This window comes from Athene noctua, chromosome 32 (assembly GCF_965140245.1).
Source record: "Athene noctua chromosome 32, bAthNoc1.hap1.1, whole genome shotgun sequence".
Taxonomy (NCBI): Eukaryota; Metazoa; Chordata; class Aves; order Strigiformes; family Strigidae; genus Athene; species Athene noctua.
The window spans coordinates 1,135,612-1,272,810 of record NC_134068.1 but is presented as its reverse complement, the minus strand read 5'-3'; the positions used below and the strand labels follow the sequence as shown (position 1 = coordinate 1,272,810).

At 55.9% G+C, this 137,199-nt stretch overlaps 1 long non-coding RNA gene and 3 pseudogenes across 1 annotated transcript; all 4 read left to right on the top strand.

Moving 5' to 3' along the window:
- The first annotated feature begins 10,104 nt into the window (after positions 1 to 10,104).
- Positions 10,105 to 10,549, top strand: LOC141972396 (uncharacterized). Its single transcript, XR_012635377.1, has 3 exons — positions 10,105 to 10,153; positions 10,236 to 10,298; positions 10,372 to 10,549. It is a non-coding gene; the product is annotated as an uncharacterized LOC141972396 (long non-coding RNA).
- Positions 10,550 to 18,688: 8,139 nt separating this feature from the next.
- LOC141972325 (acrosin-like) lies at positions 18,689 to 44,805 on the top strand (annotated as a pseudogene).
- A 2,988-nt stretch (positions 44,806 to 47,793) lies between these two features.
- On the top strand, positions 47,794 to 78,529 carry LOC141972324 (acrosin-like; annotated as a pseudogene).
- Positions 78,530 to 106,150: 27,621 nt separating this feature from the next.
- Positions 106,151 to 111,820, top strand: LOC141972323 (acrosin-like; annotated as a pseudogene).
- Positions 111,821 to 137,199: the final 25,379 nt, after the last annotated feature.

The window sequence follows — 137,199 nt, the reverse complement described above, 5'->3', positions numbered from 1 at the left end:
GATCACTTTTGTAGCATCTTTATACTTGTAAAGCAGTTGCACCAGATTTTATGGTTCAAGAATATGTCTTGGCCACTCTTCAGGTAGTGTAACTCGTGACAGTCTGAGGGAAGAGAGCCGTGCCCTCTCGAGGGTAAGTGGTCTGCAGAGACTATGAGCACACTGGCTACTGTTTCCAGTAGAATTATTCTTTTAGTGATAATTGTGAAGTTTCGTGCTGTTTAGTCTTAGTAACAGGTCTGGTATCTGTGCTCATGTATCGTGCTATTTTCTGTCTGTCAAACCACGTGATAGGGGTTGAACTGCAGATCACAAACTTTGGTCGCAGTACCTAGGATGCAAACCAGCTAATCCGGGTAACACAGTAATACAGGCCCGGCCTCACTATCAGCTGTGTGAAGACAAAACCAGGCAACCAGTGTAAAAAGCAGAACGCAGCTTGGAGGTGGGGAACTTCTGGAAACAGAGCCTTCTCGGAAGTGTTTAATGTGTTGGCTGACATGGCAAATTACCACGTGCTGGTTTGGGGCAGAGACACCGACTAAAATCGGGGGCTTTTTCCCACCTTGTGGTGCCCAGGGCCTGAAGCCTTAAAGAGTAGAGGGAGAGGGGACCAGGGTACGGCAGGGCAGGGCAGCAGATGTCCTCAAGCATCCCTGCCCCTTTGGGGAGGTTTTCTGTGCTGCTCAAACAGGTACTTGGCTCCTGGCAGTTCCCCAGTGTTGTAGAAACTGCTCCAATTCCACCTGACAATGACCTGACTTCCTGAAGTCGTCTCAAAACTCCTTTTTGTACGTTGATGTGGCTGCACCACCTGTGGGGAGCGGAAGGGTCTGCAGCCCCCTGAAGTGCCCTTTGGGGCTGGGTGGGATGCCAGGGGAAGAGCAGTCGGGAGCAGGGATTTGGAGGTGGTTTCCCCTGCTCTGAATGCTTCTCTTTCAGCCCCTGCACGAGGAAGGAAGCCACTGGATCTCAGACTCTGGAGGAACATGTTCCTCTTCTCTGCCCCAGAAGGGTGTTTGTGCCCACCCTTTTCCCAGCTCTTCAGTGCCAGGGGTGCTCAATCAAATGCTTTCTCCAACTGCGTGTTCTCCATTTAGCTCCTTTCCTGCCCAACTCGGCTTTAACCGCTGCCAGCCACATGGCGCTGCGCGTGGGATTTTAACCTTTGGCAGCCACTAGAATGTTTGCTCTGTGTGCTGGTCCTGGCTGCTTGCAAGGGGACTCTCGGGGTGAAGCGCTAAGGCTTGGACAATAGGGTCAGCCGGAGTTTACCTGTAGATGAATCCTGTGTATTTTATAACTGACACCCACTGTGCTAACAGGTATTATACCAAGTTACAACCAACCCCCTATTCTGATGTAAAAGGTGGAAGTGTTGAAGCCTGAGCAACAGGCCCTGAACCGAAACTGCTACCTCCGTGTGTTATCATTAGTGAAATATGTCTGGAAGATGTCGCTGTCCTGAACGGATCTTGATCTTTCTCTGGGTGGGGATGAAATAACCGGGTTGTGGAGACCGTGGTCTGGCCCTGTGGCCTGATGTGAGACCTTGCTCATAATCCGATGGGATGAGCAGGGAAACTCCCTGAGCTTCTGCCCTGAGCCCTGGCCAGGCTCTGGGGGAATCTCCTGTCAGACTGACACCAGATATTTCCGCTTAAACAAAGGCGCCAGCTCTTCTGCCTGGCTGATTTTTGGGTCTCTAAGGCCGGACCCGCTCCCAGCGACTCTGGAGGCCTCAGCTCCGGGCGGAGGCACCGCGTAGGATTTCCCCTGCCCGGGCCAGGCTCTGCCAACCCTCGTGTAACCGGGGCTGCCCAGCGCTGGGGGCTGGGGGGGTAAAGTCTGTGATGGGGATGGATCTGTCTGAATCGCTGTTCTCTCTCTCTCAGGTAGTCATGATTTCATGGATTTTCCTATTTGCACTTTCCTATTTGTTTGAGTGCACTTTTCTGTCTTTTCTTACTGTATGTTTTCTGTATTACTCTATTATTTGGCTATCCCTAGTAAAATATGCCTGCTCTTTTGACTCTGGTGTCAGAGTTTAATTGATATCCCTAATCAATTAAACTCCCTGTCCAAAACACAGAGAGATCAGGTGGCAGTTCCCAGAGCCGAGGTCGGTGGTAGGGCGGTGTCGCTGAGGAGCGATTTCTGTTGGTTTGGCTTTGGGCTGAGCTGTAGCCGGCGGGGCGCTAGTTCCTGGCAAGGGGATGGACGTGGGAGCTCTCAGGGCCAGAGCTGAGGTAGATTTAATCAGATATTGGGTTCTTCAGTCCTAGTGTACACTCCAGAAGAGTGGTTGAATGTGAACAGAATTGTTCACTGATTTTTTTAAAAAAATATTTCTGCGATCACCAGGATTTGAAAAACTAAATCGGAAAATCTGAGTTTAGGAAAAATATCGAACAATCCGTGCCTTTAACAGTTACTGTACGGGTTTCCTAGGGACTGAAGCTATACTATTTTGTCATTAAACAACCGTGCAGTCCCGTGTAGCGTTATCAAAGGCTTTCCTGCCCCTTCCGTACCTCCGAACAGCCTTGAGGCTGCTCTGGCTCACACCGGCAGTCACCCCCATGAGTTCTGGGTCACGAGGCGGGGCTGTGCTGTCCGCACCGTGGCTGTGCCGAAACCCCTCCCTTTCCGGGGGGTTATAAGATTCGGCAGCGCGGGCCCTGCCGCCCTGTGCCCCGCGGAGCTCTCGCCCAGCGCCTGCTCCCGCATCCCCGAGAGGACCCTCAGCGTGCGGCTGCGCCGCGGCGGCCCCGGCAGTGCGCATGCGCGGCGGCCCCGGGCCTGGAGGCCCGGCGGCTCATAGAGCGCGAGTTCGGAGGACTGAGGGGCGCTTCTGGAGGACTGGCGGCCCATAGAGCGTGAATTCGGGGGAGTGACGGGCACTTCCGGCGGTTAGTAACGGTGCCGGCCGCGGTGGTTACCGCGGGGTGGGAATTGTGGGTCGGGCTGGCGGCGCCCCGGGGCTGCGGGCGGCGACCCCTCCCTGTCCGGGGGCGGCGCTGCAGGAGCGGCCGGGGCGAGCCGAGGCAGGAGCGGAGAGAAGGTGAGCGGGGCCGCGCGGTCGGTCGCCTGGCGGCTGCCGGGGAAAGGTGCGGCGGGACCGGGGCGGGAGCCGCTCCGGGCCGGGTCGGGGCCGGGCGGCGGCGGCGCTGCCCGGAGCCGCGCTGTGGCGCGCGGGGCGGCGCTCGGCCGGGCTTCCGGGTGCGCGGGCGGCGGGGGGGAAGGACGGTGTCCCCGCGGGGTCCGGCCGGCGGGACGGCTGCCGCGGGCGGCGCGGCGGGACCGTGGCCACGTGCAGGGGGCTGCCGGCCGGCCGTGCCGGCTCCCCGGGGCGCGCCGGGCGCCGCCGTTTCCGCGCACTCGGTTCCCGCAGCTGCGGCGCTCCCGGGCGCGCGCGGCACGGCGCGGCCCGAGGGGCCGGTTCGTGGCCGTTTCGTGCCGTTTCCCGCGGGCTGCCCGCGGCTCCCCGAGGAGCGGTGTGCCCGTGCCCCGGGAGCGAGCGTGCGCGGCGGGAGGCGGGTGGCGGGGCGCGGGCCGGGGCCGGTCTGCGGCAACAACGGTCGCTGCTGCCGCCTCCGTCCCTCCTCCAGGGGCCGCGCGGGTCCGTTCCTGCCCCGGGGCTGCCGCTGCCTGCGCCCAGCCCGGGCTGCGCGGGGTGTCTGTGCCCGGCCTGGCGCCCCTCGCGGCGCGGGGGCCAAAAGGGACAGGCAGAGCCCTTCCTGGTGCGGGCAGCGGGCGGGAGCTGCCGCGGCTGGAGCTGGAGGGGACAGGGGAAGGGAAGGAAGGAGAAAATCAAGGGCGTGCGGGCAGCAGCAAACGCTGCCTCTCGCAACACAGCGGGAGCTGTAGTCCTGGTGTCGGGGGTTTCTGCTCAGCCACGCCGGTTCCCTGGGCCACGCTGGGATGCGTGGTGTGCCAGCACTTGGCGTGCCGGCGGCCGTGCGGGGTGTGCCAGCGCGTGCCAGGAGCTGTAGGTTTTGCAGACTCAGCTGCCAGGCGGCTGCACTGCTCCTGGGCGCCCGTAGCACGGCACAGCCCTTGCTACCGCTGTGGCCCCTGCGTCTCAGCACCAGGGTAGTTTTGTTGCCGCTTTCATGTGGTTTCCTGCAGGCTTCCAGCTGCCCCCCAGCAGGCCTTGTGCCCGTCCCTCGAGAGCCCGCGCGCAGTGGCCACCGCCCGGCAGCCGGAGAGCAGCACTGCCGCTCGTGTGGGGGGTGGCGCTCACCCGCACTCACCGCTGCTGTCTGGCAAAGGCAGCGTGGTGCTGCAGGTGGGTGACGCAGAGGTGCCCTCGTGCCCCACGCTGCCACCCGCCAGTAACATCAGTGTGATGCTCCAGTGCCTGTGGGGTGGTGCAGCTATGCTCGGTGCCTCCTCCTGGTAAGGAAACGCAGCTGCCACCCCACGTCACGCTGTCGGCGGGCGCTCGGTGGGCAAAGGGCAGGACCACGGTGCCAGCCCTGCATAGGCGCGCAGCACTGCCAGAGCCATCTTTTCTGGTGCCGCAGCATGATGGCTCGCAGGTGTGGGGTCACCTCCTGCCTGCTGGCCACAGGGCAGTGGTGGGACAGGAACCTTCACACTGCCTGCTCTGTCGTGCCTCCCCTCTGCTGGAGGTGATCTGGGCCAGGGGAGCCCCAGAGAGTTACCTGGTACAAAGGAAGAGGGGAAGAGGATGGGTGTCCCCAGCAGGGGTTGGTGCTTGGTGCCTCCCCAGCTTGCCAGAGCTCCCCTTGAGCTGGTTCTGGCCTCAGTCGCACTGTGCCCTGGCCCCAGCTCTCGCACCTCCCCTGAAGCCTGTCCTGTAGCCCCAGGTCACCCCAACACCCCATGGGATGGTGGCAAGCTGGCCCTTGGTGCATCTGCAGGAGCCCCTGTGGAGGGAGGGCTCTGGCCAGGGGCAATCTATGGTAATACTGGTAGTCGCTTCATTTTTCCTTCTCCCAGAGGCCGCACGGAGGCTGTGCTTGCCTGTTCCTTCCCTGGGGATGCTGCTGACTGGACCCACCTCAGAACTGTGTGGGGTGTCTCTGCCTGGCCTTGTGCTCCTCACGCATAGAGGTGAAAAGGGACGGGGCCCTGGGATGTTTCCTGGGTATGGACAGGAGCTGCCACAGCTGAAGCTGGAGAGGCCTGAGAAAGGGGATGAAGAAGAAAATGAAGGCCATCTGGGCAGCACCCACCTCCCACTGCAGGGAGAGAGCGCCTGCCTCTCTGGGTGAGGAAGGATCCGTCTTCAGAGGCCGCAGCGGGCCAGAGCACCAACGTGCCCCAGGGGCTGTGCGCGTCACCCCAGGCGCGGTCTGGCCGCGCAGTGCGCGAGCGAGCGCAGCTGCGTGAACAGGGAGCTGCATCTTGTAAGAGCTGAGAGACCCCCGCGTATTCTTTGAGGGGTGGGGCTGGAGCTACAGAAGAGGAAGGGGGGAGAGAAGGAGAAAGAAGCGTCTGAAGTGGCAAGCTTTCCTGGCAGCGCTGAGAGCGACGGCTGCCGTGAGTCGCGGACCCTCAGGGCCGTGTTGCCCCTCTTGTGCGTTTTGGGCTCTCCCCTGGCCCTGTCTCTATCCCACATTGCTGTGATTTTTTTGCTTCCCTTTACCTCTGCTCTCCTTCTCTCCTGCTCCTACTCCCTCTTGTTGTGTCTTCTTTTAGCTCTCCCTTTTTCTTTTCTTCTAGATGCCTTTGTTTCTCTCTCCTTCCTTTTTTTCACCCTCCATCTCTCTCCTGTAGCCTAGCGCTGTTTTTTTCCTTTTCCAGTTCTTGGTCCTGATCAGCATTGTTCTCTTGCCCACAACTTCTCTGGCCTGTTCCCTGGCATTTTGTTCCTCTCTGTGCCTGTCCATGCCACTCCATGTCCCTGAGTTGCTCTCTCTCCCTCCTCCCCTAGCATTCTGTATCCATTTACCTTGGTCATTGATGCCCACCCCCCTTATTCTATATCTTGCTGTCACTCTTTTCCTCCCTGTTTATCTCATCCTTTCTCTGACCCTTTGTGCTGCTCCCTGTCTCAGTTATTTATTGCTTCATCTCTCTGCCCCGTTCTCTGTCTCTGTTTTGTCATACCCCACATCTCTGTCATTCTCTGCTCTTTGCTCTCCAATCCAGCATCCTGCTTTGTCCCTCTCTTCTGCAGTCGTCTCCTGCTCTCTGGCTCCCTGTCCCTCACCTGTCTTCCAGATCTCTCTGTCCCTTCTCTCTCTTCTTGATTCTCTAGTTTCCTATCTTGCACTGTCCTTTGTTTTTCTATCTCTCTGACTCTCTTCAGTCACTCTATCTATTTTCTCCAACTCTGTCTCACTCCCTTTCCACTTTGTCTTAGTTCCTCCACTCTCTCCCTAACCATTTAAATGTGTATCTCCATATCATGGCCTGTCCCATTGGCTCTCACTATATCCCCCTGTCAAGCTCCCTGTCCCATTATTCCCCTCTGTCCTTCTCTCTGCCCCTTTTTCCTCATCCTGAAATATACCACAGTTTCCTTGTTCTCCCTCTCTTTGCCTTGATCTGTCTCTCTCTTACTTTATCACCCCTTCTGGCTTCTTCTCTATCTATTTCTCTCCTCCCACCTTCCTTATTCCCCTCATATGATTTCTCTCTCTTTCTGCCCCTCACTCATAGTTTTCTCTCTGTTTCCCTCTCTCTTGCTCTCTGACCCTGTTTTTCTTCCACCATGCCCCAGCAGGACTCCTCAACCCTTTTATAGTAATTTCTCCATCTCACTGTGCTTTGTTCTTTAGTCCTATCTAGAACATGGGTCTGCAAGAAGTTAGGTAGCATGCGTGGTCTTGCTAGAAAAGCAGCATAACCCCATAGCATTTTATTTTTTTCATAAAGGAATATCTGGGTTAGCTGATGTGGTTTTTGAGGAAGATGGCTTCAGACCCCCAGATAAGTTGAGGGACTGGTGTTTGGGAGAGGGCTCTGGGGCAAGCCCAAGGTTGGGAATTGTGGGGAGGGGTTTTCAGGTCAGCGTAGGGGAGAGGGCTGTCCAGGAGCTATGCCCTTTGGGCAGGGAAAGGGAGCAGGTTACCTTTCTGCACCAGACTGCCATGTGCCAGGCAGGGCAGTTCCAGCCTATGGCTGTGTTGTGTAGCTTGTGGTTTCCGTTTTGTGTCCTAGAGCTTCCTTGGGTCACAACATCCTCGTTGCTCTTTGTGCCGGAGTAGCACAGTGTGTGCTTCAGGCACCGTCCCTTGGGTCTCGAATGCCTGTAGTCATCAGCACAGTGCCACTCGGGTCCTTTTTTATTGCGTTATAAGCCTAAAGCGTGGATAGGTCTTGGAAGTTTCAGGTCAGTCTGCCTTCGCGGCGTTGTTCCAGGCTGTGTTAACATCTCCGGTCTCGAGTGGTCCATTTCTGCAAAGACCTTTTCTGGGAGTTCTTCCCTGCATCTTTACATCTTAGGCCTTGAAGTAAGGTGTCTTACATATGACTCACCCCAGTGGCTCCCATCTGGTTTTGTCTCTGGCCACACAATTTGGCTCTTCTCAGCCTGCCACAGATTCTTTTCTGCCTCCTGGGTCTTCTCATGTGGCACTGTCTCTGGCCGAGGGGTCATTCTTGGAGAGCTTGTTTTAATGTCTCTGTCACAGCATTTGTCTTGTATGTGTGCAGGGTTGGTCTGTGCCTGTTTATGTCTGGGTGGGACCTGCTCTGCCTGGGGGCACAGCAGCGATAGTCAACAAAAGTATAGTGATAAGAATCTATAGATAATAGGGTGATAAGCCAAGACTTTGTAGGCAAAGGCCGTGCAGTCACTTTCAGAGCATGAAGCTGTATATGCAGTAGGTGTAAGTTTTCTCCGTAGTGTTACGCAGAGATGCTGGGGATGGCCAGATTGTGTTTCATGGGAGGCTGCAGTGACAATCTAGATAGTGTACCTAAAGGAGACCTCTAGAATTGTTAAGCCACCTCTTGGCATCCAGGTGGCTTGTTTGATACTTTTTTTTTCAGATGCAGAGAGGTGTCCTGCATGCCAAAGGGTGGTGGAGGAGGCGAGCAGAGCACCATAAGAAGGTTGGTTGATGTGCGATGTCGGAGGGAAGACGTGACCGGTGTCTATATGAGTAGCCTATAAGCATGTTTTATTTTGAAGGTGTGAAGAAAGGTATTGGCACCAGAGGTGAGTTGAGCCAGGTGAGGTATGACCAGTGTGCTCAAGTAGCGGTTATTTTTCAGGTGCTGTATTGTTGGTGCAGTTAGAAGCATCCCTTGTTGTTTGTGTCTTACAGGCGGTACCCAAGCCTCCACAGGAGAACCCGTGAGCCACAGAGGTGGGGTGGGTGAGCACACGAGGTAAAGGAGCAGGAGAGGGTTATTGCTGTGGGCAGGCTGTAGTTTTGTGCAGTATCCCACCGAGCATTACTCTGGTTTTTGCAGGTTAAACTCCTAGCCTCAGAAGGGTGAAGCTACACACTCGACAAGCGGTGTGAGAAGGCGAGGTGGCGTCAGCCCGGTCCATGTGTAAGTGCCCAGTATCCCACGGCATCCAAGGGAAGCGTTTCTCTTTGCTTTTGGAGGTGCTGTGCAGGCAGCCTTTGGAGTCAGATGAGCATTTGAGGTGAGCCAGGGTGGTAGCAAGGAGGAGCAGGAGCGGGTGACTTGCCAGAAGCACAACGGTGATTTGTATGTTTTGGTATCTTGGGTACCACCAGCGATGGTGGCCACAGCGTCTGGCCCTGGAAGGACGAGGTGAGCGCCGCTTCTGAGGGCGGTGTCGTGGGAGAGGTTGGCATTGGCCGACGCAACTCTGACTGGTCGCACTCTTTGTGGGTGTTGTGCAGGTGACGCAGAGGAATCTGGTGACTTGGGAACATCCCAGTTAGCCCAGGTGGTTGTTGCAGAAGGTGGCTCTGGCCTCTGGCCCTCTGAAAGCCAAGCTGAGGGTTCAGGGCTGGGAAGGGTCTGGGCAGAAGGAACGGGGCTGGGAATTGCAGGAAGGCCTCTTCATGTTAGCGTAGGGGAGAGGACTGTCCAGGAGCAGTGCCCTTTTTGTTCGTTAAGGGAGCAAGTTACTTTAGCACAAGAGTACCATCCGCTGGGTGGGGCAGTTTGAGCCTGTGTCTGTGTCTTCTGCATTCTGCATCTTATGCCATGCCATCCTCAGGTCTTGATCTCTCTGTAGCTTTGTGATCAGCAGGCACCTCAGTAGCCCTCCCAAGAGTCTAGAGTACATCGCCTCATCGGCATAGCGCATGTTGAGCCCTTCTTGTCTTGCAGTTGTAACCTGAAGTGTGGAACAGTCTGGTGTGTGTTGCATCGGGGATGTTCTTAAGCAGTTGTCTCTTACAGGGGCGAGCTAGATAGCACCTGCAGTTGTGTTTTTGAGAGTTGTTTTGGCACGCGGTGGTCCTCTGGGGTTTCATCCCCATGTCTTAAGTCTTAAAGCCTGGCTTCTCACACATCCATCATTCTGGGTTTGATGGTAACTTTGTCTAGCGGGCTGCAGCGGTCACCTCTCATTTTGGGGCCGCTCCAATGCATCTGTGCCATCGTGTGGCTATGGGGCTTCTCTGCCGGCAGCATCTTCCCTACGGCCATCGCTCTTCTTGTGTTTCGCAGTCATGTCACTTGTGGTGTCTATGTCAGGGTTGGACCTGTCCTGCCCAGAGGTTTACCCATAGTACAGACAAGGGGAGTGTAGATTTGTAGTTGTGTAGTAATATGTTGATCTGCCCAGATGCTTTTGGCAAAGACCATACAGTCCGTTTCTGGACGAGTAGCTGTAGAGAGCTGCCACAATTATTTTCCTTGTGTTTGGCAGGTGCCGGAGGGTGGACTCTGGTCTGCCGGGAGCGGCAGTTTGCACCCTAGTTGAGGGGGTTGAATGAGCCTTAGCTTGTATGTGGGGTCAATATTTAGGGTTTTGGGTGTTTTAGCAGTAGTTGGAAGGGAGATGGAAATGGAAGACAAACCTTTGGTCTCATAAAACTCTTGGTTAACAATGGGGTGACTTGCCTCACATGGTTTGGGTTGTTTAAATGCAAAGCGAGAAGCTGCTTCCTGAAGAGTGATGGAAGATGTCAGAGGATCTGTGTGACCTGTGGCTCTGAGGGCCTCAAGCTCTTCTGGTTTTATTTTCTAGGTGTCAGTTGCTACGTAATGTGGGGTACCTGCACCCTTGGACTTTGGCAAGGTGAGCGATGACCAGTGTGCTGACGCAGCATTTCTTTGGGGTGTCATAATATTGTTGTAGCTAAAATCACACCCTGTCTTAGTTCTGCAGGCGGTGACCAGGCGTCAGCACAGCGGACGGAAGAGTCTGTCTCTGAGTGGCTGAGGTAAATGAGCAGGGGAGAGGAAACGCCGTGAGCAAGCTGAGGATCGGGGAGGCGTCTCACCCCACGCTTTTAGCTCTGTTCCTTTCGCAGGTGCCGCACCCCTTCCCAGAGGGTTCACGCAGCAGAGTCACGAACAGTTTGAGAAAAGGTGAGAGTCATTAAGTGGTCTGCTGGGACCTGAATGGCTGAAGATCACGTGGCAATTCAAATGACCATTTCTCTTTGCTTTTGCAGGCATTGTGAGGTCTCTGCTCAGACAGAGGATTTGAGGTGAGTCGGTGGAAGAGAGGAGCGGCAGGCTGGGAGCTGCCAAGCATGTGTCAGCTTATGAGTAGTAGGGGTGCTGCAGTTCCCCAGTTTTTTGGCTTTCACAGGAGATGGGAGGAGGTGGGTGCAAAATATGGTTATTGGGAGCGGCGTGGCTCTTCTGAGGAGGGCGTCATCATGGTGGAGGTCGATATGGGTCAGCGTGTCCATGACTGGCGGTGTTCTGTGCTGCAGGCGATGAAGAGGAACCTGGTGAGTGCAGGGGAACACTGGTTAGGTGATGTGCTCCAGATAAGGATGAACTCTGGACTGTGCTCTCTGAAAGGTAAGTCACAGGGCCAAAGCAGTGGGTGGGGTGGTGCCAGAAGAGGGGGTATGACTTCAGGGTTGGTGGGAGGGCTCTTCAGGTTTTGTTCATTCTGGGGGCAGATAGCGGGCCTGGGGCCCACGCGTGGCAGTGCGTCTCTGGGCGTCATGTTTGGTTTTGTCTGATCTGAGCGTTACCCTGTACGGCATCAAAGTGGCAAGTGCATTGCGTGGGTCTAGATCTGTATTGTGTCACCTTGCGTTTGTGGGAGTGGGAGCTGAGCGGATCACAAAGGAACGAGGGAAGCCTGTAAGTCAGAATAGCTTTTGTATTGTTCTTGCAGGCACCTTGTGGCAAGAAATTAGAAATGGCGAGTGATATTCCTTGTGATATACATGTCCTGGCAAAGCAGAGCCCTCCTGGGACGAGTGGGTGGAGTTGTGCAGTATGCCTGGTGCGTGTTCACGTGTTCCTGAGTGATGTGATGTGTTGTTTGTCTCGGTCTTCACTGACGAGGACCATCAGGTACACTTACATCCTGCTCTGTGTGCGGTAGCCATCCATTGTGTCTCGCAGCCTAGAGTCGGACACAGCCCTCGTTCTGTCTCGCTAAGCAGCGCGACACACAAGCTCAACGTTACCGACCCAGTTTGGGGCTGTAGATGGGTTTGGTTGGTCTTTCACGCAGCTCGCGCTCAGACTAAGCCAGCAGGTCTGGTCTCTGACTCTCTCTGGTGAGGCCTTTCAAGGGGTTCTTCCCTGTGCCATTGTAATGTTGAGTCTTTCCCAGCATCTTGTCCCCACTGCCTACTGGGGCATTATCCCTCATGTATCGCCCAGAGTTCAGGCATTCTGACACGGCAGGCCGCAGCCGGGCGACTGCGTCACGTCACCTCGCCCTGTCGAGTGTCCCGTCAGGCTGTGTCTTTAGGTCCGGCATTAACTCTCCCGTGTGTGGTACTCCTGCGGGCTTGGGTCCCGTTTGTGGCGCATGTAGGGGTGTGTGTGTCTGAGGTGGTGTCACTCGGTGTGTTTGTAGCCGTTGTGGAATGGCCCCAGAAGGGGATGATGTTGTGCCGGTGAGCGTGGCCCGTTTGGGTGGAGGTTGCGTAGGCTGGCTTTGAGGATAGCCAGTTGTTTTCAGCCAGCAGCCTCTAGAGTTCCCTCTTTTGCCTTTTGCAGGTGCCATCGGGCCACTGGCGTTCCAGAAGGGAAATCTTTGACGATCTTTGTTGGAGTGTACAAAATGAAGAAGGGCCGGGAGCGGTGCACAGAGGGAAACATATTACTCTCCTTCCAATGATGAGGACCTCTGGCGCGGGTCAGGGGAGCGGTGGCGATGGCTCGAGGCACACGCTGATGCAGTTCCAGGGGCGCTTCTGGAGTTGGGGTGATCTGCCCCTCTGGCAGGTGACGGTTGGGTAGATGTTGAATGAGTGTTAGTTCTGGAAGGCGTCTGTCCTTGTATGTGAGGATGGTTTTCGTTTCAAGGTATATTGAATGGAGAGAGAGAGAGAGAACGTGTCTTTTAATAATAGCAAAGAAACTGTTGAGCAGGGAGATTTCTCTCTCTCCCTGACCCTGTTTATTGTCAGTTAGTTGTGGCCAGTCTGTCTGGTGATGTTCACAGCCAGTGTTCGTGTGGAGGTTAGGATCAGGCCGTGGTGTTGGCAGGCACGGTGATTTTTGAGGCCCTGGGGAACCACATTCTGAGGAGCGATGCAGCGATGGGCATAGGAAGCACTGGGAGGGCCGGGTGGCTTTGTGGGTTTGCTGAGAGCAGGGGGTGGTTTGTGGGGTACCTCAATCAGTGGTGTGTTGAGAATAACAATCATGCACAGGCAGACACAATGTGTTGTGTTTTTGTTGCAGGTCGAGTAGAGTGTTTTTGAGTAGTTAGGAAAAAGATAAAGTAATATAGAATAAAAAAAACAGCTGGGGGATTTTTTTTTTCCTTATGACAGTCCTAATCTGAGGTCCTGACTCCTTCAACCTGATCCTTGACCTCCCTAATCCAGAGCCCTGTGCTGCTGGTGGAGCTCGCTGCTGCCTGGTTTCCAGCAGCGGTTGTACAGCCAGATGTGTTGTCTTCTTCAGGAGGGTGCCTGGTGAGTAGATCCCCTTCCACCTTCCCAGGGATGAGCTGCCCTCAGATTCAAGTGGAGCTGACATTGCAGAAGAGACCCAGTGCTTTTTAATTAAAAGAAAAAGTAATTATCTTCTCACTGGGATTCACTGAAGAAAAGTCAATCAATTTTCAGGCAGTGTATAAAGGCTCATGGTCAAATGTGACGTAAGCAGGGGGAGAACACGCAGTTCCCATTCCTGTACTTGCTTCTCTCCTCATTAGTGCAGGATTTGTTTCATTTACTAATTTCATTGCTTACTATCTCAAGCTTTTGACAGCATTCCCTTTTTGGTGGTTGGGGGTGCTCTCTGCACACGGGGCTCTGGGGTGCTCCTCCAGCTCCGTTGGCTCCTGCTGACACAGGGCCCATGTGTAAAAAGTTTTAACCCCAGTTTATTTCTTCTGTGCTCCCAGCAGCGGCAGCACCAGAGCTCCCCTCTGAAACTGGGAGCTGGAGCAGTGCGGGCGGGTGAGCTGGGACACCGCACTGACCCCGGCATCCGACATGGACCATGTTTCATCTCCATCACTCAGTCTGTCCCATCAAGATATCACCGGGTTTCACTGACCTCAGTCTCAGCCCTGTGGGGGTGTGTGGAGATGGAGAGCTCCTGCATCCAGCCAGAGCATGATCCCAAAATCCAGGAAAGCCCCAAACTAGCCAGTGTTTCATCTGGGGTGCTCATACTCTCTTGCTCCCCAGGAGAAGCAAAAGGAAAGATCCCTTCTGCTACCATTATTAAAAGAAAAGAGCCCCCACACCTTATTGTTTCTGTTTTAAGCCCAGGGCGGTGCCTGATGTCCTGCGGGAGCAGGGTGCGAATCCAGCAGCGGCCGGGTCCAGGCTGGGGGTTTCTGTCTTCCCAAACAGTGGCTGTGGGAGCCAGAGCCTGGAGGAGGAGCAGGGTGAGACATTTTGCCTTGATGTTTTCCCCCACCTGCTGCTTTGGTTGTTGACACAGAGCTGCCTTAACCCCGCGCAGCAGCCAGCTGGGATTTCCCACAGGAGAAGTGCTTTGCTGGAAATGCTTTGCTCACTTCTTGGGCAGCTGAGAGCAGAGGGAGCTTGAAACACAAGTGCAGAGCAGAAGCAGTTTGTGGTCATGACTGGTTTGATAGCATGAACTGCTGCTAAGGATCCTGCAAATTCTCCTCCAGTTGCCTATTCAGGTGGTTCTGGGGCGGGTTTGCCTGCAGCAGTGGGATTTTGGCTGAGCACCGGTGGGGCTTGGGCACATTTCTCCTCCACAGCGGGGTGGGAGGTGCAGAAAAATGGAGTGTGAAGAGTTCTGTGTCCATCTCTCTTGTGCCGTGAGTGCCCAGGACTCCTCCCAGCTCAACAACAGGCACTCCCGGCCACGCTCTCCTCATCAGCTTCTCTTTTCTTCTGCATTTTTTTGCCAGTGAGCTTTTTTACTGGCAGGATGAGAAATCAGGGGCACTTTGATTTTTCTCTGTGGACATTCCTGACATAGTCGAGTGGGCAGCACAAAAGGTGAGCATGATCAGGGAGAGTTGTGTCAGAGAGGATTGGGGGAGCTTAGCCCAGAGGCCAGGAAAGAAATCTCAGCCCCTGCAAGCAGCTCTGGGACAAAAGCCTTGATCCCAGCAGCTCCACAGAGCTCCAGCCCAGGAGCCTGGGGCACCGGGCGGATCTGTGGGCTGTGGCCCAGCAGCGGCCACATCCTGCGCCCTGCCCGGAGGCGTGGGGCTGGCTGGGGAGGCCCTGAGGCTGCCGCTGACGGGGGATGCTCTTCTCTTTCCAGCGATGCTTCGTCTGCGGGGAGAGCGGGGCCGCCATCAGCTGCTCCCAGGAGGGCTGCGACCGCAGCTACCACCTGCCCTGTGCCATCGAGGGTGAATGCATCACCCAGTACTTTCTTCCGTACAGGTACCACTTCTTCCCAACTTGCCCCCACTGGGGAAGGACCCAGCACTTCTCAACTCACCCATCCCTTCCCTCTCCCCCCCCAGGTCCTTCTGCAGGGAGCACCGCCCAGAGCAGGAGGTGGAGGCAGCTCTGGAGGAGGGCACCGAGTGCCTCATCTGCCTGGAGCCTGTGGAGGACAGAAAGTCCTTCCACACCTTGGTGTGCCCGGCCTGCAAACACGCCTGGTACCACCGGGTCTGCATCCAGGTAGGAGCTGTTCCCTCGTGCCCGGGACACGGCAGGAGCTGGGCAGCACCAGGGCCTGACTCCTGCTCCTTTTGTTTCCGCTGCAGGGCCAGGGTCGGTACAACTCTATTAGTACCTTCAGATGCCCTCACTGCAGAGACAGAAATGGCTTTCTTGATGACATGCTCACCATGGGCATCCGAGTGCCCGTGAGGTTGGTGTCCTGCCGGCTCACAGCACAGGAGGCTGCAAGCCCTGTGCCATGCCCGGGGCTGCCCCTGCAGTCCTGCCCCTCCGCTGTCCCGTCTGCCTGGGCTTCAGCTTCACGGAGGAGCTGAAAACCAGGCAGGAGGGAGGAGCAGGGCTGCCCTGCATCGGCCTTATGACAGGCAGTAGGGGCTCAGCCATTTCCCTTTCTCCATCAGATTGCCATCACAGGACACCGGGCGTCCAGTTGAAGCACTAATCCAGAGGCACAGGCGCTGCGATGCCCGTGAGTGCCTTTGTCCCACAGGCAGGGAGCACGCCGAGGAACAGGGGTAAGTTGGCAAAGCAGCACCCTGGACTCTGCATGGGATCTGTCTCGCCAAGAGCTCAGAGCAGAAGGATGAGAACAGGAGCTGTGCTGCACAATCCCGTGCTGCGGTCACTTTGTCCTCACAGCCATGAACCCTCTTGCTTCCCCAGGCCCTGGGAAATGCTCCTGTGCAGCTCCTGCGCTGCCGTGGGCACCCACGGGCGCTGCTCCAGCGTCAGCACCACCAGGACCAGCTGGGTGTGTGAGAGCTGTACTGGTCAGGGCACCGGTAAGAGGCAAAGCACCTTCATGCCCCTGGGCTGGGGCCAGGGCCCAGGCAAGGCCTGGCAGGCGGTGCCCAGGTTGGGCTTGGCAGAGCCTCTCTGCCCCAGCAGGGCTGGGGATACCGCTCTGGCCTCTCCACTGTGGCCTCTGTGCCCCTGACCTTCCTGCTTCCCCTTACAGACTCCAGTGACAGCTCAGAGCTCGCTGGCTCTGGCAATGGCAGCAGCTCAGGATCGGGGTCATCCCACCGCTCGCCAGCACCAGAGAGCAGCAGCCCCAGCTCCGGTAGCCAGGTGTCATGGGGGTCATCGGACTCCCAAGTGCTTTGGGGCGGCAGCAGAAGCAGCTCCAGTTCACCTGGGCCCGAGCACACATGACACTGCTCCCGGGTGCAGTGTCTGGCCCAGACACCCTACAGCCGGCCCAGAACACGCTGGGAGAGGAGCCACACACCAGCACCAAGGGCTGAAGGCAGCCCCCCCGGCCAGGCAGCGCTGGGGCTGTCCCAGGGCTCCCCAGTGCCAGAGAGCAGCAGCCCCAGCTCCGCCAGCCAGCTGCCAGCGGAGTCCTCCTGCCCCTCTCCAGCGCTCGAGAGTGGCAGCAGCTCCAGCCCCCGTGGGCCCGTGCGGAGGAGGCACCGCTCCCGCATGGAACGTCGGGCCCAAACCCCTTACAGCCGGCCCGGACGCAGACGCGGGACCAGCCGTGATCTGTCCCCAGGTGATGGATCTGATGCCCCTCCACCAGCGCAATAAAGTTGACTGTTGATCTCTGCCCTGGGAGATTCCACGCTCATTTGTCGGCTTCCTCCTCCTCTGCCTTTCTCCAGGGGCAGCGTTAGGGGCTGGGCCCAGAGGGTTTCTTCCCCCGGGGCTGGCAGCCCCTTGCCCAGCCCTCCCTCCTTGCGGGCTGGCCTTGGCCAGCTGCCCAGTGCCATGGCCGTGTGCCTCGGGCCTCGCTGGCCCCGCAGCCGGCTCAGTTTCCCTGGGGAAGGTTCACACCAGGGGCAAAGCTACTTTTCTTTACAAGTTCTGCTCAGTGTCACGGCTGGAATTGTGACATGGAGACTGCTGTACAGAAGGGCATTCCCGTTGCCCAGCTCCACGTCCTGTTGCCCACCCTGACTGCTGCTGTACCAGACCCATCCAACACACCATCAGCTCAGGCCACACAGAAGCTCCTAGGAAGGAATGTTGTCCCCGGCCTTCAGCAGCCCTTGGCACCTGTTCAGCCCAAGAGCAAACCTGGGCCTCTGCCCTTGCTCAGCCCCTTGTTGTGCGTTGAACTTGCCCGGCAGCCAAACCCCACGCAGCCAATCGCTCACCCTCCCCCTGCCTGGGAAATGGGGGACCAAACTGCAGGGACAAATTGCTCACCACCTGCCCGCTGATACCCGCCCCTGCCCAGCCAGTGATCCCCAAAAACCGAGACCCCGCAATCGCAGTCCCAGATGCAAGAGAGAACCTCCTGCTTCCCAGCCGCCCCTCCTTGACACCCTGAGCATGACGTTACAGGAGATGGGATATGCCACTGGCGAATTTGGTGCTCTGGCTGCGCCCCCTCCGAGACCTTGATCTCTTACATTAACCCCTGTATGATCAGCATTCTTCTCATAGCAAATCCCGTACGCAATCCAAAACACGGCGTTATTCTGACTATTAAGAAGATAAATCGTCCTTATCCCAGCTGAAACCAGGACTGGCTCCACCCCTTACGTTATACCATTTCTACACCGTTTACGTTATGCTCAGGTTTCCAGTACATGGTAAGGAATCCCCATCCCATTCCCTGCTCTCAAATGTCTCCACAGATCTCATTCCCTTCATCTATGGGCCATCCCTCCAAAATGTGCAGGGAGATCATTTAGTCCATAACTCCGGCTTCCATCTCTCATGACAGTCTTTTAAGGCAGGAGGGATGAAGCGGAGTTGGCTGCGTCGGTGGAGCGGGTGACCTTGGGCTCAGCGGGACAATGGCATGAAGTCTCTGCCACAAGTGGAGCTGGTGCCTCTGGCGCGGTCCCTGCTCACAGTCTGCAGGCCGAAGGTGTCCATCTGCAGGGCGCTGCTGGGCACCAGGTGCTGCAATCAGCCCTGACCCTACCAAAGTTCATCTTTTCTATTCATGTGAGGCCGTTAGTGTAAGATCTATCAAACAGAGCGATGACGCGATGCAATAACAGGCTTAGTTGGCAGTTAACATTCATCAGCTCTTTTCTCCTAAAATCCAATCCCCTCGAGGCACACATCAGACTTCCCTGTCCTTCTGCATTACCCACCAAGTGCACTCGGGTCCTTGGCAAAAGAAATCTCACGCACGCGTTTACCTTTACCTGTTGCAGGAGTAACCCAGACTGTGTGCCCCAGCATATTTTTAATGCGCATTACGGGGGCTTTACCCCATCCACAGTAGGTAGGAGGTTTGACTGAGCAGGCCCAGCCTGCTTGGCTGGCCCTCTGCGATGGACTGACCAGGTGGCTTCTGCGAAATGCACGTCCCAGGGTTTGAAAGTCCCACCCCCCGTTGCTCTCCGTGTCGTCTTTAGCAACCCATTGTACCGCTCCATTTTCCCAGAGGCTGTCAGTGTGCCATAACCGTTTGTTAGAAGCGTTCATGCTATTGGCTGGTCACAATGTCCATCGCTGGGCTCCTTAAAATTTCCTCTCCTCATTTGCTGTTTATAGTCCCCGTGCTGCTGTTGACCACCCGTGGGAGTGGGAATAGTATTTTTTGTTTTTTACTGAACTGCGTGACACTGATTGATGGCACGATGAAGTCCTCGGTCCTGTGGCTCCTTACAATTGTGTTTGAGAATTTGGGGAATTTTGAATATCCTGGGAATGTTGACACTAACGTGGTCATCTTACTGCTGGGAGCCAGCGTGTTCTTTTCACGCCCCGTCCTGGCCCGCAATGGCAGCACCACGTTCCCTTTGGGTGAGAACACGTCTGTGACGGAAGCGGGCGTGAGGACAGAGGCAGCAGCGCTGCGTTCCTGCGCCACCTCTCCCCGTCAGCCCCTGCCCAGGCTTTTGGCAGAGGCCTCCTTCCTCCTGCCCTGGCTGAGCTCCTGCTGTTCTCTGCCATGGCCTGTGGCGGATTTCCTCGCAGGGACGTCACCGTGCTCGTCACATCGCAGGCTGTCCCAGCTGCCGTGTGGCTGGCAGAGGGAGCGGGGCGGGGCGGAGGGAGCGGAGCGGCTCTCTCGGTGCCGGCGCCGGCGGACCGGCCGCCTTTGCCGGGCGGAAGCTGCGTCCCGGCCCCGCGCCGAGAAGCGCCCCCCGTCCGCCCGCCGCTGCCGCAGCCCCGGCGCCGGGAGGAGGCGGCGGGGAAACCGCCCCCCCCGCGCCCGGCGCCCTCCGCGGGAGCGAAGCGCCGCTCCGTCCTGCCCCCCCCGGCCCCCCCGCGGGCACCCCCGGGAGGAGGGAGCCTCGCCCGGCCCCTGCGCGGGAGCAGCCGCTCGGGGTGAGTACAGCGGGACCCCGGAGCGGCGGGAGCTTTGGGCGGGAAACGGGAAAAAAAACAGAGAAAAGCGGCTTCCCCCCCCCGCGGCCCCGCGGCCTGTCCGGTGACTCGTGGTGCTGAATTCCCGGGGAGCTGAAAGGGGGGGAGCGGCGGTTCGGGGCTGGGAGGCACCGTCCTTCAGCCCGCCCGGGGGAGCAGCGGCCCCGGCGGATGGGGCCGGGTTAATGCCGTTTTGCCTCTCGCTGCAGATCCCGAGCCCTGAGGGATCTCCAGCGGGGCCGTTAGTGACAAAGGGCTTCGGGTGGGTTCCGGAATGGGACTGGGGCTGCTGGGACAGCCCTCAGGTCAGCTGCTCTGCTGTCGGAGGGACTGGGCCGGGGCACTGGGAGCAGCTCCCCGTCCCTCCCCCGGCATGGGGCTGGATATTTGTGGGGGGGAAGAAGCCATTTGGTGGGTGAATCCCATCGCTAATGGCAGACAGAGCCCGGAGACAAACTGCCCGGGCTGCTGCTCCTGCCGGAGCTTATGGCAGCGTTTCCTCCCGTGAACGCCTCAGCCCGGGCAGCTCTGACCCAGGGGGTTTCTGTCACGGAGCGTGGACTGACAGGAACAGCCGGAGAGGACCTCAGAGGGCCTTGTCCATCCGTTTCTGTAGCTGATCGGTGCCAGAGGTTCTCCAGGGCAGGGTTTCTGTCTCCCCGGGATGCAGCAGGGTTCATCACAGCCTGCAGGGAGTTCTGGTGGGATGCTGACCGTTACTAACACCGCTGCCGTGCACCTTGGGGGTGTCACGACTTCTGTGTCAAACCCCGTTTGTGAGGCGTTTTAGGATCTTTCCAAGAGTGATTTTTTGGGGTCAGAGTCTAGGAGAAGGCAGCACACTGAGCAATGGTGCGTGGGTGAAATACCCAGTGACAGATACTCCATCATGGCTGTTGTGAAGTTGTTATTGCTGTTATTTTCCCGTGTGGTTGTGCTCAGAAGTCAGGCACGATATAAAGTCAGGCTTACACTGGGGATCCCACTTAGAGCTTCTTCCCTTCCCAGCTGGTACCAGGATTTGGCTCCTGTAACACTCCTGTCATGACTGGTGTGACTCCTCCTGGTTTATATCTGACTCAGCTCTATTGATTGTCCCTTTTTACCAGTTCACCCCAAATCAATACTATTATAACTACTTTTTTTCCTCATCAATAACCCCCACAGAGAATGACTCTGTTTATTGCACCCTGACTTTCTCAAAAGTGGATCTAGCAGAAAATGTGCAGTAAAAACAAACTCAAAGGAACAAACCTTTCAGCTGTCAATGTATCTCCTTCCTCCCTGATGTATTTAACCCTGCTGATAGCAGATCTCTCATGTTTCAGCTTGTGGCCTTCATCTGATCATCTTTGTTTATCTTGCTTTTCAGTATAATTCCATGGGGATGGGTGTGTGTGTGTGTGTGTGTGTGTGTGAAGAAATAAGAAAGTAGGAGGAGTGTGGGAATTAATTTTGGAGTTCTAAGGCAGTGTACAGAGTTCACTGTTAAACCTGTAGTATGGAGATAACAGCTGTAAGAATATATTCTTACACATACTTCACATTCCTGGAGTTAGATTAAAACTGTGTGTGTGGAGGAATTCTAAAAGGAGGGGCAGGTAAACAGTTCAGTAAGCCTCTGGTTTTGAGGTTTGTTCAGTGGCCTGAGAATTTTGCCCTTGTGCCCGGAGGTCTCCTGGGCACGTGTCTGCGTTTCTGTCCCAGGTCAGCGGGGTGAGCTCTGTCCTTCTGCAGTGTCTCTGCAGGGCCCCGTGGGGAGGCTCAGGGCTGCCACACGCAGCTCCGTGGGCTCGGACGGGGCCGTGGGCTGTCGCCTCGTCTGGCCTCAAGCAGGGTCAGGTGTGCTCGTGTTCTTCTTGCAAGATGTTTGTTTCATCCTCAGCAGTCTCCACCTCTCCCGTAAGCACCCTCTGCCAGGGCTCCATCAGCCTTTTCACGGGAAAGTTTTCCCTGAGCTCTAACCTGGAGCGTCCCTGCTGCTGTTGGAATCTGCTGTTTCCCACCTTGCTCACGGCCGACGTTCAGCAGAGCTGCTGCTCCTCAGCTTCCTGGCTGTCTTTGTGCTGTGTCTCTTTGGTGCTCTGCTGCAGAAATGCAGACCCCAGTTCCTCCCAAGACTGGACGGTTCTGTTGGCCCCAAACTTCTCCTAAGTGTCCGTGGCCCTTCCTAGATTGCCGGTGGATCAGCCCGTGAGCTGGCTCCCGTGGAGCCGAGTGCCCAGCAGCCTCCTCAGTGCTGGGCAGAGCTGAGGGGTGGCTGCTCGTGCCTTGGAGGCTCTGCTCCGGCTCAGAGAGCCCGGGGACCTTTGCTGTCATTTTATGAGACAGGGTGTGCATCCAGCTTCTGGTTCCCTGCGGCTCCCAGGCCTGTTCCTGCAGGGCTGCTCCCTGGCCAGCTGTTCCCATCCCGGGTCACTGCTTGTTCTGGCCTTGCAGTCGCTGTGCCGGGTGTCCCTGGTCACGTTTCCTGCAGGCGACATCCCTTCACATCGGTGTGTGCTTTGGAGATGGGAAGTGCTGTCCATCGTGCGTGACGCTGATGAAGTCTGGCATGTGGTGAAGCCTTCAAACGTTGTACTGGTACAACGAGTCCTGATACAACTGATCCAGCGATAGAGAAACCGTGCAGAATAGTGGTGGGGCTTTTTTCTAGACCAAAGCTGAATTTTTACTGCTCTGTGATTTTAGATTGGTGTCTTGGCTGTGCCTTGGTTACAGTTTCTAACCAGTGCCTTTGGGTGTAGTGGCTACCAAACCCACCTCCTGCAGGTTTCTGAGGGCGGGGGACTTGTTTCCTTGGGGTGAGACACGTTTGTGTGTGTGCTGATAGTGCAGGCCCACCCTAGTGCTGAGTTTTGTCGACCTCCAGTTGGTTTTGGCAAGAGCAGCCAGGCAAAGATTGCCCCTACGTGCCTTTGTGCTGGGTCTGGCTGAACTGGAATCGGTTTTCCCCTGTAACAGCCCTCACGGTGCTGTGGTTTATGCTGGGAGCTGCAGGGTGTTGGCAGCACCCTGGTGTGGTGGCTGCTGCTGAGCAGTGCTCACACAGCACCAAGGCTCTTTCTGACATTTCCCCCAGTGGGACGGGGTGGGCAAGATCTTGGGAGGGGACACAGCCAGGACAGCTGACCCGAACCGACCCAAGGGATATTCCATACCATGTGACGTCTGCTCAGTATAAAGCTGGGAGAAAGGAGGAAGGGGATGGGGTCACCCTTGGTCCTCCGAGGCAACCACTCCGCGTATTGGAGCCCCGCTTCCTGAGAAGGCCCCACAGCGCCTGTCCATGGGAAGGAGAGAATAAATCTGTTTGCTTTTGCTTCCGCGTGCAGATCTTTGCTTTGCTTTGCTTATATTAAAACTGCTTTTGTTTTACCCACAGGGGTTGGTTTATCTTCTTTCCCCTCTTTGCCCTGTTGAGAAAACAAGGGGAAAAGGGGCGGGGGGGAAGTGATAGAGCGACGTGGTGGACACCTGGCGTTTATCCAAAGTCAAGCCATCACACTTGCATACGCTTTTGAGATCATAAAGAAGAATTTCTGAAAAATCAAGATGTTTTCTGATACCCTCTCACTCAGTCTGTCCTTAATGTATTTTCCTCCCTCCCTCTCAGTGCGTCTGCTTTGCTTGTCAAGCAAAATAGAGCCTTCAGCCTCGAGCTCTCTGTATATTTGATGAAATCATCAGTGATTTGGCAGGATTGTTTTTAACCTCCAGCTTATTGGAGAAACTCAGTATCTTGGCAGGAAGAGGTTTGGCATTTTGGTATTTTAAGAGCAGTTAGAATGTCCTTTACCACTTCTGTCACTGCCAGGTGTTGAGTTGGCAGCTGACAGCCCCAGAGGTCTCGCTTGTGTCTCAGCATCTCCCACGTCACAGCAGCTGCTCCTGTGTGGCTCGGCTGCGTGCATTGCCGAAGGGCCTGCACACATTCCTCGCTATCCCATTGTTTCCTGCGGGAAAACGGAATAGGGAACAGTGGCACTTTGGGGATTCCATCCTGGGCAGGCAGTGGGATGTGCCTGAAACTGTAGTTTGCCCGTATGGGGAGTTACTGCAGAACCAGGGCGTAGGGTTGGGGAGCCAGAATGTTCCAGCAGCCATGGAGAGACAAGTATGCAAAGGTTCCAGCTGCCAGCCTGCACACCCTGGGTGTGCACGTACTCGAATGCAGGGCTGCAGTGCCCCGGGCTGCAGAGGTTGTTGTGTAGACAAGCCCTGGGATAGTGGACTAAATCTCCGTTGTTGCGGATTTCTGGAAAGTAAATGGCAGAGGGATTTTGCCTTTGTGTGACTTGTTTATTCCCTCACTACAGCCAGGGTCTCTCTGACTGTGTCTTAGGGTGTCCCTTTCTAGCCTTGGCCTTTTGTCTGAGGTTGGTCTGCTCAATTTTTGTGATCCTTCAGGATAAAGTATTCCTTAAGGGTAAAACTAGATGTCTTCATCTGAGTTCAAGCTTATAACACAGTTCATGATTATTCTGGGTCAGGGATTGTCTCTTTTATGGTCCTACGGTGCTTGTGGCAGAGTCTGGGACTTGTTCAGGGCAGCCAGAACATTGGTGGCACCCTCTGCTGCTGCCCCATCCGTGATCCCCAGTGGGACATCCCGTACCATAAACCTGGCATCAGTTTTAACCACGCAGTCCTGGCACAAGTTGTTGTTGAGGCAGGAGATGAAAGCAAATGTGTCTTACGTGGCTCTGATTTTTCTGACCTGGGAAATCTGTTCCCAGCGTGGTCTGTCAGCAAGTACTGGGAAGGGAGTGAAGTGCAGACCACTGATGTGCTGTAGTGAGCTGGCGGGAAAGCCGTTGTATGAAAACACACCCCTCCTTGCTAAGAAGAAATGGGAATTCTTTAAGAATTGTCTGTTAGTGCTGTGTGCTGGGGGTGCTAGTTGGGGACTACATCTCCCCTGTGTCAGCGTGGACAGACGTCTGGCTCTGGGCTGTCACAGCAGAGCCCCAGCGGGACGAGGCTGTGCCTGTCCAAACGCACAGCTACCTGAACCGTAGCCACCAGCTTCCAGCAGTCGAACCGCACCGTCAGACACCGCGGACCTTGGATGTGACAAAGGGAATTGCTAGAGCACAGGGCAGAGGGCACGGGGATTGTGTCCTTGGTGGCTTCTTGGGGAAGACTGACGTTTTGTCAAGACTTGGCTTGCCCACTTGCCACTGAGCTTGGGGATGCAGATCTCAGAGCTGGCTCCATTTCCATGGAGCTCTGCTGCCGAGCTGCCCTTCCAAACCTTGTGGAGAATGGACCCGCAGGGGGGACACCAAGTGCCTTCTACTTTGACCGTAATGACATGGGGGAAAGAACAGGGGAGCTGTAAGACTAAAGGAGATGTTATGTCTGATGTCTCCCAGATCTTTTTTTCCCTGGGTGTTAGGCCTGCTGTGGAAGGCAGGAGGAGGGAGCGGGAGCCTGGGTCTCCTCAGCTGTGTGGGTGCCCCTTTCCTGAATCCCGGGTCAGCAATGGGATGCTTGTTAGAAATCAGGGATCACGAAGGGAGACCTGGGCCAAGCTCTTTGCTGGCAGAATTGTGCTGGACTCTGTGGCCTCGCACCAAGAGATAATTTGCTTCCCAGTGCTGGAGGGCTGAACAAATGCTCCCCGGGGATGGGAAACAAGTTGCTCCGTCTCCCCACTGCCCTTTGCATTTTCCGTAAGGAAAGAGGGACAACCCTACTGAAGATGGGATCCCTGGCACAAAAGCTGAGTGGTGTGGAGTTATTTTCCAAACTCACATTACCTCTATGAAACCAGAGCAGATGAGGAAGGTCGGGGTGGCTGAGGTTTGGATTTAGCTGCCGCTGTGGCTCTGACAAGCCCATGAGCCCATCCGGCCATAGCTGAGCGTGAGCAGCACCGCCCGCTCGAACACCTGCCGGAGTCCTTGTGTCGGACCCGAGGGAGCTCCTCTTCCCCAGGTTCACCAGCTGGAGAAGAGATGGTGTCCATCCTCACCCTGCCGCGGCCTGTGGCAGTCATCTTCGGGAAAGGAGTGCTCTTGGTCTGGCTCTGGGCAGCGGAATGGGATATTTACCCTGTGACACAGAGGTACCTCATGGGCAGATCAAACGACTAAGTGATTTTTTTGGTGAATATTCATTCTCATTCTGATTTCATGCTGTCTGAACTCTTTTGTCGAATCCTGACAGTTCTCCGCAGCTGTCCATCACCCATTCATGTTCTGACGGCTCTTGTCACAGACAACCTGGCAAAAAGATCTTGGTTAATTTCTCTTTCCTTTTTTTTCAGCTTTGAGAAGTCCCATGAACTTTTTGCAGCTGTCTTGACCCTGTCCTCCCTGGGCAGCAGTGTGGCAGTGAGAGCTGCCCCCCCGGGAGGGAGATGTGCTCTTCTGTCCCGGGGCTGGTGGGCAGCTCTCTGGTGACCAAACCCTGGAGAAAACAAGGGCGTTGACTGTAGGACCTCTTGTACTTGAAGGAACAATCCTTTAGCCCAGGGTCTTTTGGTACGGGGATACCAGGCCTCCAAATCCAGCAGTTTATATCAGCTTATTCTTTGGTCTCTTTGTGTTCTGCTTCTGGCCCTTAACCTGCAGCAGCAGTTTGGGGCTGCACAGAGGTTCAGGGCAGGGTCCCCTCTTCCTCCAGGACAGGATCTGCTGATTCAGCTCAGTATTTTAAGCAAGATGGAGCCCAATGTATCCTCCTTGTAGCAAGAGCTGGTAGCCGGGCTGGATGAGCAGTTCATTCACCGTTCCTTACACACTGAAGGAAGAGAGATTTGCACATTTAAAATTGCTTTCTTAACCAGGGTTTAGCACCCTTGGGTTCTCAAGGGTTAAAATACCTCTGGCACCTTGGATCAGTGTATGGGGATTTAAAAGTGCTCTAGATGAAGCAGGCAAATGAGTCAAACTGCGTTTAGTGAATTCCCTGGCTGTCAGTAACGCAGCCAACCCTGTGCTGAGGACATCTGGGGCTCGTCTGCTGTTCGTAGTGGAGGTTTCGGGCCCTTTTTCAGAGATGTCCCCGCTCTGTAAGTGACGGCTTTACTGACCAGAGGGCAGGAGGCACTTTGGGAGTGGCCCCTTCTGATGGAGGCTGGAGAGCTCTGCTCTTCTGTCCTGGCCGTCAGGCCGTGGCTTTCCCAGTGCTCCCATCTCTCAGCTCAGCTCTGCTTTCTGTCATTAGGACACAGCTTTGATTTGCCAGGGCTGAGGGAATTGGGACGTCCCCTACTGCCCATCTGCACGAGACACACCCCTCTAGCAAGGGACAGGACAACCTCACACATACAGAAAGTGAAACCACCCGCTAATTACTCCATGGGAATGCAGCAGGCAGAGCTTTTTGTCCAGACTGCGCCCGCGCTGCTGTTAGCGTCAGGAGCCCAGAGCTTCCAGCACGGCATCTTCCTCCCCGTTCCCCTCCCTGCCCTGGGCAGATCTCTGTTTCAGGTCTGTCCCTGCTGTTTCATGAGCTGTGCCCTCTAGGCGTGGTTGTCGAGTGTTAGGACAGACTTTGGGTGTTGTGTTGCGTTGTGTTACACAGCAGTGGCTGTGTCAGTCAGATGTGGACAAGTCCCAAGTGCAGATGTGCGGTGACAAGTGCCCGTTATCTGGCCCCGACTCCAGGAGAACTGAACCCCTTCAGCCTTCTCACTCTGGGTGGCGATGAGGGATGGAAAGCAGCTGCAGACTGTCAAGGGATCAGCGACAGGAGGATCCTTTGCTCTGCTCCTCAGCTAAACTGCTCTGCTGGCAAGCAGCAGCTCTGGTTTTCCCTGATTTTTGCAGTGACTGCTTGTGGTGTCTGATCTGCGGCGCTGTTCTAAGCATCTCCCTGCGAGCTAGAAACTTGTGAGTGGCTGAGCTGAGATTTCCAGGTTCCTGATCAGAGGAAAGGCTGTTCCCAGCAAATTGGAGTTGGGTTCCTGATTGCATCTCGATAGAAAAGATTATTCATCCAGTGGGAAAAAAAACCACAGGCCAAAGCAGAACTGCTCTTTTACTGAGTGTTTGACACATCTTAGCTGAGCAAATCTTGTCGCTCAGTACGAGTTACAGCTCTGCTTTTCTGAGCCCATGAGCTGGGCTCACTTACAGCTGCCCTGACTCTCAGCAATGCTACCTGCTCTCTGACTTTTCCTGCCCCGTGGAAAAGCCTTGGGGGCTTCGGGAACCCTTTTCCTCCTTTCCATCATCCCATTTATCACATGCTCTACTCTCAGGTTGTTTGGGACTCTGGCCTCTCTTCAGTATTTTCTGGCTGAAGCTCCTTGGTTTGTACAAGCCCCCGTCTGTCTGGATGTCCATCTCGGACTTGCTCTGTCTGTCCTCAGCTGACAGAGCAGGTCGTGGAACAGGCATCGGTGCTTCCCAGGTAACCCCCTGCTCCCCCTGCAGGGAGCTGCGGGTGGCGTTGGGGGACCAGACCTTCCCATTCCTATAGCGTAGGGACCCTGATGGAGCCTGGGACGTGCCCTTTCTGTGTTACTGCTCCAACCATCACCTTGAGTTTTTCCAGGAAAGGGAAGCACAAAGAGATGTAGCACCAAAAAAATGAAACTCTTCCTCCCGACTTTGTGACGAGAGGCAGTTCAGCCAGAATCACTGACATGCTGACCTCTCCTCTTCTGGCTGGCACAAGTGTGGCAGCCTGTGTCTCCAAGGGCTTCTTACTGAAAAGGCCCCGGGGCAGACGTTAGCACTTTAGAGTACCTTATCTGCCTGGAGCAGACCGAGTCTGCACCCATTTGCTGCAGTCACCCCTATGTAAAGGCACGTGGTACCTGTTCACCTTGCAGGAGCAGCAGGGCTGAAGGAAGTGCCCTTTCAAAGATCACTGTAGCTGTGGGGCTTTGGGCTGTGCTGGCCATGCTCACTGCCCGTGGGCAGTGTTGCCGCAGGCTTGTAACTTCCTCGCCCAGCGGAGCTGGTGCCTTCAGGCTGCCCCAGCACCCCTTGGCACAGCCGTGTGCTGCAGGGAGCTGCACCCGCTGGCCGGGCAGTGGCGAGGAGACCAGCTTGTCCCTTCAGTGCTGCACAAGGCATAAGGAAAGCAAGCTGCCCTTTCCCCAGCACTGCTTCTGAACACGCTGTGGTGCTTTGCCGCTGCTGTGACTGTGCCTGAGGCTCCTGTGGGCTGAGGCTGAGATGCATGTCACGGCCTGGGTTTGTCCCTTCCCTGTGTCCCACTTGGAGTTGCTGTTTTTTCTAATCTTCCTCTCCTTTGCTTCCGGTCACAGGACCAGATGTTGGTGTGTGCCAGTGCCCTGCAGGAGAGGTACTGGACCTGCTGGGCCTTGGGATGGCCGATTGGCTGTGGAGACACAAGCCAAGGAGACCCGTCCCACTGCAAATGGAGCTGCCAAGTGATGCCAGAACCTGCAAATGCCAACCAAGGTGTGTTGGACCAGGTAAAGCACATCAGGGTTTTTTTCTCGTCTCCCGTAGAATTTGGGGGGAAGGACCACTTGTGGCATTTAGCGCAGCCAGAGCTCGACCTGGCTAGAGCGTTTAAAGATAATAAAAAATGTTTCTATAAATTCATTAACAGGAAAAGGAGGATTAGGGAAAATCTCCCTCCTTTACAGGGTGCTGAGGGAAACATGGTAAGTGAGGATGAGGAAAAGGCTGACGTGCTCAGGGCCTAATTTGCCTCAGTCTTTAGCAGTGGAACTGGCTATTCCCCGGACACCCAGCCTCAGGAGCTGGGAGATGGGGAGGGAAGCAGGCTGAGCTCAGCACAGTGGAACAGGAGGTGGTCAGAGACCTGCTGCACCCCTTGGATGCACACAAGTCTGTGGGAGCGGATGGGTTACACCCAAGGGTGCCGAGGGAGTTGGCAGATGTGCTCGCGAAGCCGCTGTCCATGATTTACCTGAGGTCATGGCTAACTGGGGAGGTCCCACTGGACTGGAGGGTGGCAAATGTGACACCCATCTACAAGAGAGGCAGAAAGGAGTTACAGGAAACTATAGACCTGTCAGTGTGCCCTCGGTGCCAGGGAAGGTCATGGAGCAGGTCACCTCGGGTGCCATTACAAGTCGTATAATGGACAGCTAGGGGATCAGGCCCAGTCAGCATGGGGTTATGAATGGCAGGTCCTGCCTGGCAAACCTGATCTCCTTCTACAACAGAATGACCCGACTACTGGGCGAGGGAAAAGCTGTGGATATTGTCTACGTGGATTTTCAAAAAGCATTTGACACAGTTCCCCACAGAATTCTCATAGAAAAACTGGCTGCCCATGGCCTGGAGGAGGAACGGTCTGCTGGGTCAAGCACGGGCTGGATGGACGGTCCCAGAGAGGGGAGGTCAGTGGAGCTAAATCCAGCTGGCGGCCGGTCATAAGTGGTGACCTCAGGGCTTGGAATTGAGACAAATTCTGATGAACAACTTTACTGATGATCTTGATAAGGACACAGAGTGTGGATCATCAGTGAGTTTGCAGGTGACACCAAGTGCAGCGGGAGTGTCGATCTGCATGAGGACAGGGAGGCTCTGCCGAGAGACTTGGATAGATTGGATCGGTGGCCAGTGTCAACGGGATGAGCTTCAACAAGGCCAAGTGCCAGGTCCTGCCCTTGGGCCACAACCACGCCCTGCATGGCTACAGGATGGGGAGAAGTGGCTGGAGCTGTCTGGGAGAGAAGGATCTGGGGGTTCTCATTGATAATCAGCTGAACATGAGCCGGCAGTGTGCCCAGGTGGCCAAGGAAGCCAAGGGCATCCTGGCTTGTATTAGAAATAATGTGACCAGCAGAAGGAGGGAGGTGACAGTCCCCCTGTGCTCTGCACTGGTGAGGCCACACCTGGAGTGTTGGGTCCAGGTTTGGGCACCTCAATACGAGAGAGATCTTGAGGTGCTGGAGCAAGGGCAGAGGAGGGCAACGAGGCTGGGGAAGGGCCTGGAGAATAAATCCTGTGAGGAGCCATTGAAGGAGCCGGGAGTGTTGAGTGTGAGGAGGAGAAGGCTGAGGGGAGAACTCATCACTCTCTACAGCTCCCTGAAAGGACATTGTAGAGAGGTTGGTGCTGGTCTCTTCTCACAGGGAATTAGTGACAGAACAAGAGGGAATGGCTTTAAACTGCAACAGGGGAGGTTCAGAGTGGACGTGAGGAAAACATTTTCACAGAAACAGTGGTTAGACAATGGAAGAAGCTGCCCAGGGACGTGGTGGAGTCGCCATCCCTGGATGTGTTTAAGGGTCGTTTAGATGAGATGTTGGGGGATATGGTGTAGGGGAGAACTTTGTAGACTTGGGCTGATGGTTGGACGTGATGATGCCAAGGGTATTTTTCCAACCTGAATGATTATGTGATTCTATGACAGGCCAGTTATTGCATCACATCATCTCTCTGGATGACAGATCTTATACTAACGACCTCACATGAATAGAAAAGATGAACTTTGGTAGGGTCAGGGCTGATTGCAGCACCTGGTGCCCAGCAGCGCCCTGCAGATGGACACCTTCGGCCTGCAGACTGTGAGCAGGGACCGCGCCAGAGGCACCAGCTCCACTTGTGGCAGAGACTTCATGCCATTGTCCCGCTGAGCCCAAGGTCACCCGCTCCACCGACGGAGCCAACTCTGCCTCGTCCCTCCTGCCTTAAAAGACTGTCATGAGAGATGGAAGCCGGAGTTATGGACTAAATGATCTCCCTGCACATTTTGGAGGGATGGCCCATAGATGAAGGGAATGAGATCTGTGGAGACATTTGAGAGCAGGGAATGGGATGGGGATTCCTTAGCATGTACTGGAAACCTGAGCATAACGTAAGGGGTGGAGCCAGTCCTGGTTTCAGCTGGGATAAGGATGATTTATCTTCTTAGTAGCCAGAATAACGCCGTGTTTTGGATTGCGTACGGGATTTGCTATGAGAAGAATGCTGATCATACAGGGGTTAATGTAAGAGATCAAGGTCTCGGAGGGGGCGCAGCCAGAGCACCAAATTCGCCAGTGGCATATCCCATCTCCTGTAACGTCATGCTCAGGGTGTCAAGGAGGGGCGGCTGGGAAGCAGGAGGTTCTCTCTTGCATCTGGGACTGCGATTGCGGGGTCTCGGTTTTTGGGGATCACTGGCTGGGCAGGGGCGGGTATCAGCGGGCAGGTGGTGAGCAATTTGTCCCTGCAGTTTGGTCCCCCATTTCCCAGGCAGGGGGAGGGTGAGCGATTGGCTGCGTGGGGTTTGGCTGCCGGGCAAGTTCAAAGCACGACAAGGGGCTGAGCAAGCGCAGAGGCCCAGGTTTGCTCTTGGGCTGAACAGGTGCCAAGGGCTGCTGAAGGCCGGGGACAACATTCCTTCCTAGGAGCTTCTGTGTGGCCTGAGCTGATGGTGTGTTGGATGGGTCTGGTACAGCAGCAGTCAGGGTGGGCAACAGGACCCGGAGCTGGGCAACGGGAATGCCCTTCTGTACAGCAGTCTCCATGTCACAATTCCAGCCGTGACACTGAGCAGAACTTGTCAAGAAAAGTAGCTTTGCCCCTGGTGTGAACCTTCCCCGGGGAGACTGAGCCGGCTGCGGGGCCAGCGAGGCCCGAGGCACACGGCCATGGCACTGGGCAGCCGGCCAAGGCCAGCCGGCAAGGAGGGAGGGCTGGGCAAGGGGCTGCCAGGCCCCGGGGGAAGAAACCCTCTGGGCCCAGCCCCTAACGCTGCCCCTGGAGAAAGGCAGAGGAGGAGGAAGCCGACAAATGAGCATGGAATCTCCCAGGGCAGAGATCAACAGTCAACTTTATTGCGCTGGTGGAGGGGCATCAGATCCATCACCTGGGGACAGATCACGGCTGGTCCCGCGTCTGCGTCCGGGCCGGCTGTAAGGGGTTTGGGCCCGACGTTCCATGCGGGAGCGGTGCCTCCTCCGCACGGGCCCACGGGGGCTGGAGCTGCTGCCACTCTCGAGCGCTGGAGAGGGGCAGGAGGACTCCGCTGGCAGCTGGCTGTCGGAGCTGGGGCTGCTGCTCTCCGGCACTGGGGAGCCCTGGGACGTCCCCAGCGCTGCCTGGCTGGGGGTGCTGCCCTCAGCCCTTGGTGCTGGCGCGTGGCTTCTCTCCCGGCGTGTTCTGGGCCGGCTGTAGGGTGTCTGCGCCAGACGTTGCACCCGGGAGCGGCGTTGCCTGTGCTCGGGCCCAGGTGAGCTGGAGCTGCTGCTGCTGCCCCGAAGCACTTGGGAGTCCGATGACCCCGATGACACCTGGCTACCAGAGCTGGGACTGCTGCTCTCTGGTGCTGGCGAGCGGTGGGATGACCCCGATCCTGAATCGCTGCCATTGCCAGAGCCAGCGAGCTCTGAGCTGTCACTGGAGTCTGTAAGGGGAAGCAGGAAGGTCAGGGGCACAGAGGCCACAGTGGAGAGGCCAGAGCGGTGCCCCCAGCCCTGCTGGGGCAGAGAGGCTCTGCCAAGCCCAGACTGGGCACCCGCTGCCAGGCCTTGCCTGGGCCTGGGCCCTGGCCCCAGCCCAGGGGCATGAAGGTGCTTTGCCTCTTACCGGTGCCCTGACCAGCACAGCTCTCACACACCCAGCTGGTCCTGGTGGTGCTGACGCTGGAGCAGCGCCGGTGGGTGCCCACAGCAGCGCAGGAGCTGCACAGGAGCATTTCCCAGGGCCTGGGGAAGCAAAAGGGTTCATGGCTGTGAGGACAAAGTGAGCGCAGCACGGGATGGTGCAGCACAGCTCCTGTTATCCTTCTGCTCTGAGCTCTTGGCGAGATAGATCCCGTGCAGAGCCCAGGGTGCTGCTTTGCCAACTTACCCCTGTTCCTCGGCGTGCTCCCTGCCTGTGGGACAAAGGCACTCACGGGCATCGCAGCGCCTGTGCCTCTGGACTAGTGCTTCGACTGGACGCCTAGTGTCCTGTGATGGCAATCTGATGGAGAAAGGGAAATGGCTGAGCCCCTGCTGCTCCGGCATAGGGCCGATGCAGGGCAGCCCTTCTCCTCCCTCCTGCCTGGTTTACAGCTCCTCCGTGAAGCTGAAGCCCAGGCAGACGGGACAGCGGAGGGGCAGGACTGCAGGGGCAGCCCCGGGCATGGCACAGGGCTTGCAGCCTCCTGTGCTGTGAGCCGGCAGGACACCAACCTCACGGGCACTCGGATGCCCATGGTGAGCATCTCCTCGAGAAAGCCAATTCTGTCTCTGCAGTGAGGGCATCTGAAGGTACTAATAGAGTTGTACCGACCCTGGCCCTGCAGCGGAAACAAAAGGAGCAGGAGTCAGGCCCTGGTGCTGCCCAGCTCCTGCCGTGTCCCGGGGGCGAGGGAACGGCTCCTACCTGGATGCAGACCCGGTGGTACCAGGCGTGTTTGCAGGCCGGGCACACCAAGGTGTGGAAGGACTTTCTGTCCTCCACAGGCTCCAGGCAGATGAGGCACTCGGTGCCCTCCTCCGGAGCTGCCTCCACCTCCTGCTCTGGGCGGTGCTCCCTGCAGAAGGACCTGGGGGGAAGAGGGAAGGGATGGGTGAGTTGAGAAGTGCTGAGTCCTTCCTCGGTGGGGGCAAGTTGGGAAGAAGTGGTACCTGTACGGAAGAAAGTACTGGGTGATGCATTCACCCTCGATGGCACAGGGCAGGTGGAAGCTGCGGTCGCAGCCCTCCTGGCAGCAGCTGATGGCGGCCCCGCTCTCCCCGCAGACGAAGCATCGCTGGAACGAGAAGAGCATCCCCCATCAGCGGCAGCCTCAGGGCCTCCCCAGCCAGCCCCACGCCTCCGGGCACGGCGCAGGATGTGGCCGCTGCTGGGCCACAGCCCACAGATCCGCCCGGCGCACGAGGCTCCTGGGCTGGAGCTCTGTGGAGCTGCTGGGAGCAAGGCTTTTGTCCCAGAGCTGCTTGGAGGGGCTGGGATTTCTTTCCTTGGCTCTGGAATAAGCTCCCCCAATCCTCTTTGACACAAATCCCCTTCATATGGTCAGGTCCTCACCTCCTGCACTGCCCGCTCCACTATGTGGCGAATGTCCTCAGTGACCACTCTAAGCTCCCCTGTTTCATCATCCTGATGGTAAAAAAACTTGCTGGCAAAAATCTGCAGACGAGAAGACACGAGAGGATGAGTGATGAGGAGAGCGTGGCTGGGAGAGCATGTCAGCCAGCAGGAGGGTGCCCCAGGGGACTCACCATGCAGAAGAAATGGGCACAGAACAATTCCATATCTACTTTCTGCCCATAGAGAAATTGGTCCACTGCACTCTGGCCACACAGCACGCACGCTGGAGGGGAGAGAACAAATGCCGGCGGGAATGAGCACCTCTGTGGGGCTGGGGGAAGCGTCCCTGAGGGATTGTCCCCCAGGCCCTGCTCCATCCCTGAGGGGCTGAGGGGCAGGACTGGGGGCCGTGGCGAGGAAGGGGCATCGCAGGCACTGCCTCCCCCTGCCACCACGCTCGGCCCCACGCTGACCGCCCCGACAGCCCCTCTGCTGTGCTGTGGGAGGGAAACTTTGCTCTCACCCTGCTCCATCGAGTCGGGGGCCTCGTCCTCTCGCCTCTCAGACATGGCGCACGTCCTCAGCGAGTGTTGGGAGCGTCCCTGTTTCAGCAGCACCGGGGTGTCTCTCCCAGATGCTCCTTGGCTGACTCTGAGGGAGAGGCGGGGCGCGGGTCAGCTCTCAGCACAGCCCCAGCGCCCCGAGGTTTGGGAATTCCCTCCTTCCTCGGCAGCCCCCGACCAGCGCCTTCCGTGCCCTGCCCTCTCCTCACCTCCCAGGTCGCACTGACGCACGGCTGGAGCCCAGCGACCCTTGTTATAGGCTTGTTGCCATGGGTTACAGCGGCCATTGTGACATCAGCACCCCTATATGTGGGCAGGGACAGCTTTGGTGGTGTCACCATGTACGTTGTGACAACACACCCCCATATCTGGGCAGGGACACCCTTGGTGGGTCACCGTGGAAACGGTGACATCAGCACCCCCACATACGGGCGCTGACCCGCCCAGCCCGAGAGGACTCCTGACAGCAGGGCTGGGCTGCAGACGTGGCTGCAGGTGCTGCGGGGAGATGCTGGGTGTCCGGGGGCTGACCTGGCTGCTTTGGTGGTTTGAGGGCGCTGTACTCTCTGCGCCCGCTGCTCAGAAGGTGTTTTCTGTCGGCAGGGCTGGTGGCCCATCGCTCTGTGTTCTCAGATCTGAGCCCACAGGAGTCCCTCGCTGGGCCTGGCTGCAGAGAGCTCTGTGGTACCTTGACAGGGTTTGACATTTCCCAGACAATGCTCAAAGCTGCCAGCTGACGCTGTTTAACACTCTCCTCTGTAAGAGCCTCCCAGCGGGGATGCCTATCAACTCTGGCTTTCCCTTCAAGGAATCGTTACCAAAAGCTGCTGTATCTTTGTCACTTGCCAGATGCCACCAATGAATCTCTACTTTTGTTGTTTGGGGCTTTTACATGTTGCCTTTAATTAGGATGTGTGCTCTTCTGGCCAGGGGCTGGTGGGCAGCTTTCTGGTAACCAAATCCCGGAGAAAACAAGGGGGTTTCCTGTAGGACCTCTTGTACTTGAAGGAACAATCCTTTAGCCCGGGTGTCTTGGGACTTGTCTTTTGGTACGGGGATACCAGGCCTCCAAATCCAAGAGTTTATATCACCTTATTCTTTGTTTTGTTTCTATTTTGCTTCTGGTCCTTAATCTGCAGAGACAAATTGGGGCTGTGTGATGCAGAGAGGATCTGAACAGGGTTACCTATTCCTCTAGGACAGGATCTGCTGATTCATCTCAGTATTTGAAGCAGGAGCCGCATGCAAGATGCAGGGAAATGAATCCTCCTTGTAGCAAGAGCTGGTATCCAGGATGGAGGAGCAGTTCACTCAGTTCCTTAAACACTGAAGGAAATTAGATTTGTGTATCTAAAATTGCTTTCTTAGCCAGTGTTTAGCGTTTGGGGTCTCAGGGGCCTATACCAAGGGCTCCAGGTAGGCTCTGGCTGGCAGCCTGAAGGCCCAAAGGTCTCTGAGTAGGCTCTGCCTGGCAAGCTGGGCTCCCAGGCGGCTCTGAGTAAGCTCTGGCTGGCTGAGTTGTGGTCTAGGCAGACTCTGAATTGCCTCTGGCTGGCCAGCTTGTGTCCAAGTGAGCTCTAAGTAGGCTCTGGGTGCCAGGCTGTTCTCAAGGAGAACTCTGAGTAGGATCTGTCTGGCCAGCTTTGGTCCAAGAGGGCTGCAAGTAGTCTCTGGCTAGCTGGCAGTAGGCCACAAGGGCTCTGGGTAGGCCCTGGCAGGATTACCTCTGCTCCAGGCAGGTTCTACGTGTCCTCTGGGTGGCCAGGTGGTGTCCAACTGGGCTCTAATTAGTCTGTGAGTGGCAGGCCAGGATCAAAGACAACCCTGAGTAGGATCTGGCTGGCCAGCTTTGGTCCAAGATGGCTCCAGGTAGGCTCTGCTCTTTGCCTTTCAAACTGCTTTTAAAAATGGACAAAAGACTCTTATCACGGTCCAGCATGATATAAAAGAAATACACCAAGTTCTAGTGAGAGTCAAAAAGAATGGGGAGCATCGATGGTGGGAAAGCTTTTTTTGGGTGGTCACCAACAGGCACAGGACTGTTTAATTCCACGTTTCACCCGGTCATGATTTTCCTAATTCTAACTTTGTTTACTGCTTATAGGACTGGTTAGTAGTTTTGTATACTAGGGTTTGGGGGATGGTTAGACAGATTACGCAGTTACAGAAGTATCTCTGTGTGTATACTTCCCACAAATAATTTTTTTTTTTGATAGACGCTAATCAAAGACAAAATCCCCTCCAATTATAATTGGATTGTGGCATCCTCTGTTGATAGGCATAAAGGCAAGAGGCAGCCACACTGCCACTCTATGGACAAGATAAACTGATTTTAGTCACGGGGTGGATTGTGGTGGTGCAGTTCTCCCCCCTCCCCGCCCCTCCTTGTTGGGCTGCTTGGTGCCAGGTGTGATTCCAGCCACCTCCCCCGAGCAATACACCCATCTGTGGAGATAAGGACTGATAACATTAAGGCACCTCTTAACGAGCCTGGCTCCTGCCCTCCCGATTGCTTGGAAACGGTTATACCAGCCCATCATCTCCCAAGGGCCTGGCACAGGTGTGCCTGGGATGGGGTCAGATGAGAACAATAACAGAGTTGCCCGTTGTTCAAGTTCTTGTGCGACTGCTGGAAGGCACCAGAATACTTTGTTGTTTGAGCTGGGCGTGAGCAAAAGGGATCTGACAAAAGTCAATTATCTTGGACCCTGTAAGTTGCAACCCCAAGAGAGACCCTTTGAGCTCTCCTGGATGGCAGTGGCCTGTGACCAGCATCTCCCCTGAGCTGGGAGCCTCTCGGGTATCAAAACCTTTACGTTTTTTTATTAATTCTTAATCCCTCCTAGTAATTACAACTTTTCTCTGGTTTATGCCTCCTCAGCTGTAGCTGAGGAGCTCTAGCTGAGGACAGGAGCTGTTTCATATTTAAATAGTATTATATCTGGAGTGGTCTCCTGGGAGCTGTTGGTCTTGAAGGCTGAGGTTTAATTCTCTGCACCACTAACTGGATCAGGAAAATAACTAGGCAGATGGAAGCAGAAGGTTTGTAGGGGCGTCTTACCAAACATGTCTTCTCTTGCTTTAAGAGTAGTATGGTGGGCCTGCTGTGATTCAGAAGCATTCATTTCTTAGGGAGATAAAGAGGAGGGAGAGAAATAATTGCATTTTTATCCCCAGATGTTTCTTCTACAGTAACACAGCAAGAGAAGGAAGTGGAAAGTATGAGTCCAAAGATTCCACTTGATTTAAAAGCAGAGAAGTTCCTTGGCTGGGAGACCTGACAGAGCTGGCAAGGGGAAGAGGTCATGACTACAGTTTCATTAAACTTTTCCTTTGAAATTGCTCTTAGTGATAACAGGAGACTTCAGTTTAACCCGCGTAGACTGATTGAATGTCATGACAGTTTGTTTAAATGTATTTAGGCCCCCGGACTGACAGCTCCTTGAGCCGTCAAGCAGAGAACCCACAAGGGACATGTAACTCTGCTGGTTGTCAGCTGTGTACAGGACCTGGCTCAAGAGGTAACGAGGAAACAGCTGTTCAGTTGTAGAGACCAAATGTACTCCAACTCAATGCTTTACAGTCATGAAACAGCCCCCAAGTCCCTTAAGACTACACTGTTGGTGGGGTTTTCTTTTTGAAGTGGAGAAAGCTTGTTAACAGGGAATGAGCGGGAGGGGCAGAGGGTACAAGGCTTGCAGGAGGCTTGGAGACTGTTCAAAGACCTTGTGTGAGCAGTTCAGAGTAAATGTTTTACCACCTGTCAAAACCATAGCTAAAATCCTTTCAGAGAACAGCAGTGTGGTTGAACAGCGGAGTAATGAATGCTTTTAGAAAGGGGAGGAAAAAACCATGCCCCTTGAAGAAACTGAAGGCTCTTCAAGAACTTAACCCTAGTTGGATAATATCAAAGGGTTAAAAGCTAGAAAACAGACAGAAAGAATGACAGAAAGTTCTTCTCAAGGTTGTTACAATGCAGACTGAGGGGAATTATGGAAGATGTCCCAAGGCTACGTGATTGCAGAGGAAATACCCAATGTGTACGGAGTTGCTGTTTCTGTTCCTTCTCTTCTCTATGTGAGGATTTATTAAGGAGAGTGGGCCTCACCCATCTGCGGAGAAAGGACGGTTTTAGTGGAGGGCAGGTGGTGATGATAATGTAAAACTTCTTTTAACCTGGGAAATGAAAAACTTAGTGCGAAGCAGGCTGGGAGGGCTTTTTTTGTTGGAGCTTTTTACAGGACTTGGCAGTAGTTAGATTTCAATGATTCGATGTGCCTGTTGTGCTCCTCATGACAATGCTTTCTGAGCATATGGTCGTTAGTTTCTTCATCTTGTGAAGGTTCTGAAGACCTGACAGAAAGCTGCTGCTGGCTGAGGTGCGACTGTGTCTGTTCCCTGCTGCCCTGCTGGTGGTTGCTTCACTGGAGTGAAGATAATTAGAAAGAACACATCACAGTTGGGGGCTGGAGTTCCTTGATGCTCATTTGATACCTAAATCCAGCCTGGTTTAAGCCACCCTGGAGAAGCTGCAGTAGGCTGATGCTGAAACCTTGAGTCTGGTTCTGGACTTGCGCAGGGTCAGAGGGGTTCAGAGCAGAGAGGGGAGCTGATGGACTTCAGCTTGTGGTTTCTGTGTACAGAAGAGCAAGCATTTGAACTTGCTTCAGCAAACTGTACCAAATGCCCTTTAGATCCCTGTTACAACTCTTCTGCCACAGTTTTCCCAAACTTCTGTCGTGAACTCCACGCTGCTGTGCGAGTGTCTCTAGTGCGTGCTCTCACTCTTCTTCAGGAGAGAGCCGAGTGCAGTGGAGGAGATGTTATGGCAGGAGTTGCGTTTTTCAAGCTACAACTTGAGAACGTGAATTGGAAGTTGTTTTGGGTTTGCACTGTTATGTTCAGTATGGTCCTGAGGTGCAGGTGCTGGGTTCGGGGTCTCAAACCGGCTCCCCAGAAAGAGCCTTTCCTGTGCCGTGGAGAGGAAGAGTCTCAAAGAATAGAGCTGCAGTCGCTAGTGCTTGTCTCCGAGCTGTTTCTATTCTCAACCACTGAATATGGGAAAGAACCTGCTTCTTCTCGTCAGTCAGGGCAAACGGACTTTGCTCTGAGGGGGGGTTAATTGCTTTCCTTGTTCTAATGATGGAACGGTAGAGCCTTCCATCTCTGGTTCCACAGCGCCGTGACTATCCACGCTTTGGTTTCCATTCCTCAGGCACTGTTTCTGCTCCCTCTGAGGCTGTGGTCATGGCTAAATTGCCTCCTTACAGCACACCTTTTTCTCTGAAGTCTCTTACTTTTCCTGTCATCTTAAAAACACTGCTGCAGGAGTCACGCTTCCCTCCTCTTCCTGCCAGGTCGCATTCCAACCTTAGTGAAGATTATTTCTTCAAGATTATTTCTGTCCTCTCTATTTATTTTTATTTTTTTTTTTTACTTTTTCTCTCAAGGGTGTAAAGTTTTATTCTGCGCTGCACATGGGCTGCAGACTGAGATGAAAAGAGGGGAGTTTCAATAGAAATGCATAAGCCAGAAAAGAAAGGAGAAATTGAAAGTGTTAAACAGTAAAAGTAACGAGGCAGATTTTTAGTTAACAACCCCTAAATGGTTTGTGTAAAAGCTCTGAAAACACTGTTAATTATGGGTGGAAAAAAGCCACAGTTCCTGTCCTTAAAATGTTTGTTTAGCATCATGGACACCTTTAGAGAAAACACTATTCTCCTATAAGCTTTTATTCCAAACCAACAGGTTTCCCCATCAGGGTGGTGGTGCTGTAGTAGATGCAGTTATTCCTGTCTAGTGAAGGTGACTGTTCCGGGTCTTGGTCTTCTCTTTCATTTTACTGTCCTGTGTCCACAGCAGGGGTAAATGTGCTTATGAAGAGGAAGGTCAAGGTTGCAGGTGTGAAGCTAGAGCCTGAATTAGGGTCACCTTTCTTAGCCCCAATCCCCTGTGGCTTTTGGCCAAGGCAGCTGGTCTGCTTTGGCCACAGTCCCAGATCTTTAGGTGCCTCCTGTTGCCAAGGCATCTGTGGGAGTCAGGGCAGCCTAAATTCCCATGCAGGCACCTGATGCCTTCAGAGGATTCAGCTTTGTGTGCCTCGGGAAGCTAGCTCTACCTCTATGCCTGGTCTGCCCAGGCTTATTCTCCATGGAAATAAAATGAGCTTGTCTTTTCTCCACAGCTTGAGTTGTCCTTGACTGTCCTTGAGCACTTTGAGGCTGTTTGGCCCTTCTGGGAAAGGGATCGTATTCCTCAGATGAAGCATAACGCTACTTCACGTTTTCTGTGCGCCCTTTACAAATGGCAGCCTGGAGTTTTGAACCTTGTTATTAATGATAAAACCCAATGATTAAAGGCAGCAAGGTTTATTATTATTTAATCAGGACACTCGCTCAGCGCTCTCGGTGAGATGAGATGTTGCAGGAACCAACAGAGAGCGAAGCTCAACAGTAACGGTTCTCCTTTGCCTGTCTGTGACTTTTTGACTAAGTTGCGGATCTTACATCTTTTATGAGGGTGAGGAAAGGATACAAACAGTTTAGCAACCGGTTTCTATTGTCTATCTGCTGAGGAAGTGTCTTTTCCGTGGCAAGATGGATGATGATGCCTGGACTCTTTTGATCCTCTCTGCAAAGGGATTAATCTCATTGTTCTCCTTGCTAGGGATGAAGCCAAGGATGGAGTTAAAGAGTGTGATGGCTGGTAAATAAGCTCCTGAACTGCATTCTCCTGACTGAGCAGGAATCCAGTTAAGGTTATCTGAGAATAAAAATGATCCCATGCTGTCCTGGTTGTGTTTGGGTCCTTTTCCTGACAGCCATGTCTGTGTTACAGAAGAGAATAATTTGCATTCAGTTCTCTTCTTGGCCGCTTTTCTCGATAGAGTAGCTAAGATAAAAGCTGGGCCAAAATAATGTTCCCTTAGCCATCTTAATCTTAGAGTGGCGAGAAGCCCTGAGTGGGATCAGTGCCGTCAGTTCTCCAGTGGAGCTGCAGCTCCCAGTTCAGACCTCCAGCAATTACTGGGTCCTTCCTCTTACTCCGAGCAATATCAAATCCATGGCACTCGTCTCCATGTAGAAGGACAGCAGCAAGTGCATGCCTCTAATTCAGCACAGGATCAGTTCTGGATATTAGAGCAATGGCATTGCCCAGAATAGGTACAAATATTATTTTAATAAGTAGTGGTTTAATTTCCAGCTTGGCCTTTACCAACACAAGGAGTGACCTTTCATCACAGCCTTCTTCTGAGCAATGGGGTTCCTCTGGTTGGATATGACTCAGCTGGGAGAAGCACCTCTACCTTTTGACCCTACGGAAATAATGCTGGGGAGAAAATGAACGGTTCCTCAGTAAATTGAAGCCCACGTGTCCCTTGCTAACTTGGAGAACCTACAGACCCATCAATCTTTGTTAAGGCACAATCATGTGAAAGTCCTAAAAGTGTGTCCTGATGCCGGAGATAGCTTTGCAGAAAGGATGATGATGTGTGGAGGTCAAGTCCAAATGAGCTAACAGTGGAGAGGAGGAGGCTGCAGGGGCACAAGGGGACCAGTTTATAAACTCCTGCACACCCCCGTCCCCTGGGCAGGGCATTCAGCGGGGTCTGCCGGGCGTGTCCGACCCCAGCTTCTGCCTCCCCTGTGGCCACACCCGGGCTGCTGGCACAACTCGCCTGCGGGGCTAAAGCCGAAATGGGGCAGATGCCTCCTGTCCACCCCCCGGGGTTCCCTGGCCTCACGATCCATGCAGAACCTTGTGGGGAGGGCAGAGGGCTGACCTCCAGCAGGGAGAGCCGCGAGCCGTCGAGCAGGAGGGTGATGGGTTTCTGGTTACAGGGGGACCTGTGGGCTCCGGCCCATGGCTGCTCACTACGGCACGTCGCACGTCGTGGGGCCACAGGCACCCTGCCAGGGGCCTGGCCCTGGATCATCAGCATCCAGGACCCCTGGGAAGCAGGCACGGGGCATGTGTGTGGAGGGTCTCCCATCAGCACAGAGTGGGTCCTGACAGCAGCCCACTGCTTCCTCGAGGCCAGGGAAGGAGGGCCAGGAACGGGGATATCCCCCGGCACTCGCGGGTCCCCCTTCCGCAGCACCACGTGCTACTCCCGTCCCCTTTCCCTGCCGTACACCCAGTGCCTGGGCACTGCAGAGCCCGGCTGAGAGGCTGCTCAGGAGAGAGCTGGGATCCTGCCACGGCTTCCTATAGCCTCCAGCTCGACACGCCTCGAGCCCAAGGCACGCAGGGGCACTCTGAGCCTCCGTAGCACTGCTTTCCTCTGCCCCGTGTGAAACAGAGAGCAGGGACCTGCTGGGCTGCGGCAGCACGTGGCTGGGATCCCTCTGAGCCCTCTCCCCATCTGCCTTCCAGGCATGTCACCATGTGGTGCGTGGTGGTCGGGGCCACCCATTTGACTCAGCCGGGCCCAGAGACCCAAGTTGGCAGCATTAAGCGGCTGCTGGTTCACCCACGCTACAGCAACGTCACCAAGAGGAACGACGTTGCGCTGCTGCAGTTGGACCAACCCGTGCAGTGAGGCTACTACATCACTCTGCCCTGCGTGCCCGACAGCTGGCTGCGAGTGTCGGAGCTGACAATGCGCTACGTCAGCGGCTGGGGGGCCACGATGGCGAGAGGTGATTTCACAAAGAGTGTTCGCATCCTGAGTGCGAGCTCGGCACACGGGGAGGCGGGCTGGGTTTCCTGACAGCGGAGGCGAGAGCCAGAGCCCGCCTGTGGGGACGTGTGCCCGTAGAGAGATGGGCCTGGCCTGGGGCCCGTGGCAAGAGAGCCAGGCAATGCTGGGGCAGCGCCTGTCAGGCTACAAAGCCAAACCCCAGGGAATAGAGGGGTTCCCCCAGACAGGGCGGGAGACCTGGCAACCTGCTGCCTGGCATTAATTCCTTTCTGTGCTCGCAGCCGCAGGACCAACGGACGTCCCGCAGGAGGCCCAGGTCCGCCTCATCGAACTCAACCTCTGCAACAGCAGCCAGTGGTACCGCGGAGCCGTCCACCCCCACAACCTCTGCGATGGCTACCTGCAGGGCGGCATTGACACCTGCCAGGTAGGAGCCTGCGACAAGGCAACGCCCAGTGGCACCGGTAGCCCCCTACAGCTGCCCAGACACTCCCCAGCACGGTCTTTGCTTGGCCAGTCGCCCTCCCACCACCGCAGAGTCCCCACCGCTGCTGGGGCTCCCCTTCCCCAGCTGCAGGTCCTTGCCCAGGGCCCCACTTGCCCAGAGGCCCGGGACTCTGCCCAGAAAGCCCACCCAGCGCTCCTGGCAGCCCTGAGGTCCAGCTCCCAGCCCTGGAACATCCCTCTTGCACCCGGCCAGCATGGCTGTGCAGAGATGAGCGTGAGTCCTACCCCATGGGCCCACCACCCCCTCCCAGACAAGGTCCAGTCACCCTCAGCACCTGAGCAGGGCCTCTGTGCCGCGGGCACAGCTCTGAGGGGTGCTGGCAGAGAGAAGGAGCCGGCCCTAGTGCTGCCAGCAGCCACCCGACACCACCATGACCCTCATTCCTCCATTGCAGGGTGACAGCGGTGTTCCTCTCGTCTGCAAAGACAAGAGTGCTGACTACTTCTGGCTCGTTGGGGTGAGCAGCTGGGGGAGAGGCTGCGCCAGAGCGAAACGGCATGGAATGTACACCTCGACTCAGCACTACTACCACTGGATCCTGCAACAGATGGGACTGTATTCGACACCAAGGGCTGCACCAACATCATGGGCATGGAGTCCTTCTCTCACCGCCTCAGCTCCTTTTCAGAGGCCCAGCCCAACACCAGCACAGTGGGGCTGGTCTACCTCCTGCCCCTTTCCCCTCCAGAAGTTGCTGCAATCCTTTACCCGGCTGCAGGAGCTCCTGCAGATCCTAAAGGCAAAAAGGGCTTGAGCAACAGGAGGAAGAGGATCCAGCGCAGGCGGCAGCGGACCAGGGCCATCTCCTGCTGGGACGCTCACTGCCTGCGGACCCAAAGGCAGCCTCAGTGTCAAAGGCCTGCTCGGTCCTGCCCACACTCCTCTGAGCACACACAAACGCTCAGGCTGACTTAGTTCTTGAAATAAAGTTGCCGAATTTCCCAGCTAAACAGGCTGCAGTCCAATTCAGTCTCCTGTGCAAGGCAAGGACTTCCATGCCTGCCACCTGCAAAGTGAGGCTGCAGGCAGCCACGTCGGGCACAAAGGGAAAGAGTCCCTCCAAAGGGCTGACCCCAGCCTGTTCACAGAGGAAGGTGCTCAGAGCCACCCGGCATGGAGAAGACTGTCACATCAGGGCCACAGAGGGGATAGGAAAAATCGATGTGACACGCAGACAGCTTGGTGGCACGTGCATGCACACACACGCGCAATGAGAAGGCTGAAGGGGTTCAGTTCTCCTGGAGTCGGGGCCAGATAACGGGCACTTGTCATCGCACATCTGCACTTTGGACTTGTCCACATCTGACTGACACAACCACTGCTGTGTAACACCACGCAACACAACACCCAAAGTCTGTCCTAACACTCGACAACCACGCCTAGAGGGCACAGCTCATGAAACAGCAGGGACAGACCTGAAACAGAGATCTGCCCAGGGCAGGGAGGGGAACGGGGAGGAAGATGCCGTGCTGGAAGCTCTGGGCTCCTGACGCTAACAGCAGCACGAGCGCAGTCTGGACAAAAAGCTCTGCCTGCTGCATTCCCATGGAGTAATTAGCGGGTGGTTTCACTTTCTGTATGTGTGAGGTTGTCCTGTCCCTTGCTAGAGGGGTGTGTCTCGTGCAGATGGGCAGTAGGGGACGTCCCAATTCCCTCAGCCCTGGCAAATCAAAGCTGTGTCCTAATGACAGAAAGCAGAGCTGAGCTGAGAGATGGGAGCACTGGGAAAGCCACGGCCTGACGGCCAGGACAGAAGAGCAGAGCTCTCCAGCCTCCATCAGAAGGGGCCACTCCCAAAGTGCCTCCTGCCCTCTGGTCAGTAAAGCCGTCACTTACAGAGCGGGGACATCTCTGAAAAAGGGCCCGAAACCTCCACTACGAACAGCAGACGAGCCCCAGATGTCCTCAGCACAGGGTTGGCTGCGTTACTGACAGCCAGGGAATTCACTAAACGCAGTTTGACTCATTTGCCTGCTTCATCTAGAGCACTTTTAAATCCCCATACACTGATCCAAGGTGCCAGAGGTATTTTAACCCTTGAGAACCCAAGGGTGCTAAACCCTGGTTAAGAAAGCAATTTTAAATGTGCAAATCTCTCTTCCTTCAGTGTGTAAGGAACGGTGAATGAACTGCTCATCCAGCCCGGCTACCAGCTCTTGCCACAAGGAGGATACATTGGGCTCCATCTTGCTTAAAATACGGAGCTGAATCAGCTGATCCTGTCCTGGAGGAAGAGGGGACCCTGCCCTGAACCTCTGTGCAGCCCCAAACTGCTGCTGCAGGTTAAGGGCCAGAAGCAGAACACAAAGAGACCAAAGAATAAGGTGATATAAACTGCTGGATTTGGAGGCCTGGTATCCCCGTACCAAAAGACCCTGGGCTAAAGGATTGTTCCTTCAAGTAGAAGAGGTCCTACAGTCAACGCCCTTGTTTTCTCCGGGATTTGGTCACCAGAGAGCTGCCCACCAGCCCCTGGCCAGAAGAGCACACATCCTAATTAAAGGCAACATGTAAAAGCCCCAAACAACAAAAGCAGAGATTCATTGGTGGCATCTGGCAAGTGACAAAGATACAGCAGCTTTTGGTAACGATTCCTTGAAGGGAAAGCCAGAGTTGATAGGCATCCCCGCTGGGAGGCTCTTACAGAGGAGAGTGTTAAACAGCGTCAGCTGGCAGCTTTGAGCATTGTCTGGGAAATGTCAAACCCTGTCAAGGTACCACAGAGCTCTCTGCAGCCAGGCCCAGCGAGGGACTCCTGTGGGCTCAGATCTGAGAACACAGAGCGATGGGCCACCAGCCCTGCCGACAGAAAACACCTTCTGAGCAGCGGGCGCAGAGAGTACAGCGCCCTCAAACCACCAAAGCAGCCAGGTCAGCCCCCGGACACCCAGCATCTCCCCACAGCACCTGCAGCCACGTCTGCAGCCCAGCCCTGCTGTCAGGAGTCCTCTCGGGCTGGGCGGGTCAGCGCCCGTATGTGGGGGTGCTGATGTCACCGGTGACACGGTGTCCCGCTAAGGGTGTCCCTGCCCAGATATGGGGGTGTGATGTCACGACGGCCATGGTGACACCACCAAAGCTGTCCCTGCCCACATATAGGGGTGCTGATGTCACAACGGCCGCTGTAACCCATGGCAACAAGCCTATAACAAGGGTCGCTGGGCTCCAGCCGTGTGTCAGTGCTACCTGGGAGGTGAGGAGAGGGCAGGGGAGGGATGGGGCTGGTCGGGGGCTGCCGAGGAAATAGGGGAGGTCCCACACCTCAGGATGCCGGGGCTGTGCTGAGAGCTGACCCATGCCCCGCTTCTCCCTCAGAGTCAGCCAAGGAGCATCTGGGAGAGACACCCCGGTGCTGCTGAAACAGGGACGCTCCCAACACTCGCTGAGGACGTGCGCCATGTCTGAGAGGCGAGAGGACGAGGCCCCCGACTCGATGGAGCAGGGTGAGAGCAAAGTTTCCCTCCCGCAGCACAGCAGAGGGGCTGTCGGGGCGGTCAGCGTGGGGCTGAGCGTGGTGGCAGGGGGAGGCAGTGCCTGCGATGCCCCTTCCTCGCCACGGCCCCCAGCCCTGCCCCTCAGCCCCTCAGGGATGGAGCAGGGCCCTGGGGACAATCCCTCAGGGACGCTTCCCCCAGCCCCACAGAGGTGCTCATTCCCGCCGGCATTTGTTCTTTCCCCTCCAGCGTGCGTGCTGTGTGGCCAGAGTGCAGTGGACCAATTTCTCTGCGGGCCGAATATAGATATGGAATTGTTCTGTGCCCATTTCTTCTGCATGGTGAGTCCCCTGGGGTACCCTCCTGCTGGCTGACATGCTCTCCCAGCCACACTCTCCTCATCACTCATCCTCTCGTGTCTTCTCTTCTGCAGATTTTTGCCAGCAAGATTTTTTACTTGCTGGATGAGGAATCAGGATATGGGGCCTTTTTCAGTGAGGAGCTTTGTGACCTAGTCGAGCGGGTAGTGCAGAAGGTGAGGACCTGACCCTATCAGAGAGATTGGTGTCAGAGAGGTTTGGGGGAGCTTCGCCCAGAGCCCAGGAAAGAAATCCCAGCCCCTCCAAGCAGCTCTGGGACAAAAGTCTTGCTCCCAGCAGCTCCACAGAGCTCCAGCCCAGGAGCCTCGTGCGCCGGGCGGATCTGTGGGCTGTGGCCCAGCAGCGGCCACATCCTGCGCCCTGCCCGGAGGCGTGGGGCTGGCTGGGGAGGCCCTGAGGCTGCCGCTGACGGGGGATGCTCTTCTCTTTCCAGCGATGCTTCGTCTGCGGGGAGAGCGGGGCCGCCATCAGCTGCTGCCAGGAGGGCTGCGACTGCAGCTTCCACCTGCCCTGTGCCATCGAGGGTGAATGCATCACCCAGTACTTTTTTCCGTACAGGTACCACTTCTTCCCAACTTGCCCCCACCGAGGAAGGACCCAGCACTTCTCAACTCACCCATCCCTTCCCTCTCCCCCCCCAGGTCCTTCTGCAGGGAGCACCGCCCAGAGCAGGAGGTGGAGGCAGCTCTGGAGGAGGGCACCGAGTGCCTCATCTGCCTGGAGCCTGTGGAGGACAGAAAGTCCTTCCACACCTTGGTGTGCCCGGCCTGCAAACATGCCTGGTACCACCGGGTCTGCATCCAGGTAGGAGCCGTTCCCTCGCCCCCGGGACACGGCAGGAGCTGGGCAGCACCAGGGCCTGACTCCTGCTCCTTTTGTTTCCGCTGCAGGGCCAGGGTCGGTACAACTCTGTTAGTCACTTCAGCTGCCCTCACTGCAGAGACAGAAATGGCTTTCTCGATGACATGCTCACCATGGGCATCCGAGTGCCCGTGAGGTTGGTGTCCTGCCGGCTCACAGCACAGGAGGCTGCAAGCCCTGTGCCATGCCCGGGGCTGCCCCTGCAGTCCTGCCCCTCCGCTGTCCCGTCTGCCTGGGCTTCAGCTTCACGGAGGAGCTGTAAACTGGGCAGGAGGGAGGAGCAGGGCTGCCCTGCATCGGCCTTATGACAGGCAGCAGGGGCTCAGCCATTTCCCTTTCTCCATCAGATTGCCATCACAGGACAACGAGCCTCCAGTCGAAGCCTTAGTCCAGAGGCACAGGCGCTGCGATGCCCGTGAGTGCCTTTGTCCCACAGGCAGGGAGCACGCAGAGGAACAGGGGTAAGTTGGCAAAGCAGCACCCTGGGCTCTGCACGGGATCTGTCTCGCCAAGAGCTCAGAGCAGAAGGATGAGAACAGGAGCTCTGCTGCACAATCCCGTGCTGCGGTCACTTTGTCCTCACAGCCATGAACCCTTTTGCTTCCCCAGGCCCTGGGAAATGCTCCTGTGCAGCTCCTGCGCTGCCGTGGGCACCCACCGGCGCTGCTCCAGCGTCAGCACCACCAGGACCAGCTGGGTGTGTGAGAGCTGTACTGGTCAGGGCACCGGTAAGAGGCAAAGCACCTTCATGCCCCTGGGCTGGGGCCAGGGCCCAGGCAAGGCCTGGCAGGCGGTGCCCAGGTTGGGCTTGGCAGAGCCTCTCTGCCCCAGCAGGGCTGGGGGCACCGCTCTGGCCTCTCCACTGTGGCCTCTGTGCCCCTGACCTTCCTGCTTCCCCTTACAGACTCCAGTGACAGCTCAGAGCTCGCTGGCTCTGGCAATGGCAGCGATTCAGGATCGGGGTCATCCCACCGCTCGCCAGCACCAGAGAGCAGCAGCCCCAGCTCTGGTAGCCAGGTGTCATGGGGGTCATCGGACTCCCAAGTGCTTTGGGGCAGCAGCAGCAGCTCCAGCTCACCTGGGCCCGAGCACACACGACACCGCTCCCGGGTGCAACGTCGTGCCCAGACACCCTACAGCCGGCCCAGAACACGCCGGGAGAGGAGCCACGCGCCAGCACCAAGGGCTGAGGGCAGCCCCCCCGGCCAGGCAGCACTGGGGACGTCCCAGGGCTCCCCAGTGCCTGAGAGCAGCAGCCCCAGCACCGCCAGCCAGCTGCCAGCGGAGTCCTCCTGCCCCTCTCCAGCGCTCGAGAGTGGCAGCAGCTCCAGCCCCCGTGGGCCCGTGCGGAGGAGGCACCGCTCCCGCATGGAACGTCGGGCCCAAACCCCTTACAGCCGGCCCGGACGCAGACGCGGGACCAGCCGTGATCTGTCCCCAGGTGATGGATCTGACGCCCCTCCACCAGCGCAATAAAGTTGACTGTTGATCTCTGCCCTGGGAGATTCCACGCTCATTTGTCGGCTTCCTCCTCCTCTGCCTTTCTCCAGGGGCAGCGTTAGGGGCTGGGCCCAGAGGGTTTCTTCCCCCGGGGCCTGGCAGCCCCTTGCCCAGCCCTCCCTCCTTGCGGGCTGGCCTTGGCCGGCTGCCCAGTGCCATGGCCGTGTGCCTCGGGCCTCGCTGGCCCCGCAGCCGGCTCAGTCTCCCCGGGGAAGGTTCACACCAGTGGCAAAGCTACTTTTCTTTACAAGTTCTGCTCAGAGTCACGGCTGGAATTGTGACATGGAGACTGCTGTACAGAAGGGCATTCCCGTTGCCCAGCTCCGGGTCCTGTTGCCCACCCTGACTGCTGCTGTACCAGACCCATCCAACACACCATCAGCTCAGGCCACACAGAAGCTCCTAGGAAGGAATGTTGTCCCCGGCCTTCAGCAGCCCTTGGCACCTGTTCAGCCCAAGAGCAAACCTGGGCCTCTGCGCTTGCTCAGCCCCTTGTCGTGCTTTGAACTTGCCCGGCAGCCAAACCCCACGCAGCCAATCGCTCACCCTCCCCCTGCCTGGGAAATGGGGGACCAAACTGCAGGGACAAATTGCTCACCACCTGCCCGCTGATACCCAGCCCCTGCCCAGCCAGTGATCCCCAAAAACCGAGACCCCGCAATCGCAGTCCCAGATGCAAGAGAGAACCTCCTGCTTCCCAGCCGCCCCTCCTTGACACCCTGAGCATGACGTTACAGGAGATGGGATATGCCACTGGCGAATTTGGTGCTCTGGCTGCGCCCCCTCCGAGACCTTGATCTCTTACATTAACCCCTGTATGATCAGCATTCTTCTCATAGCAAATCCCGTACGCAATCCAAAACACGGCGTTATTCTGGCTACTAAGAAGATAAATCATCCTTATCCCAGCTGAAACCAGGACTGGCTCCACCCCTTACATTATGCTCAGGTTTCCAGTACATGGTAAGGAATCCCCATCCCATTCCCTGCTCTCAAATGTCTCCACAGATCTCATTCCCTTCATCTATGGGCCATCCCTCCAAAATGTGCAGGGAGATCATTTAGTCCATAACTCCGGCTTCCATCTCTCATGACAGTCTTTTAAGGCAGGAGGGATGAAGCGGAGTTGGCTGCGTCGGTGGAGCGGGTGACCTTGGGCTCAGCGGGACAATGGCATGAAGTCTCTGCCACAAGTGGAGCTGGTGCCTCTGGCGCGGTCCCTGCTCACAGTCTGCAGGCCGAAGGTGTCCATCTGCAGGGCGCTGCTGGGCACCAGGTGCTGCAATCAGCCCTGACCCTACCAAAGTTCATCTTTTCTATTCATGTGAGGCCGTTAGTGTAAGATCTATCAAACAGAGCGATGACGCGATGCAATAACAGGCTTAGTTGGCAGTTAACATTCATCAGCTCTTTTCTCCTAAAATCCAATCCCCTCGAGGCACACATCAGACTTCCCTGTCCTTCTGCATTACCCACCAAGTGCACTCGGGTCCTTGGCAAAAGAAATCTCACGCACGCGTTTACCTTTACCTGTTGCAGGAGTAACCCAGACTGTGTGCCCCAGCATATTTTTAATGCGCATTACGGGGGCTTTACCCCATCCACAGTAGGTAGGAGGTTTGACTGAGCAGGCCCAGCCTGCTTGGCTGGCCCTCTGCGATGGACTGACCAGGTGGCTTCTGCGAAATGCACGTCCCAGGGTTTGAAAGTCCCACCCCCCGTTGCTCTCCGTGTCGTCTTTAGCAACCCATTGTACCGCTCCATTTTCCCAGAGGCTGTCAGTGTGCCATAACCGTTTGTTAGAAGCGTTCATGCTATTGGCTGGTCACAATGTCCATCGCTGGGCTCCTTAAAATTTCCTCTCCTCATTTGCTGTTTATAGTCCCCGTGCTGCTGTTGACCACCCGTGGGAGTGGGAATAGTATTTTTTGTTTTTTACTGAACTGCGTGACACTGATTGATGGCACGATGAAGTCCTCGGTCCTGTGGCTCCTTACAATTGTGTTTGAGAATTTGGGGAATTTTGAATATCCTGGGAATGTTGACACTAACGTGGTCATCTTACTGCTGGGAGCCAGCGTGTTCTTTTCACGCCCCGTCCTGGCCCGCAATGGCAGCACCACGTTCCCTTTGGGTGAGAACACGTCTGTGACGGAAGCGGGCGTGAGGACGGAGGCAGCAGCGCTGCGTTCCTGCGCCACCTCTCCCCGTCAGCCCCTGCCCAGGCTTTTGGCAGAGGCCTCCTTCCTCCTGCCCTGGCTGAGCTCCTGCTGTTCTCTGCCGTGGCCTGTGGCGGATTTCCTCGCAGGGACGTCACCGTGCTCGTCACATCGCAGGCTGTCCCAGCTGCCGTGTGGCTGGCAGAGGGAGCGGGGCGGGGCGGAGGGAGCGGAGCGGCTCTCTCGGTGCCGGCGCCGGCGGACCGGCCGCCTTTGCCGGGCGGAAGCTGCGTCCCGGCCCCGCGCCGAGAAGCGCCCCCCGTCCGCCCGCCGCTGCCGCAGCCCCGGCGCCGGGAGGAGGCGGCGGGGAAACCGCCCCCCCCGCGCCCGGCGCCCTCCGCGGGAGCGAAGCGCCGCTCCGTCCTGCCCCCCCCGGCCCCCCCGCGGGCACCCCCGGGAGGAGGGAGCCTCGCCCGGCCCCTGCGCGGGAGCAGCCGCTCGGGGTGAGTACAGCGGGACCCCGGAGCGGCGGGAGCTTTGGGCGGGAAACGGGAAAAAAAACAGAGAAAAGCGGCTTCCCCCCCCCGCGGCCCCGCGGCCTGTCCGGTGACTCGTGGTGCTGAATTCCCGGGGAGCTGAAAGGGGGGGAGCGGCGGTTCGGGGCTGGGAGGCACCGTCCTTCAGCCCGCCCGGGGGAGCAGCGGCCCCGGCGGATGGGGCCGGGTTAATGCCGTTTTGCCTCTCGCTGCAGATCCCGAGCCCTGAGGGATCTCCAGCGGGGCCGTTAGTGACAAAGGGCTTCGGGTGGGTTCCGGAATGGGACTGGGGCTGCTGGGACAGCCCTCAGGTCAGCTGCTCTGCTGTCGGAGGGACTGGGCCGGGGCACTGGGAGCAGCTCCCCGTCCCTCCCCCGGCATGGGGCTGGATATTTGTGGGGGGGAAGAAGCCATTTGGTGGGTGAATCCCATCGCTAATGGCAGACAGAGCCCGGAGACAAACTGCCCGGGCTGCTGCTCCTGCCGGAGCTTATGGCAGCGTTTCCTCCCGTGAACGCCTCAGCCCGGGCAGCTCTGACCCAGGGGGTTTCTGTCACGGAGCGTGGACTGACAGGAACAGCCGGAGAGGACCTCAGAGGGCCTTGTCCATCCGTTTCTGTAGCTGATCGGTGCCAGAGGTTCTCCAGGGCAGGGTTTCTGTCTCCCCGGGATGCAGCAGGGTTCATCACAGCCTGCAGGGAGTTCTGGTGGGATGCTGACCGTTACTAACACCGCTGCCGTGCACCTTGGGGGTGTCACGACTTCTGTGTCAAACCCCGTTTGTGAGGCGTTTTAGGATCTTTCCAAGAGTGATTTTTTGGGGTCAGAGTCTAGGAGAAGGCAGCACACTGAGCAATGGTGCGTGGGTGAAATACCCAGTGACAGATACTCCATCATGGCTGTTGTGAAGTTGTTATTGCTGTTATTTTCCCGTGTGGTTGTGCTCAGAAGTCAGGCACGATATAAAGTCAGGCTTACACTGGGGATCCCACTTAGAGCTTCTTCCCTTCCCAGCTGGTACCAGGATTTGGCTCCTGTAACACTCCTGTCATGACTGGTGTGACTCCTCCTGGTTTATATCTGACTCAGCTCTATTGATTGTCCCTTTTTACCAGTTCACCCCAAATCAATACTATTATAACTACTTTTTTTCCTCATCAATAACCCCCACAGAGAATGACTCTGTTTATTGCACCCTGACTTTCTCAAAAGTGGATCTAGCAGAAAATGTGCAGTAAAAACAAACTCAAAGGAACAAACCTTTCAGCTGTCAATGTATCTCCTTCCTCCCTGATGTATTTAACCCTGCTGATAGCAGATCTCTCATGTTTCAGCTTGTGGCCTTCATCTGATCATCTTTGTTTATCTTGCTTTTCACTACAATTCCATGGGGATGGGTGTGTGTGTGTGTGTGTGTGTGTGTGAAGAAATAAGAAAGTAGGAGGAGTGTGGGAATTAATTTTGGAGTTCTAAGGCAGTGTACAGAGTTCACTGTTAAACCTGTAGTATGGAGATAGCAGCTGTAAGAATATATTCTTACACATACTTCACATTCCTGGAGTTAGATTAAAACTGTGTGTGTGGAGGAATTCTAAAAGGAGGGGCAGGTAAACAGTTCAGTAAGCCTCTGGTTTTGAGGTTTGTTCAGTGGCCTGAGAATTTTGCCCTTGTGCCCGGAGGTCTCCTGGGCACGTGTCTGCGTTTCTGTCCCAGGTCAGCGGGGTGAGCTCTGTCCTTCTGCAGTGTCTCTGCAGGGCCCCGTGGGGAGGCTCAGGGCTGCCACACGCAGCTCCGTGGGCTCGGACGGGGCCGTGGGCTGTCGCCTCGTCTGGCCTCAAGCAGGGTCAGGTGTGCTCGTGTTCTTCTTGCAAGATGTTTGTTTCATCCTCAGCAGTCTCCACCTCTCCCGTAAGCACCCTCTGCCAGGGCTCCATCAGCCTTTTCACGGGAAAGTTTTCCCTGAGCTCTAACCTGGAGCGTCCCTGCTGCTGTTGGAATCTGCTGTTTCCCACCTTGCTCACGGCCGACGTTCAGCAGAGCTGCTGCTCCTCAGCTTCCTGGCTGTCTTTGTGCTGTGTCTCTTTGGTGCTCTGCTGCAGAAATGCAGACCCCAGTTCCTCCCAAGACTGGACGGTTCTGTTGGCCCCAAACTTCTCCTAAGTGTCCGTGGCCCTTCCTAGATTGCCGGTGGATCAGCCCGTGAGCTGGCTCCCGTGGAGCCGAGTGCCCAGCAGCCTCCTCAGTGCTGGGCAGAGCTGAGGGGTGGCTGCTCGTGCCTTGGAGGCTCTGCTCCGGCTCAGAGAGCCCGGGGACCTTTGCTGTCATTTTATGAGACAGGGTGTGCATCCAGCTTCTGGTTCCCTGCGGCTCCCAGGCCTGTTCCTGCAGGGCTGCTCCCTGGCCAGCTGTTCCCATCCCGGGTCACTGCTTGTTCTGGCCTTGCAGTCGCTGTGCCGGGTGTCCCTGGTCACGTTTCCTGCAGGCGACATCCCTTCACATCGGTGTGTGCTTTGGAGATGGGAAGTGCTGTCCATCGTGCGTGACGCTGATGAAGTCTGGCATGTGGTGAAGCCTTCAAACATTGTACTGGTACAACGAGTCCTGATACAACTGATCCAGCGATAGAGAAACCGTGCAGAATAGTGGTGGGGCTTTTTTCTAGACCAAAGCTGAATTTTTACTGCTCTGTGATTTTAGATTGGTGTTAGATTGGTGTCTTGGCTGTGCCTTGGTTACAGTTTCTAACCAGTGCCTTTGGGTGTAGTGGCTACCAAACCCACCTCCTGCAGGTTTCTGAGGGCGGGGGACTTGTTTCCTTGGGGTGAGACACGTTTGTGTGTGTGCTGATAGTGCAGGCCCACCCTAGTGCTGAGTTTTGTCGACCTCCAGTTGGTTTTGGCAAGAGCAGCCAGGCAAAGATTGCCCCTACGTGCCTTTGTGCTGGGTCTGGCTGAACTGGAATCGGTTTTCCCCTGTAACAGCCCTCACGGTGCTGTGGTTTATGCTGGGAGCTGCAGGGTGTTGGCAGCACCCTGGTGTGGTGGCTGCTGCTGAGCAGTGCTCACACAGCACCAAGGCTCTTTCTGACATTTCCCCCAGTGGGACGGGGTGGGCAAGATCTTGGGAGGGGACACAGCCAGGACAGCTGACCCGAACCGACCCAAGGGATATTCCATACCATATGACGTCTGCTCAGTATAAAGCTGGGAGAAAGGAGGAAGGGGATGGGGTCACCCTTGGTCCTCCGAGGCAACCACTCCGCGTATTGGAGCCCCGCTTCCTGAGAAGGCCCCACAGCGCCTGTCCATGGGAAGGAGAGAATAAATCTGTTTGCTTTTGCTTCCGCGTGCAGATCTTTGCTTTGCTTTGCTTATATTAAAACTGCTTTTGTTTTACCCACAGGGGTTGGTTTATCTTCTTTCCCCTCTTTGCCCTGTTGAGAAAACAAGGGGAAAAGGGGCGGGGGGGAAGTGATAGAGCGACGTGGTGGATACCTGGCGTTTATCCAAAGTCAAGCCATCACACTTGCATATGCTTTTGAGATCATAAAGAAGAATTTCTGAAAAATCAAGATGTTTTCTGATACCCTCTCACTCAGTCTGTCCTTAATGTATTTTCCTCCCTCCCTCTCAGTGCGTCTGCTTTGCTTGTCAAGCAAAATAGAGCCTTCAGCCTCGAGCTCTCTGTATATTTGATGAAATCATCAGTGATTTGGCAGGATTGTTTTTAACCTCCAGCTTATTGGAGAAACTCAGTATCTTGGCAGGAAGAGGTTTGGCATTTTGGTATTTTAAGAGCAGTTAGAATGTCCTTTACCACTTCTGTCATTGCCAGGTGTTGAGTTGGCAGCTGACAGCCCCAGAGGTCTCGCTTGTGTCTCAGCATCTCCCACGTCACAGCAGCTGCTCCTGTGTGGCTCGGCTGCGTGCATTGCCGAAGGGCCTGCACACATTCCTCTCTATCCCATTGTTTCCTGCGGGAAAACGGAATAGGGAACAGTGGCACTTTGGGGATTCCATCCTGGGCAGGCAGTGGGATGTGCCTGAAACTGTAGTTTGCCCGTATGGGGAGTTACTGCAGAACCAGAGCGTAGGGTTGGGGAGCCAGAATGTTCCAGCAGCCATGGAGAGACAAGTATGCAAAGGTTCCAGCTGCCAGCCTGCACACCCTGGGTGTGCACGTACTCGAATGCAGGGCTGCAGTGCCCCGGGCTGCAGAGGTTGTTGTGTAGACAAGCCCTGGGATAGTGGACTAAATCTCCGTTGTTGCGGATTTCTGGAAAGTAAATGGCAGAGGGATTTTGCCTTTGTGTGACTTGTTTATTCCCTCACTACAGCCAGGGTCTCTCTGACTGTGTCTTAGGGTGTCCCTTTCTAGCCTTGGCCTTTTGTCTGAGGTTGGTCTGCTCAATTTTTGTGATCCTTCAGGATAAAGTATTCCTTAAGGGTAAAACTAGATGTCTTCATCTGAGTTCAAGCTTATAACACAGTTCATGATTATTCTGGGTCAGGGATTGTCTCTTTTATGGTCCTACGGTGCTTGTGGCAGAGTCTGGGACTTGTTCAGGGCAGCCAGAACATTGGTGGCACCCTCTGCTGCTGCCCCATCCGTGATCCCCAGTGGGACATCCCGTACCATAAACCTGGCATCAGTTTTAACCACGCAGTCCTGGCACAAGTTGTTGTTGAGGCAGGAGATGAAAGCAAATGTGTCTTACGTGGCTCTGATTTTTCTGACCTGGGAAATCTGTTCCCAGCGTGGTCTGTCAGCAAGTACTGGGAAGGGAGTGAAGTGCAGACCACTGATGTGCTGTAGTGAGCTGGCGGGAAAGCCGTTGTATGAAAACACACCCCTCCTTGCTAAGAAGAAATGGGAATTCTTTAAGAATTGTCTGTTAGTGCTGTGTGCTGGGGGTGCTAGTTGGGGACTACATCTCCCCTGTGTCAGCGTGGACAGACGTCTGGCTCTGGGCTGTCACAGCAGAGCCCCAGCGGGACGAGGCTGTGCCTGTCCAAACGCACAGCTACCTGAACCGTAGCCACCAGCTTCCAGCAGTCGAACCGCACCGTCAGACACCGCGGACCTTGGATGTGACAAAGGGAATTGCTAGAGCACAGGGCAGAGGGCACGGGGATTGTGTCCTTGGTGGCTTCTTGGGGAAGACTGACGTTTTGTCAAGACTTGGCTTGCCCACTTGCCACTGAGCTTGGGGATGCAGATCTCAGAGCTGGCTCCATTTCCATGGAGCTCTGCTGCCGAGCTGCCCTTCAAAACCTTGTGGAGAATGGACCCGCAGGGGGGACACCAAGTGCCTTCTACTTTGACCGTAATGACATGGGGGAAAGAACAGGGCAGCTGTAAGACTAAAGGAGATGTTATGTCTGGTGTCTCCCAGATCTTTTTTTCCCTGGGTGTTAGGCCTGCTGTGGAAGGCAGGAGGAGGGAGCGGGAGCCTGGGTCTCCTCAGCTGTGTGGGTGCCCCTTTCCTGAATCCCGGGTCAGCAATGGGATGCTTGTTAGAAATCAGGGATCACGAAGGGAGACCTGGGCCAAGCTCTTTGCCGGCAGAATTGTGCTGGACTCTGTGGCCTCGCACCAAGAGATAATTTGCTTCCCAGTGCTGGAGGGCTGAACAAATGCTCCCCATGGATGGGAAACAAGTTGCTCCGTCTCCCCACTGCCCTTTGCATTTTCCGTAAGGAAAGAGGGACAACCCTACTGAAGATGGGATCCCTGGCACAAAAGCTGAGTGGTGTGGAGTTATTTTCCAAACTCACATTACCTCTATGAAACCAGAGCAGATGAGGAAGGTCGGGGTGGCTGAGGTTTGGATTTAGCTGCCGCTGTGGCTCTGACAAGCCCATGAGCCCATCCGGCCATAGCTGAGCGTGAGCAGCACCGCCCGCTCGAACACCTGCCGGAGTCCTTGTGTCGGACCCGAGGGAGCTCCTCTTCCCCAGGTTCACCAGCTGGAGAAGAGATGGTGTCCATCCTCACCCTGCCGCGGCCTGTGGCAGTCATCTTCGGGAAAGGAGTGCTCTTGGTCTGGCTCTGGGCAGCGGAATGGGATATTTACCCTGTGACACAGAGGTACCTCATGGGCAGATCAAACGACTAAGTGATTTTTTTGGTGAATATTCATTCTCATTCTGATTTCATGCTGTCTGAACTCTTTTGTCGAATCCTGACAGTTCTCCGCAGCTGTCCATCACCCATTCATGTTCTGACGGCTCTTGTCACAGACAACCTGGCAAAAAGATCTTGGTTAATTTCTCTTTCCTTTTTTTTCAGCTTTGAGAAGTCCCATGAACTTTTTGCAGCTGTCTTGACCCTGTCCTCCCTGGGCAGCAGTGTGGCAGTGAGAGCTGCCCCCCCGGGAGGGAGATGTGCTCTTCTGTCCCGGGGCTGGTGGGCAGCTCTCTGGTGACCAAACCCTGGAGAAAACAAGGGCGTTGACTGTAGGACCTCTTGTACTTGAAGGAACAATCCTTTAGCCCAGGGTCTTTTGGTACGGGGATACCAGGCCTCCAAATCCAGCAGTTTATATCAGCTTATTCTTTGGTCTCTTTGTGTTCTGCTTCTGGCCCTTAACCTGCAGCAGCAGTTTGGGGCTGCACAGAGGTTCAGGGCAGGGTCCCCTCTTCCTCCAGGACAGGATCTGCTGATTCAGCTCAGTATTTTAAGCAAGATGGAGCCCAATGTATCCTCCTTGTAGCAAGAGCTGGTAGCCGGGCTGGATGAGCAGTTCATTCACCGTTCCTTACACACTGAAGGAAGAGAGATTTGCACATTTAAAATTGCTTTCTTAACCAGGGTTTAGCACCCTTGGGTTCTCAAGGGTTAAAATACCTCTGGCACCTTGGATCAGTGTATGGGGATTTAAAAGTGCTCTAGATGAAGCAGGCAAATGAGTCAAACTGCGTTTAGTGAATTCCCTGGCTGTCAGTAACGCAGCCAACCCTGTGCTGAGGACATCTGGGGCTCGTCTGCTGTTCGTAGTGGAGGTTTCGGGCCCTTTTTCAGAGATGTCCCCGCTCTGTAAGTGACGGCTTTACTGACCAGAGGGCAGGAGGCACTTTGGGAGTGGCCCCTTCTGATGGAGGCTGGAGAGCTCTGCTCTTCTGTCCTGGCCGTCAGGCCGTGGCTTTCCCAGTGCTCCCATCTCTCAGCTCAGCTCTGCTTTCTGTCATTAGGACACAGCTTTGATTTGCCAGGGCTGAGGGAATTGGGACGTCCCCTACTGCCCATCTGCACGAGACACACCCCTCTAGCAAGGGACAGGACAACCTCACACATACAGAAAGTGAAACCACCCGCTAATTACTCCATGGGAATGCAGCAGGCAGAGCTTTTTGTCCAGACTGCGCCCGCGCTGCTGTTAGCGTCAGGAGCCCAGAGCTTCCAGCACGGCATCTTCCTCCCCGTTCCCCTCCCTGCCCTGGGCAGATCTCTGTTTCAGGTCTGTCCCTGCTGTTTCATGAGCTGTGCCCTCTAGGCGTGGTTGTCGAGTGTTAGGACAGACTTTGGGTGTTGTGTTGCGTTGTGTTACACAGCAGTGGCTGTGTCAGTCAGATGTGGACAAGTCCCAAGTGCAGATGTGCGGTGACAAGTGCCCGTTATCTGGCCCCGACTCCAGGAGAACTGAACCCCTTCAGCCTTCTCACTCTGGGTGGCGATGAGGGATGGAAAGCAGCTGCAGACTGTCAAGGGATCAGCGACAGGAGGATCCTTTGCTCTGCTCCTCAACTAAACTGCTCTGCTGGCAAGCAGCAGCTCTGGTTTTCCCTGATTTTTGCAGTGACTGCTTGTGGTGTCTGATCTGCGGCGCTGTTCTAAGCATCTCCCTGCGAGCTAGAAACTTGTGAGTGGCTGAGCTGAGATTTCCAGGTTCCTGATCAGAGGAAAGGCTGTTCCCAGCAAATTGGAGTTGGGTTCCTGATTGCATCTCGATAGAAAAGATTATTCATCCAGTGGGAAAAAAAAACACAGACCAAAGCAGAACTGCTCTTTTACTGAGTGTTTGACACATCTTAGCTGAGCAAATCTTGTCGCTCAGTACGAGTTACAGCTCTGCTTTTCTGAGCCCATGAGCTGGGCTCACTTACAGCTGCCCTGACTCTCAGCAATGCTACCTGCTCTCTGACTTTTCCTGCCCCGTGGAAAAGCCTTGGGGGCTTCGGGAACCCTTTTCCTCCTTTCCATCATCCCATTTATCACATGCTCTACTCTCAGGTTGTTTGGGACTCTGGCCTCTCTTCAGTATTTTCTGGCTGAAGCACCTTGGTTTGTACAAGCCCCCGTCTGTCTGGATGTCCATCTCGGACTTGCTCTGTCTGTCCTCAGCTGACAGACCAGGTCGTGGAACAGGCATCGGTGCTTCCCAGGTAACCCCCTGCTCCCCCTGCAGGGAGCTGCGGGTGGCGTTGGGGGACCAGACCTTCCCATTCCTATAGCGTAGGGACCCTGATGGAGCCTGGGACGTGCCCTTTCTGTGTTACTGCTCCAACCATCACCTTGAGTTTTTCCAGGAAAGGGAAGCACAAAGAGATGTAGCACCAAAAAAATGAAACTCTTCCTCCCGACTTTGTGACGAGAGGCAGTTCAGCCAGAATCACTGACATGCTGACCTCTCCTCTTCTGGCTGGCACAAGTGTGGCAGCCTGTGTCTCCAAGGGCTTCTTACTGAAAAGGCCCCGGGGCAGACGTTAGCACTTTAGAGTACCTTATCTGCCTGGAGCAGACCGAGTCTGCACCCATTTGCTGCAGTCACCCCTATGTAAAGGCACGTGGTACCTGTTCACCTTGCAGGAGCAGCAGGGCTGAAGGAAGTGCCCTTTCAAAGATCACTGTAGCTGTGGGGCTTTGGGCTGTGCTGGCCATGCTCACTGCCCGTGGGCAGTGTTGCCGCAGGCTTGTAACTTCCTCGCCCAGCGGAGCTGGTGCCTTCAGGCTGCCCCAGCACCTCTTGGCACAGCCGTGTGCTGCAGGGAGCTGCACCCGCTGGCCGGGCAGTGGCGAGGAGACCAGCTTGTCCCTTCAGTGCTGCACAAGGCATAAGGAAAGCAAGCTGCCCTTTCCCCAGCACTGCTTCTGAACACGCTGTGGTGCTTTGCCGCTGCTGTGACTGTGCCTGAGGCTCCTGTGGGCTGAGGCTGAGATGCATGTCACGGCCTGGGTTTGTCCCTTCCCTGTGTCCCACTTGGAGCTGCTGTTTTTTCTAATCTTCCTCTCCTTCGCTTCCGGTCACAGAACCAGATGTTGGTGTGTGCCAGTGCCCTGCAGGAGAGGTACTGGACCTGCTGGGCCTTGGGATGGCCGATTGGCTGTGGAGACACAAGCCAAGGAGACCCGTCCCACTGCAAATGGAGCTGCCAAGTGATGCCAGAACCTGCAAATGCCAACCAAGCTGTGTTGGACCAGGTAAAGCACATCAGGGTTTTTTTCTCGTCTCCCGTAGAATTTGGGGGGAAGGACCACTGTGGCATTTAGCGCAGCCAGAGCTCAACCTGGCTAGAGCGTTTAAAGATAATAAAAAATGTTTCTATAAATTCATTAACAGGAAAAGGAGGATTAGGGAAAATCTCCCTCCTTTACTGGATGCTGAGGGAAACATGGTAAGTGAGGATGAGGAAAAGGCTGACGTGCTCAGGGCCTAATTTGCCTCAGTCTTTAGCAGTGGAACTGGCTATTCCCCGGACACCCAGCCTCAGGAGCTGGGAGATGGGGAGGGAAGCAGGCTGAGCTCAGCACAGTGGAACAGGAGGTGGTCAGAGACCTGCTGCACCCCTTGGATGCACACAAGTCTGTGGGAGCGGATGGGTTACACCCAAGGGTGCCGAGGGAGTTGGCAGATGTGCTCGCGAAGCCGCTGTCCATGATTTACCTGAGGTCATGGCTAACTGGGGAGGTCCCACTGGACTGGAGGGTGGCAAATGTGACACCCATCTACAAGAGAGGCAGAAAGGAGTTACAGGAAACTATAGACCTGTCAGTGTGCCCTCGGTGCCAGGGAAGGTCATGGAGCAGGTCACCTCGGGTGCCATTACAAGTCGTATAATGGACAGCTAGGGGATCAGGCCCAGTCAGCATGGGGTTATGAATGGCAGGTCCTGCCTGGCAAACCTGATCTCCTTCTACGACAAGATGACCTGACTGAGGAGGATGGAGGAAGCAAGCAGGCGATTCAATGTGAATGATAGAGCAAGGTTCCACTTTATTGAAAGAAATGACACCTTATATAAGCACTCTACAATAATCAGGCATACTACTCACAAATCTATTGGATACATCTAAAGGGTTACATTATAATATCCCAGCCCCTTGTGGTATTTCAGGTATGTCTCAACATCCTTCTTCCTCTGACTTGCTTACTTTCCCAAGGCTGTTTACCATCACACTCAAGGCCATTGCGTACCTCAGTTTCTCTCTTGTTAACATAACAGTCCGTTGTTAGCATAAGTGAGCCCTGAATCTCTTTCCTTGTTAGCAAAACTGTGCCCTGGGTTTTTTCCTTTGTTAACCTCAGATGGCTATAATCAGCTCGTGCACAGACCCATGGCCTTGGTCTGCAAGCCATTCTCCAACAACCTGACTTTTGGATGAGGTAAAAGCTGTGGATATTGTCTACGTGGATTTTCAAAAAGCATTTGACACAGTTCCCCACAGAATTCTCATAGAAAAACTGGCTGCCCATGGCCCGGAGGGGGGAACGGTCTGCTGGGTCAAGCACGGGCTGGATGGACGGTCCCAGAGAGAGGAGGTCAGTGGAGCTAAATCCAGCTGGCGGCCGGTCACAAGTGGTGACCTCAGGGCTTGGAATTGGGACAAATTCTGATGAACAACTTTACTGATGATCTTGATAAGGACACAGAGTGTGGATCATCAGTGAGTTTGCAGGTGACACCAAGTGCAGCGGGAGTGTCGATCTGCATGAGGACAGGGAGGCTCTGCCGAGAGACTTGGATAGATTGGATCGGTGGCCAGTGTCAACGGGATGAGCTTCAACAAGGCCAAGTGCCAGGTCCTGCCCTTGGGCCACAACCACGCCCTGCATGGCTACAGGATGGGGAGAAGTGGCTGGAGCTGTCTGGGAGAGAAGGATCTGGGGGTTCTCATTGATAATCAGCTGAACATGAGCCGGCAGTGTGCCCAGGTGGCCAAGGAAGCCAAGGGCATCCTGGCTTGTATTAGAAATAATGTGACCAGCAGAAGGAGGGAGGTGACAGTCCCCCTGTGCTCTGCACTGGTGAGGCCACACCTGGAGTGTTGGGTCCAGTTTTGGGCACCTCAATACGAGAGAGATCTTGAGGTGCTGGAGCGAGGGCAGAGGAGGGCAACGAGGCTGGGGAAGGGCCTGGAGAATAAATCCTGTGAGGAGCCATTGAAGGAGCCGGGAGTGTTGAGTGTGAGGAGGAGTAAGCTGAGGGGAGAACTCATCACTCTCTACCTCTCCCTGAAAGGACATTGTAGAGAGGTTGGTGCTGGTCTCTTCTCACAGGGAATTAGTGACAGAACAAGAGGGAATGGCTTTATACTGCAACAGGGGAGGTTCAGAGTGGACGTGAGGTAAACATTTTCACAGAAACAGTGGTTAGACAATGGAAGAAGCTGCCCAGGGAGGTGGTGGAGTCGCCATCCTGGATGTGTTTAAGGGTCGTTTAGATGAGATGTTGGGGGATATGGTGTAGGGGAGAACTTTGTAGAGTCGGGCTGATGGTTGGACGTGATGATCCCAAGGGTATTTTTCCAACCGAATGACAGGCCAGTTATTGCATCACATCATCTCTCTGGACGACAGATCTTACACTAACGGCCTCACATGAATAGAAAAGATGAACTTTGGTAGGGTCAGGGCTGATTGCAGCACCTGGTGCCCAGCAGCGCCCTGCAGATGGACACCTTCGGCCTGCAGACTGTGAGCAGGGACCGCGCCAGAGGCACCAGCTCCACTTGTGGCAGAGACTTCATGCCATTGTCCCGCTGAGCCCAAGGTCACCCGCTCCACCGACGCAGCCAACTCCGCTTCATCCCTCCTGCCTTAAAAGACTGTCATGAGAGATGGAAGCCGGAGTTATGGACTAAATGATCTCCCTGCACATTTTGGAGGGGTGGCCCATAGATGAAGGGAATGAGATCTGTGGAGACATTTGAGAGCAGGGAATGGGATGGGGATTCCTTACCATGTACTGGAAACCTGAGCATAACGTAAATGGTGTAGAAATGGTATAACGTAAGGGGTGGAGCCAGTCCTGGTTTCAGCTGGGATAAGGATGATTTATTTTCTTAGTAGCCAGAATAACGCCGTGTTTTGGATTGCGTACGGGATTTGCTATGAGAAGAATGCTGATCATACAGGGGTTAATGTAAGAGATCAAGGTCTCGGAGGGGGCGCAGCCAGAGCACCAAATTCGCCAGTGGCATATCCCATCTCCTGTAACGTCATGCTCAGGGTGTCAAGGAGGGGCGGCTGGGAAGCAGGAGGTTCTCTCTTGCATCTGGGACTGCGATTGCGGGGTCTCGGTTTTTGGGGATCGCTGGCTGGGCAGGGGCTGGGTATCAGCGGGCAGGTGGTGAGCAATTTGTCCCTGCAGTTTGGTCCCCCATTTCCCAGGCAGGGGGAGGGTGAGCGATTGGCTGCGTGGGGTTTGGCTGCCGGGCAAGTTCAAAGCACGACAAGGGGCTGAGCAAGCGCAGAGGCCCAGGTTTGCTCTTGGGCTGAACAGGTGCCAAGGGCTGCTGAAGGCCGGGGACAACATTCCTTCCTAGGAGCTTCTGTGTGGCCTGAGCTGATGGTGTGTTGGATGGGTCTGGTACAGCAGCAGTCAGGGTGGGCAACAGGACCCGGAGCTGGGCAACGGGAATGCCCTTCTGTACAGCAGTCTCCATGTCACAATTCCAGCCGTGACACTGAGCAGAACTTGTCAAGAAAAGTAGCTTTGCCCCTGGTGTGAACCTTCCCCGGGGAGACTGAGCCGGCTGCGGGGCCAGCGAGGCCCGAGGCACACGGCCATGGCACTGGGCAGCCGGCCAAGGCCAGCCCGCAAGGAGGGAGGGCTGGGCAAGGGGCTGCCAGGCCCCGGGGGAAGAAACCCTCTGGGCCCAGCCCCTAACGCTGCCCCTGGAGAAAGGCAGAGGAGGAGGAAGCCGACAAATGAGCGTGGAATCTCCCAGGGCAGAGATCAACAGTCAACTTTATTGCGCTGGTGGAGGGGCGTCAGATCCATCACCTGGGGACAGATCACGGCTGGTCCCGCGTCTGCGTCCGGGCCGGCTGTAAGGGGTTTGGGCCCGACGTTCCATGCGGGAGCGGTGCCTCCTCCGCACGGGCCCACGGGGGCTGGAGCTGCTGCCACTCTCGAGCGCTGGAGAGGGGCAGGAGGACTCCGCTGGCAGCTGGCTGGCGGTGCTGGGGCTGCTGCTCTCCGGCACTGGGGAGCCCTGGGACGTCCCCAGCGCTGCCTGGCCAGGGGGGCTGCCCTCAGCCCTTGGTGCTGGCATGTGGCTCCTCTCCCGGCGTGTTCTGGGCCGGCTGTAGGGTGTCTGGGCCAGACGTTGCACCCGGGAGCGGCGTTGCCTGTGCTCGGGCCCAGGTGAGCTGGAGCTGCTGCTGCTGCCCCAAAGCACTTGGGAGTCCGATGACCCCCATGACACCTGGCTACCAGAGCTGGGGCTGCTGCTCTCTGGTGCTGGCGAGTGGTGGGATGACCCCGATCCTGAGCCGCTGCCATTGCCAGAGCCAGCGAGCTCTGAGCTGTCACTGGAGTCTGTAAGGGGAAGCAGGAAGGTCAGGGGCACAGAGGCCACAGTGGAGAGGCCAGAGCGGTGCCCCCAGCCCTGCTGGGGCAGAGAGGCTCTGCCAAGCCCAGACTGGGCACCCGCTGCCAGGCCTTGCCTGGGCCCTGGCCCCAGCCCAGGGGCATGAAGGTGCTTTGCCTCTTACCGGTGCCCTGACCAGTACAGCTCTCACACACCCATCTGGTCCAGGTGGTGCTGACGCTGGAGCAGCGCCGGTGGGTGCCCACGGCAGCGCAGGAGCTGCACAGGAGCATTTCCCAGGGCCTGGGGAAGCAAAAGTGTTCATGGCTGTGAGGACAAAGTGAGCGCAGCATGGGATTGTGCAGCAGAGCTCCTGTTCTCATCCTTCTGCTCTGAGCTCTTGGCGAGACAGATCCCGTGCAGAGCCCAGGGTGCTGCTTTGCCAACTTACCCCTGTTCCTCTGCGTGCTCCCTGTCTGTGGGACAAAGGCACTCACGGGCATCGCAGCGCCTGTGCCTCTGGATTAGTGCTTCAACTGGACGCCCGGTGTCCTGTGATGGCAATCTGATGGAGAAAGGGAAATGGCTGAGCCCCTACTGCCTGTCATAAGGCCGATGCAGGGCAGCCCTGCTCCTCCCTCCTGCCCAGTTTTCAGCTCCTCCGTGAAGCTGAAGCCCAGGCAGACGGGACAGCGGAGTGGCAGGACTGCAGGGGCAGCCCCGGGCATGGCACAGGGCTTGCAGCCTCCTGTGCTGTGAGCCGGCAGGACACCAACCTCACGGGCACTCGGATGCCCATCGTGATCATCTCATCGAGAAAGCCAATTCTGTCTCTGCAGTGAGGGCAGCTAAAGGTACTAATAGAGTTGTACCGACCCTGGCCCTGCAGTGGAAACAAAAGGAGCAGGAGTCAGGCCCTGGTGCTGCCCAGCTCCTGCCGTGTCCCGGGGGCGAGGGAACGGCTCCTACCTGGATGCAGACCCGGTGGTACCAGGCGTGTTTGCAGGCCGGGCACACCAAGGTGTGGAAGGACTTTCTGTCCTCCACAGGCTCCAGGCAGATGAGGCACTCAGTGCCCTCCTCTGGAGCTGCCTCCACCTCCTGCTCTGGGCGGTGCTCCCTGCAGAAGGACCTGGGGGGGGAGAGGGAAGTTATGGGTGAGTTGAGAAGTGCTGAGTCCTTCCTCGGTGGGGGCAAGTTGGGAAGAAGTGGTACCTGTACGGAAGAAAGTACTGGGTGATGCATTCACCCTCGATGGCACAGGGCAGGTGGAAGCTGCGGTCGCAGCCCTCCTGGGAGCAGCTGATGGCGGCCCCGCTCTCCCCGCAGACGAAGCATCGCTGGAAAGAGAAGAGCATCCCCCATCAGCGGCAGCCTCAGGGCCTCCCCAGCCAGCCCCACGCCTCCGGGCAGGGCGCAGGATGTGGCCGCTGCTGGGCCACAGCCCACAGATCCGCCCGGCGCACGAGGCTCCTGGGCTGGAGCTCTGTGGAGCTGCTGGGAGCAAGGCTTTTGTCCCAGAGCTGCTTGGAGGGGCTGGGATTTCTTTCCTGGGCTCTGGAATAAGCTCCCGCAATCCTCTTTGACACAAATCCCCTTCATATGGTCAGGTCCTCACCTCCTGCACTGCCCGCTCCACTATGTGGTGAATGTCCTCAGTGACCACTCTAAGCTCCCCTGTTTCATCATCCTGACGGTAAAAAAACTTGCTGGCAAAAATCTGCAGAAGAGAAGACACGAGAGGATGAGTGATGAGGAGAGCGTGGCTGGGAGAGCATGTCAGCCAGCAGGAGGGTGCCCCAGGGGACTCACCATGCAGAAGAAATGGGCACAGAACAATTCCATATCTACTTTCTGCCCATAGAGAAATTGGTCCACTGCACTCTGGCCACACAGCACGCACGCTGGAGGGGAGAGAACAAATGCCGGCAGGAATGAGCACCTCTGTGGGGCTGGGGGAAGCGTCCCTGAGGGATTGTCCCCAGGGCCCTGCTCCGTCCCTGAGGGGCTGAGGGGCAGGGCTGGGGGCCGTGGCGAGGAAGGGGCATCGCAGGCATTGCCTCCCACTGCCACCACGCTCAGCCCCACGCTGACCGCCCCGACAGCCCCTCTGCTGTGCTGTGGGAGGGAAACTTTGCTCTCACCCTGCTCCATCGAGTCGGGGGCCTCGTCCTCTTGCCTCTCAGACATGGCGCACGTCCTCAGCGAGTGTTGGGAGCGTCCCTGTTTCAGCAGCACCGGGGTGTCTCTCCCAGATGCTCCTTGGCTGACTCTGAGGGAGAACCGGGGCATGGGTCAGCTCTCAGCACAGCCCCGGCGTCCTGAGGTGTGGGACCTCCCCTATTTCCTCGGCAGCCCCCGACCAGCCCCATCCCTCCCCTGCCCTCTCCTCACCTCCCAGGTCGCACTGACGCACGGCTGGAGCCCAGCGACCCTTGTTATAGGCTAGTTGCCATGGGTTACAGCGGCCATTGTGACATCAGCACCCCTATATGTGGGCAGGGACAGCTTTGGTGGTGTCACCATGGCCGTCGTGACATCACACCCCCATATCTGGGCAGGGACACCCTTAGCGGGTCACCGTGTCACCGGTGACATCAGCACCCCCACATACGGGCGCTGACCCGCCCAGCCCGAGAGGACTCCTGACAGCAGTGCTGGGCTGCGGACGTGGCTGCAGGTGCTGCGGGGAGATGCTGGGTGTCCGGGGGCTGACCTGGCTGCTTTGGTGGTTTGAGGGCGCTGTACTCTCTGCGCCCGCTGCTCAGAAGGTGTTTTCTGTCGGCAGGGCTGGTGGCCCATCGCTCTGTGTTCTCAGATCTGAGCCCACAGGAGTCCCTCGCTGGGCCTGGCTGCAGAGAGCTCTGTGGTACCTTGACAGGGTTTGACATTTCCCAGACAATGCTCAAAGCTGCCAGCTGACGCTGTTTAACACTCTCCTCTGTAAGAGCCTCCCAGCGGGGATGCCTATCAACTCTGGCTTTCCCTTCAAGGAATTGTTACCAAAAGCTGCTGTATCTTTGTCACTTGCCAGATGCCACCAAAGAATCTCGACTTCTGTTGTTTGGGGCTTTTACATGTTGCCTTTAATTAGGATGTGTGCTCTTCTCTCCCGGGGCTGGTGGGCAGCTCTCTGGTGACCAAATCCCGGAGAAAACAAGGGGGTTTCCTGTAGGACCTCTTGTACTTGAAAGAACAATCCTTTAGCCCGGGTGTCTTGGGACTTGTCTTTTGGTACGGGGATACCAGGCCTCCAAATCCAGCAGTTTATATCAGCGTATTGTTTGTTCTGTTTCTCTTTTGCTTCTGACTCTTAATCTGCAGAGACAAATGGGGCTGTGTGATGCACAGAGGTTCAGGGCAGGATCCCCTGTTCCTCCAGGACAGGATCTGCTGATTCATCTCAGTATTTGAAGCAGGAGCCGCATGCAAGATGCAGGGAAATGAATCCTCCTTGTAGCAAGAGCTGGTATCCAGGATGGAGGAGCAGTTCACTCAGTTCCTTAAACACTGAAGGAAATTAGATTTGTGTATCTAAAATTGCTTTCTTAGCCAGTGTTTAGCGTTTGGGGTCTCAGGGGCCTATACCAAGGGCTCCAGGTAGGCTCTGGCTGGCAGCCTGAAGGCCCAAAGGTCTCTGAGTAGGCTCTGCCTGGCAAGCTGGGCTCCCAGGCGGCTCTGAGTAAGCTCTGGCTGGCTGAGTTGTGGTCTAGGCAGACTCTGAATTGCCTCTGGCTGGCCAGCTTGTGTCCAAGTGAGCTCTAAGTAGGCTCTGGGTGCCAGGCTGTTCTCAAGGAGAACTCTGAGTAGGATCTGTCTGGCCAGCTTTGGTCCAAGAGGGCTGCAAGTAGTCTCTGGCTAGCTGGCAGTAGGCCACAAGGGCTCTGGGTAGGCCCTGGCAGGATTACCTCTGCTCCAGGCAGGTTCTACGTGTCCTCTGGGTGGCCAGGTGGTGTCCAACTGGGCTCTAATTAGTCTGTGAGTGGCAGGCCAGGATCAAAGACAACCCTGAGTAGGATCTGGCTGGCCAGCTTTGGTCCAAGATGGCTCCAGGTAGGCTCTGCTCTTTGCCTTTCAAACTGCTTTTAAAAATGGACAAAAGACTCTTATCACGGTCCAGCATGATATAAAAGAAATACACCAAGTTCTAGTGAGAGTCAAAAAGAATGGGGAGCATCGATGGTGGGAAAGCTTTTTTTGGGTGGTCACCAACAGGCACAGGACTGTTTAATTCCACGTTTCACCCGGTCATGATTTTCCTAATTCTAACTTTGTTTACTGCTTATAGGACTGGTTAGTAGTTTTGTATACTAGGGTTTGGGGGATGGTTAGACAGATTACGCAGTTACAGAAGTATCTCTGTGTGTATACTTCCCACAAATAATTTTTTTTTTTGATAGACGCTAATCAAAGACAAAATCCCCTCCAATTATAATTGGATTGTGGCATCCTCTGTTGATAGGCATAAAGGCAAGAGGCAGCCACACTGCCACTCTATGGACAAGATAAACTGATTTTAGTCACGGGGTGGATTGTGGTGGTGCAGTTCTCCCCCCTCCCCGCCCCTCCTTGTTGGGCTGCTTGGTGCCAGGTGTGATTCCAGCCACCTCCCCCGAGCAATACACCCATCTGTGGAGATAAGGACTGATAACATTAAGGCACCTCTTAACGAGCCTGGCTCCTGCCCTCCCGATTGCTTGGAAACGGTTATACCAGCCCATCATCTCCCAAGGGCCTGGCACAGGTGTGCCTGGGATGGGGTCAGATGAGAACAATAACAGAGTTGCCCGTTGTTCAAGTTCTTGTGCGACTGCTGGAAGGCACCAGAATACTTTGTTGTTTGAGCTGGGCGTGAGCAAAAGGGATCTGACAAAAGTCAATTATCTTGGACCCTGTAAGTTGCAACCCCAAGAGAGACCCTTTGAGCTCTCCTGGATGGCAGTGGCCTGTGACCAGCATCTCCCCTGAGCTGGGAGCCTCTCGGGTATCAAAACCTTTACGTTTTTTTATTAATTCTTAATCCCTCCTAGTAATTACAACTTTTCTCTGGTTTATGCCTCCTCAGCTGTAGCTGAGGAGCTCTAGCTGAGGACAGGAGCTGTTTCATATTTAAATAGTATTATATCTGGAGTGGTCTCCTGGGAGCTGTTGGTCTTGAAGGCTGAGGTTTAATTCTCTGCACCACTAACTGGATCAGGAAAATAACTAGGCAGATGGAAGCAGAAGGTTTGTAGGGGCGTCTTACCAAACATGTCTTCTCTTGCTTTAAGAGTAGTATGGTGGGCCTGCTGTGATTCAGAAGCATTCATTTCTTAGGGAGATAAAGAGGAGGGAGAGAAATAATTGCATTTTTATCCCCAGATGTTTCTTCTACAGTAACACAGCAAGAGAAGGAAGTGGAAAGTATGAGTCCAAAGATTCCACTTGATTTAAAAGCAGAGAAGTTCCTTGGCTGGGAGACCTGACAGAGCTGGCAAGGGGAAGAGGTCATGACTACAGTTTCATTAAACTTTTCCTTTGAAATTGCTCTTAGTGATAACAGGAGACTTCAGTTTAACCCGCGTAGACTGATTGAATGTCATGACAGTTTGTTTAAATGTATTTAGGCCCCCGGACTGACAGCTCCTTGAGCCGTCAAGCAGAGAACCCACAAGGGACATGTAACTCTGCTGGTTGTCAGCTGTGTACAGGACCTGGCTCAAGAGGTAACGAGGAAACAGCTGTTCAGTTGTAGAGACCAAATGTACTCCAACTCAATGCTTTACAGTCATGAAACAGCCCCCAAGTCCCTTAAGACTACACTGTTGGTGGGGTTTTCTTTTTGAAGTGGAGAAAGCTTGTTAACAGGGAATGAGCGGGAGGGGCAGAGGGTACAAGGCTTGCAGGAGGCTTGGAGACTGTTCAAAGACCTTGTGTGAGCAGTTCAGAGTAAATGTTTTACCACCTGTCAAAACCATAGCTAAAATCCTTTCAGAGAACAGCAGTGTGGTTGAACAGCGGAGTAATGAATGCTTTTAGAAAGGGGAGGAAAAAACCATGCCCCTTGAAGAAACTGAAGGCTCTTCAAGAACTTAACCCTAGTTGGATAATATCAAAGGGTTAAAAGCTAGAAAACAGACAGAAAGAATGACAGAAAGTTCTTCTCAAGGTTGTTACAATGCAGACTGAGGGGAATTATGGAAGATGTCCCAAGGCTACGTGATTGCAGAGGAAATACCCAATGTGTACGGAGTTGCTGTTTCTGTTCCTTCTCTTCTCTATGTGAGGATTTATTAAGGAGAGTGGGCCTCACCCATCTGCGGAGAAAGGACGGTTTTAGTGGAGGGCAGGTGGTGATGATAATGTAAAACTTCTTTTAACCTGGGAAATGAAAAACTTAGTGCGAAGCAGGCTGGGAGGGCTTTTTTTGTTGGAGCTTTTTACAGGACTTGGCAGTAGTTAGATTTCAATGATTCGATGTGCCTGTTGTGCTCCTCATGACAATGCTTTCTGAGCATATGGTCGTTAGTTTCTTCATCTTGTGAAGGTTCTGAAGACCTGACAGAAAGCTGCTGCTGGCTGAGGTGCGACTGTGTCTGTTCCCTGCTGCCCTGCTGGTGGTTGCTTCACTGGAGTGAAGATAATTAGAAAGAACACATCACAGTTGGGGGCTGGAGTTGTTCCTTGATGCTCATTTGATACCTAAATCCAGCCTGGTTTAAGCCACCCTGGAGAAGCTGCAGTAGGCTGATGCTGAAACCTTGAGTCTGGTTCTGGACTTGCGCAGGGTCAGAGGGGTTCAGAGCAGAGAGGGGAGCTGATGGACTTCAGCTTGTGGTTTCTGTGTACAGAAGAGCAAGCATTTGAACTTGCTTCAGCAAACTGTACCAAATGCCCTTTAGATCCCTGTTACAACTCTTCTGCCACAGTTTTCCCAAACTTCTGTCGTGAACTCCACGCTGCTGTGCGAGTGTCTCTAGTGCGTGCTCTCACTCTTCTTCAGGAGAGAGCCGAGTGCAGTGGAGGAGATGTTATGGCAGGAGTTGCGTTTTTCAAGCTACAACTTGAGAACGTGAATTGGAAGTTGTTTTGGGTTTGCACTGTTATGTTCAGTATGGTCCTGAGGTGCAGGTGCTGGGTTCGGGGTCTCAAACCGGCTCCCCAGAAAGAGCCTTTCCTGTGCCGTGGAGAGGAAGAGTCTCAAAGAATAGAGCTGCAGTCGCTAGTGCTTGTCTCCGAGCTGTTTCTATTCTCAACCACTGAATATGGGAAAGAACCTGCTTCTTCTCGTCAGTCAGGGCAAACGGACTTTGCTCTGAGGGGGGGTTAATTGCTTTCCTTGTTCTAATGATGGAACGGTAGAGCCTTCCATCTCTGGTTCCACAGCGCCGTGACTATCCACGCTTTGGTTTCCATTCCTCAGGCACTGTTTCTGCTCCCTCTGAGGCTGTGGTCATGGCTAAATTGCCTCCTTACAGCACACCTTTTTCTCTGAAGTCTCTTACTTTTCCTGTCATCTTAAAAACACTGCTGCAGGAGTCACGCTTCCCTCCTCTTCCTGCCAGGTCGCATTCCAACCTTAGTGAAGATTATTTCTTCAAGATTATTTCTGTCCTCTCTATTTATTTTTTTTTTTTTTTTTACTTTTTCTCTCAAGGGTGTAAAGTTTTATTCTGCGCTGCACATGGGCTGCAGACTGAGATGAAAAGAGGGGAGTTTCAATAGAAATGCATAAGCCAGAAAAGAAAGGAGAAATTGAAAGTGTTAAACAGTAAAAGTAACGAGGCAGATTTTTAGTTAACAACCCCTAAATGGTTTGTGTAAAAGCTCTGAAAACACTGTTAATTATGGGTGGAAAAAAGCCACAGTTCCTGTCCTTAAAATGTTTGTTTAGCATCATGGACACCTTTAGAGAAAACACTATTCTCCTATAAGCTTTTATTCCAAACCAACAGGTTTCCCCATCAGGGTGGTGGTGCTGTAGTAGATGCAGTTATTCCTGTCTAGTGAAGGTGACTGTTCCGGGTCTTGGTCTTCTCTTTCATTTTACTGTCCTGTGTCCACAGCAGGGGTAAATGTGCTTATGAAGAGGAAGGTCAAGGTTGCAGGTGTGAAGCTAGAGCCTGAATTAGGGTCACCTTTCTTAGCCCCAATCCCCTGTGGCTTTTGGCCAAGGCAGCTGGTCTGCTTTGGCCACAGTCCCAGATCTTTAGGTGCCTCCTGTTGCCAAGGCATCTGTGGGAGTCAGGGCAGCCTAAATTCCCATGCAGGCACCTGATGCCTTCAGAGGATTCAGCTTTGTGTGCCTCGGGAAGCTCTACCTCTATGCCTGGTCTGCCCAGGCTTATTCTCCATGGAAATAAAATGAGCTTGTCTTTTCTCCACAGCTTGAGTTGTCCTTGACTGTCCTTGAGCACTTTGAGGCTGTTTGGCCCTTCTGGGAAAGGGATCGTATTCCTCAGATGAAGCATAACGCTACTTCACGTTTTCTGTGCGCCCTTTACAAATGGCAGCCTGGAGTTTTGAACCTTGTTATTAATGATAAAACCCAATGATTAAAGGCAGCAAGGTTTATTATTATTTAATCAGGACACTCGCTCAGCGCTCTCGGTGAGATGAGATGTTGCAGGAACCAACAGAGAGCGAAGCTCAACAGTAACGGTTCTCCTTTGCCTGTCTGTGACTTTTTGACTAAGTTGCGGATCTTACATCTTTTATGAGGGTGAGGAAAGGATACAAACAGTTTAGCAACCGGTTTCTATTGTCTATCTGCTGAGGAAGTGTCTTTTCCGTGGCAAGATGGATGATGATGCCTGGACTCTTTTGATCCTCTCTGCAAAGGGATTAATCTCATTCTTTAGTTCTCCTTGCTAGGGATGAAGCCAAGGATGGAGTTAAAGAGTGTGATGGCTGGTAAATAAGCTCCTGAACTGCATTCTCCTGACTGAGCAGGAATCCAGTTAAGGTTATCTGAGAATAAAAATGATCCCATGCTGTCCTGGTTGTGTTTGGGTCCTTTTCCTGACAGCCATGTCTGTGTTACAGAAGAGAATAATTTGCATTCAGTTCTCTTCTTGGCCGCTTTTCTCGATAGAGTAGCTAAGATAAAAGCTGGGCCAAAATAATGTTCCCTTAGCCATCTTAATCTTAGAGTGGCGAGAAGCCCTGAGTGGGATCAGTGCCGTCAGTTCTCCAGTGGAGCTGCAGCTCCCAGTTCAGACCTCCAGCAATTACTGGGTCCTTCCTCTTACTCCGAGCAATATCAAATCCATGGCACTCGTCTCCATGTAGAAGGACAGCAGCAAGCCCATGCCTCTAATTCAGCACAGGATCAGTTCTGTGTCCCTTGCTAACTTGGAGGACCTACAAACCCATCAATCTTTGTTAAGGTACAATCATGTGAAAGTCCTAAAAGTGTGTCCTGATGCCGGAGATAGCTTTGCAGAAAGGATGATGATGTGTGGAGGTCAAGTCCAAATGAGCTAACAGTGGAGAGGAGGAGGCTGCAGGGGCACAAGGGGACCAGTTTATTAACGCCTGCACACCCCCGTCCCCTGGGCAGGGCATTCAGGGGGGTCTGCCGGGCGTGTCCGACCCCAGCTTCTGCCTCCCCTGTGGCCACACCCGGGCTGCTGGCACAACTCGCCTGCGGGGCTAAAGCCGAAATGGGGCAGATGCCTCCTGTCCACCCCCCGGGGTTCCCTGGCCTCACGATCCATGCAGAACCTTGTGGGGAGGGCAGAGGGCTGACCTCCAGCAGGGAGAGCCGCGAGCCGTCGAGCAGGAGGGTGATGGGTTTCTGGTTACAGGGGGACCTGTGGGCTCCGGCCCATGGCTGCTCACTACGGCACGTCGCACGTCGTGGGGCCACAGGCACCCTGCCAGGGGCCTGGCCCTGGATCATCAGCATCCAGGACCCCTGGGAAGCAGGCACGGGGCATGTGTGTGGAGGGTCTCCCATCAGCACAGAGTGGGTCCTGACAGCAGCCCACTGCTTCCTCGAGGCCAGGGAAGGAGGGCCAGGAACGGGGATATCCCCCGGCACTCGCGGGTCCCCCTTCCGCAGCACCACGTGCTACTCCCGTCCCCTTTCCCTGCCGTACACCCAGTGCCTGGGCACTGCAGAGCCCGGCTGAGAGGCTGCTCAGGAGAGAGCTGGGATCCTGCCACGGCTTCCTATAGCCTCCAGCTCGACACGCCTCGAGCCCAAGGCACGCAGGGGCACTCTGAGCCTCCGTAGCACTGCTTTCCTCTGCCCCGTGTGAAACAGAGAGCAGGGACCTGCTGGGCTGCGGCAGCACGTGGCTGGGATCCCTCTGAGCCCTCTCCCCATCTGCCTTCCAGGCATGTCACCATGTGGTGCGTGGTGGTCGGGGCCACCCATTTGACTCAGCCGGGCCCAGAGACCCAAGTTGGCAGCATTAAGCGGCTGCTGGTTCACCCACGCTACAGCAACGTCACCAAGAGGAACGACGTTGCGCTGCTGCAGTTGGACCAACCCGTGCAGTGAGGCTACTACATCACTCTGCCCTGCGTGCCCGACAGCTGGCTGCGAGTGTCGGAGCTGACAACGCGCTACGTCAGCGGCTGGGGGGCCACGATGGCGAGAGGTGATTTCACAAAGAGTGTTCGCATCCCGAGTGCGAGCTCGGCACACGGGGAGGCGGGCTGGGTTTCCTGACAGCGGAGGCGAGAGCCAGAGCCCGCCTGTGGGGACGTGTGCCCGTAGAGAGATGGGCCTGGCCTGGGGCCCGTGGCAAGAGAGTAGGGCAATGCTGGGGCAGCGCCTGTCAGGCTACAAAGCCAAACCCCAGGGAATAGAGGGGTTCCCCCAGACAGGGCGGGAGACCTGGCAACCTGCTGCCTGGCATTAATTCCTTTCTGTGCTCGTAGCCGCAGGACCAACGGACGTCCTGCAGGAGGCCCAGGTCCGCCTCATCGAACTCAACCTCTGCAACAGCAGCCAGTGGTACCGCGGAGCCGTCCACCCCCACAACCTCTGCGATGGCTACCTGCAGGGCGGCATTGACACCTGCCAGGTAGGAGCCTGCGACAAGGCAACGTCCAGTGGCACCGGTAGCCCCCTACAGCTGCCCAGACACTCCCCAGCACGGTCTTTGCTTGGCCAGTCGCCCTCCCACCACCGCAGAGTCCCCACCGCTGCTGGGGCTCCCCTTCCCCAGCTGCAGGTCCTTGCCCAGGGCCCCACTTGCCCAGAGGCCCGGGACTCTGCCCAGAAAGCCCACCCAGCGCTCCTGGCAGCCCTGAGATCCAGCTCCCAGCCCTGGAACATCCCTCTTGCACCCGGCCAGCATGGCTGTGCAGAGATGAGCGCGAGTCCTACCCCATGGGCCCACCACCCCCTCCCAGACAAGGTCCAGTCACCCTCAGCACCTGAGCAGGGCCTCTGTGCCGCGGGCACAGCTCTGAGGGGTGCTGGCAGAGAGAAGGAGCCGGCCCTAGTGCTGCCAGCAGCCACCCGACACCACCATGACCCTCATTCCTCCATTGCAGGGTGACAGCGGTGTTCCTCTCATCTGCAAAGACAAGAGTGCTGACTACTTCTGGCTCGTTGGGGTGAGCAGCTGGGGGAGAGGCTGCGCCAGAGCGAAACGGCATGGAATGTACACCTCGACTCAGCACTACTACCACTGGATCCTGCAACAGATGGGACTGTATTCGACACCAAGGGCTGCACCAACATCATGGGCATGGAGTCCTTCTCTCACCGCCTCAGCTCCTTTTCAGAGGCCCAGCCCAACACCAGCACAGTGGGGCTGGTCTACCTCCTGCCCCTTTCCCCTCCAGAAGTTGCTGCAATCCTTTACCCGGCTGCAGGAGCTCCTGCAGATCCTAAAGGCAAAAAGGGCTTGAGCAACAGGAGGAAGAGGATCCAGCGCAGGCTGCAGTGGACCAGGGCCATCTCCTGCTGGGACGCTCACTGCCTGCGGACCCAAAGGCAGCCTCAGTGTCAAAGGCCTGCTCGGTCCTGCCCACACTCCTCTGAGCACACACAAACGCTCAGGCTGACTTAGTTCTTGAAATAAAGTTGCCGAATTTCCCAGCTAAACAGGCTGCAGTCCAATTCAGTCTCCTGTGCAAGGCAAGGACTTCCATGCCTGCCACCTGCAAAGTGAGGCTGCAGGCAGCCACGTCGGGCACAAAGGGAAAGAGTCCCTCCAAAGGGCTGACCCCAGCCTGTTCACAGAGGAAGGTGCTCAGAGCCACCCGGCATGGAGAAGACTGGCACATCGGGGCCACAGAGGGGATAGGAAAAATCGATGTGACACGCAGACAGCTTGGTGGCACGTGCATGCACACACACGCGCAATGAGAAGGCTGAAGGGGTTCAGTTCTCCTGGAGTCGGGGCCAGATAACGGGCACTTGTCATCGCACATCTGCACTTTGGACTTGTCCACATCTGACTGACACAACCACTGCTGTGTAACACAACGCAACACAACACCCAAAGTCTGTCCTAACACTCGACAACCACGCCTAGAGGGCACAGCTCATGAAACAGCAGGGACAGACCTGAAACAGAGATCTGCCCAGGGCAGGGAGGGGAACGGGGAGGAAGATGCCGTGCTGGAAGCTCTGGGCTCCTGACGCTAACAGCAGCGCGGGCGCAGTCTGGACAAAAAGCTCTGCCTGCTGCATTCCCATGGAGTAATTAGCGGGTGGTTTCACTTTCTGTATGTGTGAGGTTGTCCTGTCCCTTGCTAGAGGGGTGTGTCTCGTGCAGATGGGCAGTAGGGGACGTCCCAATTCCCTCAGCCCTGGCAAATCAAAGCTGTGTCCTAATGACAGAAAGCAGAGCTGAGCTGAGAGATGGGAGCACTGGGAAAGCCACGGCCTGACGGCCAGGACAGAAGAGCAGAGCTCTCCAGCCTCCATCAGAAGGGGCCACTCCCAAAGTGCCTCCTGCCCTCTGGTCAGTAAAGCCGTCACTTACAGAGCGGGGACATCTCTGAAAAAGGGCCCGAAACCTCCACTACGAACAGCAGACGAGCCCCAGATGTCCTCAGCACAGGGTTGGCTGCGTTACTGACAGCCAGGGAATTCACTAAACGCAGTTTGACTCATTTGCCTGCTTCATCTAGAGCACTTTTAAATCCCCATACACTGATCCAAGGTGCCAGAGGTATTTTAACCCTTGAGAACCCAAGGGTGCTAAACCCTGGTTAAGAAAGCAATTTTAAATGTGCAAATCTCTCTTCCTTCAGTGTGTAAGGAACGGTGAATGAACTGCTCATCCAGCCCGGCTACCAGCTCTTGCCACAAGGAGGATACATTGGGCTCCATCTTGCTTAAAATACTGAGCTGAATCAGCAGATCCTGTCCTGGAGGAAGAGGGGACCCTGCCCTGAACCTCTGTGCAGCCCCAAACTGCTGCTGCAGGTTAAGGGCCAGAAGGAGAACACAAAGAGACCAAAGAATAAGGTGATATAAACTGCTGGATTTGGAGGCCTGGTATCCCCGTACCAAAAGACATGTCCAAAGACCCTGGGCTAAAGGATTGTTCCTTCAAGTACAAGAGGTCCTACAGGAAACCCCCTTGTTTTCTCCGGGATTTATTCACCAGAGAGCTGCCCACCAGCCCCTGGCCAGAAGAGCACACATCCTAATTAAAGGCAACATGTAAAAGCCCCAAACAACAAAAGCAGAGATTCATTGGTGGCATCTGGCAAGTGACAAAGATACAGCAGCTTTTGGTAACAATTCCTTGAAGGGAAAGCCAGAGTTGAGAGGCATCCCCGCTGGGAGGCTCTTACAGAGGAGAGTGTTAAACAGCGTCAGCTGGCAGCTTTGAGCATTGTCTGGGAAATGTCAAACCCTGTCAAGGTACCACAGAGCTCTCTGCAGCCAGGCCCAGCGAGGGACTCCTGTGGGCTCAGATCTGAGAACACAGAGCGATGGGCCACCAGCCCTGCCGACAGAAAACACCTTCTGAGCAGCGGGCGCAGAGAGTACAGCGCCCTCAAACCACCAAAGCAGCCAGGTCAGCCCCCGGACACCCAGCATCTCCCCACAGCACCTGCAGCCACGTCTGCAGCCCAGCCCTGCTGTCAGGAGTCCTCTCGGGCTGGGCGGGTCAGCGCCCGTATGTGGGGGTGCTGATGTCACCGGTGACACGGTGTCCCGCTAAGGGTGTCCCTGTCCAGATATGGGGGTGTGATGTCACGACGGCCATGGTGACACCACCAAAGCCGTCCCTGCCCACATATAGGGGTGCTGATGTCACAACGGCCGCTGTAACCCGTGGCAACAAGCCTATAACAAGGGTCGCTGGGCTCCAGCCGTACGTCAGTGCGACCTGGGAGGTGAGGAGAGGGCAGGGGAGGGATGGGGCTGGTCGGGGGCTGCCGAGGAAATAGGGGAGGTCCCACACCTCAGGACGCCGGGGCTGTGCTTAGAGCTGACCCATGCCCCGCTTCTCCCTCAGAGTCAGCCAAGGAGCATCTGGGAGAGACACCCCGGTGCTGCTGAAACAGGGACGCTCCCAACACTCGCTGAGGACGTGCGCCATGTCTGAGAGGCGAGAGGACGAGGCCCCCGACTCGATGGAGCAGGGTGAGAGCAAAGTTTCCCTCCCGCAGCACAGCAGAGGGGCTGTCGGGGCGGTCAGCGTGGGGCTGAGCGTGGTGGCAGGGGAGGCAGTGCCTGCGATGCCCCTTCCTCGCCACGGCCCCCAGCCCTGCCCCTCAGCCCCTCAGGGACGGAGCAGGGCCCTGGGGACAATCCCTCAGGGACGCTTCCCCCAGCCCCACAGAGGTGCTCATTCCTGCTGGCATTTGTTCTTTCCCCTCCAGCGTGCGTGCTGTGTGGCCAGAGTGCAGTGGACCAATTTCTCTGCGGGCCGAATATAGATATGGAATTGTTCTGTGCCCATTTCTTCTGCATGGTGAGTCCCCTGGGGCACCCTCCTGCTGGCTGACATGCTCTCCCAGCCACGCTCTCCTCATCACTCATCCTCTCGTGTCTTCTCTTCTGCAGATTTTTGCCAGCAAGATTTTTTACTTGCTGGATGAGGAATCAGGAGACGGGGCCTTTATCAGTGAGGAGCTTTGTGACCTAGTCGAGCGGGTAGTGCAGAAGGTGAGGACCTGACCCTATCAGAGAGATTGGTGTCAGAGAGGTTTGGGGGAGCTTAGCCCAGAGCCCAGGAAAGAAATCCCAGCCCCTCCAAGCAGCTCCGGGACAAAAGTCTTGCTCCCAGCAGCTCCACAGAGCTCCAGCCCAGGAGCCTGGGGCACCGGGCGGATCTGTGGGCTGTGGCCCAGCAGCGGCCACATCCTGCGCCCTGCCCGGAGGCGTGGGGCTGGCTGGGGAGGCCCTGAGGCTGCCGCTGACGGGGGATGCTCTTCTCTTTCCAGCGATGCTTCGTCTGTGGGGAGAGCGGGGCCGCCATCAGCTGCTCCCAGGAGGGCTGCGACTGCAGCTTCCACCTGCCCTGTGCCATCGAGGGTGAATGCATCACCCAGTACTTTTTTCCGTACAGGTACCATTTCTTCCCAACTTGCCCCCACCGAGGAAGGACCCAGCACTTCTCAACTCACCCATCCCTTCCCTCTCCCCCCCCAGGTCCTTCTGCAGGGAGCACCGCCCAGAGCAGGAGGTGGAGGCAGCTCCGGAGGAGGGCACCGAGTGCCTCATCTGCCTGGAGCCTGTGGAGGACAGAAAGTCCTTCCACACCTTGGTGTGCCCGGCCTGCAAACATGCCTGGTACCACCGGGTCTGCATCCAGGTAGGAGCCGTTCCCTCGCCCCCGGGACACGGCAGGAGCTGGGCAGCACCAGGGCCTGACTCCTGCTCCTTTTGTTTCCGCTGCAGGGCCAGGGTCGGTACAACTCTGTTAGTCACTTCAGCTGCCCTCACTGCAGAGACAGAAATGGCTTTCTCGATGAGATGCTCACCATGGGCATCCGAGTGCCCGTGAGGTTGGTGTCCTGCCGGCTCACAGCACAGGAGGCTGCAAGCCCTGTGCCATGCCCGGGGCTGCCCCTGCAGTCCTGCCCCTCCGCTGTCCCGTCTGCCTGGGCTTCAGCTTCACGGAGGAGCTGTAAACTGGGCAGGAGGGAGGAGCAGGGCTGCCCTGCATCGGCCCTATGCCGGAGCAGCAGGGGGTCAGCCATTTCCCTTTCTCCATCAGATTGCCATCACAGGACAACGGGCCTCCAGTCGAAGCCTTAGTCCAGAGGCACAGGCGCTGCGATGCCCGTGAGTGCCTTTGTCCCAGAGGCAGGGAGCACGCCGAGGAACAGGGGTAAGTTGGCAAAGCAGCACCCTGGGCTCTGCATGGGATCTGTCTCGCCAAGAGCTCAGAGCAGAAGGATGAGAACAGGAGCTCTGCTGCACAATCCCGTGCTGCGGTCACTTTGTCCTCACAGCCATGAACCCTTTTGCTTCCCCAGGCCCTGGGAAATGCTCCTGTGCAGCTCCTGCGCTGCCGTGGGCACCCACCGGCGCTGCTCCAGCGTCAGCACCACCAGGACCAGCTGGGTGTGTGAGAGCTGTACTGGTCAGGGCACCGGTAAGAGGCAAAGCACCTTCATGCCCCTGGGCTGGGGCCAGGGCCCAGGCAAGGCCTGGCAGGCGGTGCCCAGTCTGGGCTTGGCAGAGCCTCTCTGCCCCAGCAGGGCTGGGGGCACCGCTCTGGCCTCTCCACTGTGGCCTCTGTGCCCCTGACCTTCCTGCTTCCTCTTACAGACTCCAGTGACAGCTCAGAGCTCGCTGGCTCTGGCAATGGCAGCGATTCAGGATCGGGGTCATCCCACCACTCGCCAGCACCAGAGACCAGCAGCCCCAGCTCCGGTAGCCAGGGGTCATGGGGGTCATCGGACTCCCAAGTGCTTCCGGGCAGCAGCAGCAGCTCCAGCTCACCTGGGCCCGAGCACACACGACACCGCTCCCGGGTGCAACGTCGTGCCCAGACGCCTTACAGCCGGCCCAGAACACGCCGGGAGAGGAGCCACACGCCAGCACCAAGGGCTGAGGGCAGCCCCCCTGGCCAGGCAGCGCTGGGGACGTCCCAGGGCTCCCCAGTGCCTGAGAGCAGCAGCCCCAGCACCGACAGCCAGCTGCCAGCGGAGTCCTCCTGCCCCTCTCCAGCGCTCGAGAGTGGCAGCAGCTCCAGCCCCCGTGGGCCCGTGCGGAGGAGGCACCGCTCCCGCATGGAACGTCGGGCCCAAACCCCTTACAGCCGGCCCGGACGCAGACGCGGGACCAGCCGTGATCTGTCCCCAGGTGATGGATCTGATGCCCCTCCACCAGCGCAATAAAGTTGACTGTTGATCTCTGCCCTGGGAGATTCCACGCTCATTTGTCGGCTTCCTCCTCCTCTGCCTTTCTCCAGGGGCAGCGTTAGGGGCTGGGCCCAGAGGGTTTCTTCCCCCGGGGCTGGCAGCCCCTTGCCCAGCCCTCCCTCCTTGCGGGCTGGCCTTGGCCGGCTGCCCAGTGCCATGGCCGTGTGCCTCGGGCCTCGCTGGCCCCGCAGCCGGCTCAGTCTCCCCGGGGAAGGTTCACACCAGGGGCAAAGCTACTTTTCTTGACAAGTTCTGCTCAGTGTCACGGCTGGAATTGTGACATGGAGACTGCTGTACAGAAGGGCATTCCCGTTGCCCAGCTCCGGGTCCTGTTGCCCACCCTGACTGCTGCTGTACCAGACCCATCCAACACACCATCAGCTCAGGCCACACAGAAGCTCCTAGGAAGGAATGTTGTCCCCGGCCTTCAGCAGCCCTTGGCACCTGTTCAGCCCAAGAGCAAACCTGGGCCTCTGCGCTTGCTCAGCCCCTTGTCGTGCTTTGAACTTGCCCGGCAGCCAAACCCCACGCAGCCAATCGCTCACCCTCCCCCTGCCTGGGAAATGGGGGACCAAACTGCAGGGACAAATTGCTCACCACCTGCCCGCTGATACCCAGCCCCTGCCCAGCCAGCGATCCCCAAAAACCGAGACCCTGCAATCGCAGTCCCAGATGCAAGAGAGAACCTCCTGCTTCCCAGCCGCCCCTCCTTGACACCCTGAGCATGACGTTACAGGAGATGGGATATGCCACTGGCGAATTTGGTGCTCTGGCTGCGCCCCCTCCGAGACCTTGATCTCTTACATTAACCCCTGTATGATCAGCATTCTTCTCATAGCAAATCCCGTACGCAATCCAAAACACGGCGTTATTCTGGCTACTAAGAAAATAAATCATCCTTATCCCAGCTGAAACCAGGACTGGCTCCACCCCTTACATTATGCTCAGGTTTCCAGTACATGGTAAGGAATCCCCATCCCATTCCCTGCTCTCAAATGTCTCCACAGATCTCATTCCCTTCATCTATGGGCCATCCCTCCAAAATGTGCAGGGAGATCATTTAGTCCATAACTCCGGCTTCCATCTCACATGACAGTCTTTTAAGGCAGGAGGGATGAAGCGGAGTTGGCTGCGTCGGTGGAGCGGGTGACCTTGGGCTCAGCGGGACAATGGCATGAAGTCTCTGCCACAAGTGGAGCTGGTGCCTCTGGCGCGGTCCCTGCTCACAGTCTGCAGGCCGAAGGTGTCCATCTGCAGGGCGCTGCTGGGCACCAGGTGCTGCAATCAGCCCTGACCCTACCAAAGTTCATCTTTTCTATTCATGTGAGGCCGTTAGTGTAAGATCTATCAAACAGAGCGATGACGCGATGCAATAACAGGCTTAGTTGGCAGTTAACATTCATCAGCTCTTTTCTCCTAAAATCCAATCCCCTCGAGGCACACATCAGACTTCCCTGTCCTTCTGCATTACCCACCAAGTGCACTCGGGTCCTTGGCAAAAGAAATCCCACGCACGCGTTTACCTTTACCTGTTGCAGGAGTAACCCAGACTGTGTGCCCCAGCATATTTTTAATGCGCATTACGGGGGCTTTACCCCATCCACAGTAGGTAGGAGGTTTGACTGAGCAGGCCCAGCCTGCTTGGCTGGCCCTCTGCGATGGACTGACCAGGTGGCTTCTGCGAAATGCACGTCCCAGGGTTTGAAAGTCCCACTCCCCGTTGCTCTCCGTGTCGTCTTTAGCAACCCATTGTACCGCTCCATTTTCCCAGAGGCTGTCAGTGTGCCATAACCGTTTGTTAGAAGCGTTCATGCTATTGGCTGGTCACAATGTCCATCGCTGGGCTCCTTAAAATTTCCTCTCCTCATTTGCTGTTTATAGTCCCCGTGCTGCTGTTGACCACCCGTGGGAGTGGGAATAGTATTTTTTGTTTTTTACTGAAATGCGTGACACTGATTGATGGCACGATGAAGTCCTCGGTCCTGTGGCTCCTTACAATTGTGTTTGAGAATTTGGGGAATTTTGAATATCCTGGGAATGTTGACACTAACGTGGTCATCTTACTGCTGGGAGCCAGCGTGTTCTTTTCACGCCCCGTCCTGGCCCGCAATGGCAGCACCACGTTCCCTTTGGGTGAGAACACGTCTGTGACGGAAGCGGGCGTGAGGACGGAGGCAGCAGCGCTGCGTTCCTGCGCCACCTCTCCCCGTCAGCCCCTGCCCAGGCTTTTGGCAGAGGCCTCCTTCCTCCTGCCCTGGCTGAGCTCCTGCTGTTCTCTGCCGTGGCCTGTGGCGGATTTCCTCGCAGGGACGTCACCGTGCTCGTCACATCGCAGGCTGTCCCAGCTGCCGTGTGGCTGGCAGAGGGAGCGGGGCGGGGCGGAGGGAGCGGAGCGGCTCTCTCGGTGCCGGCGCCGGCGGACCGGCCGCCTTTGCCGGGCGGAAGCTGCGTCCCGGCCCCGCGCCGAGAAGCGCCCCCCGTCCGCCCGCCGCTGCCGCAGCCCCGGCGCCGGGAGGAGGCGGCGGGGAAACCGCCCCCCCCGCGCCCGGCGCCCTCCGCGGGAGCGAAGCGCCGCTCCGTCCTGCCCCCCCCGGCCCCCCCGCGGGCACCCCCGGGAGGAGGGAGCCTCGCCCGGCCCCTGCGCGGGAGCAGCCGCTCGGGGTGAGTACAGCGGGACCCCGGAGCGGCGGGAGCTTTGGGCGGGAAACGGGAAAAAAAACCAGAGAAAAGCGGCTTCCCCCCCCCGCGGCCCCGCGGCCTGTCCGGTGACTCGTGGTGCTGAATTCCCGGGGAGCTGAAAGGGGGGGAGCGGCGGTTCGGGGCTGGGAGGCACCGTCCTTCAGCCCGCCCGGGGGAGCAGCGGCCCCGGCGGATGGGGCCGGGTTAATGCCGTTTTGCCTCTCGCTGCAGATCCCGAGCCCTGAGGGATCTCCAGCGGGGCCGTTAGTGACAAAGGGCTTCGGGTGGGTTCCGGAATGGGACTGGGGCTGCTGGGACAGCCCTCAGGTCAGCTGCTCTGCTGTCGGAGGGACTGGGCCGGGGCACTGGGAGCAGCTCCCCGTCCCTCCCCCGGCATGGGGCTGGATATTTGTGGGGGGGAAGAAGCCATTTGGTGGGTGAATCCCATCGCTAATGGCAGACAGAGCCCGGAGACAAACTGCCCGGGCTGCTGCTCCTGCCGGAGCTTATGGCAGCGTTTCCTCCCGTGAACGCCTCAGCCCGGGCAGCTCTGACCCAGGGGGTTTCTGTCACGGAGCGTGGACTGACAGGAACAGCCGGAGAGGACCTCAGAGGGCCTTGTCCATCCGTTTCTGTAGCTGATCGGTGCCAGAGGTTCTCCAGGGCAGGGTTTCTGTCTCCCCGGGATGCAGCAGTGTTCATCACAGCCTGCAGGGAGTTCTGGTGGGATGCTGACCGTTACTAACACCGCTGCCGTGCACCTTGGGGGTGTCACGACTTCTGTGTCAAACCCCGTTTGTGAGGCGTTTTAGGATCTTTCCAAGAGTGATTTTTTGGGGTCAGAGTCTAGGAGAAGGCAGCACACTGAGCAATGGTGCGTGGGTGAAATACCCAGTGACAGATACTCCATCATGGCTGTTGTGAAGTTGTTATTGCTGTTATTTTCCCGTGTGGTTGTGCTCAGAAGTCAGGCACGATATAAAGTCAGGCTTACACTGGGGATCCCACTTAGAGCTTCTTCCCTTCCCAGCTGGTACCAGGATTTGGCTCCTGTAACACTCCTGTCATGACTGGTGTGACTCCTCCTGGTTTATATCTGACTCAGCTCTATTGATTGTCCCTTTTTACCAGTTCACCCCAAATCAATACTATTATAACTACTTTTTTTCCTCATCAATAACCCCCACAGAGAATGACTCTGTTTATTGCACCCTGACTTTCTCAAAAGTGGATCTAGCAGAAAATGTGCAGTAAAAACAAACTCAAAGGAACAAACCTTTCAGCTGTCAATGTATCTCCTTCCTCCCTGATGTATTTAACCCTGCTGATAGCAGATCTCTCATGTTTCAGCTTGTGGCCTTCATCTGATCATCTTTGTTTATCTTGCTTTTCACTACAATTCCATGGGGATGGGTATGTGTGTGTGTGTGTGTGTGTGTGAAGAAATAAGAAAGTAGGAGGAGTGTGGGAATTAATTTTGGAGTTCTAAGGCAGTGTACAGAGTTCACTGTTAAACCTGTAGTATGGAGATAACAGCTGTAAGAATATATTCTTACACATACTTCACATTCCTGGAGTTAGATTAAAACTGTGTGTGTGGAGGAATTCTAAAAGGAGGGGCAGGTAAACAGTTCAGTAAGCCTCTGGTTTTGAGGTTTGTTCAGTGGCCTGAGAATTTTGCCCTTGTGCCCGGAGGTCTCCTGGGCACGTGTCTGCGTTTCTGTCCCAGGTCAGCGGGGTGAGCTCTGTCCTTCTGCAGTGTCTCTGCAGGGCCCCGTGGGGAGGCTCAGGGCTGCCACACGCAGCTCCGTGGGCTCGGACGGGGCCGTGGGCTGTCGCCTCGTCTGGCCTCAAGCAGGGTCAGGTGTGCTCGTGTTCTTCTTGCAAGATGTTTGTTTCATCCTCAGCAGTCTCCACCTCTCCCGTAAGCACCCTCTGCCAGGGCTCCATCAGCCTTTTCACGGGAAAGTTTTCCCTGAGCTCTAACCTGGAGCGTCCCTGCTGCTGTTGGAATCTGCTGTTTCCCACCTTGCTCACGGCCGACGTTCAGCAGAGCTGCTGCTCCTCAGCTTCCTGGCTGTCTTTGTGCTGTGTCTCTTTGGTGCTCTGCTGCAGAAATGCAGACCCCAGTTCCTCCCAAGACTGGACGGTTCTGTTGGCCCCAAACTTCTCCTAAGTGTCCGTGGCCCTTCCTAGATTGCCGGTGGATCAGCCCGTGAGCTGGCTCCCGTGGAGCCGAGTGCCCAGCAGCCTCCTCAGTGCTGGGCAGAGCTGAGGGGTGGCTGCTCGTGCCTTGGAGGCTCTGCTCCGGCTCAGAGAGCCCGGGGACCTTTGCTGTCATTTTATGAGACAGGGTGTGCATCCAGCTTCTGGTTCCCTGCGGCTCCCAGGCCTGTTCCTGCAGGGCTGCTCCCTGGCCAGCTGTTCCCATCCCGGGTCACTGCTTGTTCTGGCCTTGCAGTCGCTGTGCCGGGTGTCCCTGGTCACGTTTCCTGCAGGCGACATCCCTTCACATCGGTGTGTGCTTTGGAGATGGGAAGTGCTGTCCATCGTGCGTGACGCTGATGAAGTCTGGCATGTGGTGAAGCCTTCAAACATTGTACTGGTACAACGAGTCCTGATACAACTGATCCAGCGATAGAGAAACCGTGCAGAATAGTGGTGGGGCTTTTTTCTAGACCAAAGCTGAATTTTTACTGCTCTGTGATTTTAGATTGGTGTTAGATTGGTGTCTTGGCTGTGCCTTGGTTACAGTTTCTAACCAGTGCCTTTGGGTGTAGTGGCTACCAAACCCACCTCCTGCAGGTTTCTGAGGGCGGGGGACTTGTTTCCTTGGGGTGAGACACGTTTGTGTGTGTGCTGATAGTGCAGGCCCACCCTAGTGCTGAGTTTTGTCGACCTCCAGTTGGTTTTGGCAAGAGCAGCCAGGCAAAGATTGCCCCTACGTGCCTTTGTGCTGGGTCTGGCTGAACTGGAATCGGTTTTCCCCTGTAACAGCCCTCACAGTGCTGTGGTTTATGCTGGGAGCTGCAGGGTGTTGGCCGCACCCTGGTGTGGTGGCTGCTGCTGAGCAGTGCTCACACAGCACCAAGGCTCTTTCTGACATTTCCCCCAGTGGGACGGGGTGGGCAAGATCTTGGGAGGGGACACAGCCAGGACAGCTGACCCGAACCGACCCAAGGGATATTCCATACCATGTGACGTCTGCTCAGTATAAAGCTGGGAGAAAGGAGGAAGGGGGTGGGGTCACCCTTGGTCCTCCGAGGCAACCACTCCGCGTATTGGAGCCCCGCTTCCTGAGAAGGCCCCACAGCGCCTGTCCATGGGAAGGAGAGAATAAATCTGTTTGCTTTTGCTTCCGCGTGCAGATCTTTGCTTTGCTTATATTAAAACTGCTTTTGTTTTACCCACAGGGGTTGGTTTATCTTCTTTCCCCTCTTTGCCCTGTTGAGAAAACAAGGGGAAAAGGGGCGGGGGGGAAGTGATAGAGCGACGTGGTGGACACCTGGCGTTTATCCAAAGTCAAGCCATCACACTTGCATACGCTTTTGAGATCATAAAGAAGAATTTCTGAAAAATCAAGATGTTTTCTGATACCCTCTCACTCAGTCTGTCCTTAATGTATTTTCCTCCCTCCCTCTCAGTGCGTCTGCTTTGCTTGTCAAGCAGAATAGAGCCTTCAGCCTCGAGCTCTCTGTATATTTGATGAAATCATCAGTGATTTGGCAGGATTGTTTTTAACCTCCAGCTTATTGGAGAAACTCAGTATCTTGGCAGGAAGAGGTTTGGCATTTTGGTATTTTAAGAGCAGTTAGAATGTCCTTTACCACTTCTGTCATTGCCAGGTGTTGAGTTGGCAGCTGACAGCCCCAGAGGTCTCGCTTGTGTCTCAGCATCTCCCACGTCACAGCAGCTGCTCCTGTGTGGCTCGGCTGCGTGCATTGCCGAAGGGCCTGCACACATTCCTCTCTATCCCATTGTTTCCTGCGGGAAAACGGAATAGGGAACAGTGGCACTTTGGGGATTCCATCCTGGGCAGGCAATGGGATGTGCCTGAAACTGTAGTTTGCCCGTATGGGGAGTTACTGCAGAACCAGGGCGTAGGGTTGGGGAGCCAGAATGTTCCAGCAGCCATGGAGAGACAAGTATGCAAAGGTTCCAGCTGCCAGCCTGCACACCCTGGGTGTGCACGTACTCGAATGCAGGGCTGCAGTGCCCCGGGCTGCAGAGGTTGTTGTGTAGACAAGCCCTGGGATAGTGGACTAAATCTCCGTTGTTGCGGATTTCTGGAAAGTAAATGGCAGAGGGATTTTGCCTTTGTGTGACTTGTTTATTCCCTCACTACAGCCAGGGTCTCTCTGACTGTGTCTTAGGGTGTCCCTTTCTAGCCTTGGCCTTTTGTCTGAGGTTGGTCTGCTCAATTTTTGTGATCCTTCAGGATAAAGTATTCCTTAAGGGTAAAACTAGATGTCTTCATCTGAGTTCAAGCTTATAACACAGTTCATGATTATTCTGGGTCAGGGATTGTCTCTTTTATGGTCCTACGGTGCTTGTGGCAGAGTCTGGGACTTGTTCAGGGCAGCCAGAACATTGGTGGCACCCTCTGCTGCTGCCCCATCCGTGATCCCCAGTGGGACATCCCGTACCATAAACCTGGCATCAGTTTTAACCACGCAGTCCTGGCACAAGTTGTTGTTGAGGCAGGAGATGAAAGCAAATGTGTCTTACGTGGCTCTGATTTTTCTGACCTGGGAAATCTGTTCCCAGCGTGGTCTGTCAGCAAGTACTGGGAAGGGAGTGAAGTGCAGACCACTGATGTGCTGTAGTGAGCTGGCGGGAAAGCCGTTGTATGAAAACACACCCCTCCTTGCTAAGAAGAAATGGGAATTCTTTAAGAATTGTCTGTTAGTGCTGTGTGCTGGGGGTGCTAGTTGGGGACTACATCTCCCCTGTGTCAGCGTGGACAGACGTCTGGCTCTGGGCTGTCACAGCAGAGCCCCAGCGGGACGAGGCTGTGCCTGTCCAAACGCACAGCTACCTGAACCGTAGCCACCAGCTTCCAGCAGTCGAACCGCACCGTCAGACACCGCGGACCTTGGATGTGACAAAGGGAATTGCTAGAGCACAGGGCAGAGGGCACGGGAATTGTGTCCTTGGTGGCTTCTTGGGGAAGACTGACGTTTTGTCAAGACTTGGCTTGCCCACTTGCCACTGAGCTTGGGGATGCAGATCTCAGAGCTGGCTCCATTTCCATGGAGCTCTGCTGCCGAGCTGCCCTTCAAAACCTTGTGGAGAATGGACCCGCAGGGGGGACACCAAGTGCCTTCTACTTTGACCGTAATGACATGGGGGAAAGAACAGGGCAGCTGTAAGACTAAAGGAGATGTTATGTCTGGTGTCTCCCAGATCTTTTTTTCCCTGGGTGTTAGGCCTGCTGTGGAAGGCAGGAGGAGGGAGCGGGAGCCTGGGTCTCCTCAGCTGTGTGGGTGCCCCTTTCCTGAATCCCGGGTCAGCAATGGGATGCTTGTTAGAAATCAGGGATCACGAAGGGAGACCTGGGCCAAGCTCTTTGCTGGCAGAATTGTGCTGGACTCTGTGCCCTCGCACCAAGAGATAATTTGCTTCCCAGTGCTGGAGGGCTGAACAAATGCTCCCCATGGATGGGAAACAAGTTGCTCCGTCTCCCCACTGCCCTTTGCATTTTCTGTAAGGAAAGAGGGACAACCCTACTGAAGATGGGATCCCTGGCACAAAAGCTGAGTGGTGTGGAGTTATTTTCCAAACTCACATTACCTCTATGAAACCAGAGCAGATGAGGAAGGTCGGGGTGGCTGAGGTTTGGATTTAGCTGCCGCTGTGGCTCTGACAAGCCCATGAGCCCATCCGGCCATAGCTGAGCGTGAGCAGCACCGCCCACTCGAACACCTGCCGGAGTCCTTGTGTCGGACCCGAGGGAGCTCCTCTTCCCCAGGTTCACCAGCTGGAGAAGAGATGGTGTCCATCCTCACCCTGCCGCGGCCTGTGGCAGTCATCTTCGGGAAAGGAGTGCTCTTGGTCTGGCTCTGGGCAGCGGAATGGGATATTTACCCTGTGACACAGAGGTACCTCATGGGCAGATCAAACGACTAAGTGATTTTTTTGGTGAATATTCATTCTCATTCTGATTTCACGCTGTCTGAACTCTTTTGTCGAATCCTGACAGTTCTCCGCAGCTGTCCGTCAGCCATTCATGTTCTGACGGCTCTTGTCACAGACAACCTGGCAAAAAGATCTTGGTTAATTTCTCTTTCCTTTTTTTTCAGCTTTGAGAAGTCCCATGAACTTTTTGCAGCTGTCTTGACCCTGTCCTCCCTGGGCAGCAGTGTGGCAGTGAGAGCTGCCCCCCCAGGAGGGAGATGTGCTCTTCTGTCCCGGGGCTGGTGGGCAGCTCTCTGGTGACCAAACCCCGGAGAAAACAAGGGCGTTGACTGTAGGACCTCTTGTACTTGAAGGAACAATCCTTTAGCCCAGGGTCTTTTGGTACGGGGATACCAGGCCTCCAAATCCAGCAGTTTATATCAGCTTATTCTTTGGTCTCTTTGTGTTCTGCTTCTGGCCCTTAACCTGCAGCAGCAGTTTGGGGCTGCACAGAGGTTCAGGGCAGGGTCCCCTCTTCCTCCAGGACAGGATCTGCTGATTCAGCTCAGTATTTTAAGCAAGATGGAGCCCAATGTATCCTCCTTGTAGCAAGAGCTGGTAGCCGGGCTGGATGAGCAGTTCATTCACCGTTCCTTACACACTGAAGGAAGAGAGATTTGCACATTTAAAATTGCTTTCTTAACCAGGGTTTAGCACCCTTGGGTTCTCAAGGGTTAAAATACCTCTGGCACCTTGGATCAGTGTATGGGGATTTAAAAGTGCTCTAGATGAAGCAGGCAAATGAGTCAAACTGCGTTTAGTGAATTCCCTGGCTGTCAGTAACGCAGCCAACCCTGTGCTGAGGACATCTGGGGCTCGTCTGCTGTTCGTAGTGGAGGTTTCGGGCCCTTTTTCAGAGATGTCCCCGCTCTGTAAGTGACGGCTTTACTGACCAGAGGGCAGGAGGCACTTTGGGAGTGGCCCCTTCTGATGGAGGCTGGAGAGCTCTGCTCTTCTGTCCTGGCCGTCAGGCCGTGGCTTTCCCAGTGCTCCCATCTCTCAGCTCAGCTCTGCTTTCTGTCATTAGGACACAGCTTTGATTTGCCAGGGCTGAGGGAATTGGGACGTCCCCTACTGCCCATCTGCACGAGACACACCCCTCTAGCAAGGGACAGGACAACCTCACACATACAGAAAGTGAAACCACCCGCTAATTACTCCATGGGAATGCAGCAGGCAGAGCTTTTTGTCCAGACTGCGCCCGCGCTGCTGTTAGCGTCAGGAGCCCAGAGCTTCCAGCACGGCATCTTCCTCCCCGTTCCCCTCCCTGCCCTGGGCAGATCTCTGTTTCAGGTCTGTCCCTGCTGTTTCATGAGCTGTGCCCTCTAGGCGTGGTTGTCGAGTGTTAGGACAGACTTTGGGTGTTGTGTTGCGTTGTGTTACACAGCAGTGGCTGTGTCAGTCAGATGTGGACAAGTCCAAAGTGCAGATGTGCGGTGACAAGTGCCCGTTATCTGGCCCCGACTCCAGGAGAACTGAACCCCTTCAGCCTTCTCACTCTGGGTGGCGATGAGGGATGGAAAGCAGCTGCAGACTGTCAAGGGATCAGCGACAGGAGGATCCTTTGCTCTGCTCCTCAGCTAAACTGCTCTGCTGGCAAGCAGCAGCTCTGGTTTTCCCTGATTTTTGCAGTGACTGCTTGTGGTGTCTGATCTGCGGCGCTGTTCTAAGCATCTCCCTGCGAGCTAGAAACTTGTGAGTGGCTGAGCTGAGATTTCCAGGTTCCTGATCAGAGGAAAGGCTGTTCCCAGAAAATTGGAGTTGGGTTCCTGATTGCATCTCGATAGAAAAGATTATTCATCCAGTGGGAAAAAAAACCACAGGCCAAAGCAGAACTGCTCTTTTACTGAGTGTTTGACACATCTTAGCTGAGCAAATCTTGTCGCTCAGTACGAGTTACAGCTCTGCTTTTCTGAGCCCATGAGCTGGGCTCACTTACAGCTGCCCTGACTCTCAGCAATGCTACCTGCTCTCTGACTTTTCCTGCCCCGTGGAAAAGCCTTGGGGGCTTCGGGAACCCTTTTCCTCCTTTCCATCGTCCCATTTATCACATGCTCTACTCTCAGGTTGTTTGGGACTCTGGCCTCTCTTCAGTATTTTCTGGCTGAAGCACCTTGGTTTGTACAAGCCCCCGTCTGTCTGGATGTCCATCTCGGACTTGCTCTGTCTGTCCTCAGCTGACAGAGCAGGTCGTGGAACAGGCATCGGTGCTTCCCAGGTAACCCCCTGCTCCCCCTGCAGGGAGCTGCGGGTGGCGTTGGGGGACCAGACCTTCCCATTCCTATAGCGTAGGGACCCTGATGGAGCCTGGGACGTGCCCTTTCTGTGTTACTGCTCCAACCATCACCTTGAGTTTTTCCAGGAAAGGGAAGCACAAAGAGATGTAGCACCAAAAAAATGAAACTCTTCCTCCCGACTTTGTGACGAGAGGCAGTTCAGCCAGAATCACTGACATGCTGACCTCTCCTCTTCTGGCTGGCACAAGTGTGGCAGCCTGTGTCTCCAAGGGCTTCTTACTGAAAAGGCCCCGGGGCAGACGTTAGCACTTTAGAGTACCTTATCTGCCTGGAGCAGACCGAGTCTGCACCCATTTGCTGCAGTCACCCCTATGTAAAGGCACGTGGTACCTGTTCACCTTGCAGGAGCAGCAGGGCTGAAGGAAGTGCCCTTTCAAAGATCACTGTAGCTGTGGGGCTTTGGGCTGTGCTGGCCATGCTCACTGCCCGTGGGCAGTGTTGCCGCAGGCTTGTAACTTCCTCGCCCAGCGGAGCTGGTGCCTTCAGGCTGCCCCAGCACCTCCTGGCACAGCCGTGTGCTGCAGGGAGCTGCACCCGCTGGCCGGGCAGTGGCGAGGAGACCAGCTTGTCCCTTCAGTGCTGCACAAGGCATAAGGAAAGCAAGCTGCCCTTTCCCCAGCACTGCTTCTGAACACGCTGTGGTGCTTTGCCGCTGCTGTGACTGTGCCTGGGGCTCCTGTGGGCTGAGGCTGAGATGCATGTCACGGCCTGGGTTTGTCCCTTCCCTGTGTCCCACTTGGAGCTGCTGTTTTTTCTAATCTTCCTCTCCTTCGCTTCCGGTCACAGAACCAGATGTTGGTGTGTGCCAGTGCCCTGCAGGAGAGGTACTGGACCTGCTGGGCCTTGGGATGGCCGATTGGCTGTGGAGACACAAGCCAAGGAGACCCGTCCCACTGCAAATGGAGCTGCCAAGTGATGCCAGAACCTGCAAATGCCAACCAAGCTGTGTTGGACCAGGTAAAGCACATCAGGGTTTTTTTCTCGTCTCCCGTAGAATTTGGGGGGAAGGACCACTGTGGCATTTAGCGCAGCCAGAGCTCAACCTGGCTAGAGCGTTTAAAGATAATAAAAAATGTTTCTATAAATTCATTAACAGGAAAAGGAGGATTAGGGAAAATCTCCCTCCTTTACTGGATGCTGAGGGAAACATGGTAAGTGAGGATGAGGAAAAGGCTGACGTGCTCAGGGCCTAATTTGCCTCAGTCTTTAGCAGTGGAACTGGCTATTCCCCGGACACCCAGCCTCAGGAGCTGGGAGATGGGGAGGGAAGCAGGCTGAGCTCAGCACAGTGGAACAGGAGGTGGTCAGAGACCTGCTGCACCCCTTGGATGCACACAAGTCTGTGGGAGCGGATGGGTTACACCCAAGGGTGCCGAGGGAGTTGGCAGATGTGCTCGCGAAGCCGCTGTCCATGATTTACCTGAGGTCATGGCTAACTGGGGAGGTCCCACTGGACTGAAGGGTGGCAAATGTGACACCCATCTACAAGAGAGGCAGAAAGGAGGGTCCAGGAAACTATAGACCTGTCAGTGTGCCCTCGGTGCCAGGGAAGGTCATGGAGCAGGTCATCTTGGGTGCCATTACAAGTCGTATAATGGACAGCTAGGGGATCAGGCCCAGTCAGCATGGGGTTATGAATGGCAGGTCCTGCCTTGCAAACCTGATCTCCTTCTACAACAGAATGACCCGACTACTGGGCGAGGGAAAAGCTGTGGATATTGTCTACGTGGATTTTCAAAAAGCATTTGACACAGTTCCCCACAGAATTCTCATAGAAAAACTGGCTGCCCATGGCCTGGAGGAGGAACGGTCTGCTGGGTCAAGCACGGGCTGGATGGATGGTCCCAGAGAGGGGAGGTCAGTGGAGCTAAATCCAGCTGGCGGCCGGTCACAAGTGGTGACCTCAGGGCTCGGAATTGGGACAAATTCTGATGAACAACTTTACTGATGATCTTGATAAGGACACAGAGTGTGGATCATCAGTGAGTTTGCAGGTGACACCAAGTGCAGCGGGAGTGTCGATCTGCATGAGGACAGGGAGGCTCTGCCGAGAGACTTGGATAGATTGGATCGGTGGCCAGTGTCAACGGGATGAGCTTCAACAAGGCCAAGTGCCAGGTCCTGCCCTTGGGCCACAACCACGCCCTGCATGGCTACAGGATGGGGAGGAGTGGCTGGAGCTGTCTGGGAGAGAAGGATCTGGGGGTTCTCATTGATAATCAGCTGAACATGAGCCGGCAGTGTGCCCAGGTGGCCAAGGAAGCCAAGGGCATCCTGGCTTGTATTAGAAATAATGTGACCAGCAGAAGGAGGGAGGTGACAGTCCCCCTGTGCTCTGCACTGGTGAGGCCACACCTGGAGTGTTGGGTCCAGTTTTGGGCACCTCAATACGAGAGAGATCTTGAGGTGCTGGAGCGAGGGCAGAGGAGGGCAACGAGGCTGGGGAAGGGCCTGGAGAATAAATCCTGTGAGGAGCCATTGAAGGAGCCGGGAGTGTTGAGTGTGAGGAGGAGAAGGCTGAGGGGAGAACTCATCACTCTCTACCTCTCCCTGAAAGGACATTGTAGAGAGGTTGGTGCTGGTCTCTTCTCACAGGGAATTAGTGACAGAACAAGAGGGAATGGCTTTATACTGCAACAGGGGAGGTTCAGAGTGGACGTGAGGAAAACATTTTCACAGAAACAGTGGTTAGACAATGGAAGAAGCTGCCCAGGGACGTGGTGGAGTCGCCATCCTGGATGTGTTTAAGGGTCGTTTAGATGAGATGTTGGGGGATATGGTGTAGGGGAGAACTTTGTAGAGTCGGGCTGATGGTTGGACGTGATGATCCCAAGGGTATTTTTCCAACCGAATGACAGGCCAGTTATTGCATCACATCATCTCTCTGGACGACAGATCTTACACTAACGGCCTCACATGAATAGAAAAGATGAACTTTGGTAGGGTCAGGGCTGATTGCAGCACCTGGTGCCCAGCAGCGCCCTGCAGATGGACACCTTCGGCCTGCAGACTGTGAGCAGGGACCGCGCCAGAGGCACCAGCTCCAATTGTGGCAGAGACTTCATGCCATTGTCCCGCTGAGCCCAAGGTCACCCGCTCCACCGACGGAGCCAACTCTGCCTCGTCCCTCCTGGCTTAAAAGACTGTCATGAGAGATGGAAGCCGGAGTTATGGACTAAATGATCTCCCTGCACATTTTGGAGGGGTGGCCCATAGATGAAGGGAATGAGATCTGTGGAGACATTTGAGAGCAGGGAATGGGATGGGGATTCCTTAGCATGTACTGGAAACCTGAGCATAACGTAAATGGTGTAGAAATGGTATAACGTAAGGGGTGGAGCCAGTCCTGGTTTCAGCTGGGATAAGGATGATTTATTTTCTTAGTAGCCAGAATAACGCCGTGTTTTGGATTGCGTACGGGATTTGCTATGAGAAGAATGCTGATCATACAGGGGTTAATGTAAGAGATCAAGGTCTTGAAGGGGGCGCAGCCAGAGCACCAAATTCGCCAGTGGCATATCCCATCTCCTGTAACGTCATGCTCAGGGTGTCAAGGAGGGGCGGCTGGGAAGCAGGAGGTTCTCTCTTGCATCTGGGACTGCGATTGCGGGGTCTCGGTTTTTGGGGATCGCTGGCTGGGCAGGGGCTGGGTATCAGCGGGCAGGTGGTGAGCAATTTGTCCCTGCAGTTTGGTCCCCCATTTCCCAGGCAGGGGGAGGGTGAGCGATTGGCTGCGTGGGGTTTGGCTGCCGGGCAAGTTCAAAGCACGACAAGGGGCTGAGCAAGCGCAGAGGCCCAGGTTTGCTCTTGGGCTGAACAGGTGCCAAGGGCTGCTGAAGGCCGGGGACAACATTCCTTCCTAGGAGCTTCTGTGTGGCCTGAGCTGATGGTGTGTTGGATGGGTCTGGTACAGCAGCAGTCAGGGTGGGCAACAGGACCCGGAGCTGGGCAACGGGAATGCCCTTCTGTACAGCAGTCTCCATGTCACAATTCCAGCCGTGACACTGAGCAGAACTTGTAAAGAAAAGTAGCTTTGCCCCTGGTGTGAACCTTCCCCGGGGAGACTGAGCCGGCTGCGGGGCCAGCAAGGCCCGAGGCACACGGCCATGGCACTGGGCAGCCGGCCAAGGCCAGCCCGCAAGGAGGGAGGGCTGGGCAAGGGGCTGCCAGCCCCGGGGGAAGAAACCCTCTGGGCCCAGCCCCTAACGCTGCCCCTGGAGAAAGGCAGAGGAGGAGGAAGCCGACAAATGAGCGTGGAATCTCCCAGGGCAGAGATCAACAGTCAACTTTATTGCGCTGGTGGAGGGGCATCAGATCCATCACCTGGGGACAGATCACGGCTGGTCCCGCATCTGCGTCCGGGCCGGCTGTAAGGGGTTTGGGCCCGACGTTCCATGCGGGAGCGGTGCCTCCTCCGCACGGGCCCACGGGGGCTGGAGCTGCTGCCACTCTCGAGCGCTGGAGAGGGGCAGGAGGACTCCGCTGGCAGCTGGCTGGCGGTGCTGGGGCTGCTGCTCTCCGGCACTGGGGAGCCCTGGGACGTCCCCAGCGCTGCCTGGCCGGGGGTGCTGCCCTCAGCCCTTGGTGCTGGCGTGTGGCTCCTCTCCCGGCGTGTTCTGGGCCGGCTGTAGGGTGTCTGGGCCAGACGTTGCACCCGGGAGCGGCGTTGCCTGTGCTCGGGCCCAGGTGAGCTGGAGCTGCTGCTGCTGCCCCAAATCACTTGGGAGTCCGATGACCCCGATGACACCTGGCTACCAGAGCTGGGGCTGCTGCTCTCTGGTGCTGGCAAGTGGTGGGATGACCCTGATCCTGAGCCGCTGCCATTGCCAGAGCCAGCGAGCTCTGAGCTGTCACTGGAGTCTGTAAGGGGAAGCAGGAAGGTCAGAGGCACAGAGGTCACAGTGGAGAGGCCAGAGTGGTGCCCCCAGCCCTGCTGGGGCAGAGAGGCTCTGCCAAGCCCAGACTGGGCACCCGCTGCCAGGCCTTGCCTGGGCCCTGGCCCCAGCCCAGGGGCATGAAGGTGCTTTGCCTCTTACCGGTGCCCTGACCAGTACAGCTCTCACACATCCAGCTGGTCCTGGTGGTGCTGACGCTGGAGCAGCGCCGGTGGGTGCCCACGGCAGCGCAGGAGTTGCACAGGAGCATTTCCCAGGGCCTGGGGAAGCAAAAGTGTTCATGGCTGTGAGGACAAAGTGAGCGCAGCATGGGATTGTGCAGCAGAGCTCCTGTTCTCATCCTTCTGCTCTGAGCTCTTGGTGAGACAGATCCCGTGCAGAGCCCAGGGTGCTGCTTTGCCAACTTACCCCTGTTCCTCTGCGTGCTCCCTGCCTGTGGGACAAAGGCACTCACGGGCATCGCAGCGCCTGTGCCTCTGGACTAAAGCTTCGATTGGAGGCCCGTTGTCCTGTGATGGCAATCTGATGGAGAAAGGGAAATGGCTGAGCCCCTACTGCCTGTCATAAGGCCGATGCAGGGCAGCCCTGCTCCTCCCTCCTGCCTGGTTTTCAGCTCCTCCGTGAAGCTGAAGCCCAGGCAGACGGGACAGCGGAGGGGCAGGACTGCAGGGGCAGCCCCGGGCATGGCACAGGGCTTGCAGCCTCCTGTGCTGTGAGCCGGCAGGACACCAACCTCACGGGCACTCGGATGCCCATCGTGATCATCTCATCGAGAAAGCCAATTCTGTCTCTGCAGTGAGGGCAGCTAAAGGTACTAATAGAGTTGTACCGACCCTGGCCCTGCAGCGGAAACAAAAGGAGCAGGAGTCAGGCCCTGGTGCTGCCCAGCTCCTGCCGTGTCCCGGGGGCGAGGGAACAGCTCCTACCTGGATGCAGACCCGGTGGTACCAGGCGTGTTTGCAGGCCGGGCACACCAAGGTGTGGAAGGACTTTCTGTCCTCCACAGGCTCCAGGCAGATGAGGCACTCGGTGCCCTCCTCTGGAGCTGCCTCCACCTCCTGCTCTGGGCGGTGCTCCCTGCAGAAGGACCTGGGGGGGGAGAGGGAAGGGATGGGTGAGTTGAGAAGTGCTGGGTCCTTCCCCGGTGGGGGCAAGTTGGGAAGAAGTGGTACCTGTACGGAAGAAAGTACTGGGTGATGCATTCACCCTCGATGGCACAGGGCAGGTGGAAGCTGCGGTCGCAGCCCTCCTGGGAGCAGCTGATGGCGGCCCCGCTCTCCCCGCAGACGAAGCATCGCTGGAAAGAGAAGAGCATCCCCCATCAGCGGCAGCCTCAGGGCCTCCCCAGCCAGCCCCACGCCTCCGGGCAGGGCGCAGGATGTGGCCGCTGCTGGGCCACAGCCCACAGATCCGCCCGGCGCACGAGGCTCCTGGGCTGGAGCTCTGTGGAGCTGCTGGGAGCAAGGCTTTTGTCCCAGAGCTGCTTGGAGGGGCTGGGATTTCTTTCCTGGGCTCTGGAATAAGCTCCCGCAATCCTCTTTGACACAAATCCCCTTCATATGGTCAGGCCCTCACCTCCTGCACTGCCCGCTCCACTAAGTGGCGAATGTCCTCAGTGACCACTCTAAGCTCCCCTGTTTCATCATCCTGACGGTAAAAAAACTTGCTGGCAAAAATCTGCAGAAGAGAAGACACGAGAGGATGAGTGATGAGGAGAGCGTGGCTGGGAGAGCATGTCAGCCAGCAGGAGGGTGCCCCAGGGGACTCACCATGCAGAAGAAATGGGCACAGAACAATTCCATATCTACTTTCTGCCCATAGAGAAATTGGTCCACTGCACTCTGGCCACACAGCACGCACGCTGGAGGGGAAAGAACAAATGCCGGCAGGAATGAGCACCTCTGTGGGGCTGGGGGAAGCGTCCCTGAGGGATTGTCCCCAGGGCCCTGCTCCGTCCCTGAGGGGCTGAGGGGCAGGGCTGGGGGCCGTGGCGAGGAAGGGGCATCGCAGGCATTGCCTCCCACTGCCACCACGCTCAGCCCCATGATGACCGCCCCGACAGCCCCTCTGCTGTGCTGTGGGAGGGAAACTTTGCTCTCACCCTGCTCCATCGAGTCGGGGGCCTCGTCCTCTTGCCTCTCAGACATGGCGCACGTCCTCAGCGAGTGTTGGGAGCGTCCCTGTTTCAGCAGCACCGGGGTGTCTCTCCCAGATGCTCCTTGGCTGACTCTGAGGGAGAAGCGGGGCATGGGTCAGCTCTCAGCACAGCCCCGGCGTCCTGAGGTGTGGGACCTCCCCTATTTCCTCGGCAGCCCCCGACCAGCCCCATCCCTCCCCTGCCCTCTCCTCACCTCCCAGGTCGCACTGACACACGGCTGGAGCCCAGCGACCCTTGTTATAGGCTAGTTGCCATGGGTTACAGCGGCCGTTGTGACATCAGCACCCCTATATGTGGGCAGGGACAGCTTTGGTGGTGTCACCATGGCCGTCGTGACATCACACCCCCATATCTGGGCAGGGACACCCTTAGCGGGTCACCGTGTCACCGGTGACATCAGCACCCCCACATACGGGCGCTGACCCGCCCAGCCCGAGAGGACTCCTGACAGCAGGGCTGGGCTGCAGACGTGGCTGCAGGTGCTGTGGGGAGATGCTGGGTGTCCGGGGGCTGACCTGGCTGCTTTGGTGGTTTGAGGGCGCTGTACTCTCTGCGCCCGCTGCTCAGAAGGTGTTTTCTGTCGGCAGGGCTGGTGGCCCATCGCTCTGTGTTCTCAGATCTGAGCCCACAGGAGTCCCTCGCTGGGCCTGGCTGCAGAGAGCTCTGTGGTACCTTGACAGGGTTTGACATTTCCCAGACAATGCTCAAAGCTGCCAGCTGACGCTGTTTAACACTCTCCTCTGTAAGAGCCTCCCAGCGGGGATGCCTATCAACTCTGGCTTTCCCTTCAAGGAATTGTTACCAAAAGCTGCTGTATCTTTGTCACTTGCCAGATGCCACCAAAGAATCTCGACTTCTGTTGTTTGGGGCTTTTACATGTTGCCTTTAATTAGGATGTGTGCTCTTCTGGCCAGGGGCTGGTGGGCAGCTCTCTGGTGACCAAATCCCGGAGAAAACAAGGGGGTTTCCTGTAGGACCTCTTGTACTTGAAAGAACAATCCTTTAGCCCGGGTGTCTTGGGACTTGTCTTTTGGTACGGGGATACCAGGCCTCCAAATCCAGCAGTTTATATCAGCGTATTGTTTGTTCTGTTTCTCTTTTGCTTCTGACTCTTAATCTGCAGAGACAAATGGGGCTGTGTGATGCACAGAGGTTCAGGGCCGGATCCCCTGTTCCTCCAGGACAGGATCTGCTGATTCATCTCAGTATTTGAAGCAGGAGCCGCATGCAAGATGCAGGGAAATGAATCCTCCTTGTAGCAAGAGCTGGTATCCAGGATGGAGGAGCAGTTCACTCAGTTCCTTAAACACTGAAGGAAATTAGATTTGTGTATCTAAAATTGCTTTCTTAGCCAGTGTTTAGCGTTTGGGGTCTCAGGGGCCTATACCAAGGGCTCCAGGTAGGCTCTGGCTGGCAGCCTGAAGGCCCAAAGGTCTCTGAGTAGGCTCTGCCTGGCAAGCTGGGCTCCCAGGCGGCTCTGAGTAAGCTCTGGCTGGCTGAGTTGTGGTCTAGGCAGACTCTGAATTGCCTCTGGCTGGCCAGCTTGTGTCCAAGTGAGCTCTAAGTAGGCTCTGGGTGCCAGGCTGTTCTCAAGGAGAACTCTGAGTAGGATCTGTCTGGCCAGCTTTGGTCCAAGAGGGCTGCAAGTAGTCTCTGGCTAGCTGGCAGTAGGCCACAAGGGCTCTGGGTAGGCCCTGGCAGGATTACCTCTGCTCCAGGCAGGTTCTACGTGTCCTCTGGGTGGCCAGGTGGTGTCCAACTGGGCTCTAATTAGTCTGTGAGTGGCAGGCCAGGATCAAAGACAACCCTGAGTAGGATCTGGCTGGCCAGCTTTGGTCCAAGATGGCTCCAGGTAGGCTCTGCTCTTTGCCTTTCAAACTGCTTTTAAAAATGGACAAAAGACTCTTATCACGGTCCAGCATGATATAAAAGAAATACACCAAGTTCTAGTGAGAGTCAAAAAGAATGGGGAGCATCGATGGTGGGAAAGCTTTTTTTGGGTGGTCACCAACAGGCACAGGACTGTTTAATTCCACGTTTCACCCGGTCATGATTTTCCTAATTCTAACTTTGTTTACTGCTTATAGGACTGGTTAGTAGTTTTGTATACTAGGGTTTGGGGGATGGTTAGACAGATTACGCAGTTACAGAAGTATCTCTGTGTGTATACTTCCCACAAATAATTTTTTTTTTTGATAGACGCTAATCAAAGACAAAATCCCCTCCAATTATAATTGGATTGTGGCATCCTCTGTTGATAGGCATAAAGGCAAGAGGCAGCCACACTGCCACTCTATGGACAAGATAAACTGATTTTAGTCACGGGGTGGATTGTGGTGGTGCAGTTCTCCCCCCTCCCCGCCCCTCCTTGTTGGGCTGCTTGGTGCCAGGTGTGATTCCAGCCACCTCCCCCGAGCAATACACCCATCTGTGGAGATAAGGACTGATAACATTAAGGCACCTCTTAACGAGCCTGGCTCCTGCCCTCCCGATTGCTTGGAAACGGTTATACCAGCCCATCATCTCCCAAGGGCCTGGCACAGGTGTGCCTGGGATGGGGTCAGATGAGAACAATAACAGAGTTGCCCATTGTTCAAGTTCTTGTGCGACTGCTGGAAGGCACCAGAATACTTTGTTGTTTGAGCTGGGCGTGAGCAAAAGGGATCTGACAAAAGTCAATTATCTTGGACCCTGTAAGTTGCAACCCCAAGAGAGACCCTTTGAGCTCTCCTGGATGGCAGTGGCCTGTGACCAGCATCTCCCCTGAGCTGGGAGCCTCTCGGGTATCAAAACCTTTACGTTTTTTTATTAATTCTTAATCCCTCCTAGTAATTACAACTTTTCTCTGGTTTATGCCTCCTCAGCTGTAGCTGAGGAGCTCTAGCTGAGGACAGGAGCTGTTTCATATTTAAATAGTATTATATCTGGAGTGGTCTCCTGGGAGCTGTTGGTCTTGAAGGCTGAGGTTTAATTCTCTGCACCACTAACTGGATCAGGAAAATAACTAGGCAGATGGAAGCAGAAGGTTTGTAGGGGCGTCTTACCAAACATGTCTTCTCTTGCTTTAAGAGTAGTATGGTGGGCCTGCTGTGATTCAGAAGCATTCATTTCTTAGGGAGATAAAGAGGAGGGAGAGAAATAATTGCATTTTTATCCCCAGATGTTTCTTCTACAGTAACACAGCAAGAGAAGGAAGTGGAAAGTATGAGTCCAAAGATTCCACTTGATTTAAAAGCAGAGAAGTTCCTTGGCTGGGAGACCTGACAGAGCTGGCAAGGGGAAGAGGTCATGACTACAGTTTCATTAAACTTTTCCTTTGAAATTGCTCTTAGTGATAACAGGAGACTTCAGTTTAACCCGCGTAGACTGATTGAATGTCATGACAGTTTGTTTAAATGTATTTAGGCCCCCGGACTGACAGCTCCTTGAGCCGTCAAGCAGAGAACCCACAAGGGACATGTAACTCTGCTGGTTGTCAGCTGTGTACAGGACCTGGCTCAAGAGGTAACGAGGAAACAGCTGTTCAGTTGTAGAGACCAAATGTACTCCAACTCAATGCTTTACAGTCATGAAACAGCCCCCAAGTCCCTTAAGACTACACTGTTGGTGGGGTTTTCTTTTTGAAGTGGAGAAAGCTTGTTAACAGGGAATGAGCGGGAGGGGCAGAGGGTACAAGGCTTGCAGGAGGCTTGGAGACTGTTCAAAGACCTTGTGTGAGCAGTTCAGAGTAAATGTTTTACCACCTGTCAAAACCATAGCTAAAATCCTTTCAGAGAACAGCAGTGTGGTTGAACAGCGGAGTAATGAATGCTTTTAGAAAGGGGAGGAAAAAACCATGCCCCTTGAAGAAACTGAAGGCTCTTCAAGAACTTAACCCTAGTTGGATAATATCAAAGGGTTAAAAGCTAGAAAACAGACAGAAAGAATGACAGAAAGTTCTTCTCAAGGTTGTTACAATGCAGACTGAGGGGAATTATGGAAGATGTCCCAAGGCTACGTGATTGCAGAGGAAATACCCAATGTGTACGGAGTTGCTGTTTCTGTTCCTTCTCTTCTCTATGTGAGGATTTATTAAGGAGAGTGGGCCTCACCCATCTGCGGAGAAAGGACGGTTTTAGTGGAGGGCAGGTGGTGATGATAATGTAAAACTTCTTTTAACCTGGGAAATGAAAAACTTAGTGCGAAGCAGGCTGGGAGGGCTTTTTTTGTTGGAGCTTTTTACAGGACTTGGCAGTAGTTAGATTTCAATGATTCGATGTGCCTGTTGTGCTCCTCATGACAATGCTTTCTGAGCATATGGTCGTTAGTTTCTTCATCTTGTGAAGGTTCTGAAGACCTGACAGAAAGCTGCTGCTGGCTGAGGTGCGACTGTGTCTGTTCCCTGCTGCCCTGCTGGTGGTTGCTTCACTGGAGTGAAGATAATTAGAAAGAACACATCACAGTTGGGGGCTGGAGTTGTTCCTTGATGCTCATTTGATACCTAAATCCAGCCTGGTTTAAGCCACCCTGGAGAAGCTGCAGTAGGCTGATGCTGAAACCTTGAGTCTGGTTCTGGACTTGCGCAGGGTCAGAGGGGTTCAGAGCAGAGAGGGGAGCTGATGGACTTCAGCTTGTGGTTTCTGTGTACAGAAGAGCAAGCATTTGAACTTGCTTCAGCAAACTGTACCAAATGCCCTTTAGATCTCTGTTACAACTCTTTTGCCACAGTTTTCCCAAACTTCTGTCGTGAACTCCACGCTGCTGTGCGAGTGTCTCTAGTGCGTGCTCTCACTCTTCTTCAGGAGAGAGCCGAGTGCAGTGGAGGAGATGTTATGGCAGGAGTTGCGTTTTTCAAGCTACAACTTGAGAACGTGAATTGGAAGTTGTTTTGGGTTTGCACTGTTATGTTCAGTATGGTCCTGAGGTGCAGGTGCTGGGTTCGGGGTCTCAAACCGGCTCCCCAGAAAGAGCCTTTCCTGTGCCGTGGAGAGGAAGAGTCTCAAAGAATAGAGCTGCAGTCGCTAGTGCTTGTCTCCGAGCTGTTTCTATTCTCAACCACTGAATATGGGAAAGAACCTGCTTCTTCTCGTCAGTCAGGGCAAACGGACTTTGCTCTGAGGGGGGGTTAATTGCTTTCCTTGTTCTAATGATGGAACGGTAGAGCCTTCCATCTCTGGTTCCACAGCGCCGTGACTATCCACGCTTTGGTTTCCATTCCTCAGGCACTGTTTCTGCTCCCTCTGAGGCTGTGGTCATGGCTAAATTGCCTCCTTACAGCACACCTTTTTCTCTGAAGTCTCTTACTTTTCCTGTCATCTTAAAAACACTGCTGCAGGAGTCACGCTTCCCTCCTCTTCCTGCCAGGTCGCATTCCAACCTTAGTGAAGATTATTTCTTCAAGATTATTTCTGTCCTGTTTATTTTTTTTTTTTTTTTTACTTTTTCTCTCAAGGGTGTAAAGTTTTATTCTGCGCTGCACATGGGCTGCAGACTGAGATGAAAAGAGGGGAGTTTCAATAGAAATGCATAAGCCAGAAAAGAAAGGAGAAATTGAAAGTGTTAAACAGTAAAAGTAACGAGGCAGATTTTTAGTTAACAACCCCTAAATGGTTTGTGTAAAAGCTCTGAAAACACTGTTAATTATGGGTGGAAAAAAGCCACAGTTCCTGTCCTTAAAATGTTTGTTTAGCATCATGGACACCTTTAGAGAAAACACTATTCTCCTATAAGCTTTTATTCCAAACCAACAGGTTTCCCCATCAGGGTGGTGGTGCTGTAGTAGATGCAGTTATTCCTGTCTAGTGAAGGTGACTGTTCCGGGTCTTGGTCTTCTCTTTCATTTTACTGTCCTGTGTCCACAGCAGGGGTAAATGTGCTTATGAAGAGGAAGGTCAAGGTTGCAGGTGTGAAGCTAGAGCCTGAATTAGGGTCACCTTTCTTAGCCCCAATCCCCTGTGGCTTTTGGCCAAGGCAGCTGGTCTGCTTTGGCCACAGTCCCAGATCTTTAGGTGCCTCCTGTTGCCAAGGCATCTGTGGGAGTCAGGGCAGCCTAAATTCCCATGCAGGCACCTGATGCCTTCAGAGGATTCAGCTTTGTGTGCCTCGGGAAGCTAGCTCTACCTCTATGCCTGGTCTGCCCAGGCTTATTCTCCATGGAAATAAAATGAGCTTGTCTTTTCTCCACAGCTTGAGTTGTCCTTGACTGTCCTTGAGCACTTTGAGGCTGTTTGGCCCTTCTGGGAAAGGGATCGTATTCCTCAGATGAAGCATAACGCTACTTCACGTTTTCTGTGCGCCCTTTACAAATGGCAGCCTGGAGTTTTGAACCTTGTTATTAATGATAAAACCCAATGATTAAAGGCAGCAAGGTTTATTATTATTTAATCAGGACACTCGCTCAGCGCTCTCGGTGAGATGAGATGTTGCAGGAACCAACAGAGAGCGAAGCTCAACAGTAACGGTTCTCCTTTGCCTGTCTGTGACTTTTTGACTAAGTTGCGGATCTTACATCTTTTATGAGGGTGAGGAAAGGATACAAACAGTTTAGCAACCGGTTTCTATTGTCTATCTGCTGAGGAAGTGTCTTTTCCGTGGCAAGATGGATGATGATGCCTGGACTCTTTTGATCCTCTCTGCAAAGGGATTAATCTCATTCTTTAGTTCTCCTTGCTAGGGATGAAGCCAAGGATGGAGTTAAAGAGTGTGATGGCTGGTAAATAAGCTCCTGAACTGCATTCTCCTGACTGAGCAGGAATCCAGTTAAGGTTATCTGAGAATAAAAATGATCCCATGCTGTCCTGGTTGTGTTTGGGTCCTTTTCCTGACAGCCATGTCTGTGTTACAGAAGAGAATAATTTGCATTCAGTTCTCTTCTTGGCCGCTTTTCTCGATAGAGTAGCTAAGATAAAAGCTGGGCCAAAATAATGTTCCCTTAGCCATCTTAATCTTAGAGTGGCGAGAAGCCCTGAGTGGGATCAGTGCCGTCAGTTCTCCAGTGGAGCTGCAGCTCCCAGTTCAGACCTCCAGCAATTACTGGGTCCTTCCTCTTACTCCGAGCAATATCAAATCCATGGCACTCGTCTCCATGTAGAAGGACAGCAGCAAGCCCATGCCTCTAATTCAGCACAGGATCAGTTCTGTGTCCCTTGCTAACTTGGAGGACCTACAAACCCATCAATCTTTGTTAAGGTACAATCATGTGAAAGTCCTAAAAGTGTGTCCTGATGCCGGAGATAGCTTTGCAGAAAGGATGATGATGTGTGGAGGTCAAGTCCAAATGAGCTAACAGTGGAGAGGAGGAGGCTGCAGGGGCACAAGGGGACCAGTTTATTAACGCCTGCACACCCCCGTCCCCTGGGCAGGGCATTCAGGGGGGTCTGCCGGGCGTGTCCGACCCCAGCTTCTGCCTCCCCTGTGGCCACACCCGGGCTGCTGGCACAACTCGCCTGCGGGGCTAAAGCCGAAATGGGGCAGATGCCTCCTGTCCACCCCCCGGGGTTCCCTGGCCTCACGATCCATGCAGAACCTTGTGGGGAGGGCAGAGGGCTGACCTCCAGCAGGGAGAGCCGCGAGCCGTCGAGCAGGAGGGTGATGGGTTTCTGGTTACAGGGGGACCTGTGGGCTCCGGCCCATGGCTGCTCACTACGGCACGTCGCACGTCGTGGGGCCACAGGCACCCTGCCAGGGGCCTGGCCCTGGATCATCAGCATCCAGGACCCCTGGGAAGCAGGCACGGGGCATGTGTGTGGAGGGTCTCCCATCAGCACAGAGTGGGTCCTGACAGCAGCCCACTGCTTCCTCGAGGCCAGGGAAGGAGGGCCAGGAACGGGGATATCCCCCGGCACTCGCGGGTCCCCCTTCCGCAGCACCACGTGCTACTCCCGTCCCCTTTCCCTGCCGTACACCCAGTGCCTGGGCACTGCAGAGCCCGGCTGAGAGGCTGCTCAGGAGAGAGCTGGGATCCTGCCACGGCTTCCTATAGCCTCCAGCTCGACACGCCTCGAGCCCAAGGCACGCAGGGGCACTCTGAGCCTCCGTAGCACTGCTTTCCTCTGCCCCGTGTGAAACAGAGAGCAGGGACCTGCTGGGCTGCGGCAGCACGTGGCTGGGATCCCTCTGAGCCCTCTCCCCATCTGCCTTCCAGGCATGTCACCATGTGGTGCGTGGTGGTCGGGGCCACCCATTTGACTCAGCCGGGCCCAGAGACCCAAGTTGGCAGCATTAAGCGGCTGCTGGTTCACCCACGCTACAGCAACGTCACCAAGAGGAACGACGTTGCGCTGCTGCAGTTGGACCAACCCGTGCAGTGAGGCTACTACATCACTCTGCCCTGCGTGCCCGACAGCTGGCTGCGAGTGTCGGAGCTGACAATGCGCTACGTCAGCGGCTGGGGGGCCACGATGGCGAGAGGTGATTTCACAAAGAGTGTTCGCATCCTGAGTGCGAGCTCGGCACACGGGGAGGCGGGCTGGGTTTCCTGACAGCGGAGGCGAGAGCCAGAGCCCGCCTGTGGGGACGTGTGCCCGTAGAGAGATGGGCCTGGCCTGGGGCCCGTGGCAAGAGAGCCAGGCAATGCTGGGGCAGCGCCTGTCAGGCTACAAAGCCAAACCCCAGGGAATAGAGGGGTTCCCCCAGACAGGGCGGGAGACCTGGCAACCTGCTGCCTGGCATTAATTCCTTTCTGTGCTCGCAGCCGCAGGACCAACGGACGTCCCGCAGGAGGCCCAGGTCCGCCTCATCGAACTCAACCTCTGCAACAGCAGCCAGTGGTACCGCGGAGCCGTCCACCCCCACAACCTCTGCGATGGCTACCTGCAGGGCGGCATTGACACCTGCCAGGTAGGAGCCTGCGACAAGGCAACGCCCAGTGGCACCGGTAGCCCCCTACAGCTGCCCAGACACTCCCCAGCACGGTCTTTGCTTGGCCAGTCGCCCTCCCACCACCGCAGAGTCCCCACCGCTGCTGGGGCTCCCCTTCCCCAGCTGCAGGTCCTTGCCCAGGGCCCCACTTGCCCAGAGGCCCGGGACTCTGCCCAGAAAGCCCACCCAGCGCTCCTGGCAGCCCTGAGATCCAGCTCCCAGCCCTGGAACATCCCTCTTGCACCCGGCCAGCATGGCTGTGCAGAGATGAGCGCGAGTCCTACCCCATGGGCCCACCACCCCCTCCCAGACAAGGTCCAGTCACCCTCAGCACCTGAGCAGGGCCTCTGTGCCGCGGGCACAGCTCTGAGGGGTGCTGGCAGAGAGAAGGAGCCGGCCCTAGTGCTGCCAGCAGCCACCCGACACCACCATGACCCTCATTCCTCCATTGCAGGGTGACAGCGGTGTTCCTCTCGTCTGCAAAGACAAGAGTGCTGACTACTTCTGGCTCGTTGGGGTGAGCAGCTGGGGGAGAGGCTGCGCCAGAGCGAAACGGCATGGAATGTACACCTCGACTCAGCACTACTACCACTGGATCCTGCAACAGATGGGACTGTATTCGACACCAAGGGCTGCACCAACATCATGGGCATGGAGTCCTTCTCTCACCGCCTCAGCTCCTTTTCAGAGGCCCAGCCCAACACCAGCACAGTGGGGCTGGTCTACCTCCTGCCCCTTTCCCCTCCAGAAGTTGCTGCAATCCTTTACCCGGCTGCAGGAGCTCCTGCAGATCCTAAAGGCAAAAAGGGCTTGAGCAACAGGAGGAAGAGGATCCAGCGCAGGCTGCAGTGGACCAGGGCCATCTCCTGCTGGGACGCTCACTGCCTGCGGACCCAAAGGCAGCCTCAGTGTCAAAGGCCTGCTCGGTCCTGCCCACACTCCTCTGAGCACACACAAACGCTCAGGCTGACTTAGTTCTTGAAATAAAGTTGCCGAATTTCCCAGCTAAACACGCTGCAGTCCAATTCAGTCTCCTGTGCAAGGCAAGGACTTCCATGCCTGCCACCTGCAAAGTGAGGCTGCAGGCAGCCACGTCGGGCACAAAGGGAAAGAGTCCCTCCAAAGGGCTGACCCCAGCCTGTTCACAGAGGAAGGTGCTCAGAGCCACCCGGCATGGAGAAGACTGTCACATCAGGGCCACAGAGGGGATAGGAAAAATCGATGTGACACGCAGACAGCTTGGTGGCACGTGCATGCACACACACGCGCAATGAGAAGGCTGAAGGGGTTCAGTTCTCCTGGAGTCGGGGCCAGATAACGGGCACTTGTCATCGCACATCTGCACTTTGGACTTGTCCACATCTGACTGACACAACCACTGCTGTGTAACACAACGCAACACAACACCCAAAGTCTGTCCTAACACTCGACAACCACGCCTAGAGGGCACAGCTCATGAAACAGCAGGGACAGACCTGAAACAGAGATCTGCCCAGGGCAGGGAGGGGAACGGGGAGGAAGATGCCGTGCTGGAAGCTCTGGGCTCCTGACGCTAACAGCAGCGCGGGCGCAGTCTGGACAAAAAGCTCTGCCTGCTGCATTCCCATGGAGTAATTAGCGGGTGGTTTCACTTTCTGTATGTGTGAGGTTGTCCTGTCCCTTGCTAGAGGGGTGTGTCTCGTGCAGATGGGCAGTAGGGGACGTCCCAATTCCCTCAGCCCTGGCAAATCAAAGCTGTGTCCTAATGACAGAAAGCAGAGCTGAGCTGAGAGATGGGAGCACTGGGAAAGCCACGGCCTGACGGCCAGGACAGAAGAGCAGAGCTCTCCAGCCTCCATCAGAAGGGGCCACTCCCAAAGTGCCTCCTGCCCTCTGGTCAGTAAAGCCGTCACTTACAGAGCGGGGACATCTCTGAAAAAGGGCCCGAAACCTCCACTACGAACAGCAGACGAGCCCCAGATGTCCTCAGCACAGGGTTGGCTGCGTTACTGACAGCCAGGGAATTCACTAAACGCAGTTTGACTCATTTGCCTGCTTCATCTAGAGCACTTTTAAATCCCCATACACTGATCCAAGGTGCCAGAGGTATTTTAACCCTTGAGAACCCAAGGGTGCTAAACCCTGGTTAAGAAAGCAATTTTAAAGGTGCAAATCTCTCTTCCTTCAGTGTGTAAGGAACGGTGAATGAACTGCTCATCCAGCCCGGCTACCAGCTCTTGCCACAAGGAGGATACATTGGGCTCCATCTTGCTTAAAATACTGAGCTGAATCAGCAGATCCTGTCCTGGAGGAAGAGGGGACCCTGCCCTGAACCTCTGTGCAGCCCCAAACTGCTGCTGCAGGTTAAGGGCCAGAAGCAGAACACAAAGAGACCAAAGAATAAGGTGATATAAACTGCTGGATTTGGAGGCCTGGTATCCCCGTACCAAAAGACATGTCCAAAGACCCTGGGCTAAAGGATTGTTCCTTCAAGTACAAGAGGTCCTACAGGAAACCCCCTTGTTTTCTCCGGGATTTGGTCACCAGAGAGCTACCCACCAGCCCCTGGCCAGAAGAGCACACATCCTAATTAAAGGCAACATGTAAAAGCCCCAAACAACAAAAGCAGAGATTCATTGGTGGCATCTGGCAAGTGACAAAGATACAGCAGCTTTTGGTAACAATTCCTTGAAGGGAAAGCCAGAGTTGATAGGCATCCCCGCTGGGAGGCTCTTACAGAGGAGAGTGTTAAACAGCGTCAGCTGGCAGCTTTGAGCATTGTCTGGGAAATGTCAAACCCTGTCAAGGTACCACAGAGCTCTCTGCAGCCAGGCCCAGCGAGGGACTCCTGTGGGCTCAGATCTGAGAACACAGAGCGATGGGCCACCAGCCCTGCCGACAGAAAACACCTTCTGAGCAGCGGGCGCAGAGAGTACAGCGCCCTCAAACCACCAAAGCAGCCAGGTCAGCCCCCGGACACCCAGCATCTCCCCACAGCACCTGCAGCCACGTCTGCAGCCCAGCCCTGCTGTCAGGAGTCCTCTCGGGCTGGGCGGGTCAGCGCCCGTATGTGGGGGTGCTGATGTCACCGGTGACACGGTGTCCCGCTAAGGGTGTCCCTGCCCAGATATGGGGGTGTGATGTCACGACGGCCATGGTGACACCACCAAAGCCGTCCCTGCCCACATATAGGGGTGCTGATGTCACAACGGCCGCTGTAACCCGTGGCAACAAGCCTATAACAAGGGTCGCTGGGCTCCAGCCATACGTCAGTGCGACCTGGGAGGTGAGGAGAGGGCAGGGGAGGGATGGGGCTGGTCGGGGGCTGCCGAGGAAATAGGGGAGGTCCCACACCTCAGGACGCCGGGGCTGTGCTGAGAGCTGACCCATGCCCCGCTTCTCCCTCAGAGTCAGCCAAGGAGCATCTGGGAGAGACACCCCGGTGCTGCTGAAACAGGGACGCTCCCAACACTCGCTGAGGACGTGCGCCATGTCTGAGAGGCGAGAGGACGAGGCCCCCGACTCGATGGAGCAGGGTGAGAGCAAAGTTTCCCTCCCGCAGCACAGCAGAGGGGCTGTCGGGGCGGTCAGCGTGGGGCTGAGCGTGGTGGCAGTGGGAGGCAGTGCCTGCGATGCCCCTTCCTCGCCACGGCCCCCAGCCCTGCCCCTCAGCCCCTCAGGGACAGAGCAGGGCCCTGGGGACAATCCCTCAGGGACGCTTCCCCCAGCCCCACAGAGGTGCTCATTCCTGCCGGCATTTGTTCTTTCCCCTCCAGCGTGCGTGCTGTGTGGCCAGAGTGCAGTGGACCAATTTCTCTGCGGGCCGAATATAGATATGGAATTGTTCTGTGCCCATTTCTTCTGCATGGTGAGTCCCCTGGGGCACCCTCCTGCTGGCTGACATGCTCTCCCAGCCACACTCTCCTCATCACTCATCCTCTCGTGTCTTCTCTTCTGCAGATTTTTGCCAGCAAGATTTTTTACTTGCTGGATGAGGAATCAGGAGACGGGGCCTTTATCAGTGAGGAGCTTTGTGACCTAGTCGAGCGGGTAGTGCAGAAGGTGAGGACCTGACCCTATCAGAGAGATTGGTGTCAGAGAGGTTTGGGGGAGCTTAGCCCAGAGCCCAGGAAAGAAATCCCAGCCCCTCCAAGCAGCTCCGGGACAAAAGTCTTGCTCCCAGCAGCTCCACAGAGCTCCAGCCCAGGAGCCTCGTGCGCCGGGCGGATCTGTGGGCTGTGGCCCAGCGGCGGCCACATCCTGCGCCCTGCCCGGAGGCGTGGGGCTGGCTGGGGAGGCCCTGAGGCTGCCGCTGACGGGGGATGCTCTTCTCTTTCCAGCGATGCTTCGTCTGTGGGGAGAGCGGGGCCGCCATCAGCTGCTCCCAGGAGGGCTGCGACTGCAGCTTCCACCTGCCCTGTGCCATCGAGGGTGAATGCATCACCCAGTACTTTTTTCCGTACAGGTACCATTTCTTCCCAACTTGCCCCCACCGAGGAAGGACCCAGCACTTCTCAACTCACCCATCCCTTCCCTCTCCCCCCCCAGGTCCTTCTGCAGGGAGCACCGCCCAGAGCAGGAGGTGGAGGCAGCTCTGGAGGAGGGCACCGAGTGCCTCATCTGCCTGGAGCCTGTGGAGGACAGAAAGTCCTTCCACACCTTGGTGTGCCCGGCCTGCAAACATGCCTGGTACCACCGGGTCTGCATCCAGGTAGGAGCCGTTCCCTCGCCCCCGGGACACGGCAGGAGCTGGGCAGCACCAGGGCCTGACTCCTGCTCCTTTTGTTTCCGCTGCAGGGCCAGGGTCGGTACAACTCTGTTAGTCACTTCAGCTGCCCTCACTGCAGAGACAGAAATGGCTTTCTCGATGACATGCTCACCATGGGCATCCGAGTGCCCGTGAGGTTGGTGTCCTGCCGGCTCACAGCACAGGAGGCTGCAAGCCCTGTGCCATGCCCGGGGCTGCCCCTGCAGTCCTGCCCCTCCGCTGTCCCGTCTGCCTGGGCTTCAGCTTCACGGAGGAGCTGTAAACTGGGCAGGAGGGAGGAGCAGGGCTGCCCTGCATCGGCCTTATGACAGGCAGCAGGGGCTCAGCCATTTCCCTTTCTCCATCAGATTGCCATCACAGGACAACGAGCCTCCAGTCGAAGCCTTAGTCCAGAGGCACAGGCGCTGCGATGCCCGTGAGTGCCTTTGTCCCACAGGCAGGGAGCACGCAGAGGAACAGGGGTAAGTTGGCAAAGCAGCACCCTGGGCTCTGCACGGGATCTGTCTCGCCAAGAGCTCAGAGCAGAAGGATGAGAACAGGAGCTCTGCTGCACAATCCCGTGCTGCGGTCACTTTGTCCTCACAGCCATGAACCCTTTTGCTTCCCCAGGCCCTGGGAAATGCTCCTGTGCAGCTCCTGCGCTGCCGTGGGCACCCACCGGCGCTGCTCCAGCGTCAGCACCACCAGGACCAACTGGGTGTGTGAGAGCTGTACTGGTCAGGGCACCGGTAAGAGGCAAAGCACCTTCATGCCCCTGGGCTGGGGCCAGGGCCCAGGCAAGGCCTGGCAGGCGGTGCCCAGGTTGGGCTTGGCAGAGCCTCTCTGCCCCAGCAGGGCTGGGGGCACCGCTCTGGCCTCTCCACTGTGGCCTCTGTGCCCCTGACCTTCCTGCTTCCCCTTACAGACTCCAGTGACAGCTCAGAGCTCGCTGGCTCTGGCAATGGCAGCGATTCAGGATCGGGGTCATCCCACCGCTCGCCAGCACCAGAGAGCAGCAGCCCCAGCTCTGGTAGCCAGGGGTCATGGGGGTCATCGGACTCCCAAGTGCTTTGGGGCAGCAGCAGCAGCTCCAGCTCACCTGGGCCCGAGCACACACGACACCGCTCCCGGGTGCAACGTCGTGCCCAGACACCCTACAGCCGGCCCAGAACACGCCGGGAGAGGAGCCACACGCCAGCACCAAGGGCTGAGGGCAGCCCCCCCGGCCAGGCAGCGCTGGGGACGTCCCAGGGCTCCCCAGTGCCGGAGAGCAGCAGCCCCAGCTCCGACAGCCAGCTGCCAGCGGAGTCCTCCTGCCCCTCTCCAGCGCTCGAGAGTGGCAGCAGCTCCAGCCCCCGTGGGCCCGTGCGGAGGAGGCACCGCTCCCGCATGGAACGTCGGGCCCAAACCCCTTACAGCCGGCCCGGACGCAGACGCGGGACCAGCCGTGATCTGTCCCCAGGTGATGGATCTGACGCCCCTCCACCAGCGCTTTAAAGTTGACTGTTGATCTCTGCCCTGGGAGATTCCACGCTCATTTGTCGGCTTCCTCCTCCTCTGCCTTTCTCCAGGGGCAGCGTTAGGGGCTGGGCCCAGAGGGTTTCTTCCCCCGGGGCCTGGCAGCCCCTTGCCCAGCCCTCCCTCCTTGCGGGCTGGCCTTGGCCGGCTGCCCAGTGCCATGGCCGTGTGCCTCGGGCCTCGCTGGCCCCGCAGCCGGCTCAGTCTCCCCGGGGAAGGTTCACACCAGTGGCAAAGCTACTTTTCTTTACAAGTTCTGCTCAGAGTCACGGCTGGAATTGTGACATGGAGACTGCTGTACAGAAGGGCATTCCCGTTGCCCAGCTCCGGGTCCTGTTGCCCACCCTGACTGCTGCTGTACCAGACCCATCCAACACACCATCAGCTCAGGCCACACAGAAGCTCCTAGGAAGGAATGTTGTCCCCGGCCTTCAGCAGCCCTTGGCACCTGTTCAGCCCAAGAGCAAACCTGGGCCTCTGCGCTTGCTCAGCCCCTTGTCGTGCTTTGAACTTGCCCGGCAGCCAAACCCCACGCAGCCAATCGCTCACCCTCCCCCTGCCTGGGAAATGGGGGACCAAACTGCAGGGACAAATTGCTCACCACCTGCCCGCTGATACCCAGCCCCTGCCCAGCCAGTGATCCCCAAAAACCGAGACCCCGCAATCGCAGTCCCAGATGCAAGAGAGAACCTCCTGCTTCCCAGCCGCCCCTCCTTGACACCCTGAGCATGACGTTACAGGAGATGGGATATGCCACTGGCGAATTTGGTGCTCTGGCTGCGCCCCCTCCGAGACCTTGATCTCTTACATTAACCCCTGTATGATCAGCATTCTTCTCATAGCAAATCCCGTACGCAATCCAAAACACGGCGTTATTCTGGCTACTAAGAAGATAAATCATCCTTATCCCAGCTGAAACCAGGACTGGCTCCACCCCTTACATTATGCTCAGGTTTCCAGTACATGGTAAGGAATCCCCATCCCATTCCCTGCTCTCAAATGTCTCCACAGATCTCATTCCCTTCATCTATGGGCCATCCCTCCAAAATGTGCAGGGAGATCATTTAGTCCATAACTCCGGCTTCCATCTCTCATGACAGTCTTTTAAGGCAGGAGGGATGAAGCGGAGTTGGCTGCGTCGGTGGAGCGGGTGACCTTGGGCTCAGCGGGACAATGGCATGAAGTCTCTGCCACAAGTGGAGCTGGTGCCTCTGGCGCGGTCCCTGCTCACAGTCTGCAGGCCGAAGGTGTCCATCTGCAGGGCGCTGCTGGGCACCAGGTGCTGCAATCAGCCCTGACCCTACCAAAGTTCATCTTTTCTATTCATGTGAGGCCGTTAGTGTAAGATCTATCAAACAGAGCGATGACGCGATGCAATAACAGGCTTAGTTGGCAGTTAACATTCATCAGCTCTTTTCTCCTAAAATCCAATCCCCTCGAGGCACACATCAGACTTCCCTGTCCTTCTGCATTACCCACCAAGTGCACTCGGGTCCTTGGCAAAAGAAATCTCACGCACGCGTTTACCTTTACCTGTTGCAGGAGTAACCCAGACTGTGTGCCCCAGCATATTTTTAATGCGCATTACGGGGGCTTTACCCCATCCACAGTAGGTAGGAGGTTTGACTGAGCAGGCCCAGCCTGCTTGGCTGGCCCTCTGCGATGGACTGACCAGGTGGCTTCTGCGAAATGCACGTCCCAGGGTTTGAAAGTCCCACCCCCCGTTGCTCTCCGTGTCGTCTTTAGCAACCCATTGTACCGCTCCATTTTCCCAGAGGCTGTCAGTGTGCCATAACCGTTTGTTAGAAGCGTTCATGCTATTGGCTGGTCACAATGTCCATCGCTGGGCTCCTTAAAATTTCCTCTCCTCATTTGCTGTTTATAGTCCCCGTGCTGCTGTTGACCACCCGTGGGAGTGGGAATAGTATTTTTTGTTTTTTACTGAACTGCGTGACACTGATTGATGGCACGATGAAGTCCTCGGTCCTGTGGCTCCTTACAATTGTGTTTGAGAATTTGGGGAATTTTGAATATCCTGGGAATGTTGACACTAACGTGGTCATCTTACTGCTGGGAGCCAGCGTGTTCTTTTCACGCCCCGTCCTGGCCCGCAATGGCAGCACCACGTTCCCTTTGGGTGAGAACACGTCTGTGACGGAAGCGGGCGTGAGGACGGAGGCAGCAGCGCTGCGTTCCTGCGCCACCTCTCCCCGTCAGCCCCTGCCCAGGCTTTTGGCAGAGGCCTCCTTCCTCCTGCCCTGGCTGAGCTCCTGCTGTTCTCTGCCGTGGCCTGTGGCGGATTTCCTCGCAGGGACGTCACCGTGCTCGTCACATCGCAGGCTGTCCCAGCTGCCGTGTGGCTGGCAGAGGGAGCGGGGCGGGGCGGAGGGAGCGGAGCGGCTCTCTCGGTGCCGGCGCCGGCGGACCGGCCGCCTTTGCCGGGCGGAAGCTGCGTCCCGGCCCCGCGCCGAGAAGCGCCCCCCGTCCGCCCGCCGCTGCCGCAGCCCCGGCGCCGGGAGGAGGCGGCGGGGAAACCGCCCCCCCCGCGCCCGGCGCCCTCCGCGGGAGCGAAGCGCCGCTCCGTCCTGCCCCCCCCGGCCCCCCCGCGGGCACCCCCGGGAGGAGGGAGCCTCGCCCGGCCCCTGCGCGGGAGCAGCCGCTCGGGGTGAGTACAGCGGGACCCCGGAGCGGCGGGAGCTTTGGGCGGGAAACGGGAAAAAAAACCAGAGAAAAGCGGCTTCCCCCCCCCGCGGCCCCGCGGCCTGTCCGGTGACTCGTGGTGCTGAATTCCCGGGGAGCTGAAAGGGGGGGAGCGGCGGTTCGGGGCTGGGAGGCACCGTCCTTCAGCCCGCCCGGGGGAGCAGCGGCCCCGGCGGATGGGGCCGGGTTAATGCCGTTTTGCCTCTCGCTGCAGATCCCGAGCCCTGAGGGATCTCCAGCGGGGCCGTTAGTGACAAAGGGCTTCGGGTGGGTTCCGGAATGGGACTGGGGCTGCTGGGACAGCCCTCAGGTCAGCTGCTCTGCTGTCGGAGGGACTGGGCCGGGGCACTGGGAGCAGCTCCCCGTCCCTCCCCCGGCATGGGGCTGGATATTTGTGGGGGGGAAGAAGCCATTTGGTGGGTGAATCCCATCGCTAATGGCAGACAGAGCCCGGAGACAAACTGCCCGGGCTGCTGCTCCTGCCGGAGCTTATGGCAGCGTTTCCTCCCGTGAACGCCTCAGCCCGGGCAGCTCTGACCCAGGGGGTTTCTGTCACGGAGCGTGGACTGACAGGAACAGCCGGAGAGGACCTCAGAGGGCCTTGTCCATCCGTTTCTGTAGCTGATCGGTGCCAGAGGTTCTCCAGGGCAGGGTTTCTGTCTCCCCGGGATGCAGCAGTGTTCATCACAGCCTGCAGGGAGTTCTGGTGGGATGCTGACCGTTACTAACACCGCTGCCGTGCACCTTGGGGGTGTCACGACTTCTGTGTCAAACCCCGTTTGTGAGGCGTTTTAGGATCTTTCCAAGAGTGATTTTTTGGGGTCAGAGTCTAGGAGAAGGCAGCACACTGAGCAATGGTGCGTGGGTGAAATACCCAGTGACAGATACTCCATCATGGCTGTTGTGAAGTTGTTATTGCTGTTATTTTCCCGTGTGGTTGTGCTCAGAAGTCAGGCACGATATAAAGTCAGGCTTACACTGGGGATCCCACTTAGAGCTTCTTCCCTTCCCAGCTGGTACCAGGATTTGGCTCCTGTAACACTCCTGTCATGACTGGTGTGACTCCTCCTGGTTTATATCTGACTCAGCTCTATTGATTGTCCCTTTTTACCAGTTCACCCCAAATCAATACTATTATAACTACTTTTTTTCCTCATCAATAACCCCCACAGAGAATGACTCTGTTTATTGCACCCTGACTTTCTCAAAAGTGGATCTAGCAGAAAATGTGCAGTAAAAACAAACTCAAAGGAACAAACCTTTCAGCTGTCAATGTATCTCCTTCCTCCCTGATGTATTTAACCCTGCTGATAGCAGATCTCTCATGTTTCAGCTTGTGGCCTTCATCTGATCATCTTTGTTTATCTTGCTTTTCACTACAATTCCATGGGGATGGGTATGTGTGTGTGTGTGTGTGTGTGTGAAGAAATAAGAAAGTAGGAGGAGTGTGGGAATTAATTTTGGAGTTCTAAGGCAGTGTACAGAGTTCACTGTTAAACCTGTAGTATGGAGATAACAGCTGTAAGAATATATTCTTACACATACTTCACATTCCTGGAGTTAGATTAAAACTGTGTGTGTGGAGGAATTCTAAAAGGAGGGGCAGGTAAACAGTTCAGTAAGCCTCTGGTTTTGAGGTTTGTTCAGTGGCCTGAGAATTTTGCCCTTGTGCCCGGAGGTCTCCTGGGCACGTGTCTGCGTTTCTGTCCCAGGTCAGCGGGGTGAGCTCTGTCCTTCTGCAGTGTCTCTGCAGGGCCCCGTGGGGAGGCTCAGGGCTGCCACACGCAGCTCCGTGGGCTCGGACGGGGCCGTGGGCTGTCGCCTCGTCTGGCCTCAAGCAGGGTCAGGTGTGCTCGTGTTCTTCTTGCAAGATGTTTGTTTCATCCTCAGCAGTCTCCACCTCTCCCGTAAGCACCCTCTGCCAGGGCTCCATCAGCCTTTTCACGGGAAAGTTTTCCCTGAGCTCTAACCTGGAGCGTCCCTGCTGCTGTTGGAATCTGCTGTTTCCCACCTTGCTCACGGCCGACGTTCAGCAGAGCTGCTGCTCCTCAGCTTCCTGGCTGTCTTTGTGCTGTGTCTCTTTGGTGCTCTGCTGCAGAAATGCAGACCCCAGTTCCTCCCAAGACTGGACGGTTCTGTTGGCCCCAAACTTCTCCTAAGTGTCCGTGGCCCTTCCTAGATTGCCGGTGGATCAGCCCGTGAGCTGGCTCCCGTGGAGCCGAGTGCCCAGCAGCCTCCTCAGTGCTGGGCAGAGCTGAGGGGTGGCTGCTCGTGCCTTGGAGGCTCTGCTCCGGCTCAGAGAGCCCGGGGACCTTTGCTGTCATTTTATGAGACAGGGTGTGCATCCAGCTTCTGGTTCCCTGCGGCTCCCAGGCCTGTTCCTGCAGGGCTGCTCCCTGGCCAGCTGTTCCCATCCCGGGTCACTGCTTGTTCTGGCCTTGCAGTCGCTGTGCCGGGTGTCCCTGGTCACGTTTCCTGCAGGCGACATCCCTTCACATCGGTGTGTGCTTTGGAGATGGGAAGTGCTGTCCATCGTGCGTGACGCTGATGAAGTCTGGCATGTGGTGAAGCCTTCAAACATTGTACTGGTACAACGAGTCCTGATACAACTGATCCAGCGATAGAGAAACCGTGCAGAATAGTGGTGGGGCTTTTTTCTAGACCAAAGCTGAATTTTTACTGCTCTGTGATTTTAGATTGGTGTTAGATTGGTGTCTTGGCTGTGCCTTGGTTACAGTTTCTAACCAGTGCCTTTGGGTGTAGTGGCTACCAAACCCACCTCCTGCAGGTTTCTGAGGGCGGGGGACTTGTTTCCTTGGGGTGAGACACGTTTGTGTGTGCTGATAGTGCAGGCCCACCCTAGTGCTGAGTTTTGTCGACCTCCAGTTGGTTTTGGCAAGAGCAGCCAGGCAAAGATTGCCCCTACGTGCCTTTGTGCTGGGTCTGGCTGAACTGGAATCGGTTTTCCCCTGTAACAGCCCTCACAGTGCTGTGGTTTATGCTGGGAGCTGCAGGGTGTTGGCCGCACCCTGGTGTGGTGGCTGCTGCTGAGCAGTGCTCACACAGCACCAAGGCTCTTTCTGACATTTCCCCCAGTGGGACGGGGTGGGCAAGATCTTGGGAGGGGACACAGCCAGGACAGCTGACCCGAACCGACCCAAGGGATATTCCATACCATGTGACGTCTGCTCAGTATAAAGCTGGGAGAAAGGAGGAAGGGGGTGGGGTCACCCTTGGTCCTCCGAGGCAACCACTCCGCGTATTGGAGCCCCGCTTCCTGAGAAGGCCCCACAGCGCCTGTCCATGGGAAGGAGAGAATAAATCTGTTTGCTTTTGCTTCCGCGTGCAGATCTTTGCTTTGCTTATATTAAAACTGCTTTTGTTTTACCCACAGGGGTTGGTTTATCTTCTTTCCCCTCTTTGCCCTGTTGAGAAAACAAGGGGAAAAGGGGCGGGGGGGAAGTGATAGAGCGACGTGGTGGACACCTGGCGTTTATCCAAAGTCAAGCCATCACACTTGCATACGCTTTTGAGATCATAAAGAAGAATTTCTGAAAAATCAAGATGTTTTCTGATACCCTCTCACTCAGTCTGTCCTTAATGTATTTTCCTCCCTCCCTCTCAGTGCGTCTGCTTTGCTTGTCAAGCAGAATAGAGCCTTCAGCCTCGAGCTCTCTGTATATTTGATGAAATCATCAGTGATTTGGCAGGATTGTTTTTAACCTCCAGCTTATTGGAGAAACTCAGTATCTTGGCAGGAAGAGGTTTGGCATTTTGGTATTTTAAGAGCAGTTAGAATGTCCTTTACCACTTCTGTCATTGCCAGGTGTTGAGTTGGCAGCTGACAGCCCCAGAGGTCTCGCTTGTGTCTCAGCATCTCCCACGTCACAGCAGCTGCTCCTGTGTGGCTCGGCTGCGTGCATTGCCGAAGGGCCTGCACACATTCCTCTCTATCCCATTGTTTCCTGCGGGAAAACGGAATAGGGAACAGTGGCACTTTGGGGATTCCATCCTGGGCAGGCAATGGGATGTGCCTGAAACTGTAGTTTGCCCGTATGGGGAGTTACTGCAGAACCAGGGCGTAGGGTTGGGGAGCCAGAATGTTCCAGCAGCCATGGAGAGACAAGTATGCAAAGGTTCCAGCTGCCAGCCTGCACACCCTGGGTGTGCACGTACTCGAATGCAGGGCTGCAGTGCCCCGGGCTGCAGAGGTTGTTGTGTAGACAAGCCCTGGGATAGTGGACTAAATCTCCGTTGTTGCGGATTTCTGGAAAGTAAATGGCAGAGGGATTTTGCCTTTGTGTGACTTGTTTATTCCCTCACTACAGCCAGGGTCTCTCTGACTGTGTCTTAGGGTGTCCCTTTCTAGCCTTGGCCTTTTGTCTGAGGTTGGTCTGCTCAATTTTTGTGATCCTTCAGGATAAAGTATTCCTTAAGGGTAAAACTAGATGTCTTCATCTGAGTTCAAGCTTATAACACAGTTCATGATTATTCTGGGTCAGGGATTGTCTCTTTTATGGTCCTACGGTGCTTGTGGCAGAGTCTGGGACTTGTTCAGGGCAGCCAGAACATTGGTGGCACCCTCTGCTGCTGCCCCATCCGTGATCCCCAGTGGGACATCCCGTACCATAAACCTGGCATCAGTTTTAACCACGCAGTCCTGGCACAAGTTGTTGTTGAGGCAGGAGATGAAAGCAAATGTGTCTTACGTGGCTCTGATTTTTCTGACCTGGGAAATCTGTTCCCAGCGTGGTCTGTCAGCAAGTACTGGGAAGGGAGTGAAGTGCAGACCACTGATGTGCTGTAGTGAGCTGGCGGGAAAGCCGTTGTATGAAAACACACCCCTCCTTGCTAAGAAGAAATGGGAATTCTTTAAGAATTGTCTGTTAGTGCTGTGTGCTGGGGGTGCTAGTTGGGGACTACATCTCCCCTGTGTCAGCGTGGACAGACGTCTGGCTCTGGGCTGTCACAGCAGAGCCCCAGCGGGACGAGGCTGTGCCTGTCCAAACGCACAGCTACCTGAACCGTAGCCACCAGCTTCCAGCAGTCGAACCGCACCGTCAGACACCGCGGACCTTGGATGTGACAAAGGGAATTGCTAGAGCACAGGGCAGAGGGCACGGGAATTGTGTCCTTGGTGGCTTCTTGGGGAAGACTGACGTTTTGTCAAGACTTGGCTTGCCCACTTGCCACTGAGCTTGGGGATGCAGATCTCAGAGCTGGCTCCATTTCCATGGAGCTCTGCTGCCGAGCTGCCCTTCAAAACCTTGTGGAGAATGGACCCGCAGGGGGGACACCAAGTGCCTTCTACTTTGACCGTAATGACATGGGGGAAAGAACAGGGCAGCTGTAAGACTAAAGGAGATGTTATGTCTGGTGTCTCCCAGATCTTTTTTTCCCTGGGTGTTAGGCCTGCTGTGGAAGGCAGGAGGAGGGAGCGGGAGCCTGGGTCTCCTCAGCTGTGTGGGTGCCCCTTTCCTGAATCCCGGGTCAGCAATGGGATGCTTGTTAGAAATCAGGGATCACGAAGGGAGACCTGGGCCAAGCTCTTTGCTGGCAGAATTGTGCTGGACTCTGTGCCCTCGCACCAAGAGATAATTTGCTTCCCAGTGCTGGAGGGCTGAACAAATGCTCCCCATGGATGGGAAACAAGTTGCTCCGTCTCCCCACTGCCCTTTGCATTTTCTGTAAGGAAAGAGGGACAACCCTACTGAAGATGGGATCCCTGGCACAAAAGCTGAGTGGTGTGGAGTTATTTTCCAAACTCACATTACCTCTATGAAACCAGAGCAGATGAGGAAGGTCGGGGTGGCTGAGGTTTGGATTTAGCTGCCGCTGTGGCTCTGACAAGCCCATGAGCCCATCCGGCCATAGCTGAGCGTGAGCAGCACCGCCCGCTCGAACACCTGCCGGAGTCCTTGTGTCGGACCCGAGGGAGCTCCTCTTCCCCAGGTTCACCAGCTGGAGAAGAGATGGTGTCCATCCTCACCCTGCCGCGGCCTGTGGCAGTCATCTTCGGGAAAGGAGTGCTCTTGGTCTGGCTCTGGGCAGCGGAATGGGATATTTACCCTGTGACACAGAGGTACCTCATGGGCAGATCAAACGACTAAGTGATTTTTTTGGTGAATATTCATTCTCATTCTGATTTCACGCTGTCTGAACTCTTTTGTCGAATCCTGACAGTTCTCCGCAGCTGTCCGTCAGCCATTCATGTTCTGACGGCTCTTGTCACAGACAACCTGGCAAAAAGATCTTGGTTAATTTCTCTTTCCTTTTTTTTCAGCTTTGAGAAGTCCCATGAACTTTTTGCAGCTGTCTTGACCCTGTCCTCCCTGGGCAGCAGTGTGGCAGTGAGAGCTGCCCCCCCAGGAGGGAGATGTGCTCTTCTGTCCCGGGGCTGGTGGGCAGCTCTCTGGTGACCAAACCCCGGAGAAAACAAGGGCGTTGACTGTAGGACCTCTTGTACTTGAAGGAACAATCCTTTAGCCCAGGGTCTTTGGACATGTCTTTTGGTACGGGGATACCAGGCCTCCAAATCCAGCAGTTTATATCACCTTATTCTTTGGTCTCTTTGTGTTCTGCTTCTGGCCCTTAACCTGCAGCAGCAGTTTGGGGCTGCACAGAGGTTCAGGGCAGGGTCCCCTCTTCCTCCAGGACAGGATCTGCTGATTCAGCTCAGTATTTTAAGCAAGATGGAGCCCAATGTATCCTCCTTGTAGCAAGAGCTGGTAGCCGGGCTGGATGAGCAGTTCATTCACCGTTCCTTACACACTGAAGGAAGAGAGATTTGCACATTTAAAATTGCTTTCTTAACCAGGGTTTAGCACCCTTGGGTTCTCAAGGGTTAAAATACCTCTGGCACCTTGGATCAGTGTATGGGGATTTAAAAGTGCTCTAGATGAAGCAGGCAAATGAGTCAAACTGCGTTTAGTGAATTCCCTGGCTGTCAGTAACGCAGCCAACCCTGTGCTGAGGACATCTGGGGCTCGTCTGCTGTTCGTAGTGGAGGTTTCGGGCCCTTTTTCAGAGATGTCCCCGCTCTGTAAGTGACGGCTTTACTGACCAGAGGGCAGGAGGCACTTTGGGAGTGGCCCCTTCTGATGGAGGCTGGAGAGCTCTGCTCTTCTGTCCTGGCCGTCAGGCCGTGGCTTTCCCAGTGCTCCCATCTCTCAGCTCAGCTCTGCTTTCTGTCATTAGGACACAGCTTTGATTTGCCAGGGCTGAGGGAATTGGGACGTCCCCTACTGCCCATCTGCACGAGACACACCCCTCTAGCAAGGGACAGGACAACCTCACACATACAGAAAGTGAAACCACCCGCTAATTACTCCATGGGAATGCAGCAGGCAGAGCTTTTTGTCCAGACTGCGCCCGCGCTGCTGTTAGCGTCAGGAGCCCAGAGCTTCCAGCACGGCATCTTCCTCCCCGTTCCCCTCCCTGCCCTGGGCAGATCTCTGTTTCAGGTCTGTCCCTGCTGTTTCATGAGCTGTGCCCTCTAGGCGTGGTTGTCGAGTGTTAGGACAGACTTTGGGTGTTGTGTTGCGTTGTGTTACACAGCAGTGGCTGTGTCAGTCAGATGTGGACAAGTCCAAAGTGCAGATGTGCGGTGACAAGTGCCCGTTATCTGGCCCCGACTCCAGGAGAACTGAACCCCTTCAGCCTTCTCACTCTGGGTGGCGATGAGGGATGGAAAGCAGCTGCAGACTGTCAAGGGATCAGCGACAGGAGGATCCTTTGCTCTGCTCCTCAGCTAAACTGCTCTGCTGGCAAGCAGCAGCTCTGGTTTTCCCTGATTTTTGCAGTGACTGCTTGTGGTGTCTGATCTGCGGCGCTGTTCTAAGCATCTCCCTGCGAGCTAGAAACTTGTGAGTGGCTGAGCTGAGATTTCCAGGTTCCTGATCAGAGGAAAGGCTGTTCCCAGAAAATTGGAGTTGGGTTCCTGATTGCATCTCGATAGAAAAGATTATTCATCCAGTGGGAAAAAAAACCACAGGCCAAAGCAGAACTGCTCTTTTACTGAGTGTTTGACACATCTTAGCTGAGCAAATCTTGTCGCTCAGTACGAGTTACAGCTCTGCTTTTCTGAGCCCATGAGCTGGGCTCACTTACAGCTGCCCTGACTCTCAGCAATGCTACCTGCTCTCTGACTTTTCCTGCCCCGTGGAAAAGCCTTGGGGGCTTCGGGAACCCTTTTCCTCCTTTCCATCGTCCCATTTATCACATGCTCTACTCTCAGGTTGTTTGGGACTCTGGCCTCTCTTCAGTATTTTCTGGCTGAAGCACCTTGGTTTGTACAAGCCCCCGTCTGTCTGGATGTCCATCTCGGACTTGCTCTGTCTGTCCTCAGCTGACAGAGCAGGTCGTGGAACAGGCATCGGTGCTTCCCAGGTAACCCCCTGCTCCCCCTGCAGGGAGCTGCGGGTGGCGTTGGGGGACCAGACCTTCCCATTCCTATAGCGTAGGGACCCTGATGGAGCCTGGGACGTGCCCTTTCTGTGTTACTGCTCCAACCATCACCTTGAGTTTTTCCAGGAAAGGGAAGCACAAAGAGATGTAGCACCAAAAAAATGAAACTCTTCCTCCCGACTTTGTGACGAGAGGCAGTTCAGCCAGAATCACTGACATGCTGACCTCTCCTCTTCTGGCTGGCACAAGTGTGGCAGCCTGTGTCTCCAAGGGCTTCTTACTGAAAAGGCCCCGGGGCAGACGTTAGCACTTTAGAGTACCTTATCTGCCTGGAGCAGACCGAGTCTGCACCCATTTGCTGCAGTCACCCCTATGTAAAGGCACGTGGTACCTGTTCACCTTGCAGGAGCAGCAGGGCTGAAGGAAGTGCCCTTTCAAAGATCACTGTAGCTGTGGGGCTTTGGGCTGTGCTGGCCATGCTCACTGCCCGTGGGCAGTGTTGCCGCAGGCTTGTAACTTCCTCGCCCAGCGGAGCTGGTGCCTTCAGGCTGCCCCAGCACCTCCTGGCACAGCCGTGTGCTGCAGGGAGCTGCACCCGCTGGCCGGGCAGTGGCGAGGAGACCAGCTTGTCCCTTCAGTGCTGCACAAGGCATAAGGAAAGCAAGCTGCCCTTTCCCCAGCACTGCTTCTGAACACGCTGTGGTGCTTTGCCGCTGCTGTGACTGTGCCTGGGGCTCCTGTGGGCTGAGGCTGAGATGCATGTCACGGCCTGGGTTTGTCCCTTCCCTGTGTCCCACTTGGAGCTGCTGTTTTTTCTAATCTTCCTCTCCTTCGCTTCCGGTCACAGAACCAGATGTTGGTGTGTGCCAGTGCCCTGCAGGAGAGGTACTGGACCTGCTGGGCCTTGGGATGGCCGATTGGCTGTGGAGACACAAGCCAAGGAGACCCGTCCCACTGCAAATGGAGCTGCCAAGTGATGCCAGAACCTGCAAATGCCAACCAAGCTGTGTTGGACCAGGTAAAGCACATCAGGGTTTTTTTCTCGTCTCCCGTAGAATTTGGGGGGAAGGACCACTGTGGCATTTAGCGCAGCCAGAGCTCAACCTGGCTAGAGCGTTTAAAGATAATAAAAAATGTTTCTATAAATTCATTAACAGGAAAAGGAGGATTAGGGAAAATCTCCCTCCTTTACTGGATGCTGAGGGAAACATGGTAAGTGAGGATGAGGAAAAGGCTGACGTGCTCAGGGCCTAATTTGCCTCAGTCTTTAGCAGTGGAACTGGCTATTCCCCGGACACCCAGCCTCAGGAGCTGGGAGATGGGGAGGGAAGCAGGCTGAGCTCAGCACAGTGGAACAGGAGGTGGTCAGAGACCTGCTGCACCCCTTGGATGCACACAAGTCTGTGGGAGCGGATGGGTTACACCCAAGGGTGCCGAGGGAGTTGGCAGATGTGCTCGCGAAGCCGCTGTCCATGATTTACCTGAGGTCATGGCTAACTGGGGAGGTCCCACTGGACTGAAGGGTGGCAAATGTGACACCCATCTACAAGAGAGGCAGAAAGGAGGGTCCAGGAAACTATAGACCTGTCAGTGTGCCCTCGGTGCCAGGGAAGGTCATGGAGCAGGTCATCTTGGGTGCCATTACAAGTCGTATAATGGACAGCTAGGGGATCAGGCCCAGTCAGCATGGGGTTATGAATGGCAGGTCCTGCCTTGCAAACCTGATCTCCTTCTACAACAGAATGACCCGACTACTGGGCGAGGGAAAAGCTGTGGATATTGTCTACGTGGATTTTCAAAAAGCATTTGACACAGTTCCCCACAGAATTCTCATAGAAAAACTGGCTGCCCATGGCCTGGAGGAGGAACGGTCTGCTGGGTCAAGCACGGGCTGGATGGATGGTCCCAGAGAGGGGAGGTCAGTGGAGCTAAATCCAGCTGGCGGCCGGTCACAAGTGGTGACCTCAGGGCTCGGAATTGGGACAAATTCTGATGAACAACTTTACTGATGATCTTGATAAGGACACAGAGTGTGGATCATCAGTGAGTTTGCAGGTGACACCAAGTGCAGCGGGAGTGTCGATCTGCATGAGGACAGGGAGGCTCTGCCGAGAGACTTGGATAGATTGGATCGGTGGCCAGTGTCAACGGGATGAGCTTCAACAAGGCCAAGTGCCAGGTCCTGCCCTTGGGCCACAACCACGCCCTGCATGGCTACAGGATGGGGAGGAGTGGCTGGAGCTGTCTGGGAGAGAAGGATCTGGGGGTTCTCATTGATAATCAGCTGAACATGAGCCGGCAGTGTGCCCAGGTGGCCAAGGAAGCCAAGGGCATCCTGGCTTGTATTAGAAATAATGTGACCAGCAGAAGGAGGGAGGTGACAGTCCCCCTGTGCTCTGCACTGGTGAGGCCACACCTGGAGTGTTGGGTCCAGTTTTGGGCACCTCAATACGAGAGAGATCTTGAGGTGCTGGAGCGAGGGCAGAGGAGGGCAACGAGGCTGGGGAAGGGCCTGGAGAATAAATCCTGTGAGGAGCCATTGAAGGAGCCGGGAGTGTTGAGTGTGAGGAGGAGAAGGCTGAGGGGAGAACTCATCACTCTCTACCTCTCCCTGAAAGGACATTGTAGAGAGGTTGGTGCTGGTCTCTTCTCACAGGGAATTAGTGACAGAACAAGAGGGAATGGCTTTATACTGCAACAGGGGAGGTTCAGAGTGGACGTGAGGAAAACATTTTCACAGAAACAGTGGTTAGACAATGGAAGAAGCTGCCCAGGGACGTGGTGGAGTCGCCATCCTGGATGTGTTTAAGGGTCGTTTAGATGAGATGTTGGGGGATATGGTGTAGGGGAGAACTTTGTAGAGTCGGGCTGATGGTTGGACGTGATGATCCCAAGGGTATTTTTCCAACCGAATGACAGGCCAGTTATTGCATCACATCATCTCTCTGGACGACAGATCTTACACTAACGGCCTCACATGAATAGAAAAGATGAACTTTGGTAGGGTCAGGGCTGATTGCAGCACCTGGTGCCCAGCAGCGCCCTGCAGATGGACACCTTCGGCCTGCAGACTGTGAGCAGGGACCGCGCCAGAGGCACCAGCTCCACTTGTGGCAGAGACTTCATGCCATTGTCCCGCTGAGCCCAAGGTCACCCGCTCCACCGACGGAGCCAACTCTGCCTCGTCCCTCCTGGCTTAAAAGACTGTCATGAGAGATGGAAGCCGGAGTTATGGACTAAATGATCTCCCTGCACATTTTGGAGGGGTGGCCCATAGATGAAGGGAATGAGATCTGTGGAGACATTTGAGAGCAGGGAATGGGATGGGGATTCCTTAGCATGTACTGGAAACCTGAGCATAACGTAAATGGTGTAGAAATGGTATAACGTAAGGGGTGGAGCCAGTCCTGGTTTCAGCTGGGATAAGGATGATTTATCTTCTTAGTAGCCAGAATAACGCTGTGTTTTGGATTGCGTACGGGATTTGCTATGAGAAGAATGCTGATCATACAGGGGTTAATGTAAGAGATCAAGGTCTTGAAGGGGGCGCAGCCAGAGCACCAAATTCGCCAGTGGCATATCCCATCTCCTGTAACGTCATGCTCAGGGTGTCAAGGAGGGGCGGCTGGGAAGCAGGAGGTTCTCTCTTGCATCTGGGACTGCGATTGCGGGGTCTCGGTTTTTGGGGATCGCTGGCTGGGCAGGGGCTGGGTATCAGCGGGCAGGTGGTGAGCAATTTGTCCCTGCAGTTTGGTCCCCCATTTCCCAGGCAGGGGGAGGGTGAGCGATTGGCTGCGTGGGGTTTGGCTGCCGGGCAAGTTCAAAGCACGACAAGGGGCTGAGCAAGTGCAGAGGCCCAGGTTTGCTCTTGGGCTGAACAGGTGCCAAGGGCTGCTGAAGGCCGGGGACAACATTCCTTCCTAGGAGCTTCTGTGTGGCCTGAGCTGATGGTGTGTTGGATGGGTCTGGTACAGCAGCAGTCAGGGTGGGCAACAGGACCCGGAGCTGGGCAACGGGAATGCCCTTCTGTACAGCAGTCTCCATGTCACAATTCCAGCCGTGACTCTGAGCAGAACTTGTCAAGAAAAGTAGCTTTGCCCCTGGTGTGAACCTTCCTCAGGGAGACTGAGCCGGCTGCGGGGCCAGCGAGGCCCAAAGCACACGGCCATGGCACTGGGCAGCCGGCCAAGGCCAGCCCGCAAGGAGGGAGGGCTGGGCAAGGGGCTGCCAGCCCCGGGGGAAGAAACCCTCTGGGCCCAGCCCCTAACGCTGCCCCTGGAGAAAGGCAGAGGAGGAGGAAGCCGACAAATGAGCGTGGAATCTCCCAGGGCAGAGATCAACAGTCAACTTTATTGCGCTGGTGGAGGGGCATCAGATCCATCACCTGGGGACAGATCACGGCTGGTCCCGCGTCTGCGTCCGGGCCGGCTGTAAGGGGTTTGGGCCCGACGTTCCATGCGGGAGCGGTGCCTCCTCCGCACGGGCCCACGGGGGCTGGAGCTGCTGCCACTCTCGAGCGCTGGAGAGGGGCAGGAGGACTCCGCTGGCAGCTGGCTGTCGGTGCTGGGGCTGCTGCTCTCCGGCACTGGGGAGCCCTGGGACGTCCCCAGCGCTGCCTGGCCGGGGGTGCTGCCCTCAGCCCTTGGTGCTGGCGTGTGGCTCCTCTCCCGGCGTGTTCTGGGCCGGCTGTAGGGTGTCTGGGCCAGACGTTGCACCCGGGAGCGGCGTTGCCTGTGCTCGGGCCCAGGTGAGCTGGAGCTGCTGCTGCTGCCCCAAAGCACTTGGGAGTCCGATGACCCCGATGACACCTGGCTACCAGAGCTGGGGCTGCTGCTCTCTGGTGCTGGCAAGTGGTGGGATGACCCCGATCCTGAGCCGCTGCCATTGCCAGAGCCAGCGAGCTCTGAGCTGTCACTGGAGTCTGTAAGGGGAAGCAGGAAGGTCAGAGGCACAGAGGTCACAGTGGAGAGGCCAGAGTGGTGCCCCCAGCCCTGCTGGGGCAGAGAGGCTCTGCCAAGCCCAGACTGGGCACCCGCTGCCAGGCCTTGCCTGGGCCCTGGCCCCAGCCCAGGGGCATGAAGGTGCTTTGCCTCTTACCGGTGCCCTGACCAGTACAGCTCTCACACACCCAGCTGGTCCTGGTGGTGCTGACGCTGGAGCAGCGCCGGTGGGTGCCCACGGCAGCGCAGGAGCTGCACAGGAGCATTTCCCAGGGCCTGGGGAAGCAAAAGTGTTCATGGCTGTGAGGACAAAGTGAGCGCAGCATGGGATTGTGCAGCAGAGCTCCTGTTCTCATCCTTCTGCTCTGAGCTCTTGGTGAGACAGATCCCATGCAGAGCCCAGGGTGCTGCTTTGCCAACTTACCCCTGTTCCTCGGCGTGCTCCCTGCCTGTGGGACAGAGGCACTCACGGGCATCGCAGCGCCTGTGCCTCTGGACTAAGACTTCGATTGGATACCCGGTGTCCTGTGATGGCAATCTGATGGAGAAAGGGAAATGGCTGAGCCCCTACTGCCTGTCATAAGGCCGATGCAGGGCAGCCCTGCTCCTCCCTCCTGCCTGGTTTTCAGCTCCTCCGTGAAGCTGAAGCCCAGGCAGACGGGACAGCGGAGTGGCAGGACTGCAGGGGCAGCCCCGGGCATGGCACAGGGCTTGCAGCCTCCTGTGCTGTGAGCCGGCAGGACACCAACCTCACGGGCACTCGGATGCCCATCGTGATCATCTCATCGAGAAAGCCAATTCTGTCTCTGCAGTGAGGGCAGCTAAAGGTACTAATAGAGTTGTACCGACCCTGGCCCTGCAGCGGAAACAAAAGGAGCAGGAGTCAGGCCCTGGTGCTGCCCAGCTCCTGCCGTGTCCCGGGGGCGAGGGAACAGCTCCTACCTGGATGCAGACCCGGTGGTACCAGGCGTGTTTGCAGGCCGGGCACACCAAGGTGTGGAAGGACTTTCTGTCCTCCACAGGCTCCAGGCAGATGAGGCACTCGGTGCCCTCCTCTGGAGCTGCCTCCACCTCCTGCTCTGGGCGGTGCTCCCTGCAGAAGGACCTGGGGGGGGAGAGGGAAGGGATGGGTGAGTTGAGAAGTGCTGGGTCCTTCCCCAGTGGGGGCAAGTTGGGAAGAAATGGTACCTGTACGGAAGAAAGTACTGGGTGATGCATTCACCCTCGATGGCACAGGGCAGGTGGAAGCTGCGGTCGCAGCCCTCCTGGGAGCAGCTGATGGCGGCCCCGCTCTCCCCGCAGACGAAGCATCGCTGGAAAGAGAAGAGCATCCCCCATCAGCGGCAGCCTCAGGGCCTCCCCAGCCAGCCCCACGCCTCCGGGCAGGGCGCAGGATGTGGCCGCTGCTGGGCCACAGCCCACAGATCCGCCCGGCGCACGAGGCTCCTGGGCTGGAGCTCTGTGGAGCTGCTGGGAGCAAGGCTTTTGTCCCAGAGCTGCTTGGAGGGGCTGGGATTTCTTTCCTGGGCTCTGGAATAAGCTCCCGCAATCCTCTTTGACACAAATCCCCTTCATATGGTCAGGTCCTCACCTCCTGCACTGCCCGCTCCACTATGTGGTGAATGTCCTCAGTGACCACTCTAAGCTCCCCTGTTTCATCATCCTGACGGTAAAAAAACTTGCTGGCAAAAATCTGCAGAAGAGAAGACACGAGAGGATGAGTGATGAGGAGAGCGTGGCTGGGAGAGCATGTCAGCCAGCAGGAGGGTGCCCCAGGGGACTCACCATGCAGAAGAAATGGGCACAGAACAATTCCATATCTACTTTCTGCCCATAGAGAATTTGGTCCACTGCACTCTGGCCACACAGCACGCACGCTGGAGGGGAGAGAACAAATGCCGGCAGGAATGAGCACCTCTGTGGGGCTGGGGGAAGCGTCCCTGAGGGATTGTCCCCAGGGCCCTGCTCCGTCCCTGAGGGGCTGAGGGGCAGGGCTGGGTGCCGTGGCGAGGAAGGGGCATCGCAGGCATTGCCTCCCACTGCCACCACGCTCAGCCCCATGATGACCGCCCCGACAGCCCCTCTGCTGTGCTGTGGGAGGGAAACTTTGCTCTCACCCTGCTCCATCGAGTCGGGGGCCTCGTCCTCTTGCCTCTCAGACATGGCGCACGTCCTCAGCGAGTGTTGGGAGCGTCCCTGTTTCAGCAGCACCGGGGTGTCTCTCCCAGATGCTCCTTGGCTGACTCTGAGGGAGAACCGGGGCATGGGTCAGCTCTCAGCACAGCCCCGGCGTCCTGAGGTGTGGGACCTCCCCTATTTCCTCGGCAGCCCCCGACCAGCCCCATCCCTCCCCTGCCCTCTCCTCACCTCCCAGGTCGCACTGACGCACGGCTGGAGCCCAGCGACCCTTGTTATAGGCTAGTTGCCATGGGTTACAGCGGCCGTTGTGACATCAGCACCCCTATATGTGGGCAGGGACAGCTTTGGTGGTGTCACCATGGCCGTCGTGACATCACACCCCCATATCTGGGCAGGGACACCCTTAGCGGGTCACCGTGTCACCGGTGACATCAGCACCCCCACATACGGGCGCTGACCCGCCCAGCCCGAGAGGACTCCTGACAGCAGTGCTGGGCTGCGGACGTGGCTGCAGGTGCTGCGGGGAGATGCTGGGTGTCTGGGGGGCTGACCTGGCTGCTTTGGTGGTTTGAGGGCGCTGTACTCTCTGCGCCCGCTGCTCAGAAGGTGTTTTCTGTCGGCAGGGCTGGTGGCCCATCGCTCTGTGTTCTCAGATCTGAGCCCACAGGAGTCCCTCGCTGGGCCTGGCTGCAGAGAGCTCTGTGGTACCTTGACAGGGTTTGACATTTCCCAGACAATGCTCAAAGCTGCCAGCTGACGCTGTTTAACACTCTCCTCTGTAAGAGCCTCCCAGCGGGGATGCCTATCAACTCTGGCTTTCCCTTCAAGGAATTGTTACCAAAAGCTGCTGTATCTTTGTCACTTGCCAGATGCCACCAAAGAATCTCGACTTCTGTTGTTTGGGGCTTTTACATGTTGCCTTTAATTAGGATGTGTGCTCTTCTCTCCCGGGGCTGGTGGGCAGCTCTCTGGTGACCAAATCCCGGAGAAAACAAGGGGGTTTCCTGTAGGACCTCTTGTACTTGAAAGAACAATCCTTTAGCCCGGGTGTCTTGGGACTTGTCTTTTGGTACGGGGATACCAGGCCTCCAAATCCAGCAGTTTATATCAGCGTATTGTTTGTTCTGTTTCTCTTTTGCTTCTGACTCTTAATCTGCAGAGACAAATGGGGCTGTGTGATGCACAGAGGTTCAGGGCAGGATCCCCTGTTCCTCCAGGACAGGATCTGCTGATTCATCTCAGTATTTGAAGCAGGAGCCGCATGCAAGATGCAGGGAAATGAATCCTCCTTGTAGCAAGAGCTGGTATCCAGGATGGAGGAGCAGTTCACTCAGTTCCTTAAACACTGAAGGAAATTAGATTTGTGTATCTAAAATTGCTTTCTTAGCCAGTGTTTAGCGTTTGGGGTCTCAGGGGCCTATACCAAGGGCTCCAGGTAGGCTCTGGCTGGCAGCCTGAAGGCCCAAAGGTCTCTGAGTAGGCTCTGCCTGGCAAGCTGGGCTCCCAGGCGGCTCTGAGTAAGCTCTGGCTGGCTGAGTTGTGGTCTAGGCAGACTCTGAATTGCCTCTGGCTGGCCAGCTTGTGTCCAAGTGAGCTCTAAGTAGGCTCTGGGTGCCAGGCTGTTCTCAAGGAGAACTCTGAGTAGGATCTGTCTGGCCAGCTTTGGTCCAAGAGGGCTGCAAGTAGTCTCTGGCTAGCTGGCAGTAGGCCACAAGGGCTCTGGGTAGGCCCTGGCAGGATTACCTCTGCTCCAGGCAGGTTCTA